This window comes from Tinamus guttatus, unplaced genomic scaffold, assembly GCF_059628265.1.
Source record: "Tinamus guttatus ecotype Peru unplaced genomic scaffold, ASM5962826v1 Tinamus_guttatus_pri_ptg000389l, whole genome shotgun sequence".
Lineage (NCBI taxonomy): Eukaryota > Metazoa > Chordata > Aves > Tinamiformes > Tinamidae > Tinamus > Tinamus guttatus.
The window spans coordinates 2,517,802-2,661,980 of NW_028288923.1; the positions used below are offsets into that span (position 1 = coordinate 2,517,802).

The 144,179-nt window shown below is 40.8% G+C and overlaps 1 protein-coding gene across 1 annotated transcript; it reads right to left on the bottom strand.

Annotated features, from left to right (window-relative positions):
- Positions 1–976: 976 nt before the first annotated feature.
- ADAMTS18 (ADAM metallopeptidase with thrombospondin type 1 motif 18) lies at positions 977–71,892 on the bottom strand. The gene is made up of 23 exons (XM_088530808.1): positions 71,791–71,892; positions 71,600–71,678; positions 69,501–69,817; positions 44,116–44,398; positions 40,883–41,082; positions 40,047–40,130; positions 39,039–39,198; positions 38,353–38,458; positions 34,960–35,097; positions 33,286–33,439; positions 32,284–32,379; positions 31,318–31,466; positions 28,415–28,587; positions 26,308–26,438; positions 26,047–26,170; positions 24,576–24,820; positions 16,447–16,588; positions 14,898–15,024; positions 10,387–10,591; positions 8,431–8,622; positions 7,864–8,076; positions 6,317–6,464; positions 977–1,126 (listed from the first exon to the last, which is right to left on the bottom strand). The coding sequence occupies exons 1-23, from the start codon at positions 71,890–71,892 to the stop codon at positions 1,011–1,013; spliced, it is 3,684 nt and encodes a 1,227-aa protein (XP_088386934.1). The 3' UTR covers positions 977–1,010.
- Positions 71,893–144,179: the final 72,287 nt, after the last annotated feature.

Sequence of the window (144,179 nt, forward strand, 5' to 3'; positions counted from 1 at the left end):
TTAATGGACTGAGTTGGTATTTCCTTTGACTAACTGCTGAATCAAAATTTGCAGGAAGATTTGAGATTAAAAAGAAAACATTCTTCAGTATTGTGGCATTCAAACAACTTCTGAGAAAAAAAAAAACTACTTTAAAATATCAAGTTTAAGTTTTAGCGTTATATCTAATGAGCTTAGAAAGTTGCAAACATAACCACTGAGCTCAATAAATCTGAGTTCCTTGAGTTAATTGAAATGTGAAATTCTATTTTACTTGTAGCACACAGAAGAATTAAGTCCCAATGTTCTAATGATGAATATTTCTAGGAATACATTTCAAGTTGCTAGTTAACCACCTCTGAATTTCTACACAAAGCAGAAAGTGAATTCTTTGAAACAACAAAAAAGTTAGCATGATGCAAAACTTGCTTTTCCAGCAGCAAGTATGAGAGAGAAGCACCATATATCTTCATAGTGCACCATTTACTTCTGGTGGTCACACGTGCGATGCTGCCTTCTCCAACCAGCCATTTGAATGTCTTTCCTGTAAAAGTGGCAGTAAACAGCTTCCTTACTCTGGAAGGGTATTACCATGGGAAATATGAAAGCAAACACTTTTGGTAGTGCCCTCTGTCCTGCTGCTGTGCTGGAACTTCACTCCTGCAGCTGCCCATTATCTCCTTTGCTTTGCATTCTTATGGATGAGCCAGCCCTGGTTTCTTCCTCCTAACACAGGGCAATGCAAAATGACACTTCTAAAGAAGGAAGAACTTCTGGCCCCTTGTGTCTCTGTGTTCAAGTGATCCATAGTACCCTGTACTTTAGTGAGGTCAGCAAGTAAAGAAAAAAATAAGACATTCCTTTTTCAACATTAATCCACCAATTACTGTACCTCAGACATTCCCTTAGAAAATATGTCTCTTCTGTCAGTGGTTTATGCGGCACCATGTCCTGCCTCAAAGCAAAGTTAATTCCAACATAAATTGAAGAGGAGACTCCTGTCACTGAAGGGTTCAGATAATGTTTTGCTATCAGTTCTTCTTCGTGCATGATTTACAACATTGCTTGCCATAAAATTTGTGGTTACAGACACCATGCTGGGGTACCAGATGACACCAAGTGAAGAAATCCACACAAGAAGGATCATCTGAAGGAGAGAAATCCAAGCAATATGTTAGGTCAGTGTTTCAGCAGTAGTGCTAATGAGGGAATAATTCTACATACTGGTATGCATTGGCAATGTTAAAAATACTCAATTCAAAAATGAGGCATCTATCAAAATTACTGTTGTTTTTAATTTATTATATTAATAGAGAGAACAAGAGTATCAGGAAAAGAGGAAGAAATGGGGAATAGACCACCAGTGAGTGGATAAAGCCATCCATGGTCTCCCTGTTGATTGTAAGTGTTGTTCTCAAGTCAAGTCCTTGCACACTGGACGTGCTCCCGTGCCCGTCAGCACAAACCCTGCGTGCGGGTGTCCTGGACCGCAGAGCAGGGCAGCTTTGCGTGCGCGGGGCCGGGACACACAGAGCTTCGCTGGGGTCTGTGCTCCAGCATGGGCCAGAGGCTCTTGTTTGCTCCATGTGGCTATACCAGAAACCTAGGTGAGCTCTCTTCTAACACTTCCCTTCATTAGGTGTCCTGAATGAGGCCTTGACTATGCCATTTTGGTGAAATCTTAATCAACTGTAATGAGAAAAAGAAGCTGACAGTGTTTCTGAAAAGCACAGCTTTTAATGACAAAAATAAATCAGAGTTTTCAATTAAGATTTTATTTCCCTTTTTTTTTTAATGTGCAGATCATTTATACTCACAGCACAGTAGGTTTAAAAATACTTCATAGCTGCTCCTTTCTACAGTTTGTAGTGGATGCTTTATGTTTCTTTAGAAGAGCAGAGTGATGATTCATGCCAATGATTTATAAACAAATTCACAATGTCTGAGAGAGCAGCAAGACATTTAAATGAGATTTAGCAAAATTTATAGCTAGTCTGAAGTCTCCTGTGAGCATGGGAAAAAAATTCTCTTCAGCCCTGACAACTACTGTTTGACATGGTCAATGGAATGAGTTTACATGGAGCTACTCCTGCCTGCATGCCCAGATCAGGCATGTTGAGAGCTACAGGGTTGATGCCGCCTCACACTGCCACCTTCTTCATTTTCTATGTCCAGGAGTCATCTCAGTTATTCTTATATGAATTTGTTATATTTCATTTTATTCCTTTTTTAAGAACATATTCCTTATGGTTAAGTACTGATGTTACATAAAGAAAATAAACTGTTCTTAAACAGGGTGCAGCCTTCTCCACAGTGCAACCGTTCTATTCTCATTTGAGTGTCAGTAAGGGTAAAACAGGTAGCTTAACATCAAAAACAGTTGAAACCCATGCAAAATACAAGATCTTTTCTCATTTGAGAGTTAATTTTTCCCAAGTTATCTGTAAGTTATTTTAAAAAATTATATAAGCAGCAAGGAGGCTATGTTAATCAATCTTTATGCCCTTTGAAGATCCGAGTGCAATGCAAACATTACAGAAGTATGACCAAAAAACTTTACTCTTGGAATCTAATCCAAAGACCATTGAAATCAACAAAAAGACTCCTGCTTTCTTCAGTGGATGTGGATTGGGCTGTCAGCTCCTTATTTCTATTTACTCCATTTTTTTTTATGTTGTTTTAATTTTGATGCATTCCGAGCAGTTAGGGTTGATGGTTAAGGGTTATGGTGACCGTACCTGTATGCGAGAGAGGCAGGGAACTGACCCAGCTTGTCTAGGGAAGTGTGCAAGCTCTCCCTGAATGTTTTGACTGTGATCACTGATCTGGAGCTGCAGGGCTGATAATAGAGACTGACTTGCTTCAATGTGAGTCCAGCACAGCTGGTTCCCTCTCTTTTTTTTTTTTTTTTTGCTGGTTTAGACAGAAAGTTAAAGAGCAGTGAAGAGATAATTGATCTCTAGAGCCTGACAACCCAGTTATAATAAAGAAGAAAGGTCTCCTGCAGATGTGAGGAGAGAGAGAAACAGGCCAAGGCCAAAATTAATAGCAGACATTACTCCAGACATGAAGTATTGCAGAGGGGGGCTGTGGTGAAAGGATAGTGTTTGATATATCATGACACAAAGGATGCAATAGCAAAAAAAAAAAAAGAAAAAAGAAAAACCAAACTGCAGTACTTTGGAGTGGACCTACACACTTGGTCACCTTTCAGAGATAAACTAAGGGAATTCCATAAACTGATGGAATGAGCGTTGGAGCTAGAAAAACACACTGAAACGTGGTGAGAGGAGAACAAGAGGGAATAAAGAGGGAGGTGAAGGCACCAGGGTATGGGGCCCTGCTCACAGGGAAAGCCCTGTTTAGACAGACCCAGAGGAGGGGTATCTGCATGGTAGTGACAGAAAGGACCTTGCTACAAAGTAGGGACAGCAACAGCTCTGAAATACTGAACATGTCCTCAACAAGGACCATGTATTCCTCTGGATTCCATAAACCAAAATAATTCTACATTCTTTCAATAATATTTCACAAAAATATTGAAAAACTACAGGAGAAATGTAAAGCGAATTAAAAGCACTTCTCTGTACTTTTAACTGTATCTGTAATCTATGAGATTCTAATAATTTTATGAATCCCAACCTGCTTTTTTTAATCTCCATTTACCCTCAGGCCCTACTTCCCTGTTTACCCTTGGGCCTACTCTGCTGTTCACCCTCGGCCTTACTTGCCTGTTTACCCTTGCCCCCCCTCTCCTGTTTACCCCTCGGCCCTACTCTCCCATTTACCCTTGGCCTTACTCCCTCCTCTTTACCCTTGGGCCTACTTCCCTTTTTACTGTCAGCCCTACTCCATTGTTTACCCTTGGCCCTACTCCCCCTCTTTTCTTTGGGCCTACTTCTCCTGTTTACCCTCCAGCCTACTTTATTTACTCTCAAGCCTATTCCTTTTTTTTTTTTTTTTTTTAAACCCTCGGGCCTACCTCCCTCTGTTTATGCACAGGTCTGCTCACCCTGTTTAGCCTCAGGCCTATGGGGACTCTTTATTGTCTACATACTACAATGAAGCTATAAGGTTTTGCTGACATACGTCTCATAGTGAATACACAGCAGCTTTTAAAAGAACTGATATAGTTCACAGAATTACAGAATCATTGAGTTTGGAAGGTGCGTCTAGACATCATCTAGTCCAACCCCCCGCCCCTGCTCAATCAATCACAGACACCCAGAGCACATGGCACAGGGTGTTGAAGATCTGCAGAGAAGGAGACTCGGCAACTTCTCTGGGCAGCCTGTTCCAGGGCTCTGTCACCCTCACAGTAAACAAGTTCTTCCTCACATGGAGATGGGACTTCCTGTGTTTCAACTTGTACACATTAACCATTGTCCTGGCACTGGCCACCACAGAGAAGAGTTTGGCCCCTTCCTCCCTGCATTCACCTCTCAGATACTTGTATATTTTGATCAGATCTCCTCTTAATCTTCTCTTCTGAAGGCTAAACAGGCCCAGCTCACTTAGCCTTTCCTCATAATGTAGATGCTCCAGTCCCTTAATCATCTTTGTGGCTCTACACTGGGCCTTCTCAGAAGACAGAAGCAAAGAAGGCATTTAGTAACTCTGCCTTCTCTGAATCCTCTGTCACCAAGGCATCCTCCCCATTCAGCAGCAGACTAATATTTTCCCTAGTCGTCGTCTTGCTGCTGATGTATTTATAGGAGCTCTTCCTGTTGTTCCTGACATCTGCCACTAATTCCAACGGGCCTTGGCCTTCCTCATTGCATCCCTGCATTCTCTGACAATGTTCCTATATTCCTCCCATGTGGCCTGGCCCTTCTTCCACATTATGTATGCACTCTTTTTTCTCATTAAGTTATCCAACAGCTCCTTACCCATCCAAGCAGATCTGCTGCCCACCTTGCTCAACTTCTTTCCCGTAGGAATGCACCGATCCTGAGCTTGGAGAAAGTGGTGTTTGAATATTAGCCACCTCTCCTGGACCCCCCTTTCCTTCTAGGACCCTGGCCCAGGAAATTCCTCCAAGGAGCTCCGTGAAGAGGTCAAAGTTAGCTCTCTGAAAGTCCAGGCTTGCAATCCTACTTCTTGTCCAGCTTCCTCCATGCAGGAGCGTGAATTCCAACATCTCGTGGTCACTGCAGCCAGGACTGCCCCCAACCTTCACACTTCCCACTAGACCATCTCTGTTTGTTAGTATCAGGTCTAGGAGCGCGCCCCGCCCAGTGGCTCATCAACCACCTGCATCAAGAAGGTACCTGCAATATTTTGCAGGAATCTCCCTAGACTGTCTGTTCCTAGCTGTGTGATTATCCCAGCAGCCATCAGGGTGGAAGTGAGGCCGCGGGCCTCAGGAAGGCAGCAGACTTCTCTGAGGGGAGGGTCATGCCTGTATATCAGACCCTCTGTTCCCTGGACTGAGGAATCACCCACAACTATAACCTGCCTTTTTGCCCTCATGCCTGTGGTCACAATACGTGGAGTTTGCCTTTCTGACTTTATTACTATTTTTGGAGAGGGACTGTCACCTACACTATCCACTGATTTCCCTTCCTCCTCCAGGGCCTCGTACCTGTTGGTTAGGGGTACTTGATAGTGTGAGATGGGGAAGGTGTTCTTCTACCACCACGAGCCCGGCCTCTTACCCATACATTACCGTGCTGGTTTCTTCCCCCTTGGGTTAGGTGGGGAATGAAGTCTGTAATATTGCTGGGCACTTCTTGGTTTCTGTTTCTCCCTCTCTGACTTACAGATACTACTTAGCTTTTCAACCTCCTCTTTTAGCCCAACTACCATGCTGAGCAGATCTTCCACCTGCTCACACCTCACACAGCTGCTCTCCTCCAGGCTGTCCAAAGGAAGTGTCAGGCTATGGCACTCCTTGCAGCCTGACACCTGGACAGCTACACACCTTACTGGTTGTTCAGTCAGGGTGCCCGTCTTCTCCTTGGTGAGTGCTGACGTGGCCCTCTGCCGAGTAATTGCCATGGTGGGTACACGGGGGAGCTCGCTGCTGCACACCCTGCCCTGCCTGCGCAAACTGCCGTGGCACGCTCTGTTTGTCCACTCTGTTTGCCTTTTTTTTAAACATAATGGTGTTGTTTATTTTTTTTTAAATCTTCTCCTGTCTCAGTTATACTCTCCTGTATGCTTTAAGAGGGTTCTCTTTGAGAAGAGAAAAGCTTCAGTGACAGTAAAGCTGAGAAAGTTTGGAGAAGATTCATGTGTGCAGGAACATGCCAAATACTCATCTCCAGTGGGAACAAGGTGAGTTTTGCTGGATATGACAGTGAACCTCCCTGCAGCATTTAGAGCTGGGTGTTACCTCTCTTGACAGGAGCTGGGCAGAAGTTTGTGTTGCAGGCTCTCAGGATTGCTGGTTTCTGATGGGGCAAGCACCCAGCTGCTGGTCTCCCCTGGCGCAGACACTGCACACTCCGGGTTTGCACTCCCCCTCCACATGTTACTGTACACTACCAAGAGGAAAAAAAAAAATAGTAAGCCACATCTCATTATAGAAAATCTCTCAGGGCTCACAAAATCCAAAGGAGAAACATTCGAAGGCTTTGGATGAGACCTTCAAAGAAAGAGCGATCAGGCTCAGATGTGCTGATGCTCAGCAATCCCCACCAGGCCCAGGTTTTCAAAGCTCTGTGCATCTGTTCCCCATGTTGAACTCTTCAGACAGTTTGATTATTTAAGAACTCAGCTGAGAATACAGTTCCTTGCTTTGATACTTAGATATGAACTGGACGTTTTAAAAAACCTGCTCCTGATGGTCTGCACTGATTTATTTTGAATGCTGAGCCTCTGGGCCAAATCCTGCTGTCTGAACTCCTGTGAGATAAAACTCCTGTGAGACTCATAATAACGACAGTACCTGGGGAAAAAACACTGTATTTTCAGGAAGATCTATGATGTGTTTTAAAATGAATAGGCCTTTTACTTGTATGTGTTAAGATACATGTGATCATTTTCATTTGATTACAGTTATCAGGCATATATTGTTCGTGCAAATGTTACTAAATAAGTGTGTGTCTCGTTGATATGTGACTCATAAAGCAGACAAGTTCCAGAAATACAGAAGCTGGTTTGCAAAAAAATGTAGAAACAAATACAGTCTGATCCTATAATGAATCATAGTATTTAGGAAATTCCAGACAATCTGTGCTCAAATACATTGCACAGATAGAGTGTAGTAGTTCAACCACAGTGCAGTTTGAAGAAGCCTGAGCAGGAAGAGTTGGAAAATGAGCTTGGAATGTAGTGTCTCTGGAGCACAAATAACATTTTTGGTGACATTCTTCAGTTCCAGAACAAATCAACAACCTGCATCAAAATACATGATGAATATGGACGTGCATCAGGTTTCAGTGTCTGCGTGGTGTGACCTTCCTTAGGGAACGGCTATGTGCAGGAGGCACCTGTGGCCTGATATCCTTTTGCTATTTTCAGTAAAAGCACACGTTTGATTGCAGCACATTTAGACTGAAACAAGTTTTAATCTAGATCGCTCCGACTCATGTGGTCCTAAAGACACAGCAGCTTGTACCAGTAGGTTTTGCCACTTGCCAGCACAGCCAGAGGCTATTCTTTGCCATATAACACCATAACACCATAGCTCCTCCAGGTTGGGTGCCTCCAAGATCAAAACTGCAACCCCACCTTTTGGTTATGGTGGAAAGACTGTGTCAGCAGTCCCATTGCAGTTGTTTTGTTCCTCAGTGCTCTGTAATGAAAAGCTCTAGGGGATATTGTTTGAACTGCTGTGTAGAAGAAACTTGTGGGTTTTATAAGCTCAAGCCAAGACATGTAATTATTGCTGGAGATACAGGGCAGGGAGGGAGAGGCAAGAAAGCTTCTAATTCCTACCTGCTGCCAAGGGGAGGAATACCAGCCAGACACCGTGTTATACACGGAGTGTGCTGGACAGGGCCCATTGTTGCAAGCTTCTTCCAAGTCTATATTTGGTTTCTTGATGTTTCTACACCTTCTTGGAGGAAAGGTGATCAGTTTCCCATGGATGCTCTTCTCACCACATTTCAGTTCTCGCTTTTGCACACCTGGGCCACAAGAAGCTGAACACTGCAAAAACAAAGTACAAATTATGTGAAATTACAAAAGCAGTATACAGCTGAAAACACAGAGAGCATGTTCCTGGCCATAATCCGTAAACTGAAATAGAGACCAGCCTGTTGAAAGTTGAGAAAAATAAGGCCATCAGGGTACATCTAACTAAAGCTTGATGTAAAGACCTGTGTGTTTTTATAGGAGCTTACCTAAAGCATCTGATTTTCAAATGAAGCTCGCTTTTTTCTTTTTTTTTTTTTCTTTCTTTTTTTTTTTTTTAATTTCCACATGGTCTGTGCATGCCCTGAGTCTGTGTTCCCAAACAAGACTAGCAAAGTGATGGAGTCAACATGTACCCACGCCACTTACCTCACTCCAAGAAGAAACCGCCCACTGGAGCCGGTCATTTTTGGGGCACCGTCCGAGCACGCAGGTCTGCTGGGATTCGGGTTTCTGCTCTTTGCTGCACATGCTCTCAGGCAAGATTTTATGCTTAGGAGAACTGGTACTTTTGCAGTAGACATCCCGTTTCTTAATACCTCTCCCACAAGTCTTGGAGCACTGTGATGGAAAGAAAGACTCATTTGAGCTAGAGGAAATGAAAACTGTCATTATTTGTATTGTACAGAAGAGTATAGAAAACAAAGTTAACATGCTATGTAGCTGCTATAATAATACAAGTAAACGTGAAATTCTACTGGCATATATAGTAGCATAGCATTATCTGCCACTTTTCAAACATTAAGTGTTTTCTTTATGTAGACTACCAACTTGTATAGCCCACATGTAGGATAGATAAGTAATCTCTCAAAGGAAGGAAGCTTGACTTGTGAGCAAAATGTGTTTTTTTCCCTGGACAGCATATTTGAAAGCTGGTCTAACCTCGACCTCAGAATCGCTCTCAACAAGATGTTCTCAGCTATTTGTTATTTTGTCTTCACCTGGGCCTAAAGGGATGAGGTAGAGGCAAAGAAAACTACCCAGGGACTCTCTACAGCACTTATTCACCAAGTGAATCTCACTGCAGGACAGACTCCGATACAGACAACAGTTAAGATGTTTGACAAAAGATATGTTAATTGCCAAGGCTATAACCAAAGCTTCAGACAAGTCTCTAGTGAATAAATATGCATTGCTGAACTGTGGGTTAGCTTAAAACACATTCTATATTTTTCATTGCCTTCGTTAGCAAGCAACAAAAGGCATTCATGAGCAATTTCTGGTGTAAAAGGGAAATAAATGGCCCTGAGATAATGCTGCTGGCTTTCTAACATTTTGCAATCTCTTTCAGTTGATCTTTTTAATAATTAACAGGCACATTTCAATGCAGAATCCTATGCAGAATCCTATGTCTCTTATATTACACCATAGATGTTTTAAAGATATTTCATGAAAGCAGAGATTTACTGAGGAGGCAACAGAAATACCTGCTTGCTGAAAATCTGATTTATGATCTTTCCCCTAAACAAACAAGAAAACCCTTTACATTTAAATTGACTCTCTGATCTGTGAAGACAGACCGAGTATTTTGTTTTTGTTTTTTCTTTTAACTCATTTGAGTCTGTGATATAGCAGCTTGCAGCTGAAGTCTTGCTGCATTGGTCACAGCATTTCAGCAAGACTGGAGACCTTTCATAGGCCTCATTTGAAAAATCCCAACTAGAGGTATGTATCTCCTAAAGAGGAGAAAAATGCACACTTAGTGGCATCAAGGAAATGTTGAAATTATGAATATATTTGAAATCTGTGCTCTTTCCTTTTCAGTATCTAATCATCTTCTCTTTTTTAATTTCATGCCACGTTAAGAACTCCATCACAGATGCTGAAAATAAAAAATCCTTTTCTACTCTACTGCTAGAATAGTTACACTCTTAACAAAGACAAACGTACAGAAGTGATTATTGTCCATGTAAATCATAACTTTATCAGCCCAGAATTCAAAAAAAGTGTTCATTAACATGCAAATTAACCCCAAATGATTCTTTATTCCTTGACTGCCTCTCATCTCTAAGAAAAGTTAATATTGCTGTGGGAATTAATCTCAGGGAGAGATTCATGGCTTTAAAAAATCCTTAGAGCCTTAAGCTATGAAATCAGAAAAGAGTAATCTGTTTTTTATATAGTAAAAAGGAACGGATGTGTCCATTTCCAGCAAGCCCTGCTGTCTATTCACCTATAAAGGCTAGTTAAATTTTATATAGTTTACATATTATTTTCATGAGTAGACCACCTTGCAAAGCATTAGTTCAGGTTCCGTCTCTTTTAGCAGATTTTTGGCAGTATTTTCATTATGCTAGTGAAGGAAGAAGTTTTTCTCCATATTACCTGAGACCACAGTCCAGAGCTCCACTCAGGTGGGCAGTCGTGGTTGTTGCACACCTGCACTTGGGTAGGGGTGCTCACAGGACACAGGGAATGGGCCACCACCTCCTCTCTTTGGAAAGTCTTTTTCTGGACACACTGAAGGAGACGGCTTTGCTGCCCTCCTCCACAAGACTTGCTGCACACGCTCCATTCTCCTGCCAACCAGCTTAAAGGAGAAATATATATTAGAAACTGTGAATCCAATTAACTTTATAAAATCAATGCATGTGAGCCACCTATCAAATATGATTTATTCACTCATTCTGCTTAGCTTGCTCTACTGATATACTGATATCTTTTCAAGCAATCAGAAAGCCTAAATTACATAATCTATCTTCAAAGCATAGAACATTTTAATAGAGATGAAATATAAATCATATAAATGGAACAACTGCTACTACTAATTTAGTTAGAGTTCTTGTCTACTAGAACAAACTTGTACATAAATCTGACTTGGAATTTGTAACTCCTTGGGGATCAAAGTGATTCTGCCATTGGGAGTTGCAGAATATCTAGAAAACCTAAGGGTCTGGATAACAAATCACCATTCCTTTTCAGCATGTCTCTGTGTTTAATTGAAAATACTTTCTCTAAAACAGGAGGTAAAAAAAAATCTTGTCTAAAGAAATGACAGGATCATCTTTTCTGTCACTTCAGTTGCTGAAGGAAAAGAAGATTCACCTATGTAGATGCTAAGGAAAAATCTGGCAGGGCAGGCAAAGAATAGGGCCAATTTACCTGAGTATGAACTACCAAATTCATTTGTATAGAGAAACATTTGTATATGACTATAGTGGTCACTGTGGTGTCCGTTGATATTTGTCAAGCCTTGGCTTTCTTCTGTTTACAAAAAAAAGAATTTGCTTGCTAAAAATCAGCAGCCCTGTCCCTAGTGCTTGGATGATTTTAATGTCCTCAGACAAAATATTTGGCAGACAAATGTAAAATCTGAACAAAACAGTATGAATTTAACTAGACCAAAGCTGAGTCACAGGCAAACTCCAGTCAGGCATGATCATCACAAAACGTACCTAACGGCTGAAGAATTAATTGCTTAGGATAAGGTGAGTTTTGAAATCTTAAAAGCGACTCAATATTTGTTTTATTGAAGCACCGGGTGGGTCCCCAACCTCTGGGTAACGCTGTGCAAACACACAGCAAAGTGTCTTTGTCCTCACAGGCTCCCAGGGTAAGACCATAAATAACAACCCGGGAGGAAGTGAAGAAAGAAACAGAAGTGAAGAAAGCAGAGGAAATTCTGAATGACTAAATGATTACTCAAGATAAGAATTCTCATCTAAATACCAAGCGCTGAATTTAAGATCAGAATTTTCAAAATAGCAGTTTTATGAACTTTTCATAACTTATTTCACCAAAAAAAATGGTTCTTGTTTCAAATCCAATTGCTTGGCCTATCCTGTTTGGTGCTTTTTTCAGAGCGTGAGCTTTGTGACTACTAGAATGGCTGCCTATACAGAATTTTAATGTCAGAAAAGGCTTTTTTCTTTTCACTGTGTGAAGGATGAATATCATCCCATTTGCCTGTTCTTTCATATATGTCTGAATTCAAAATAAATTGTGAAGATGTATTAAAAGCCTATCTTGGAAAAATTCCTTTGGTTAAAGGAGAAAGCTTGAATCACATTCTAGTAACTCTAGTAACTGCCAGAAGTATTGGGGAAATATAAAGGGTCACGATTAGGACAAAGAAACATTAGCATGAAAAAAAAAAAAAAACAGTAGTTATGTAATTCCAGAAGAACTCAGAAGTTCTCTTTTTGTCTGAATTGTAAATGTTTGAAATATTGAAACACAAACTTCTGGAAAGAAGTCATAGTCCTAATGCAGGCTACAACTTAAAATTACCTTGCCTTGATACCTCTGTTGACTGTAACAACCAGAGGGCAACCAAAAATGATCATTTTAAGAGCTTACTCACCAAAACTATCAAAAAAGTCCCACTCTTCACAGAGGAATGGCCAATAAACCTGCTTTAATGTCCTCTAATAAACTGCCATTTTCCAAGATTAACTGGGCTGTGATCCAACAGTATCTTTCATTAGCTCAAATATCTAAATAATTATGACCAGATTTGGCAGCTCTAAAATCCAACAGTAACAGTGTGCAGTCCTGGTGCCTTTCTGTGTCCGTACTGTTGGGATAGTAGCTTTGTTCCTCCTCAGATTAACAATGCTTTGTTCTCATGCAATAATTATTCTTCACTGAGCTTTGTAAGTCTGGAGTCTTCACTTTCATGTCACAAGACTGACACTCTTGTAGCTCTGTCTACTATTCACCTCCCTCCCCTGCCTATTATGGCTACCACATTTGTTTTTTCTTTATGGGCTTATTTTTAAGCATGCTTTGCTCCTTCCATGATATTTAGTAGTACTAAATATTTTCAGGTTTGGCCGTCTCAGCCTTAGGGGAGCCACTACATGCCATAAGTTTCTGGTAGATTCCTCAGAGGAGAGCATCAGGTTTACTTCCTTTCAGCTCAGTGGCCATCTGCTGATTTAAGACATGGTCCCACATGTAGTTCCTTCATACATTTAATGTATTTTGAAGATTTAAAAAGAATAACTAATTATTGAATTGAATACTTTCTCTGTAGGTTGGGCGCAGTGGTGTTTTGGGGGGTTTTGTACTTTTTTAGGGTTCAAGTCATTAATTGTGCTGCAAGTACAATAAGACTATTAGAGCAATTCAGCATAAAAATATTGCATTGCATGTCAAAACGGATACTCAGATATTTTCAGTGATACACCTATCAGAGGATCTTCAAAGTATACGGGGACCAGTAATTAACAGAAATGGAGATTTTGTGTGTGGGCTTAATAGGGACTTTATACCAACACGATGCCACATAACATGAAGGTAAAGCATAAATAACTAAAAAGGTCTCCTGGAAACATCATAGAAACTACATTTCTGTCTATACAATATTGAGCCCATTGGATAAAAATACTTCTGGCAGAAGATAAGTCACATATAAAGAGATTGTGTTTGGCTACAAAGATGACTTAAAATTGGTATTCAGAAAATCATGTGGCTAAATGCAATCTAAAGAAACTGCTGAAGCAGGAACACAGAGCTCTCATGGGACATGCTGCCATTATTTAAACCTTATCTCTATCCTTTTGTGGTCACACTGTATAATTTGCCACTTGGATTTTGTGTGCTCTGCTGTAATCTTTAAATTTAGCAGGAAATTCCAATCTATTACTGCACCATTTTTGAATATGTTAAACATTGCAGACTATGGATTTTCTAAGTAAAAACAAAGCCACTACGCAGCATATATGTCTTTCAACTTTAGCCCATCATCCTTTCCTGGATTGAGGGAGATAGGGAAAGCCTATTAAACTATAAAATGTGTTATTTTTATGTAAGTAAGGGAAAAGGATTGGCCAATTGCTTTTACTACACATTGCTGTTATCACTGCCGAGCAAAAAGAGCAGATTGAGAACAGGACAAGAGCCTTCCCCATTTCTTCTGCCTTTGGCCACCATGCACCACTATCCAACTATCTTCAGTTTCTCACTGAACCACTCAATTTTTCCACCTACCCAGAAGTCAAATTTCTTGCCCAACATAATTCAGCATTTCTGATCTTTAATATAAAACTTAAATAATGCTACAGTTGCAAAGACAGACATGCAAAAGTGGAGGAAAAAAAAAAAAAGGGCAGAAGACAGACTGCCGGTATACCCTTAAATCTACCCATTTATATTCTAACCCACATGAAACTGGTTAATTATATGACTACACAACTTCTTTTTTCCAAAGGACCCCAACCACAGCTAATATAAATCAGTGAGACTCCCATGTTTTCAAAGGAGCTCCATTGATTTATGCTGGCTGGATTTTAAATACTTATCTGTATGTCAGTGTCTTCCTTTGCATCTCATTTGCAAACCTAGGAACACAGGAAATGTCTCCATATTTATTTTTGTGGGCACCAGGAGCATTGCGGACAATTTATTTGACTCAGATAATCTCCTTACTGATATAGTAATGTCCAAAAATCAATAATTACACTTCACAAGGTCCTTTTAACCTAACCTAATATGTGGAACCTGAGTCACAGGGCCACGCTGCCACATGGGGAGTAGCACTTTACTCAGGAAACGGTCTTATTGATTCAAGGTGAGTAAAGGTGGCAGAACAGGCCTCTAAGAAACTTAGATTTACTCGGTGTCACATAGCTAACCCCAGCATGGTGACAGAGCTGCAAGCAAGCCCCAGGAGGTCTTGCTTAGCACAGTTAGAAATACCGCCCCTGTTGTTATCATTGGGCAAAAGCCTGTACAAGTAACACTTTAAAACAATTGCTGTTTTAAGTTATAGAGTAAAGATGGGTTCATCCAGAAGGCTGTACACTTCTGTGTGCCTATCAGAGAGGACTTCTTTCCTGGGAAGGATAGACCTAAGGCACAAAGAAAAAGGTACAAAAATAAAGAGCACTTACTATGCTGGGCAGGGATTAGTATTGCAGAGTTTTGTTTCAGTTAAAGGCTTTGTCCTTGGCCCACAAAAAGAAGAATTAACTTGCGTACGATGATCTTCTAAACAAACTGCTTTTGATGTAATGTGTCCTATAGAAGTATTAGAAAGAAACATAGTAAAATAAGTGATTACTCAAAATGCAAATGAAAACATAGTAAGGAAGAATTTTACCCAAACAAGACTAAGCTCATGCTTGGTACAGTTCCATTGACCTGAACTAAATAAAATAGAATTTAATTTGGCAACATGTTTTTAGCACTAATTTTCCTCTCTGCAACACACATACCATTGAGGTCAGATGAAACTATTTATTTATAAGCAAGCAGTACTTTCTTAGAGTTTCCCCTGAATACTTGCAGAAACAAATGGCAGTTTTTCACCTTGTCTTTCCAGACTGCAGAGTTGTAGAAACTCTTGTACCTCTAGTTCCTGCAGCAGGACAGATGAGAGAAGGCTACAAATGCCTTAAGGGATTAAATGATTTTATATATTTATCCTTTAATTGAGACGGATCATTTACTTCACACATGGTTCACTGGCATAGCAAGCCAACTTAGGAACACTTGTGTCCATTGTCTTTGTATGTATGCTGTTATATTTGTTTTGAAAGGAAGCAAGATATTTTATAGCCACTGTACTCGTGGTGGCACTTTTTCCTATGGGGAGTGTACTGATATGTTAGGAAAACTGACAACATCCCAGCATATTCCTAAGATATTCCTAAATATCCAAGATATTCCTAAATATCACCTGGATTTCTTTTTTCCAGTACAGGAGCATAGCAGCCCATCCACTTCTTTGCTATTACAGATAAGCACATCATATAATCTTGTTTATATGACCCAGCTCCAATTGAAAAGCCATTAATTTTTTAATTCTCCATTCATTTGGCAAGACTTCCCACATGTCAGTTTTCTGCTTTCATTAAATCCTAGGATTACTTTCAGTGACAGAACATCCAGGATTTAGAAAAATAAATACATGGTGTGAACAGATCAAATACCTAGAGGAATATGGTAATAAGAAATCTTTAGCCTACATAGAATTTCAGAGATTGACCTGGCTTAACTCAAATATTTGTAATTAAACAATGAGAAGATCAGGGTGAAACTGTCAGCAAAGGTCTCGATAATATTTTCATCTTCAATTACTCTCTACAGAGAGATACATTTTATTCCTTATTCTTTGTTATCGTTCTATGTTCCCAAATTACAACTACATCAAAGCATGTATTTAATTCCCTCATTACTTCAACAGCAAGATTTTGTATGACTAAAACTGACCTGAAGAAGACATACTGAGTCACCTTAAGTGACATGAATTGAGATGGGAATGAGATTTTATTATTATTATTATTAAGAAAGGTGTTTCATTGATGTAATAAGCTGTCAAATAAAAAAAAAGGATGAGGCATTTGGCGTAATCCCGTGTCTCTATGGATACAGACTTGTGTGAACTGAGGAGGTGCTGAACCGTTTGAGATGGAGGGTTGGGGCCGGGCAGGTACCTACCGCCGCCGCAGGTGGCCGAGCACGCGGACTGCACCGTCACCCACGCGTGGCTGTGTCGCCTCACCGAAGTCTTGTTCTCCTGGGGGCTTTTGGAAAAGGTGTATTCCCAAGCTATCCCCGGATTTTTGCCTTGTAACAGGATCTAGAGAGGGGAATTAGAGTTTGGTTTAAAAAAGGGGTGGGAAGGGAAACAAAAAAGTGCTGTCATTCTAACGGAAGTTGAACGACACAGACTGCCCACATAACATCTATACACACCGTGTTTCTGACAGAACTCTCTGGAGACAATTCTTCAGTAAAGGAAATTCTATAGGAAGTGTGACTACTGGCTATAGGAACAATCTTTGTCACTTAACTCAGGGACCCCAGCTCTTGGAGGTATTTCTCAGTGTCTCACTATTTAATATTTTAGGAGTAAATTATAGTGCAGCTTTCATGTAAACAATTTTCCACAGTTCACTGTATTCATTCCACCATAGTGTGAATTAAAATCAATGCAAGATGTAGGAACATCTGACACATATCTAAATTTTGGGGAAATTTTCTATTTAACAACATTGATTTTAGAAAGCATTTTTGGCAGCTAAGTACATTTATATTCTTTTACGAGAATTTACAATTAGAGAACTCTATTAACTTTTATTTCTTGACCAATATGGGCCTGGTCCTACTAATATAAAGAGCAGGTGCAGTTAACCTCACTTCCTAAACATGCTTTTCTATTACCACTAGCATTTCAAGTATGATTCCGGTTTATGTTAATGATGATTGCTCAAGATATTCATAAAATATAGTAGGCAATACGTCCCATGACATCTGAGTGCTTAAGAACATCCATGTAGGTAGGACTGACCTCTATACAGACAGGTTTCAAAAATCATCAACAAACTTACATTTATGTCTTTTACAACCAAAAAACTTAATAATATTCTAACATGTGGCCAAGTGTTCTAAAGTATTCCAAAAATGTACATATTGGAAAAGAGAAATTACCCATTACAGTGAAAATTTAGACCAAATTTACATGAACTTGAGCTCAGCAATGTTGAACACATGAAGGATCTGGACTGCATAATGTTTACTTTTCTAAAAGAAAGAAAAATGGATGCTACATACTCCATTCTTAGCCAAATATTTCAGTCAGTGAGCCTTGATAATGATCCAAACTGAGAATATAGGAATTCAGAACTATGAAAGGCAAAATACATTCAAAAGAAACGAAGAGTGTGCGTTTTCTCATTGAAAGACTCAGATTAGAAAACCTCACCATAGGTAAATTAAAATATGTAAACAAGACTAAATGCTTTATTAAAAGGAGCTTGTTTCATAAACACCTTGAAGTACCTGTCCCTATTTCTACTGAATATTCCTGAAAGAAATAATGTTACCATATGTGCTTTACAGAAGAGTCATCCAAGTAGATCACAACAATTTTACCAGACCAGGATTAAAGAAAACATAGGAATTGGGCTGCTGGGCAAATTCAAGCTGGCCTGCACAAGCACAAGACAAACATCTAATGTGTGAAGCTGCAGAACACATTCTTTAGTAAAAATGGTGACACACTTTTTTCAGAAAAATGTGTGGCATAAAGCCACTTCTCAAAAAAAGAGCACATTTATGGGCCTATCCAAATATGGGGAAGCAAACAGGTTTGAAAAGTAGCTTAATTTTCTTCCTGTGATGGAAGAAGTTTGGCAATTAGCTGTGTGGTCAAAATCACAGTCCTCTGAGGATGCACCTTTTCCTATTTCAGTGAATGCTCTGTGCTCCTTCAAGTGCCGAGGCTGAACTCCTAACGAGCCTCCAAGTAAGTCCAGCAGCAAAGAGGAGGATCCTTATGCCCTGTCCATGGCTCAGGACCATGTGTAATGATCAACCGTTGTCTCTAGATTCTGTCAACTGTCACAAAACTGCTGTATCGGTGGCCAAAATAAACAGTCTTCTGAAATAAAAGCCCTCTGGGAAGTACTACCTAGTTGTCAGAGGCAAGAAAAGCACCTGAGCAGCAGGATTCAGAGGGCGGGATGACAAGACAGAAGAAATGGCAACCAGCTGTATCGCTGTTAGAGTGATACTCTGGTGCTTCAACGCAGTGGAAAGGAGGAGAGGCAGCGATCCGCCACAAGGAGCCACGTTAGTGTCTAGCCCTTCGACACACACGACGTGTGTCACACGACGACACAGGAAAGCAGCAGCCCCCGGAGCGAGTGCCTGGGGCCAACGCTGCGGCACGGGGGCTGCGTCCCCGCCTTGGGCCTGGCGCGCGGCCGCCGTCGGGCAAAGACAACGTCTGCGACTTCCAAAGCAGCAGCCAAGCCAGGGCGCCCTCCCACCCACCAGATCACACGAGGGAACGTGTAGAAAGCAGGAGCTGGATTGTACTTGCTGTATCTTATCCTACCTCCTTTCAGCTAAGCCGGGAAAAGTATTGGAGACCCAATATTGCAGGGTACAAAAGGATATAATTTAAAGTCGCTTTTCACTCAGCTGAAAAATGTTATTCAGTGTATAATGTTCGACCAAGTTTTCATCAAGAATGCAATGCTATTGCAAAGCTGCAATTTTGCCAAAGTAATGAATATATTAAAAAAAATTCTATCGTACTTTCAAACATTCATTATAAAGCCCTTCCTTAACAACCCAATAACTGCAGTCTGCATATACAGCCAAGTTATCAGACCCACAAATTTGGAAAGACCTCCAATGCTAGTCTACTTAACTGGATGCATTCCAGCATCTTTTCAGCCAACTGGCATTTGCTCCCAAATTTACAGCTGGCAAACAACCTCCTTAAACATTTCCAGTTCCTCAACTGAACTGTTTAATGTCTACCTTTAACACACCAACCACCTGACTTCAGACACAACACTCAGCAGCTCTGACCGCAGGGCGCACAGTTATAAAATTTACAGCTTCTTGAGCTCGAAAACCACAGACTCTATAGCTGGAATCTGCCAGACCAAGCTGAAGGAAAAGAACTGTGGGGCTTTTGCTTAGGGCATAAAATGTTAAAACAATGGATAAGTTGAATTCTCCTGAGTAAAGATCTTTTCCTTTTACTGCTAATTTTGATTTTAAAGCTAAATCCAAACATTTTCTAAACTAGCTGTACATCTGCTCCACTAATATTTTTTTTTGATGACTATGATAAGCCTCCAATAAAATACTGCCTTTTGAGGGGGCAAATAATTAAAGTGCCTATCAACATGCCATTTTTATGACCGATTTGTGCTTTTAAGGTATGTTTTATTATAAGATGTTGTATGTGAAATTACTTGCAAATACACTTAATTTAGAGAGATTAATTTAGACAAGATAAAGTCCTTTTTCCTCTATAGTATTCTGTCTAATGTATTGGAAGACATAAAAGCATCTGGCATGTAACAAGTTGAAAAAAATGAGCGAGCCCCTCTATGAAGGACAAATGGATGTTTATCACTTACGGTGTGAAGCTGAGCTTTAAAAAAAAGAGCAAAATAAAGGAATAGCTACTGTTTACTCACACATGCTTCATGTATTTTCATCTTTACCCATTCTGCATTTGCATAGCGTAGAAAATGGGCATAAACCCAAATTTAGAACAGCGACATACATAGTAACTCTAACCTGATTTTTCAATTCCATCTTCATTTCCTGTGTCTCTGCCATGCTTTGTAAAGCTTTGATAATTTGCTTAGGTATAAAAGCAGTCAGCTTTCTCCAAGAGGGCAGATGGAGAGGTCTGTGCGCTTGGCGGAGTGCTAACTGCTGCTGGTATTGCTGCTTCCAGAAAGAAACGCAGGGAGTCCTGCATTTTCATCTACTACTACCCACATGGATTTAATAGATGCTGCAACATCCAGCATCCTGAACCGATTCTGATTTCTTTAATTAATCAAGGTTTATTCCACTGACTTTCATGAGTTTACTTTGTTGGCAGTGGTGCACATCTGAGCATGGAGCATATGATACTGGGAGAAAATGTTGAAACAGTTTAAAAACACAGGACCCTTGTCTAAAACGGGCACATATTGGATGATACCCATGACAGTCGCTAATAGCAAGAGCTTCAAAGGGAAGTGAGAGAACCTGTACAGAAAAAGTGACTGTAAAGGAAGAATTATCCATTAACCAGCTAGCCAGACCTTCAAACAAAAGCATCTTTATGCCTTCCATGTTCCTACAGACACTTTAAAAACAGTCTTAACTAAAAGCTTATGAAAAACTATTGTTTTTCAAGAAAGTCCACTAAGGTCATTAAAAGGAAAAAAAAAAGACAGAAAAAGAGTATCCTTGAAAGGTCTTGTATGATCTCATTCCTTCCTCAGCTGTTTCAAATTTGTCCTCTGTTGTTACGGGGTCTCCATCTTTTTACTGTTCACATGCTAAATGTACAACCTTCAGGGATCCTGTCCAGCTAATCTCTCTTCACTAAAGGAGAACTCTTTTATCCATTATACTACATCAACATCTGTATCTTATAAGCACATCTTAGCTCTCTAACTTACTTTCTCTTTAGGGGAAATCACTACAAATTTATCATCTAGTAGCTAATAATAAATGTAATACTTTATAACTGCAGCTTGGCTTTCTCCCAGTGGCAGCTAGATCATCAGTAAAGTCATTCCACCTGGCTTCCTTTCTCTCTCTCTCTCTCTCCTTCTTTTTCCCCTTTATCGACAAGGAGGAAGTGATTTACTGGTTTTAATCAGACATTTTCCTGCTTTGAAGCTCCCTTCACCTTCCCTTCCTGTGGATGTTTGCCGCTTTGTAAAGCAGCCTTTCCATCTGTTACCTATTGCTATCAAGATAAACCATCTTTCTTCACCAAGATTTCATAATTCCCTGATTCCATATTTCACCGAGTGTGAGGTAGAGTTCAGTGAGGATACAGGTTCTGTCTCATCCTGAAAATCTGGGCTTTTCCAAGTCAGATTGGAGTCTCGAATCAATTCATCCTTCATCACCTCACTGACAACACGCAAAATCAGATTATCCCGTTCCCTTGTTTCCAGGTTAGTTCACCAGCCCGCGCTCATGCAGGATTTTCAGTTCAGTTTGTTTGGCCTTTTCAGATCCTCAGTCCCCAACTCCAGCCCGCGGGGAGGTGCCTGGGGACGGCGGCAAGCGGCAGGACGCGCCGGGAGCGCCATGGGCAGCACCGTGCGGCAGGGACCACGCTCTGCGCTCGCGTCCGAAGGCACGGAAATGAGGCCCAAATAGAGCTTTTCAGTTACCGGAAAAGCACGGCCAAGGTCTTTAAATTAAAGTGTTGACCTTAGATTACCTCTGATCAGCTGAGTTCATTGGTTTCTACAAACCCACAGTCACCAAAATATCAATAATACAACTGCACCTTCAGAAGGATGCACAAATTATAACGGGCACCGATTCAGTGGCTTGACCGTGCTGCCTTCCCTCCATACGTGAATTTGCTTCTAGAACAAAGTAGGAAAAGCTCTGACGAACTCCTATATCGAGCCATACATTTACACTTTGTAGCTGAGCTCCGGAAATACTAGTCCTCCACATTTCATTCCACATTCTTGACACAGTGTCCTCCTCCTCCTCCAAAAATATTTGGCCAGGGAAGTTTGTATTTTTTCTCTCAGAACCTAGTTAAATTTCAGAGTCACTGCTCTTTGTCTTCCTTGGTATGCTGACTCCCATAATTATACTTATATATGAATATATAAATATATATAAAAACATATTTTCTAAAATTCCAATAAAATTATGAAAAAAAAGTATCATTCTTTTCTCGTCTCTTATCCTTTTGAATAATGTCTTAGGACTGCAAATCTGATTAAATGATGTGTGCCAAATGGAACCACTGAAAACCTGATAGAAAAGATGCATAGGAGTACTCTGTACAACAATATATCACAAATATGAAAGAGGTAGTGTGACTGCAAGGCTGCATTATTGCTATTTTTGTAGCATGGAAGAAAAGAGCGATTCTTTTTTCCTATTTGGGCTGCTCCTTTCTCGCTTAACACACGCTTCAGATGCCCTTTCAAGCACATACTTTGCAGAATGACTGCGTGTGCAGGGAGGGATGGCCCCGGGCACCGACTTGCCCGGCGTGCCTGGACGCCCCGGGGAGCGCAGGCCCCGTCCCCCAGCACAACCGGCTAGCAAAGCTCCGGCTGCTGGTAAGAATTCCATCTGCTAATATTGCTTAAGTTATTGAAAAAATATTAACTACTGCTCCTAGAGATATATATTTTGGGAATACATGACTAGTTGTTACAATCCCTAGTTACCAATGCTAGCAGTGTAGGTATTTCAATAAAAATACAAGGGAAGTTTAAATAAGCTCTCATAGGAGCAATAGCCTCCAGTTAAATGCTAAATCTTAATAAAACTGTTTAGCATAATTTGATAGGATGAAAATAGAAGTGTTATTTGGCATTAAAGATCCTTTTTTTCCCCTTTAATCTCTTTTCTGTAAAGTTTTTGCACAATATGCAGCCAAGTCAGTCATCTTGTAGGCAATTTAATATTCATACTTTAGTTCTGTAATAATGTAGTTCAATTTCATTTGTATTATGACAAATAAAATTCCCAATAGTTCAGTCTAACATTTTATAGTATTTATAAATGTGCTTGCTGCTTTGGTGTAAGGCTATTTTGGAAATGATTTCCAGACTGGAAAACATGTCTGTAACTTGTAGACCAAACTCTTCTTTGGACTAAAATATCCTTATTAACATACACACCCAAATGGAAAATTTTCATTTGAGAAAACAATGCTTTAAAAAGGCATTGCAAATCATGGTAATCACTCGTGAAAATACTCAACTGTTAGCCCATGAGAAGTTATCCATCCTAAAGCAAAACACTTAAAATCCTCTCTGAGAGCCATTGAAGCCCATGGACCTTAAACATGTTTAAGAACATTACTCCATCAATAGGAGTATCAGTAAAACTCTTACACATTCCAGGCAAAACCTGTACTGAATAGCTGCAGCCCTTGATCAAGTATTCCTTGAAGGATATATTTCATGTTACAGTCTCTAACTATGGTGTTTCTTAGTTCATCAGAACAGAGGTGTGCGAGAGAGACGCTGCAGAGCACTGGGGTGTCCTTCCTGCTGAAGCCCTGCCCAGGGCAGCTCTTAGCTGGGGTGTTACAGGCCGGCGTGAGGAGCCACAAGTCGCTGCCTCGCACGGCGGCTGCGGCTCTCAGGCTCCCGCTCCCAAGGGCGCTCTGGAGGAAAACATGGATTTTGCTGGCAGGTGAGGGAAGAAACCGAGCCCTTCTGGGGAGGGCTCCTGCCTGCTCACAGCGAAGGACTCATCCAAATGGACGTAACAGATGAGCTACAAATCCTGGGATTTGCCTGAGCTTTCTCATAAAGCAGCAGAGTACTGGAGCTGGCAGCAGTGGGACGCGCGCGGCCCCGCCGGCTGCTGACCAGCAGATGCTCTGGTCTCGGAGACCATCTCATAAAGCAACCTAATGCAGACAGAGGTTTTTCTTAGAGCAAAAGTACTTGGGACCGGCTTCAAAATTCTAACACTGGAACAAACTGCATAAGCACCAAATTTATTTTCTGCTAAACATAGTTCCGACACAGGGCATCTGGCAGATGGAGTAGGTATAAATTTGATTAGGAGATAAATACATGTAAAATTTATTATCCTAGATTCTGTCAGCAATAAAACTGAATCGAGAAATTACATAGGAGCCCGTGTACAGTACTCAGGCCATACGTTTCCCAAAGAAGATATAAAAATGGATACATGCGCCTGAAGTTTCAGCAGCATTATTTGAACCTGTTACCCTTAAGCTTTAACATGATATTAGACTTAATTTTTACATCACTGAATTTTATTGTATACCACTTATTGGACGGGTTTATAATCTTTGTTACCATTGTGCAGCAACCGAAAAATAGTGGTACGTGGTGCATTTCACACATTTTTCTTTTCTCAGAACATGCGACATTTTACTAAAACTTCAGAGCTCAATAAACCAGTGAAAGGCCTTTCAATCTAGCATGACTACACAATTAAGTCTGAACACTGTCGTGGCTCAATGCTATTCTTTAATCTCGCTGAGAGCGACAACACAGAGCTAAAGCTGTCGTTGCTAATTCTGTAATAGACATCAAGGAAAGAATAAACAGCAGAAAACTTACTTCAAAGACCAGCGTCTCATTAGTCGGTCCTGCTGCATATAGACTCTCCGGATGGTTAAAAGAGCGTTGATAATCAAAAACGGTTCCAGCAAAAGAGAACTTTCCTGGCCAGTCAATTGTCCAGTCTCCCGTTAGATAATACTTCTTGCTGAGGTTGCGCACTGCAAGGTAGCTGCTCGAGATCTGCATTTCCTGGAGCTGGATGCTGCGCGCTCCTGCCGGAATAGTGACCACCGCATAGTAGTCTGAAAAGAAAGAAGCAAGCAACAGTTTTGCAGTTTTCATAAGGGTAGAGAGGCTTCACCCTCTCTGAGCCAACAGTTTGGAAGGTACTGAAGACAGCGCTTCTGATCCATCAAAAGTCACTCTATTTCCCAAGGACTTATCAGTTCTGATTTTAAAACTCCTATGCAGGCTGTGATCAGAGTAACTCAAAGGTGTTTCAATTCATGGAATGAATCTTTGTGACTAAAGACAAGAAAAAGCAAGCTCACCCTAAGGTGAGCAAAAATGCATATCAGACTAGCAGTGGTTTTACTGTAATGGTTTTCCCATGTTCTCCCTTTAGTTCCCTAGGGTAGTTGGAAGGCATTATTTTAATCATGGATGAGCTTCTGGGGCGAGATGCACTTGGACACAGGGTTTTCATGGAGCCCTGTCTACCACTGGATCCCCCTGCTGTGGCCAACAACCCCCTGAGCATTTAGAAGCCTCTCTTATTGCACAGTCTGACCAGACATCACTGAAAACCTCCACTTTGCACATGGCTAACTTTGCAGAGCATTCTGGTCAGATGATTTTCCTAGCATTATATTTTATCTCTATATAACTATATGCTAAATACTTTCCTGGCCTATATCACTGTAGTATTGACACATTTTAGGATTATCAGTAAATGAATCCTCGAAACACTCCTAAGGTTAAAGAAATACTTATTATCTGCAATTTACGCCTGGGAAATAGAGACAGAATTAGATTGCTTCCCAAGCCCAATGAAGACAGTCCAATGAAGAAAAGTCTGCAGCCTAGTGACTGGGTCATTCATTGAATCAGCTGGATGGCTTCCAATGAATTTAATTTAAAAATGGACATGGGAAGTGCTGTCATGTTTGGCATTATGCTGTGTACCACTGTTCATATCTTCCACGAGCTCATTCCAGACAGAATTATTTACAGCTATTTTTTTCACTTGCCTGAATCCTAAACTTTTTAAAAAGAAAATTGAAATGTAATAGAAAGAAGTGACTTAGCAGACAAGAGGAATGCCTGCAAATTAACTAACCAAGACTTATGTTCATAGTTTCTTGTTACTAAGGAACAGGAGAAACGTGAACTCTCCTCTCACTCTCCCTGTGATTTTCAGTTCACATCTGGACTTTCAGCCACTGCCCTAATGAGCAAGGAGTCATATATATTACATGGGGATACAGAGAGCAATGAGTTGATGATCATGTGGAACAGCTTTCCTTACCATTAGCTTTGTGCTGGATCAAGTATTGGCCTTTAAAGAACTTGCATGTTGAATTATCTCCTTTACAAACTCCACAAGCATCCAATACAGCTTTGGAACCAAGTCCATGATCACACCCTACTTGCTGCAACCAAAAGGCAGAAGTAAAGGACTCAGACACAAGGGAATTTGAAAAAGCAGCTGCATTTTTGATAAAGTGGTCAACTGCCCACCAAAAAAAAAAAAGGCATTAGGATAGTAAGAAACTTAATTTTATCTTACTTCACAAATTCCATCAATGCAAACATCATATTTGTTTGGAGAACACAGCGTTCCATCCTTCACTTTGCTGGACATTGCAAAGAAAAAGTCAAAGTCTTCAGCTGTGCAGTACAATTTACATCTGTCTTCCTCTGGGAAAAGAACAAGACAGGAAAGTGTTACCAGACCAAAGAAAATTAAAAATAAAAATAAAAAAGTTTTGGCATTATTTCTTCCCACATCCAAGGTAACAGGGAAGCTACAAGGTAATTTGTGGTTGGTCACATACTGGGACACCAAGATAGCGAGAAATACAGCCAAATACAGCAGCTTATATTATACTCTTTTAAAATAATGCGTATTTGACAACCCAGACACTCACATAATTTAAAATTCTACATCAGTGTGAAAACACACATATTGCATTAGCTGAGCTGCTGATGTGGCCCTATATTTCAAAAGCACTTGCCCACAATTTCAAGTTTCATTTTTTATGAAAAAAAGAGAAATGGGAGACTGGTAATATTTTCATTATTTTTTAAGTAAAAAATGAAAAAGCAGCAAGATTGCACAAATGATAGGTTCAGCAGGAAGCTAGAAGTAGGGACAGATTTCCCCTTAATAAAAGCACTTTTCCTCTCAAAAATTCACGGCATTGTCAATCAGATTTCTTCTTCTTCTTCTTCTTCTTCTTCTTCTTCTACATGGATGGTATATTGTGCTTATGAAGGACTAATAAATTCTTCCTCGAAAAATCCAGCAGTGCTGTTGAAATATTGTAACACTTGCTGAAGCACACAATTTTCATGCAAGTAAGGGACCAAGTAAGGGATGTTTTCAGGAGCATGAAATCAAATTCAAAATGCTTTTCTGCCCTTAAATAAGCAACTGGATTTTGGTAGTATGTAGCACTCCACTCTTTCTACAGGGCCAAACATGTGTAGCAATTCTGAAAACCAGATCACGGGTTTAAGTGCACAAAGACGGGTCTTGGGAAAGAAGTTAAGAGAATTAGGACAGTGATGCATTGTTAATTTCAGAATTATTTGGGAACTTCTTCCTTTCAGAAATTACATACTTTGTTCCTAATCTTAAGCTTCAATTTCTTTTGCTAAACCGATCCCTTTACCTTTAAAATGAATGAAGTTTAGCTTAATTTCTGTTAAACAAGATGCCTCATTCTGCCTATAATATGTCCATCGGGACATGCTGTGAAACTCTTTCCTACATTCACACTAGTTACAACATAGATTTCTAAATACCAGACGAAGTACCTCCAAAATCTTTTGAAGGACAAATAAACAGGCTATAAATAAAAGTTATATGTATGCATGTATAACATTATACATGTAATACCCTTCAAAGCAAATTCACACAGGTCTAAACAGAGCAGCTACAATGTGATATACACTACCCACTTCTGTTTATTATACACTACCCACTTCTGTAACAATGGCACCTGTAAACTGTGCTTTTAAACTGCTAAAAATATTGGTTATTTCTGATAAAAATGAATATTGATTCTAATAATAAAATAAAAATGGGTAAAGAAGAAATGAACTTCTACAAAAGAGCAGAAACAGTTATTGAGACCTGACTTACAAAGATCTGGTAGAAAAAGCTAGCCTTAAAAATTTATATCAGGACATTGGTCTTTTTTGCAATTCTCATGAGACTATACCAGTAGAAAAGTCAAAAGGTTGATTTATTGTTACATTTAGAAATCTGAGAACATTCCAAATGAAGGAAGAGTCTGGTAGTGTTATTGTGGGAGCTCATATTTCCCATGCTGAAAAATCCATGGAAATTTTTTTTGTTGTTTTCTTTCATTTTACACTAAAGCATATCCAATATAAAATAAAAGAGAGAGTAGCAACGGCCAGGGAGTCATGCCAAGGACAAAGATCTAAATTCACAATCAGAATCAGCTCTGCACGTTCATACAGGCAGAATCACACAGAAAGTGAGATTCAGGTATGCTAGAAAGCAAACACATCTCCAAACAAGCCAATTGAATTTCTGTTTGCTTACATCAGGGTCATATTTGCCCAAAGAATATGGATGAATTACAGTTTTATAGCTTGCTTCCTGCAATTGACTTTGTCCATCAGAGCGGGGCTGTAATTACCTTCCACCTTCGTGTACGGCTTCCACTTGTAGAACCATCCCCGGAAGGGTTTGCTGTTGTATTCTGCACACTGCTGGGCTCGGAAGTCCGGGCTGTTTGGTGGACAGGGCTGGTAATTGCAAAGCTGATAAATACGACTTGAGCCTTGACAGAATTTGCCACCGTACTGTGGCCTAAAAGAGAAAAATAATCTTTTTTCACAACCTGCACCATGTCTGCTGTTCCGCATGCACTGATGAGAGGACTTAGCATCTTAAGAGATCAGTGTTTCCAAAATGGCCATTAACTATCGTGGTTGCTGCAACCAAGCAAAGCAGCAGCCATGCAGTACCCACTGTGATCACTGCAAACACAGCAAAGATGTGACCAGAGAGGTGAATCATGTTCTCACCAATTTAATTTTATACAGCTATTTTTATTTTGCTGGTTCCAATCTCATTATATAGCTATTTTTAAGCTGTTGTAATCCAAGAATGAACATGTGCAAATAATTACCTATCACAGTAAGAGTTAATAAGGGACAACATCAAACTGATCAAACACAAACAGAATGAGTAATTACAACCTAGCACTGTTAAAAAAAAAAAACACTTGTAAATAGTCAAGGAAACAGGGACTGTTCACAGTTGCCCTGCTTTGGGAAAACGGTGAAGTTCATGGTTAGCTTTAAACACACTGCATCCCTTTCAAGGGACCTTACCTGGGTATTTTCTTTAAGTCTGACAGGATGAAAAGAACATGTTCTGTTACTTTATTAGTATCTTTCTTTATCTTACCTTAATATTAGGTCTATGTACATGACTGTAAAAAAATTTTAAGCATAAGGTTTGTTCTTTTCAAAATGACTGAGAGGTCTCATAAGCTGCTGAGTAATGTATTCACATTTGTATTCCTTATGGATCAACATTGGAATCCACTGATGTTATTGCTGCCGTTTCGCAGATACCCATCTGCAAGTACTGTGCCAAGTCTTCAAAACCCCAAACTGTAGGAACGTGTGTGATACTGTTGTACTATTTGTACCTACATACACTTGTATCGCAACTTTCAAAAACTTTAAAGGAACGGATAAACTCAGAAGACTGTGGTCTTTCTTCTGACAGCTTGGGCATGCTACACTCACATTAAGGAAGAAAATAGAATAATTTAAAAGATACGGGGCTTATACAGTTGCAGCATATTTAATGGACGTGTTTGTCTAAATCCCTAAACCGAATATGAAAATTTTATCCCATATCATGCAAATTCTCTTCTTAGCATGCACCCTGCTCTAGAATAAAACGGGCAGCTTGGTACAACAGAGATGAGAAAGCCCAGGTTCCTCTATCTTTGTGCTACTCCTTACTGTAAATTCTAACCCTCGTACTTCTCGAAAACAAGTTGGGGCTTGGTTTTCACAGCTTGTCTCAGCTTTGGAGGTACTGTTGGCTGAAGGTCTAGCTGGCTTTGCCAAAAGCCCAGCCTGCAAAACAGTCCCACAAAGGAAGGAGTGGAAACCCCTCTGCTAGTCCAGCTGGGTAAAGCACCAGGGAATGTCCTGTGGGAAGGACCTTCCACTGACCTTTCCTGAGGTCATCTACCAGTTATGCCAACGCTGGGTCCAACAGCAAAGGTCTTAAAATGGCAAGTTTTCTGTCCTAATTGGCAGGAGTTCCATTTTTGAAGGGCAGGGAAGATGTGTCTTTAAATAGCTATCAATGAAGTCAGGGAGCTTTCAGTTCAGGCAGCCAAACTGTTGGGTCTATACTTAATTATTTACCAACTTTCTTTGCTGCTTTGGCACTTCTATGATTTTTTTTTTTGACCTCCTCTATCAATAGAGAGCAAATCTTCTAAAGTGTGAGGAAAACAAGCAACCCAAGTTCTTTCAAAGTAAATGCCACCAAACAAGCAATAAAACAGGATTACTGTATTGCAGTCTTGCATTTGAGAATTTGGTAAAATTCTGCCAAGCTAAGGGAGTAGGTGTTCTGGTTCCCAGTTCTGCTACAGCATTTTAACAATACAGCATGCTCCCATCACTGAAACTACTGGCCAGACAACTAAGGGACTTCTCCTTGCCTTGATTTTTTATCAACCTGTTGTCAGTAGAATTTACATAAACCACAGGAAACTACACTTAATCTACAAAACTGAATTTCTGAGCAAAGGCTATTATCTACACTAACAAAGTCATGACATTTATGCTGCTAGTGGAGTTTGGTTCAACTGTTCCCAGGAGCCCTGGCTGGTCCAACTGCCTGGGATTCCCAGCATTGCACAGAGGGTACGGAGCATGGACTGGAGCGATGCTGCTAGGCTTTGTGTGTGTGTGTGTGTGTGTGTGTGTGTGTGTGTGCACGTCCCCTGCTTTGGAGTACACAGGGCTGAGACCTTACTGAGGATTATTAGCAAGGAAGACATTTATTTAGATACAGTCTGAAAGAAATGGTTAGTAATGACCCTGAAGCATTAACTGCAAAAATGTCAATTCTGCATTTCAAATAATGCTACAAAAGCAGCTTAAATTAGTTCTGAAGCACCTTTTTTTTTTTTTTTTTTTTTTTTTTTTTTTTTAGAACAGATTTAGTGAACAATGAAAGAAACTGAGATGAAGCTTCACTGGAATGCAAGAGAGTGAGAAACCATGGAATGACATGTATTATCTGATCAAGGGAAATATTTCATGGTTTATAAAGGGAATTAGATCCTGAGATTCTGAAACTCCTATTTTTCATGGTTTGTGATCATTTAATTTCAAGTATGAACCTTTCTGTTTGCATTATGACCATGTTATTACAAATGAATGTAACATGACAAAGTTAGGCTATTTTTCCTGAAAAAAAATGAACTCTTCTCCTTCTTTGATTTAATTACATAAATAATTAACATAAAAATAATACCTTTTCATATCTATGTCTTACTTTGGATTATTGCAGTGTCTTTCTTGATGTGTGACCCCACCTCCACAAGTGCGGGAACACTCTGACCACTCGGACCAGGCAGACCACTGCCCATTGACGGGCTTGGGGCCATGTTCACCGTATTTGACACACTGTCCTCTTCGACACCACTGCCAAAAGAATGCCAAAAAGTACACGGTTAGTGGCAGCCACTAAGTGCAAAAAATAAAAGATCCATTTTTTAAAAGCCTCAGATGCAAATGTTTAACCCTGTAAACATGAGGTCTGTCTTTGGACTCAGTGAGATTCGGTTAGAAGAAGGATTCTGAAGCAGCACATTGATCAAAACAATGATATATAAAAGTAATATCCTAAAATTTGCCCAGGCTCTGGATAAGATCACCCGTGTCATTTAAAAATACACTGCTCAAGTTCTGCTAAGAACTCTCCCTTTTATCATTCACTTATTAGACATTGCAAAAAGAGTAGAAAGGGAGAGAGATTGTAATGTCAGCAACCTGAAAACAATATTCTAATGGAAGAAACACGTTACCCCAAAATAAAATATTCCATGTAGCTATAGCCTTGAATAAATTACAAGGTTCAATTAAAACAAATAACCGTGTTTTTTCAGTAGTGATCACTGAGGCCAGTGTGCATGATGACCTTAGCTTGTACAGCAAGTTTTATGACTTAAGGAATGCTTCCTGCAGAATGGAATTTGAAGTCTTGATCTAATTTTTGTTATAATCAGTGGAATTTCTTAATGACTTGGATTTGCCCAAAGTATCTTATTGCATAGTTTGATGGGAGGGGTATCACTCCCTACCATCGTGCATGTGTCACTGCAAGCAACAGTCTTTTGCAATGCAGTCTTGTACTCAGCAAATCAGCATTCCATATCATGAAACCTGCAGTAACGTGGAGAAAACTGGTTTTGACAGGAGTTAGTATCTGAGCTCAGGGTAAGTTAATAAAACAGCATACCATATTTATGCCACAAGGTGTTCCTTCTGCTGCTGGCATGAACTTTGTCTCACATCTGTGACCCACTTTGTGACACCAGAGAGACTTGCAAATATCCTGAAAAGAAAAAGAATTTGTACTCATATAATTGCCCATTATGTCCTGGTATTCAAAAATAGTAATAAATGATGTATGCCTCAGATTCTTAGCAGAGCAATATTCTATATATTGTCTTTGCGTTCATGCACCATTTCACTGGATTTTTTTAAAAAAACTATTTGAATGTGAGACTACAGGATAACAAATCTGTGGTAAAAAGTTCAAGGTTGCAATTAAAATAAATCTGCGGGAGTAATGAAATTCCAAAGAGACCTGGTTTTCTAAAACACAGGAGATGTCTGGAAACACAGTCTCTTCACAGTGTTTTTCACTCTCACTTTGTTTATTGGCAGTAGAGGAAAAACAGCTGCCATCACCTGATAAATGTGGTTAGTATAAAATAAATCAAAATAATGCAGGATAATAATAGGAGTACAAGAAATGACAACACTTCTTTTCAAAATGAGCACTTGGGTTTATTTAATAAAACATCTTCTCTAAAGAGATCAGCAAAGGCTGTAATAGTCTCTAAAACAACAGGTTAATCCTCAATGAAAACACAAGAATATAAATTACATTTTATTACTCTAAAATAACCCTATAGATCTGTTCAGACTTCCATGCCAATGCATAAGAGCAAAACAAAACACAGGGAACTTCTCCCTTTCCCCCCGCCAACTCTGTGAAAGCTCTGATCAAAGCTGCACTGCTTCCTCCTGGAAAGCACACTTTTCTTTCTGAAACTCCCCTGGGATGGTCATATTCCTCAAGGGAGGCCAATGCTTTCAGAGTAAATTGCTAAGCAAGATAAGGTTGAGAAATAGCCCAGCCCTCTGGAGAACATTACATTACTTGTACTTATTTATAAATGCACTGCAGTTCTGTAATGTAATTTTAACTTTTCAAAAGGATATCAATAGGTACCTTTACAAAGCTGAGGTTGCACAGTTTTGCTTTCATTCCAAATTGCCATTTGCACTGAGTATCAGCATCATAGATCTGCCCTGGCAGCTTGTCAGGGTATTTATACTGTCCTGTTTGCTTAGGTTCATCAATCAGGCAAGCAGCTTGAGCTGTACTATAATGAGAATGTGTATTAATCATGACTATCATCTTTTTTTTTTTTTTTTTAATCAGAATCTTTTATTTGCTACAGAACAGCAAAAACACATAGTATGGTATACAGTACCTTTAACTAGCTTTATTGGCATGCACTGGAATGAGAATATCTGCTGCAGAAGCCAAAATATCTTGATATCTTATTGGTAGCCTGACCTGCAAAGTTTTAAGATGCAGGAATTTCCAGGCCTTGACAATATTATGGCAAGAAAGAATGCTATCAAATTCTTTTTCTCCCTTTATTTCTGTGTAACCAAGGACAAGCTGATCCTGTCTGCTGCTTTCCCTTAACCGGATCCCCAAAATCTGGATATAAGACAATGTACAGAATCAAGATGGGCAGTGACCCATTTGCTCCAAGTAGATTGACACCCCAAAGGCTCCTGTGGCTGTGTGGTGTGTTTTAGGTTGGCTGTGTCCATCTTTAGACCAATGTTTGCTTGAGGATCCATATATGCAGACCGTATTTAGACCGTATTTGCTTGAGGATCCATATTTGCAGAAGGTCAGTCTGTGCTGGATTTATCCTCCAAATATGTTTGCTGGACCATACTGCATGCTGGAGGGCTTGTATGACTTGGTCATTTGCAATTTGCTTCTGTACTTAGAATATCTTTGATCACTGTAGCAGCCAAAATCACCAGAACTGTGTCATCTTTCCTGCCTGCTAGTCTAAGATAGGCTAAGTAATATATCCGCAGAAGTATCTAGGTTCTTGATTCTGACTCAGTTAGAGGAATTAAGGAATTCACATCTGAAACATCTTTGTAGCATACACATTTTTAGGATCTGAGACTTAGCACTGTGTACACATTTTTTGGAATAACGTACATTATGCCCATATAGAGCTAACAAATAAATTTGTATGGGAAAGAAGGACTGTAATTCTCATTATATTAAATATGCATCAAAACCCAGCTTCTTTAGAAGCATCCCTGAATTATGCCAACATGCTGGAAAAACAACGGACATCTCTTTCTCTCTCTTTCTCTCTCTCTCTTTTCTCTATCCAGGAAGCAGTATATGAAAAATGTAAAATGTCCTTACTCATGGCATGAACTAGATCAGAAGAGAAAATTCATGGAGAAAGGGCACTAGTGTTAATTTACATTTCATAATGAACTTAGTACCACTGTGTCTGTCCTCTTTTGTGTTCACTTCCTACTAATTCTCCAATACAGTGAGCTGCGGACAGGAATGCCTGGGAAAGAATGGCATGCCAGTCATTACTGCAGGATATTCATGGAGGGCGAAATTCATTCTTCTAAAAAGAGGCAGGACAAAGACATTTTGCACACACAGCATACCACTTATATGCCTCATAAGTTCAAGTGTGTAGGCTCAAATAGTACATTGGTTTTAGCACATTTTAAAAGAAGTAAATTTCACACTTTAGTAATTTTTATGGCTTTTCCATAGTTCATGCCCTGCTACTAAGACACATTCCCTGGCACTAGCCCAGATTTACATCTAACCTACCTGAGAAATTTGTTGAGATACTGCCTGCTGCACACGGACCAAGAAAACACTCCATTGTTTCCTGTGAGGGTGGGAGACATAATATTACCCTCAGCTTTTCTACAAGGATTTCCTTCTCCATCATGAATCATACCAAAGCTGAAAAGAGAACCATACGTGAGAGTGGAAATGTAGATCGATCACAAGCAAGACACAATCTGGGGAGAAGGAACTCTGTGAGAAACATCTCTATCCTTGTATTCCACACGGGGATGAAAACATAAGCACAAACCAACATACAAATGACTGCTAGTATGAAAAGAGCTCCTGCTAATATCATTCAAATGCTGTTGCCATCATACATACAAGAAATTGGTGACGCGCAGGAGCTCTGCAGTGTCACTGGCACACGGATACCAGAGCTGCAGGCTGAGAGACATTTCCTAGTTAAACAACTTCTCTGTCATTACATTCTGCCTGTTTATTGTATCATGCATTGCCAATGAAAGTTATTATCTAGGAGCTGTTTTGTGGTGCCTCTGAAATGAGTGGATGCATTCAGTCATCACAATGTTTCACCTCACATTATAAAAATCACTGTTGTACTTGGCTGCCTTGTTGGTCATCACAAAATAAGCCAAGAATGGAGGTTACTTGGAGTCATCTTCCTCACTGCTAATGACACAGCTCTTGGAAGGAACTGCTTGGGCTAACAGGAGGCAAACTAACACGTCACTGTCCACAGTGCCTCCCCTACAGATAAATGGATGCCAAGTTCCTTGCAATGCTGTCGTAACACAGGCATATTATACGAGCTCAAAGTCAAAAGTAGCTCTTGGTCTTTGCAGCGTTAGTCGAATGGGACAATAATATACAAATCAATGCCCAAATCAGGTTTATACTCTAGGAACCATATTGTCACACAAACAATACATGGAGTATCTTATTAAAACAGAAACAAACAAAAACCTTGTGATTAATGACTCCTATAGATAATTGCATTAGAGAAATTACCTTGAAGACATTTTTATTCCATGTGCCCTTCCATCTCCTAATCCTGCCCAGTAACTTAGCTTCTTGCTTCCAGCAGAATTTTCTCTTCTGCCAGCAAATGAATCAAAGCTGACAAAAGCCCCCGATGAACTAAATAACCACCATAATGTACCACAAAGAATTAAAGCTAGCTCTGTTGCCCCATATATCACAGCAATAACTGAACAGTCCACAGTGTGACAGAATATTTGTATCAAGTCGTTTTGTGCATTGTGCCAATGACATAGTTAGGGATGGGTAAAGAATTTCTTTGTGTCATTTACAGTAATAGCCACAATGATACTATTTTTCATTTTTTCATCCACTACATCATAAACACAGAAACCTTTTCATTAGCAGATTAATGTTAAAATTAAGTCCGTCAAAGCACATCACAACCCAGTTTTCCTTGTAATTATTTCAAGCAGTGTTTTTACATTAAGCTTCTATGCAATTTTCTGAATGTTTTGGGAACAACTGTGTTGCTTGAGCATGTACCTCTTGTTGATATCAACGCACAATAAAGAGAATGATAATAGCACCACTTCTGCCCTTCGAATCAAGAAAGACCTTGCTAGTTGTTGTTAACCCTTGTCAAAGAGAAGATGCACATTTAGGGCATGTACAGAGAGAGTCCCATGGAGATGGATGGAGGTAAAGCACTAGTGGACTTTATTTTCAGTCCTAGTTGTATACTGCCTATAGATCAACCATCTCAAAACACACAGTCTGAGCAAAGATGTTTTGTATCTGTGACAGGTATTTGAGACAAAATGTATTCTTTTAGAAAAGATGGAAGAGTATGATACAGGAACATATAAGTAAACCAAGGACAGGCTGAATAAAATGGCAGTGGTGGAAAAGAAAAAATCCAACAACACAAAAAATCCGAAAAAAAAGATATATAATTACTATATAATTTTCTCAAAGAGAATAGGAAAAAGATGAAGAGGAAGGCAGGCAACTTGGAGACTAAGGGAGATAATTCTTGAAAAATAATCTATGGACCTGATTCTCTCCTAACACTGATGGAAGGGAATTAAAAAAATTTACTGAGGTCAGTGAAATTGCATTAGTGTAACATGAGCATCAAGCCATAGGTATTTTACTTATTTGGTCCCAATGAAAGCACTGGCACAGTTCCCATGGACTTCACTGGTAGCTGGATTATTCTTTAATTCCTTGTTTCCCTTCAGATATACAGAAACCTGTGAAAGGGTCACTCATGTAGACATTAGGTCATAGTATATACTGTAAAGCATATCTGCACAATGAAAACCAAATAGTGCTGATGCAGTCATGCAGAATCGGAAGGATTCATGCCTTGACTCAACAGCAGAAGACAGTAGCACTGCCTTTCAGAAAGGTATTTGCTGCAGAAAGTAACGATCCTGTGCCCACGGTTTCTCTAACACCTTCTGTAACCCCTTCATGTTTGTGATCTGCACCACAGAGAGAAGCTATGCTTCTGTACTGCCAGTGGTTAGAAAGAATTGTGTTGGAGCTGTGATTGAACTGAAAATCAAAAACATGCAAGAAGTTGTGAAAAAGTAATTCAGTCATTTGGAAAAAAGAACAGCGAAACCTAACCACCTTCATTAAATCTTAATGAACAATTCAGAGAGTAGCTGAGGTTCCATGGAAGACTCTTACTGATTTATTTAGAGACAACAGTTCTTAGAAAAATGACAGTCTAATTACCACAGAAATCAAACAGAAAATCAATGAACATAATATATGCAGAAGGAGGATTTGAATGGGATGAATGAATCCAAGATCCTGTGAAACACACAGTCCTCTGTGAGAGACACCTTGGAGAGACTCAGAGATCTTGCGTCTCCACACTGCAAGCTGCTGTGGCCCTTCTCTTTTTGGAGCAACCACACTACTGCTAGGAGCAATTGTCTTCTGACACATGATACCGGCATGGGAACGCTGGGATCATGATTGTCAGCTCTTTCTGTTTGCTCTGATTATTTACTGGAGTACTCATAATGGCAAAAAAATAAAATGAAAAGAACCACAAGAAGCCAATTCAGCACTTAATTCTACAGGACACATCTCTAAGTAAGTGGAGTGTCTTGATTTCTGTTTGACCTGATTTTGTGTGTAGCTTCCTGCCGAAGCAGGAGGAATGATGATGTATCTGTGTCAGAGTAGGGTCTCTCCACCTATAGCAACAAAATGGATGAGAATCCCATGGCGGTTATTTTTGATTGCTGAAGAGATGATATTTAATAAAAACCAATGCACTAATGGGAAGCTTTATATACTCTAACAATTATATTGCTCTGTAAATCAGCAATAATTGATACTGTGTTTCCATTCATTTACATACCTATTTATGGAAAGAGAATGTAAGAATCATGAAAAATAACTTACTTGTGTCCAGATTCATGAGCAATTGTAAAAGCCAGTCCAAGGCCAGTATCTTCATTGATGGTGCAGCTACGGTATTTACTGCACATGCCACTAATAGGGGCAAATCCTGGAGGAAGGAAGCATTAAAAGAGATTGTTAATAGATCAGTACTTGTCTGTTGTGATAAAGGAAGATAGTTTTCTACTTTATAGTTTTATCAAGAAAGAATTTCACCACATTTATATTTGATAATAAAAAGATTCTTGTATAAGGAGTATATGCAAATCAAAACTAACACAAAAGAAATTCATTTTTCCAGTAAACATTATTCTTTCTCCATTCATGTCCCTATTGGTCCCAAATTATGGATTCACAAAGAATCATGTAGTCATAGAAAAACAAAAGTCAGAGTGGCCCAGAAATATTTTCAGAATCACAGATAATCCTTGAAAAGGTGACAGTCCAGAAGGATGTCTTCTGAAAGCTTGTTTTGCCATTTTTGCTCGAATAAAGATACCAGTAATTCTCTCTTTCTTCTAAGCATCTCAAAGGAAAACATGCAATGTTAATACTGTTCTGCAATCTATAAGAAAATTATGGTTATGGGAAAAAATGGTCTTTCTTTATTCTGAAGCATTTTGGTTTTATTAATCAACATGCTGCTGTTGAGATCCATGAGTTTCTCAGAACAAATGTACATACCATACCTAAAGTATCACAGGGCTCATTTTTCCAAGAGCAGATATCGAAACCCGTGAGCAGGATGGCGTGGTCATGGCGCTTTCCGTTCTTCCCAACCAGGGCAGACTGCCATTGGCAAAAGCTGTTCAGAGACTGGTCCGCATGGTGGTTAATCAATAATCCACCCTGTAGGTATTTCACAGACACAGAAATAAGGTGCTTTCACCAGTACTTGAGGAAAGTAAAGGAAGGAAGAAGAGATGAGTAGGGAAAAGGAAGTTATTTTTTCATATTTGTTGCATATTAATTTCTGCATTCTCATGTTAACTGTGATGACCAATTCTGTTGATCAATGAATCACAGTTATAAAATAAAACTGAACCTCTCCCAGACACATAGTTATTTTCAAAGCTAGTGATTGGAGTTAAGCTATAATGAAAGGATTTCACCAGTTCCTTACTGTGCCCAAATATATTTGGTTGTTATAAAAGTTAAAAGCTAGAATATTTTCAGCCTTTTGCTTAAAATGTTCAGAGATTTCTGCGCAGGAACAACATTATCCAGTTACGCTGACCCCCTGACAAATGCATATTTAGTTTTATCAAACTTTCACTGTCATTGCCCAAAGAATAGGCTCGATTCCCACCTTTGTTGACATGCTGTCTTCAGTTTGGGACTTTTGACTCCTTTCTCCTGATACTGTGGAAAGCTATTCTTACTTAGACCCACTTCAAAATCTTTATATTTATTTAGATACTTCTTAAGTAGACTTCTCATTCCAGCCATCTCCCTTCAAGAACAGGCAGGGAGTTGTTAGTGGAAGCATTTCAAAATGTCTCAAGAATATTTTAATCAAAATTAGGATTACAATCAAAAAAGTAGAAGCAGTGAAATGTAGAAAATGTGACTTTGCAGGTTACTGTGATATCAGTTTTTCTCTTGTGCTTCAGGTCCTAAACGACCTCCAATGAAAGTCTACTCCTCCTTGTGAAGAGTATCAAATGAAGAGCATTAATAATAATTATGCAACTTACAGGCTCTTGTTCCAAAAGAAGGAGACTCACAACGATAATATTTATGTCGCTTCCAATTGTTCCATCTTTAAATAGACTGGAAACCTGTAATGATTATAGAAGCAGGAAATATTGCTTATGTGTATATATATTATATATATTTTTAAAACAATTGACTAGATGTATTGGATTATTACATTGGACTTCAATTTTCAATACAAATTACTGTAATTATATGCCTTGTAGGATTAATTCAAAAGAGCTTAACCCAGAAGAATTATGCCCCAAACCACAGCACTTATTCAAAAAACTTTAAAAACTTCTATTGATTTCACTGGGCTTTGTTCTGTCCTTGTTCTTCTGGATTAAGTGTAATCAAGTTTAGGCTTTTGCAATACAAAACTAAAGAGGAGGAAATCCTAACGGAAGGAATATTTCCGGTTAAATTGTGTTTCTCAGCATAAATACATGCTGTCTTAGAAATTTTTGTTTCAAAGGAGTGACATCAAGTGAAACAAAGTAAAGCTTCTATAATACTGAGAGAAATGAAACTTTCAATATGAGTACCTGTTTTCTTTGTACTGTGAAAGAAATATTTAAAATACTATCCAGACATTCCTGTGTTTTATCTGTAGCACTATTGCCATAGCCGAGGCAATTTAAGGATGTATTTTTAAGCAATTTTTAAGCATAAATAACATATAAGACCAGGATTGATGAAGAGCTTTTTTTTTTTTTTTTTTTAATCTAAAGTGTGCATGTTCTTTTGGCTATCGCTGTCTGTCTGATGACAGATACTACTTTGACACACCAGTATTCCACAGGGAAGGGCATACTTCAGTTACATCAGATCTTACCATATTCATAACTGTTAAGATATAAGTAGTTACATTTTCCTTGCCATGTTTCTCCAGCATTTTTTTATCTGCCACAACAAGGGTTTCAACATTTAGACTCCCGTTTTTCTGAATTTTAGCAGATGATCTTTTGAACCTTGGAGAAGTCCCATATTCATCTGAGCGAATGTATGTCTCTTCTGTGGGTGGTTTCGGTGCATCTAAAAGGAAATAAAGTTCACTTTTGGAAAGGATCCAGATCACCCTTAAGTAGTTTTAGCAGATAATTAAATAATACAGGTTTAGAGCCTTAAATTATTTATATACATTTGATCTAATACTGGTCAGACATTCTAACACACTTAGTAAATAAGATTCAATTCATTCTTGATAGTTACAGGGATACCTATAGCACATTTGTATGCAATAAACAGTTCAAGGAATTAATCTAATAAAATCACAGCATTTACAGCAAAAGATGTACACAGAAATTCTAACCCTTGTTTTGTCCAGTTGGCAACTTTCTGAGGTGTTTGACATGTGCTACTTATCCAGCACATGGTTCAAAAACTCCCTTTCACAACAGATGTCCACCATGAGCACAGCAAGGAGATGCACGCCAAAACCAAGATTCCTGCCTGGGAGTCCTGCCTGCTGTGTGATTGACATTAGCCTTCCATGCAATTTTGTCATTGAGATTATCCCTGCTGGGGATATATTTATTTAGTATAGGAAGTGTCAGGAAACAGCAATCAAGTCTATGAGATAGTGCACTTTTCTCTCTGTGTTTGTGTAACTGCATGTTTAAAAAATGGACTCAGAGCCACACAGAGACAGAAAAAGGGAAAGAAAGCTATAACCTATAATTCTCTTAGCTTCTTTCGTATATACCTGTGTTTGCTTGGCATCAAGAATTAACTGAAAGGTCACTTAACATATTATTTGGATAACAGTAGGGTTTTTTTTTTTTTTTTTTTTTTTTTTTTTACATAGGGATGTAACATGAGTGAGGGAGTCAGATAACTAGTAAGTCCTGCCTGTGCTTCATCAAAAAGATATTCAAATGGCAGGGCTGAAACTGTAGCTGCCTCCTTGCTACTCTGAAGTCAAGAATATCATAGAATAGACAACAGTATCTGCTTTCAAAGAACTGAGTCACTCTGAAATATATTTATGCTACAAGTCCCTGTATGAGCAAGATTTTTAAATGTAAAATTCATTATAAACAATTTTCCTTTACAAGCTTAAAGAACTTCTCTTCTGAAAACATGCTGACACTCCTCACCCAAGAATGAAGTGTGCAGTTCAATGGACACCACTTTTCATGTACTGTTTTGAAGGCAAAACAACCTGAAGGCACTTAACTCAAAAAACTGTGTTCATATTCACATATCCTGTAGACTGATCACTGACAAGCAGCGTAGCTTTGCTCTGCAATTCACTTCTCAGCTGCTAATAAAACATGAGCAGCAGCAGTATCTTTCAAGTATGATTCAGTGACTACAGTCCATTCAGTTTGTATGATCTAAAAAACATGTAGATTGTCAGGAAGGGTTTGAAAGATGATTAAAAGGCTTCTCTAGTGCTTACAGACTGCTGGTACATGAAATTTTAAAAGATGGTGAGTGCACCAGGTTCTTATGCCATTAGAAGTGCCCATGCACTCAACTCCTGCTGAGCAGCAAACTCGTTCGCACTGTTAGCTCAGGATGAATTAACCTGGAGACGGGCAGCGTTAAGAGAGGAGCCTCCCTTCCGCAGCGCTGCGTCCTCAGCTCTGAGGCTTCGGTCATTCAGGCTGAAATTTGCTCTTCCAGGTGTCCAAACTGATCTTCCTCAAGATCTCAGACTGACTCCTGATCTCAGAATAAGACCAGAGAAAAATGCAAAAACCACAAAAAGGAGAAGCTTTCCCTTGAGCTTCAAATAATCTTAGCACTCACATAAAGGCAACCCCCCGTCTATCTTTTCTTCTATAACCATTGTTTGACCTACTCAATTAAACAATCATGTGATTTTATTTGTAAGACTGCATTCATTTAATGAATATGAGCTATACCTGTTCTACGCTTTAATGAAGGCTAGTTAAAAAGCTGCTGTTTTTTTACAATTCCTCTCTCTTGTTTCAGACAGTCACAGGTATGTACTGTTTGAAGTAGAAGACTGCAGGACGTGGAAAGGAGGAGTTTTGTGGTTAAGGTAGTTAAATGCTACCTTATTTAAATGGATTTTAACAGTGCTTCTGACACGAAGTGCCTAAGTGACAACCGGTAAATCACTTCTATTAAACTCTTCACTGTTGGGTGCAACCTGTGTGTTCTTCATTTAATATAAACCTCGATTGAAACTCCAGCTAAAACCTCATACCCTCAGACAGCATCAGTCTTAGGCACCTTTTCTGCTACCTCCTTTCTCCTTCCTACTATTTATTTTCTTCCCTCTTTCCTACATAGTTTTTAGAAGCAAGCCGCTCATTTTCTCAGGACTCAGGTAGGTGGTTGGACATATATAGCCTGAGACAACGTTTTCAATACTGTGTGCAGTCCTGGAGACTCTCATTAAGAAACTCAATCCAGAAGCAGATCAGCTTTCAAACGGAATCAGCTGAATGCTATAAGAACAGCTACGGGCTCCAAGGGGCCTCTGAAAACTTGTGCAATTTGAAGGCCTAGTTAAGGACTCAGAATAGACCTTGGCAGGATAACATATTCCAATAAGTTTTTTTTAAAAGTTGGCTACAAAATTTTATTTAAGCAATTTATGTGGGAGGCTCATTTTGAAGATCTCAGTTGCTGAAAATTTCATTAGCAAATGGTGAGTTCTCAAAGACATACCCTGCATCCTGTCGGAACTCAATGACTCCAAAGGCTTTTCCTCCATTCTCAAGCCTAATTAATGACATATCCTAAACCAGAAGAGTTCAGGGACCCGACATCCATAACTGTGCAAAAGTGGCCATCTGAAACAGGTTGGCTTACTGAAGCCTAGCTCAGTTTCAAGAAAAAGTCAAGCAAAGAATCTTCTAATTTAGGTGGAGAATAAGTTATTACGCTATCAGAATCACTGATAGCTTACAAGCATGATGGCTTAAATTAGAGTAGTCAGGTTACTCACATCTATTTCCCTTTATAGCCTTAATATTTAAAATCATAGCATCTTCATCACAAAAGGTGACTACAAACCACACCAAAGAATCACCACACAGTCTCTAATAGCCACTATCTCTAACAAGGAGATAAAGTTTCCTTACATACATTTCTTGCGACGTCCACAAAAATGTTGCTTTTGAAACCTTCCATGGTGGTAACCATTTGCTTGAGCATGAGACTTGTGGGAAGAGTGAGTTCTGTGATGACGAAGGGGAAAGTATTTGGGATTGGACTCTACTGTGTACTGATGCACCTTCTCTTCTGCTGTCCGTTTATACAACACGTGTGGGTGGTGTCCAGGAGGTGAGGTGTAGTTGTGCTCCTTTGCTAGCTGCTGAGGTAATGGAGATATAAGGAATTCGATCTTCTGTGTCCTTATTAAACCTGACTAAAAAGCAAACACAAATTAGAGGAAAGGCCGTCAAGCCTTTACAACTGCAACATGCAAGCCCTTAAACTGGTCTCCCTCCAAAGACTCTAGAGAGATTGAAATGTTCTCCAACAAAGTAGTTTTATTGCAGATACAGGAATAACTGTTCTCGATTAAAATATACTTTACTTCCCTTTGGAGGTGACCACATTTCATGTTTGGTAACACACAGAACAAGAATGCTTCAGTCGGTCAGGTTGTCAGCGTAACACCTTCATACTGTGCCAGGATTGATTTAAGAGGCAATATTAATCCGTATTTCTGTAATGTGTACACACATATACTTATAACCTATATAGCCTCAGACAAAAAGCAAATGCTTCCGAAAGATGGAATTTCCAAGTGCATACAGTAGGCAAGGAAACATGCTTAAGATTTTTTTTTTTTTTTTCAAAACCAAAATTAACAGCCAGGGAATCTAGATTTAAGGTTTTCGAAGTAAAAAGGAAAAGGACAAAGGACCCAAGGACATTATGGTGCATCAGTATAAACTTCTAAACATTTTAGCACCACCACCATTCAATAAACAATTCCTAGCAACCCGTCACGATACAGACAGTTTAAATTTTATTGGTTCATACAAGATAAAAGTGGTCAGTGAAAGCAAGTGTCTTTACGTTTTCCTTATTGTATCCTTAAAAGAAGGGAGTCAGCATGGGAAAACAATGCTGTATTTTTCACACAGCATCTATGCATAAAACTCCACATGTGATGAAGTGTTTCCAGGATCAGGGCCAGAGAAACATGGGTGGCACTGAGGAAACATTTCCATACAGCTCATTAATCAGTTACAATTTTAGTTCATTTCTTTTTTTGTGTGTGTGTGAAATATGTTGTAATAAACACTCCTTTTTACCAAGTTGAGAACCGAGTTGTTTCATCAGGTGATTCTACTGCATTATATATGTAATACTAGATACAAATTTTTGTTTCAGATCAGCAAGGTTCTACAATGTGCCAACACCCTTCTGCCAAAATTGACATCCCATGAGGGCCACATATCTCTTTTGCTTCAGAAAAGTACGTGCAGACAAACAAATGTCAACTGCAAACCATCTTGCCCGACATCTAAGTCCTCCCAGATCACGATTCCACCTCCTTCCTCAAAAAGCATTCTTTGAAAATGCAGATATTTTAGACATGCATCACATAATCCCTTCTGAAATTGATGCTTTGCTTTTGCCTGAGCTCCAGACAAAGGCAAAAGTCCAGAATGCCAATTATACCAGAAAGAGCAATTTCAATATCCAAGACCAAGATGGTATTTCTTAAAGATCTGTGGAATTTTCTGAAACTTTCAGAACTGTTTCCCATGAGGAAAATTCAATAAAAAGGATAAAGCAAATGGAAATAGGAAGTTACATGTGAAATTTTCACAGCTTTAACTGTTTACTTTGCTAATGCTAAAATTCAATTTAAGTGCATTCCTGTTAAAAGGATTTACCAGACGATTCTCAACACTGCAATCAGACACCATGCCTTTTTTTAAATGAAATTCACTTCTGTCTTTTTCCAGATGGATAGAAAAAGATCAACCGCATCATCACAACAGCATCTCCACAATTTAAGCATCTCTCATGGGAACCTACTGCAACTGCTCACAAGATCATACCAGGCTCTAAATTCTGGCAATAAAAGAGCTTTCATATTATGACTTGGGAGCATCTAATTGATAATAATCAACGTCTAAATGATAATATAAAGTAATATAAAATATTCTTATAAACAACTTGCTCACTCTTCAAAATCATAACTAATATCTCTCATCTACTTAACATTCTAAATGAAGGATAAAATTGCCTTGGTCAATAAGAGAATAAAACAGGCTTTTCATCATTGATAAGAATTTAGCTTGCCTGCTCACTGCAAGAAATTGGCATATTTCAAATATCAAACCACATTTGGTCACGGCAAAGTACATTCCTGCAGGAAAGACAACTAATATTTTAATCCTTATGCGGTGTGCCATCACATAATTTATAAGTGATCCTAACCAAGAGGCAATTTTTATCTGTTAGAGAGCACTGATAACTGGGCACTGATAAATGATTTTTATTTTCTGCTAGAAAACAGAAATGGAGTAAATCTGTTTCTTATTTCCCCATTTTAAAGGTTTCCACATCTGAAATTATTCCTGCAGGATTCATTTTATAAATGATTCAAACCATATGGAACACAAGATTTTCTACATTTTCCTCTAAGAAACTGTCCCTGATGTACACCAAGTTTCAGCCCCAAATGTAATTTCTATATTTAACATTATAAGGGTGGATTGAGAATTCCGGAAATAAAAAGGTGAATTGAATTCTGGACCCTGTGCTGAATGTGTTTTTCTGCACATTTTTCACATGCTGTAGCTGGCTAACAAATATATTCACTTTCTTCCAGCAGAAACAACCCTGAATTTCCCCAATAAGATCCTGTTCCTTTGGGTTTTACATTAGACAGGTCCTCCAAATTGAAAAATGTTGTGTGAATGAAAGATGTCTTCTTTTTTGATAAGATTCAGTTTTATGACACTGTTAAGAAGGAAAGGTGAAGTGTCACCGAGCAGTTTGAACACTCATTCAATCACAGACCGTTTCACACTTTGGGACGTTGGGACGTTTTCAAGGATTCTTTCTAAAATAATCTCTTCAGTAATTTCGAAGCAATGCTGAGAATGCTGACCTCTGACAGAAGACTTTTTGGCACAAAGTGGGCAACCGTGCAGTAACCGTCAAATCCTTTTCTTGCAGGTTCCTGAATTCGACCTTGGCTGAAGTGGCCCATAGCCATGGTTAGGCCAACTGGACTAAGAGAGACCAAGGCACAGAGACAGGACAGCAGCACGGAATCAGCTGTTCTACGGAATTCCAGCTTCCCAAGGAAAGGCAGATTTTGGCTAGGCTCTACTCAGGGCAGTGTTAGAATAACTGTCGTCTGGAATCTTTTCTACAGAAACATTACCACAGTCATGAGTTAAATGCAATATATTTCTCCACATCAAGTATTTCTGTATATTGTCAAATTCTGTCAAAACTGTTAAAGACTTCTTTTTTTAATACGTCTTTTTAATGAGAGTGTAATTTCAAGTGTACACATGATTCTCCTTGAATCAGGACTTGATGATACCTTTCCACTAACTTTGATGGGTTTAGGACCCAATAAGGAGGGGTCAGATATGTCCACACTCAATTTTTCCTTCAGATTTTCTGTGATTGTAAGACTGTGAGGGGAAGCAGTATGACAAAATCTAATATTTTTGCTAAGTCTAGACAACACAGCATGCGAAAGGCCAGGGGCTCCTATCTACTCTTTCTCTCCCACTGCGGCTATCATCAACAACAGCAGCAATTGTGTGAATGTGGTGGGAAGGAAAGTCCAAGAGATTCCTCAGCTGGAATTTGCTGTTCTTTTATTCTTCCCTCACAACACAAATTCGCCGTCTCCCTGTAAGAGATATTCCACACCATCGAAAAGTAAACTGGAAAACATAGTTTGAACTGTGTGGCTAGCAAATAATACTGCAATCAATAAGTTAGAGGAACCTGAAGTTTGTTTGCAGACAAGTTGAGAAGGGATGAGAAGGCAACATTCCTCCCATCCTTTATTTGTTATGAAAACTTTGCTTAGCTCTGCGCTAAAGGAATTTTCAGACTGGAACACGCCATTGTAAAACTGCTCAGTATCGGGATGTTATCATCAAGCCAAGGCACTTGGTCTTTTCTCTTGGAATTTTCCCAAAGGAAGAAGAATCTCCATATAAAAGTTGGGCAAAAGAGATGACAAAAAAGTCTTCGGAAGTGTTTAAACTGATGTTAGATTATGAACTGAAGAATAATGGGATTTTTTAAACCATTGAAATTTTGTCTAGCTATACAGATCAGATAAATATGCTACTGATTTCAGACCCACACAGAATGGTTTAGAGAGTCCCACTCTAAAATATCATGTGCTCGAGGAGGTCTCCTTTGCATCCTGCTGACCCTGCATGGAGGGCTTCCATCAGCCTGCCCTTGAACTCGTAGGCTCCGAGTGAGGACCACGGGATCTTACAGGCTTGTAAACCTAATTCACACTGAGGTTTTCAGCATCTCCAAAAAATAAACTCTCCATAAGATATACAGCAATGATTCTGAGTGACCCATCACACCAAAGAGGCTTTTCAAAACTTATTTTTCTTGCCTGTATTTTAAGAAGTTACGAGATAGCAGAGAAACTCTTGTTCAAAAGTAGGACAGCTTTATGCCTGTGGGCTCTGTGTTTGCATACAAGCTATTTTCACTATGTGCTAATTTAATTAAAGGTAACCACTTGGCCATATGCATATTTAAGTCACAGGAGTTTCATAAACCAGATACAAAAACATGAGTTAAGAAACATAATGAAACTGAAAACTAAAACATACGAATAAATGAACTGCAATGTGTCTGCTAAATGAAAGTGCTTAGTACTGACTGATGCAAAGTTAAATTATACTTCGTAGGTTGACAGGAGCATCTAGACTAAACAGAGTGCTACAAAATATGTGCACATACTGTCTAAGCAACACTGCTTATTTCCAGAATGCTTTATTCAGTATTATATTATGGGTATATATAGAAAAACAAGAGTGTTAAAAGCCACTCTGTTTTAACTGATAGCAGTTAGAACAGTGGCCAAAGAACTCATGAAGTCTACACCGTTAGATGGGTGTGCACGCACTCAAGACAAAAAAAATTCTCAAAAGGAAGAGTTAAATATAGTTTCACAGCCATTAAAATGGTTCCAAATATTCACACAAAGTTTTAAAGGAGTTGAAAAAAGGCCAACTGAAATTGGCACACAGCTTTCCACAGACTCCAGTGGACATTGATCCAAGACCTCTGTTGTGTTATTTCCCAAATGTCTAGCTCCTCGAAAACACAAATCATCGATTCAAACACATCATAACGAGCATTATAGCACGTATCAGAAACAGCAAGTACAGCTTTTAGTTCTACTTAAAGCACATTAAAATATAAATGAAGAACGTCTCAGAACAGATGATCTAGAAACTACAGTTGCTACTTATTTGCAATTATCAGAGAGCCACAGTCAGGAGATGCCTAGATACCTAGTAATCTCATCATGATATTACTGGGATCATCTCATATTGCATGTTACAGATTTTTCTCACTCAGCAGTGAAAACTCATGAAATGATCTTAGCTGTATGTCATTTTAATCAAAGCCAAACTCTTGTTTCCTGCCATGATGTTCTGCTAAGTCTCAGGGCCTTTGGCTTCACAAGGGAAGCACCAAGGATCTCCCTCTGCCATCAGAGAGTTCCCTGTTGGAGGTGGGACTCCCCTGGAGGGACTCTCCAGGGTCCGGCCCATGGGTGTCTCCAAGACCGTTTTCCCTTCCGGAATAACGAGTATTTTAGAAGCAGAATAAGGACAAGATGGAGTTCCAGCAAACAGTAAGGTATTCTCACAACACAGAGCTACCTCACAGCCCTAGCTTGCCTTTGGGCCCAGGCTGGCCCCTAGAATTGGGCAGATGTCTATTTTCAAACACCACCACGCTGCACCGCGTGCTGCAAGGGAGAGGTCCTGCACCCCTCTCTGCTCAGCTTCCAGCACGGCAGACGGGCAATGAGCCCTTCCCTCAGGTTTCGTGGCCTCTGTAGCAGTAGTCTGGTCACAGAGATGATCTACACGCTTTAGCCCGTCCACGCTGCTGGTGCTCAGAGGCAGCTGGGGACGAGCCAGCCCAACCCAGAGGCAAAGCAGCTGCTGGGATCGGGCTTCTCAGCTCAAGCGCAGCGCAACACCCGTGTGTCCACACAGCTCCCGCAGCAGAGCCCGCCGGCGGCTAGGAGGGCAGGCAGGGCCAGTTCAGATCTGCCTGCCAAAGGCACCCTCAGAGAAGAGCATGCGCAGATGGCAGTCCGCTCTGCATATCCAGCAGCCCAGCAAAATCCATTCGAGTGAAAGGAGAAAGAGGCAGCTGGCTAGAATGGCGTTTGGGTAAAGTCCTGGTAAATCTGCCAGCATTCATCTTTTGGATGCCTCTACAGCAGGGATATTGTGTCACCCGGTCCTGGGACAAGGCTACTCAAACTCACATCATGTCAACAGTCCAAATAAATGAATGTTTTTTTACAGAATGGTTAACGGAGCAGACTTGCACCTCTTGAGATGGGTTAAGCTGGTAGTCTAAAAAATATGCAAGACTATAACCTTACTACAGTCATAAGCAGAACTATTTCCAAGAATTACAGCCAACAGTATAGTACAGACTGACCTAGAATTGTAGATACCTGATATCACTAACTGACTTTTGGAGAGATGGGTTATTGAGTACCTCTCAGGTTTGGGTCAAAATGTCAATGCTCTGGAAAATATAATCAAAATGAGCAAATTAAGACATGAAATTAGGTAGAAAAAAATGACAAGCAGAAAGCAGGAGCTCAACTGCACGGAGTGTTGCTGAGGTGAAAGATATCTTTACCCCTGGGACACAGCATGAGCAAAGAGCCAAGCAATGGTAGTAAATCATGGTAATTAAATAAGTTTGTTCCCTCTCTGCTGTGACCTACAGCCCCTCTCCTGGGTGGTAGCTGCAACAGGGACAGCCACAGCTTACAGGGCTGGGGCTTGTTCTGCCTCCATACACTGTTTCTGTCTCCTGCAAAAGGCACTTTGCACAGATGCACCCATGTTATTAGGGTGCTGGGCAAAGTGTAGGAATATTTGGAGACACAGCAGCAGGAGCATGGCCCAGGACTCTCCAACAACAAGCATAAGATCTGGCCCCTCACTCCATACATAGATTCTTAAACAAATGACCTACTTTTTCAAGAGTGTCAAGCACCCAGCAGCTGCCATTGAACTGAGTATTGTCTCTTTTCCAGAGTGCATTTAAACCAATCTGGGAAAGAAAATGCTCTGGGAAACCAGTGAGAATTGACTCTCAAGAGGTTTCCAATAATACACATGTATTATTGAAGTCAGAGATCCCACGAGTAAAACTCAAAGCATTTTCATTTTTGATCCCATCCCAAACCAGGCAGCGCAAAGGCATGTGAACACATTAAATGAAACAGAGAATATAAGTTAACTAAACTTTTCCCTAGCTTTTATGTTTGTCAAACAAATTCACTCATCCACCAGGAAAGTATCAAGTCTGTCCATGGGCAACATTTGCTGATGACTATCCCAGAGTCAGGCAAGTACTAATGCAGTATTTCATTGGACTGTGTCCTTGTCTGATGAGGAGAACCTCCACAGACCTTTGCTGATTTTCACCAGATTGGAATATCTGGCTCTGCACCACACTAAGTGTTTAGGTTAAGTTAATGGTTTTTATACAGACTAAATATTTCAGTCATGAAAGAAGCATTAGAATCACCAGTTGCCTATTTTGACGCAGGAGTTGTTCAGCAGATCGCTCTTTTCTTCAGATTCCAAATGACTCACAAAAAATAACTCACTTTATTCAGTTTTCTAACACAATATAGATTTCTTGCAAATGTAAAATGTTGGATCCTTAACAGCATAGCAATTTACTCTCCTTCAGTCAGGTCCTCAGACAGCAAGACCTTCAGATCGCCAGTCTGAGTTAGTCATGAAAGACTACTCTGTTCCTTCGCTCAGAAAGAGTGCTATGCAGAACATCCAGCAATTATTAAAACAAGGTAGCAAAATTGCTTGTCTTTAATTATTCCTATATGAACAAAGACAGAGTTCTCTCTGAATAGGGCCTTTGTATTTTTGCAGTTGACTGAACTTGTTTAAAACATCTTTATGCAATCCTCTGTCAACATGTGGCAAATAAGGAAATATTCTTATTTGTTCTTCCACTTAAGGTAATTGAACCAGTCACATTGGTATTTAAATGTATTAAATTGTAGTATAGAAGGGTAATGAGAAATTCTAGACCTAATACAAATTCAGTTGCTTTACCACAAATTAAATCCTTGGTATCTGAGATCTGAGCTTCCTCATTTCACATGCTTTTAAAAAACCAGCAGTATACACCATAAATAAACAGGAAAAATACTAATGTAAACTACAGCAGCACACCATGAACTCCATAGTAATCACATTTAAATTAAGTGATATTCTAGATCCCTTCGTTAATGGTCAGCGCGGGCCCAGGGTAGCAATCAGGACACGAGCAAACGCGCGGGCTGTTGGGCGCTCTGCCTTGTGCTGGTGGCTCCAGAAAGCAATTAGCTAAAACCAACAGATCGAATTCAGACTTGGGACTTATGTAAGCAGTTGGGTATAGCCTGTTCAAGCAAATCCCTGCAACTGTGAGATAAAATCTCGATATTTTATTAGTTATGACAGTTCTGAAAGCAAACAGGAAACAGCAGGATTATTTTATGAATGCGTTTATGCTTCACTTTTCCTAAAAAGAGGCAGCCACTATTTGCCCTGCGCTGTCTTACAGTTGATTAGTTACTTATGGTACACCAACAGTAACAGAATAACCGACTTCAGAGGTATCTTAGTGCCCTAATCCAGCATCCCACTTATGAGAGTGCATTGCTGGATCAGGATCAGGATTAGGGAGCCCTTACCATGTCTTAGGAGCTCTACCTCTGGGCAGGCTTTAAAGCACAGAAAATGCAACCCTCCCCATCACCGCATTCAGTGGCAGCAGCACAAGATAAAAGCACCTTTTATAACCCTCCTAAATATGTAGAACTTGACTTCCAGATAACCAGATCCTTAGCAGACCTTTGCACAGAGCAAAATTTCACCATGAGGATGGTTTTCTGTGAACTACCTGTACTACTCTACGGAATTGGTGCAGTGAAAATGTACTGGCAAGATTCTGCTCCTCCTCTGTGTACAGTTAATGTGGGAAATTCAAATGTACTAATATTCTAGGGAAATTATATGCCTTCTTAATGAATCATCCACTCTTGTAATTGTGCTAAAGGGAAAAAGAATAAAATTATTTTAAAATAGTGAATCAGAGAACAAACTCCTTAATAAAGAGAACTGATGACAGTTAACTGAAATCAGTAGTTGGAAATTCTTTTCCGTAGGTATTTAGCATTATCAGAGTCTTGTTTGAATGTTTCCGACTAGGAACATTCTTCCCCATCAGACACGTAACTCCAAACATTAGAAGCCATGAATCTGGCCTTGCAGGAAACGAGACTATAAATCACCACATTTTTTAAAAAAATGCTGAAGGGGTCTGGTGTTTTGCTTGCTTTCTGATTTCTCCAGCCCTTGTGTATTGAGGTTTATAAGGTTCTTTTTTAGCCCTTCATGATTATGTGAACGAGAATCATACCCCACCTTCCCGCTTTTTTTTAGTGAAACCTCAGCTTTTCTTACACCGATTGGACTTTTGCAGCCAGACCTTTCAGGAGAACAACACAAATCAGTAGCTTGAGAGTGCGTCACAGGCAAGACAGACGCTCACTCCTATGAGGTACCTCGCCGAAGTCAGAGCCCACAGAGAAGTGTCTCTACCTGCACTCGGACACCCCTGTGCCTCAGCCCTTCCGCAGAGGCCTCAGCTTCAGCGGGACTTTCCCTGCACCCGAGGGGCTGCTCTAGGCGACCAGGGTTCACTACCCAAACATGCCTGTCCCTGACCGAGATCCAGATAAAAGCTTCGGGCTGGCACTGCTGATGAAAACGAATTTGAGGGGGCAGAAGATCTGAGCCTGTCTGACCTGGGATAATTTGCATTCAAACAAAATATATCCAGCTCAATTCCCATAACAATTTTAGTTTGCTATGAATAGTTTCGGCAGCTCCAATCGCAAGGAGCTCGGGTTACATCTGATTGCCAGCTGTATTGCTTACTAAGAAGTTAAATCAGTGGTTCCCAACCTTTTAATTTTCCGCGTTGGAGTACTCTTTGCTATGGATTAGTTACATGAGAGAGTGGTCACAAGGAACTCTGCAGGGAGCAAAGTATCAGTTTTGCTGATATTCTACACACAAAGACATATATATGTTGAAATATCTATGTGGGAAGGAGAAAGGGATTGGAAGAAAGGCCATCGAGGGAACAGAAAAACGGCCGCAGTGAAGACAGCCTAGTAGCCCAGGCCAGCATCAGGAGCCCTCCAGGTCTTCAGTTACCTAGCTTTCCTGTGTCTCATTTCTCATTTTTCAAGGCAGGATATCTGCATTTACTTCCTTGATACAAGGAATGGAAAAAAAAAAAAAAAAAACACCACTATGAAAAGTGACCTTTTCGGGCAGTCCCTCAGCAGCGACTTGTGCAGTCTCACGTCTACCCTCACATGCTGGCTCTGTTAGATGCCTCTATCTGCCTCCCCGTTGGCACGTGGCCTGAGCTGTGACCGGCCGACCCACACGTGGATGCGGACACCGCACCGCGGACACGGACACCGGCACCGTGGACACGGACACTGTGGACACGGACACCGGAACCGTGGACACCGCACCGTGGACACCGCACCGTGGACACCGCACCGTGGACACGGACACCGGCACCGTGGACACGGACACTGTGGACACGGACACCGGCACCGTGGACACCGCACCGTGGACACCGCACCGTGGACACCGCACCGTGGACACGGACACCAGCACCGTGGACACCACACCGTGGACACGGACACCGTGGACACGGACACCGGCACCTCGGCGTCACCCAGCGGGGTCCACGCACAGAAATGGGTGCTGTTCCAAGACACATTCCCCGAGCACGGCTCTGCCCTGGGGTCAGTCCCCTGTCACATCCCAGGATGGATTCGTGCCATGAGACCCCACTTCCAGGGACAACACTGATGATACATGACCCTAAAATTTGCTCTGGGAGTCTGAGAAGAAGTGCAGTCCGAGAAAGTGGAGAGGTTTGCTCACACACAGGAACTCCCGCAATAAGGCTTTCTACTTAAAACATGCCTACATACTACGCCATGGCTTAGCCTTACTGGGAAAGGGAAGCAGAAAAGAATTCCCGTAACCACATCTTTGAAAAAGGCTAATAATGGGGGTATGGCTGAATCATGTTTTGTTTTGTTTTTCCTAAGAAATAGCAAATCAGCAAAACTTTAGGCACAATTCGCATAGCTAAATCTGAAAGGCACTGCAGCAACAATCCAGAGATCCACAGATTTAAAATAAGATCACATCACTGGCTTCATATAACATAAAAGAACATGCCAAAACTGCCTTTGTAAAATGAAACAATACCAGCTTAATGTTGGTCTGTATTTCAGTATAATGGGAGGTAAATCCATGCATCTACACCAACTTACATCCGCTGACACCCTGTCTACTGATAGGGTCAAAGTACAAGACACAAGTCTAAACCAGCATTTGGATTCTTAACATAACAAAAACTCCAAGCATTCAGATCTGAGTGCAACCTGTATGTACTGACTAGACCTACAAAACTAAAATGGCCATGATTTTATCATGAGCATGATTTAGTAAAAGCCTGTGAAATATGTGACTAACTGGAATGAGTCTTGCGAAAAGTATGAAGAATGGTGTGGGAGCATTTATGCTTCTGTTTCTTTGAAGAAATCTGTTCTTTTATATTTTTCTGAGAATCAGAGATGAGAGCAGAGGACAAAATAAGAGGCTGAGCAGAGTTCCCATTTCTACAGAGACCCATAAACTGACCCGAGAAGGGACACATTTGATTCCTGTGGCAGCAAGCAAACATTTGTTGTTAGTTTGAAGCAAGTGAGTAGCATTTCTTCATGAAAGCATTTGTGGAAACACAGTAGAGTGTTTTCAATGTACTACCTACCACATTAGGTTCCCCAAGCATGGTCTGTGGGCCACCAACAATCTGTGTAGCTCTGTGATAGTTTCTGAGATCTCAGGAAATGGGAAAGATAAAAATGACAAAAGGAAACTGCAAGCTGCGACTGGAAACAACTTTTTCTTCTAGGACAGGGCCTCTAATACTGGTCCAAGAAGTTCAGAAGTCTATTGCCATCATATTAGTTCAGATCCTTTGCAGATCCATAGGCCTTCTTACTGAAGGGAAGATACAGTACAGGCTAGAAAAGCATAATGACATGGAATCTGCAGGCTGCTTCACATGCTACAAAGTCATAAAGAGATGGTAAAACCCCATTAAAAAAAAAAGTTTCAGCAAAGATTTAGGAAGCCAAATTTCCTAAGGAGCCTGACGTTCTGTCTGCAATGAATCTACCGAACAGTAGGTTAAGCAAAGGTCAGGTTAAGCACAGGTTAAGAAAAAAACTCCAAGAAGAGAAATGTGCTGCCAGGGTCACGCGGGCTCGGGGACACGAGGGAGGCAGGCGGGAGCCGCAGACACATCTTGTGCACCCTCCTCGTCCGGGCCGCGGCCGAGCGTATCCGGCGGATCCTGAGCCTCATCCTAGAAACCAGGATACCGTTTGCGTGCTGCACAGCGCAGTGCATGGTCCATCAAGGAACTCAAAGCCTCCAGAGCAGAGATAATTTGTCTAAATTCACAGGCAGGAGTTCAAAAAGAGAAAGTGAAGGGTGAAAAATGCATCCGCCTGCCACCTTGAGTAGTTCAGACCTTGCACAGGCTCTGACTTATCATCCCCATTTATCATCTCTCCCAAGCCCTCCCTCACCTCAGAGCTCCTCCTTGGATTTGCCCAGTGTGATCTGGCTGCTTGGCGGCCACTCAGCCTGTCCCTGACTGAAGGGCACCGAGCTAGTCAGGCACTCCTCGTGCCTAAACATTCCCCTAGGTAGGGTGCATAGGTGCTTCCAGAAGCTGAAGTGCAAACCTGCCACCTCTCAGTGAGAATTTGCCCAGCTTCATGTGTCAGGACTAAAGATGTGACTGTGCATGCAGTCCATCTGGACCATCAGTCACTTATTCCACCTTTTCTTCTTTCCAGGTGGTAACATAAACAGAGGAAAAGCCAGAAGGACCCCTCATTGTGAAACATTTCCTCCCTTCACAGCATGTCACACCATACACTCCTCCCACGGCATAAAACCAGCAGCGTTAATGTTCTATGGACATAAATTAGGCACAAAGAGCACCATAGGGAACTGAAATATTTTGAATGTACACCATATAATCAGAAAATGCCCACCCTCTGTATCTGTCAGGAACAAGGAACACAAAAGCCTTGTCATTGTAAGCTGCACCTCAGTTGCTATGAATCAATCCAACATCTCACCACGGAGAACCACCATGCTCAAGGAACACTGAGATAGGAGGGAGTTGAACCTGCCCTTCCCATCCTGCTGAAAGGGGTTCAGCTCAAGATTCAGCCACCTCCAGGGCTCTAGCTGGGAACCTCCTCCACTGAGCACCACAAAAGCACCCTGACAGGTCGCTGATGCACTTCTCACCCCATATTATTTGTAACACATTCTCACAAATTTCATCAATCCTAAATGTATTTGATTTTTTTTCTTTTGCAGAAAATAAATCAATTATAAGTTATGCTGTCTTACTGGTTTCTTCCATTAATATATGCTGATATTCTTTATAACGACAGCAGTCATGCAAGACCAATGACAACTGAAGACAACTATGTTCTCTACATTGCTGCTTTCTGCACTAACTGCTCATCTGTCCACTTATTACAACAATCAATCTGGAGAGATAAATCACATCCCTGTTCTTAAAACTTAAGTCCCTTCCTCAAAGAAACAAAGCATTTTAAATAATAAATATTATTTTGATGGCACATAACAGCAGAAGACAACTACTCCAAGGATCACTGTCTTATGCTACTTTATGGAAATAAAAACATAAATATTTCACAGACGATGAACACTGAATTGCACTATCTTTCATAAAATCTATATTAAAGATTTGGCACCAGATCAATGCTTTGGTATAGATATGTGTTTATGTATAAATTTCTCTTCATTTTATTGTCAACTTAAATGCAAGAGGTTAGGTCAGGATGGTAAACTGTCATGGTACGTGGCATATCCAGGGGGATATTCCAGGGCAGAGGAACATCACTGACTGATGGCAAACAGAAACTTGAGTCATGGGAAAAGACTCCATATCTTGTTTTATAAATCTAATAGATTTAATAAAAATCTATTAAACTAAATCTAATAGGGATGTGAAGGTAATGTGAAGGAAGCTGTTATGCACAAACGCTGGTCTGTACAACAGACACATTCACTCTGGGTGAAAAACAGAAAAACTCCCTTCTCCCCACATTAGAGTATGTTCCTGACTTTCCCAAACCATAATCCTTAGAATGACTAAATGAATCTTTTGCAGACAAAACAACAACAAAAAGTATTGTCCCCTCAGCCCGAAGCTATTTCTAACTAATGCAGTGTTGTGCAACTACTCTGCACACCAGAAAGCTAGTTTTCAAGAAATGCTTGGAGAACAACAACAAAAACAGACTTCTCATTCCAATATATCTCCAAAGCCATAAACCTGTAAACAGAAGGTCAGCGCTAAAGTCTGGCATGTTTTTGGTCACCAGCTTCAACTCTCTACTGTAATCCATCAACCTCTCTTGCTGAGTCTGCTTGTGATCCAAACTGTCCTTTTGCTGGTATTTCATCTGCTACAGAGGCCGAAGAAGCAAGCAAGCCCTTGTCCCCATGGCACAGCCTGATGCTCAGTGTCCCGGGGCACTGACTGCACGCTCACGGGTGGTCCTTGGGCTATGCACTGCCACCACCAAGTGAGAACTGCAGGACCTGCTGTGTCTCAAGCAGTCAAAACGACCAGCCAGGATTCCCTGGCAGGGAGAGGCGTCAGTTCCAAGACTGCCTGTCCCCCTCTGAAGTTGCTCAGCTCTCCTTCCAAGAGCAGAAGGTGGATGGGGTTAAGCCTTGTGAACTACATGCAATCCCATCATGACAAGTGATAATGTCCTCACACAGCCCTCTCTCTTACAGGAAAAGAATTACAGTCCTGTCTAACAAGGGAAAATGAGACTCAAAGCCACCTTCCTCTAATACTCCAAAAGCTAGATTTAAGATTTTGACCTCCCCAGGACATCATCAGGATTAGGCCAAGGGACCTCTTCAAATTCACTCCCCACTTGACATTTTTTGCTTCTTTCACCCCTTTGCTGTCACAGAGCCGTGTCAGCAGCCTTTGGCACGAGCACAGCCAAACGTACGCGGCAGCTGCAGGCGCCAGATGCCAAGCGTGTCCGTGCATTTTTCCAGCAGCAGTAGCAGCAGCTGGTTCTCCGGGTAGCTGCCTGACCTCCCACCTCCTTTCACTTCTGGCTGTTAACAGCCAGCGTGGTCCAAGAGCACAGGAGAGCATCTGTCTGCAGATGGGTTTCCTTGCCCTTCACTAGACTGCCTTCCTGCATCTCCCTTCTGATTCAGTGAAATCTGAGCATGAAGCACTACCTTGGATTATTTACAAGATGTGTTTTGGAGTCTGTCAGCAGAAACCAATGCACTTCACTTTCCTGACGAGCCAGCAGTATTCTCCATTTGCACAGTGTGGGTCTAAACCAAACACTAATTGTAGGAACCTCTCCCACAGAAATGGCATGTCCCTTGGCTCGGGGGCAAGATGATACAGCGAGGAAGAGAAGGGCTGCTTCCAGGCAGGGCCAGGTTCTGACCATCCTTGATCCAAAGCAAGTCAGTATGAACCCTTTCATTTGCTAAAATGCCTTTAGACGAAACCCATAAACAAGCAAATACCTGTAGTACCATCAATGATAGGGGAAATTCCTATGGTGCAGGAAATCAGAGGGTATTGGCTGCCCACTTCTGTCCCAGCCTGGAAATGGCACTTTTTTTCATCTCTTTCCCCTATGCTTGCTATTTGGCTTTGCTGCAGGAAGCAGGTTAACAATCTGATCACCAGTGCATCATGCTAGGAGTGCAAAAAATGCCTATAACAGCCTTCAACACAGCATGAAGAAAAGCCAGAAGCCAGAGAAAGGAGCTGCGGCCTGGACTGCCCTGGCCAGCCCGTCTGTACCGTGATTTCACAGACGGCCATTGCAAACAGCGCAGCGTAGGGCAGACTGTGAGGAACGATCCTCTCTGTAACAGAGCAGTAGCAAAAAAGTACAGAAGTGACGGAGGCATCGTGCTAGTGTCTGCTGTGAGCACCCACAGCGGGCTGCAGAAAACAGCCCTAGCCCAAAATTGCTGCTTTAATCCCTAAGGAATACCTGCATCTACCAAAAAAATAGCACAAGTTTTTGCCAAGTGTTACCTGCAAATGAAACTGGGTAGCCACATTTTTTTAGAAAAGCTGATTTTTTTTCCTCTGTCTCTGTTTTATATTATTTATACCTACCCTTTACTGTGATCAGATTATATTTTAATTACAATATTAGCTTAATATATTTCTTATGGTTTATTCTAATCTAATGTTAAGATATATGTTTTTGATGACTTCTTAAAAAAATGCATAAAAACAAGCCTGCTGAATTTAGAATTATTTTTAAAATGTCCACTCTTTTCACTGAAGTGCAATTATTTGCATACAGAAAACAGCAAATCTGTTTTTCATTTCACTTTTTTTTTTAAATCTAATTATATTCTGGTGTTATATAAATCTTATATATCATGGCAAAGAAATCACAGATCTGAGGAATAATCCATGTTTCATTAGTTTGTGTATTCTGCCACAGAATATAATACTACCTTCTTAAATTAGTTGGAAGCCACACTGTGCTGCAAAATACAAAAACAAAAGTAAGGGTTCAAGCTAGGTCAAGCATATTTTGCATAGGGCCATTAAAAGTCTCATTCTATCAATATTAATAAAGGCGTTGAGACACAAGAGTCCTTCAATTAACATATATTAGGCAGGCAGGCACAGGCGCTCGGGCGATCCCCCTGTGAACAGCAGGAGCGCAGCGCTCAGCGTCCAGCCCGAGCGCGCCGTGCGCATCGTGGGGCGGCTGGACGCGCTCGCAGCGCCCAGGAGTGCACAGGGAAGGCCCCACGGCCCGGGCGAGTAAACGCCACTTCACTGCCCCGCTTCCTTTTGCATGGGGCAGGTTGTCTGGGCCTTGTTATTCCGGGAAGAATGGCTTTGAGATCCATAATCTTCATTATCAAACTGGTTTTTTTTTTCCTCTTTTACTAATTTGTGTCAGGAGTTGGTTGGGCCGCCACAAATAAGCTTCAGGAAAAGGATCTTCATCTGACTGCACAAACTGCCTGAAGACTCCCCTAGCTTACAAACTAACATTGTAAAGGGGAAATTATCAGGACGACAACGGTTCCCACGGTACCAAGCTTCAACCATCAAGCCTCATTCACTTGTATATGACCTGATTATTTGACATTTCTTCACCCTCATTCTTAGTGACTTCCGAGCATGATAAACAATAAGAGGTTACTGATGTCAACCTATTATGAGTCAGGACGCCTTTCTTGTCCACCACACAGCACGGCATGTACCGAGCTCAATTAACACATGTTTGTAAACTGTGCTGAGCAGCAAGGCATCGCCATTTCAGGTCTCCACAAATGTTTACCTCCAAGCTTTAGTGAGTGCTCCACTGTCTGAACCAAGGATAAGTTCTGCTCCCATCAGCTATTCACATAGCTGCTCAAATCACTGTCAGAGCAAATCAATAGGAAATTCCTTTAGCATACTGTAATTTATGGTAGACCTGCAGCAACAGAATTGGGATTAAAATGGGATAAGAAAAGGCAAGAAAGAACCAACATATCTGCTCCTAGTGACATGATCAAAAAGACAGAGGAAAATCTTGTTTGTAATGTAATTATCCGTTAAAGTTCAAATCAGATACCACTGAAGGGCTAGTCAGAGCCCTCCTAACACGAAGTGAGGGGTCTTTTTAGAAAAAGATAATGAAGTCTGAGCTGACATAACTGACTGTGGCTCTAGCACACATTTTCACTGCCAAGATAACTCAATTTAACCCCTCTGCTGCCAGCTCACTGAGAGAATATCATTAAAAAAGGGGAAGTCGCACAGAGCTAACAGCTTCTGTTCATCACCAGGAACCAAGTTAGAGGGGGCACTCAGGATGAATAAGACTGTTGACTTCAGTGGGGCTTTTGTCAAGGCATCATCAGATACTGCAAGTTCCAAAAAGAAAAAAGGTATTTTCTAGAAGATTCCCAGCGAGCTACAAATCCAAGTGTCCACAATATTATACCCAGGAGAGCGTGAAAACAAGTGCAAGTAGCACTAAAATTGTTTTGGAGAATGGATCCATTATTTGCCTCGCAGCTCAGGATGCCTTTCTCTCGTATGGACCCACCTTTTACCTTGTCCCCATCACTGGGCTACAAATTTCAAAACCACAGAGGCTGAGACAGTCTTTAGGACTCAGCCTTCCTCTCGCTGTGTGCAGTTCTGGCCAGCAGCCCATGTGATGGAACTGCAACTCTGTGCGTTTCCCAGTGTGGTGCACACCTCATCAGAATGATAGGCCCTGTGAATACCCTGGACACAAACATAATTGTGATCTACAGAAACTCTAGTGTTTCTAGAAAACTTTATTTCTAGAAAGCTGGAAGTGCCAAAAGGACTGGGAGTGCTGAGAGGTGGTAGCGACCTCCCAGTGATCGTCCAGACAGATCATGATCTTTTCTGCCAGACTGGTCATGGCCTCTTTGGGGCAGCTTATGTTGACTCAAAGTCAAGTTCTCCATCCTGTTCAAGCGTGCAAATCACAAAGCTCTTATCGTACTCAGGGCACTGGTTTTACATAGAGTCTAAGGAGGTAGCAAGCTTGGGGTGGAAGGGGGGGGAGAAAAAAAAAAAGGGCACTTGAGAACAGTTTTGATATCAGTGTTTGCTCAAGTGAAACGGGCCGTGCTGAGGGCCAGGGCCAAGCGGGATGTGCTCCTGCACCTTCCATACACCCACTGCCGCCTGCGGAGCTCTGGGGCTGCTTGAGCTGCACTTGAACTTGCACAGACTGTCACTGTGTTTTGGGCAGCAAAAAGCTTTTGACTCCGGTCCTGCAAACCTGGTGCCTTCCCCACACTGAATTCCCTTAAGTGGAAGAGGAAGGGAAAAGAAAAAGATACATATTGTTTTGGTTAATTATTAGTGACTAAAAACTGCCATTAAATCTGCCTATGGAAAGAGAAATATATTAGTTATTCAGCAACTCAGGGCTGCAGAGCAGAGAAAATTGTGCATTACATCAGCAGAGATGGTATAGTCCAAATAAAAATAGGGACGCTTAAAATAAAAATACTCATTTACATCAAAGGAATCCTGTTCTGAGAAGGTCAGGTCTGAGCAGACAGGTCATCCTCTGCTGACCTTCATGAGGGCATTTGAGTATAATCTTCCCTCTAAAGGGCTGTGAGAACTGTGGGAACTAAGCCTTGTGGAAAGACTTTGCTACAGCAGGAAAAATGCTGATGCTTCAAGGACAGATGATGTGTATAATTCCCTTACAAGTTATAAGGCTGTTTCTAAGAAAAGAAAGTTGGAAAGAACTGCCTAGCTATGCAAAACAGGATGGCTCCCTAATTCTGGAGTGGGTTTAAGGGTGCGAGCGGCGTTGCCTCGAGCCTGCTCTCGGATACGCTCCCTCACGCTTCCCGGCTCTTCGGGACCGGCTGCGCGACGCGGAGCAGGCCGAGCCGCCAAGCCACCTGCTGCACAGGGACTCCTGCAAACTGCTCCACGGCCCCAGAACGCTGTGCTCAAGAAGCAACTCCAGAAGGCTGATGACCCAGTATTTGCTGTCTACATACTTAAGGACTCCACATTTTTTTAAACATAAATTTGGAAGAAAATAGATTCTCTATTACTTCTGTCCAGTGGAGGCAGATCCTCTCTCCAACATTCTCTGTAATTCCTATTCCTACCCACTAGGAAGCAGGGGGACTGCAAAGCCAGAGACAACACTGTCCTGGTCTTGCAGAGTTAAACAGAGTAATCATCAAACACAGAGAGAAGTTATCAAACATGCACAGAAGGTCAGTCAATAATCTAATCATTCAGGGAACTTCTCATCAACAACTGATACAAAGGTAGGACCAGAAATAGTGTCTCACAATACAATCCTCAAGCTTTTTCTTTTATTGACACCTCTTTTTTTTTTTTTGAAGATTATTCTTCCCTTCATCTTGACCTTATTCTGGGTGAATAATGGGCAATGTCTACCCAAATGGTGGACAAAATTATGATCCTGTGTTATGATGACCTAGTTTGTGTTTTATGAAGGAGGGAGATGGCATGGCCAGGAAAGCCAGAGAATGTATGTTCCCAATGCTGGCAGCATTGGTCTGGTATAAGAACAAAAATTATAGGCTTTGTGTATTGACTTGTGGGGGGACTAAAAATAGTTTTGAGAATGAGTCAAATCCTCAGTTCTGTACTCAATTTCTCTTCAAAGCCCCTCTGGGGCAAACTTTATCCTATTTTTAACAGCTGTAGCTTGTAGGTTGTCTACAGGAACTTCACTGCAAACAGCAATTATTTTGTACTTTTACTAGCAGTCTAACTCACTGATTTTGATGGGAGCTTGTCTGAATAAGGACTTGGGGATTTGTCTCAACATATTTAATTGGACTTAAAGTGTGATCTCTAGGAATAAGAGGCTGCAGTTAGCATGAACTCGAATAATGCTAATATGGGGTGCAATTAAATGACTAAAAAGAACGGGTACACGAGTTGCCTTGCCTGCCTATCTCTTAGGTGGCCAGACTGTGTTAAGAAGTTTTAATTTTGTGGCTTCTTTGATACTTTGCGCAAAGTCCTGCCCTCAGACATGCACGCACAACTTCCATTGAATTAATACATCTCCTGTTATCTCTTGGTGCTCCATCTAACCCTTTCTCCAGTTGTAGACTCCTCTGACAGCTCAGTGAGTGTAACATGATTCATCCTTCCCTCCTCTTTCTCTTCCCTTGACTAGACACTAACAAACACAACAGAACTTGAGACAAGAGAAAGAGGCCTCATAATGAAAGATTCAATCACGTCTTACCAAAAACAAAGCAGGGCGCCAGCCAGTGCGTGAAGCTGACACCACTGCTCTAATTGAGGTGCATAAATGAGAAGCAGAGAATGGTCCCCATTCACCTCTAGCGCCAGCAGGTGCAGCGCCTCTGGCCTCTGCGCTGCCACATCTGTTTAGTGCTCGATTTGGCCTAAATAATAAAAACTGTATATCAGGCAGTTTTAAAAGGCCAGGTTCTTTCCACTGAACTGCTGAATTTTCTCCTGGCCCACACACACGTGTATCTCTTAATCAGTGTTAACAGCAGGAGAATCTCCATTATGTTGTACACACATTTCTCCTGCTTCTCTCCTCGCTCTGTTCTGGGGCACATGCTTTGTAGCTGCTATATAACCTCACCTGCCTCCTCCACCAAACAGCAGCAACATTCCCACAAATGCCATTTGATAACAAATAATTCATTCATGATACTCAATATTGTCTATGTTTTCTATTTGGGTCTATGCTGTCATTTTCTACAGTTGTTTGACTGTAAGGCAGAGCTCTTGTTCATAAGGGGAATGTGACTTCAATTTCTAAATTCATAGTTAAAAATTACTTTTAAAAATGTCTCTAGAACACAACTAGATTACTGACAACACTGGAGTTCTCTTGTATTCTGCCCTGATTTACTGTGTGATTGCAAACAACTCACCTACTCTATACAATGGGTCATGTACACATAGACCTAACAGAAGCTACACATGAGGACCAGATATAAGGGAGAGAAAAAGTAGCATATAAAAAAAGATAAACAATGCACAATATATACAGAGTGGCAAGACAGCAGGGAGGGTTTTAGAGACAATGTCGGCAGGAAAGTGAAGTTAAAATGGCAAAAAAAGGATGATATCTGGTTTTATGCATTTATATATAACATGTATGAGGGTGGGCAAGGGGAAGGAATTCAGAACAGCCAGACTGAGTAAGTCCTAATATCAGTTTCTTATTCTAAGAGTGGCCAGCACCAAGTGTTTCAGAAAAATGGCAAAAACCCTTCATTATGTGGATTTGGCATAGTCTGCCTCCCAAATTTAGCTAAAGACAATTATAAGTAATGATATATTATTAAATAATAATAGCAATAATAAATTATAATTTCAGTAAGTAGGAATTAGCTCAAGTCAGGAGTTTGCAAAAAACTTAAATTTGGGAAGAATGAAGAGACAGATTTGGAGAATGTAAACACAGGATAAAGCAGCATGATGTACCAGTAGCCTCGGTGTATACATATATACATATATATAAAATGGGAAATGGCAAGGAATTAAATGAAACTCCAAGTAGGCATGTTAAAACCAAAGTGTTCTACTAAAAGTAATAAAGAACACTGGTGAAGAAAGGAATATTTTGCAGGAATTTTTACTTGGGCCACATTAAGTTTGACGACAATGAAACAAACTATTAATTACTAAGGTGAATTAACTCCCTTGAACCAAATGTGTAAGAGTTAAACAAAAAAAAAGAGAGAGTGAGAATATGTTAATGAAATATATGCAACTGAGAAATTCTGTCATGGCTACTTTACAGGAGATATATATTCTGTATAGATAATCTGAACACATTTTTCTGGAGTTATATGAAGTACATCCTTCTTTCAGGCCTCTCTGAAAAGCTGACCAACTGTCTGATGGAAAAAACACTTTTCTTGATGACAAACAAAGCACAAACACTAGTGATGGTAAGTCAAGAGATGATATTCACAGTAAATTCATACACATTCTCCTGAACTGCTAAATTAGTGCATTAGTGTGTTTCTTTTTTTCAGATACACAGCATGGATCCAGATGTGCCTTCTGATACATCTAGAAACTTGTGTTGGTGGAAGAACTTGGTCTAAAATCAAGAAGTCACCATAAAAATGTGGGAACTTAGTGTCAACTAAGCTATTAAAACATGAGTGAGATGCACACATCTCAAGAGATCTACACCAAAACAAAAAATTCTTGCTCCTTTCCACTGTTAAGTTAAGGTCACCCTGCCTAACAAACCATTTCATACAGAACCTCTCCCCCCAAAGTCTACTATGCAGGCAATGGCAGATACAGGCAGCTGAATGACTGAATACTCTAGGTCATCCAAAAAATTAGATCAAAGAGTCCCTGTAGTCTATTGAAATGCAATTGCTTCCAAATCACATTGTGGTGTTCCAGGCTTGAAAGAATGGGTCACTGCGGTTTTATTGTAGGGAAGCTATTGCTAATGAAAGGAACAATGGAAAGATTAGTGCTACCAACCATATAGAAGAAACACCACTTTCGGTTTAATTGCAGTGAACAAAGCAAATAGGAAAGAAGGGCAACCAAGTGACAAAAGTAGTTGGTGCAAAGAGGATATAGAGGCTATTCACAAGGTCCCCTTGATCAGGGCACAGCGTCCAGACTTAACATATGATTACTGAATTTGGATCACAGTAAAAAATGACGTGGTTGTCATTAGAGACAGCTGACGACACATTTTTAAGAAAGCAGCCTTGCAAACTGAATGACTAAGAATCCTGTTGATTATTTTCCTGCTATTCATTAGCAGCACGGAAATTAATAAATGAGTAGAGGGAAAGGAACAATTAGAGGGTTTTTCTTTGTGCAGGAGATTATTGTAAATAAGTAAAGATGTACTTCAATTACCAGCTTAAAGTAACAATTCAAAGTGAAATCTATTGAAACTTGCAAATGATTAAAGAAAAAGATAATTGAGGTACTGAAAAAGTTCTCCCATCGTAAAGTTGTTCAAGCCACAATATTTATTCTCTTCTGAACAGTTCCTGAACCTTTCCTAGGTGAAGTCTCCCAGTCATAACAACCCATGGCGAGACAGTGGTAAAAGATCCATTCCAGTCTCAGTTAAGATCACCTCAGTTTGATTCTCTGTGACCTGAGGCAGACTTGAACCTTCCTTCTCTGAACAAGACTTGACAAGTCCAGCTCCACTCAGCTCCTGAGACACGCTCAAAAATCACAACCTGACCAAACAGGAGAGATCACCCAGACTGCAGCTGATGTACACAGAGCATTTCCCTTGGAATGATAAACACTGCAATAAGTGAAAAGACTTTTGAACAGATATGATAAAAATAAGCAGTAGTGAAAATGAAGCTTCCACAGAAGTACAGTCCATATAAAAACTCACAGCTAAGCAAACCTGATACAACTGTTCAACACTATGAACAAGCCATTAAAAAAAAGTAAAAACAACAACGAAAAAAAACCAAACTTTAATCCAGTTCCTGGCCGCTGCTCCAGAGTCACGATTTCAACTGTTCAAAAGAAACTTAAAGAAAACATTTCTTCTAAACTGCTGGGACCAAAGAAGACCACCATTCAAAATATAACCCACCCTACTTGAACTAGCTGTCAATGATCAACAGCTCTTCCTAAGGCAGGATCCTCTTCTCAAGTCACGGACTGTCATTTCAGGGTGTATCAAGTGCCCCTTTCTGCATCCCATCACGCAGTTCAGTAGCTCTTATGGAAAAGCTATTGGGAAAGAGAATTCTAGAGAGTGACCCAACATATCATCTGGGCCTTAATCAAATTGCTTCTTACAACCTAGTGCTAGTAAACGGCCTTGCTTTAGTCTGCATCCATAGGATACTGGTTGCTAAGTGTAAGGCCTTTGGCCCAAGCCTCATCAACAGCAATGAATTCTGCAGATGGTTCTTCTGAACTACATCAGTCACTAAAGACTTCTTTGCAGACAGTGAGCACTGTCAAATACATATAATTAAAAATCATAACTTAAAAATCATAACACGATTCATAACACCTGCTGAATTAAAGAATTCACCCTTAAAGCAGCTGAAAAACCTAAGTGTAATATTTACCTTTTTTCATAAATTCATGGATTATTTTTTCTTAATAGTAGTAAGACTGACACAAAGACAGGAAAAGCATTTACTTAAGAGCAAGCAAACACTGCATAAAACTATCACAAACTATAACAAATGAAAATTGTCATGGACTAAGTACCAGGATTACCAGTCAGTCTTCTCTTTTCTCCTCAAAAGGTCATAATCAAAACAAAAACCACAGAGCATGCAAGGCACATCACTGCTAAACCTCTTCTGTTAAACGCAATAGCAACTACTGACAAGAGTAAAATCATCAAATGGAGTATGGCATCCAGCACGTTATATCAACTATGCACCTTTGCCAAAACAGCTACCGCTCCATGTATGAAAACACCGGTTTGCTTATATAAAAACAAACAAACAACCACTTACCAAGCCTACACATGTAGATATCGCTACCGAAGAGGTGCTATCGTTCCTTATAAATCCCTGATAGAAACACTGCTCAACTTCATGTTCCTGAGAATCTGAGACTCCATCCTTCCCGAGTACCTGGACAACAAAACTGTTGCTTAAAATGGTCGAAGGTTTAAGTTCTAAATGAAGTTCCTGTCCAAATGCTGAAAATTTGTAGTGCAAGGAACTCTTTGAACTTTGAGCTGATCTCTTTCTCCTAGTTCTGTGCAAAACATCATGTGAAATGTATGATCCACTGGAATCCACTTTGACAGGTGTCACAAACACATAATCTGCAATGGCAAGAAGTTCACTGTCAGCTTTTGTACCCAACAAATAAAACAAATGTCATTCTAACAAAGTAAACAGCAGGTTTGCACCATGACATGGGCAATTCCCTCATTCAGGGAACAGCCCCAAGGCTCTATAGGCTGCACATATACAGGCCTGACTGCACACACGGCAGTCAGCATTCCCACAAGCTGCTTCTGAAGACATTTGTCATCACCAGCAGGTCGGTAGATGCTGCCCTCCCCCTGCACTAGTTGCTATTAAATGTGAAGGCTGTTACGGTTTGAGGGTTTTCTTTTTTCCTTCTTTCCTTCCTTCCCAAAGAACACAGCAAATATTGCATCATTGCAGGGTAACCCTGTCTGAGACTTTGTAGAACTGTACCATTTGTTCAGATGGATTAAAGGATTAATTTATTAATGCCTTAACAGAGTGAGACCTCCTATCTTTGTAGTGACTTGATTAGACTGGGCTTCAGATTGTAACTGACCTCCAGCAGAAAGAGATTACGTCCTACCTAATAACCTTTAGTCAGCCTTTGCTAATTTAATGTCAAAGAAGTTTATTGGATAAAATATGTGAATAATTACAAAACTATTTGTGAGGACATGACTGAGATCTACTCACAACCACCTAATATGTATATATATATGTATATATATATAGAGAGAGAGGCCATGAGTCAAGCAGGTGCAGAGCTGTAGGTACCTTCAGGTACTGCTGTTGATTTGTCTAGAAATGGCTCTCTCTTATCCTAGAAGTTTGGTCTGAATTTTAGCTGTTCGCTGAACTAGCACCATTGGCATTTAACCCTGGTTATATAGGTTGATTTTGCCAAATAAACAATTTCCTAAACCCCATTCAATTTTCAGAGCTCTAGTCCTCTATGAACACTTAAATATCTCCATGTCTCTGACTGTAAGACAATCTACTTCTCTTTCTAAACTGAAATACACTATTACAAAAAAAAAAATCCTTCTTATGCTGTAACAGATGTTGCAAGAACTATTACTCTCTTTGTCCGAATAGATTTTATTGGACACACATTAAGCTGAAAGCATAAGCAGTGATAGGTCGCTTTTGCTTAGACAGTGGAAATAATACATCAAGAGCTTTCACTTTGCTCCAGTGGTGTTAATCAATGGCAGGACACTCAGCAGGCTGGTGGCCAAAAAAATGTAAGCAGCTGCTGGAGAAAGGGAATCCCCCAGTGAACAGACCATAGGGTGCAAGAGGGTTCTCCCTTCTGCATCCCGGAGTGCTGCTCTACTGAACTATTTTTTCCTCCCGGTCACCCAATAAAAAGCACACACTGCACTGCAAACTGCCCCAAAGCCACCAACACCAGAGTGTTTGCTTTGCAAACTGGTAACAAACAGCTGCTTTCCCTGCAGGTTGTACTGCACTCGCTGCCCTCCTCCTTTCTCCTACTCACTCTCTTCACTGCTTTTGTTTCATTGCTCCAAAGCAAATACATGAGGTTTTGCTGTTTGGGCTACACGTATCCTCATCTTTCCAACTGCAATATAGACGTGAATGCATTTACCCTCTTAATTATGTTTTTGCTCTGCCTTTACATATTGCTCCTCTCAGCTCTTGCCTACAGGGCTGAGCCAGTGACCCCCTGCCCAAGGCTAGCCACGTTACAGCAGCCAACTTGCTTTCACTTTACACTTCACTTTACATTCCCCTAGCCCTGCGGCTTCTTCCTTTGCAAGCTCAGCCTGCCCACAGCAGCATCCGCGCAAACGCTCACACACCCCGAAAGAGAGCGCGATACAAACCATGGCTTAACTCACTGATGCTGTCACCGGTGAGAGTGGTGGCGTGAGAAATGCAACAGAGGCAGCACAGCTGAAGGGTCTGCAAGAGACAAAACAAAGAGAGAAAGGGAGTGTTGGGCGAGATGCAGTGGCAGGGGAAGGCGGGGAAGCCCGCAGGGGAAGCGCAGCGGGAGAAGGTGCTCGCGACCTGCCTTTGCGGCGCCGCCGAGCCACGGGAGGCTGGCGAGGCGCATGGAGCCGCCGCCGAGGAGCGCGGCGGGCAGCGCGCACACGACGAGCAGGAGGCAGCCCATGTTGCGCGGGGCGGCGCGGCGCGGCCGCGGCGCTACCTGCTGCGGGCGGCGCGCGGCGGCGCGGCCCCCGCGGCCCGCATGGTGCCCGCGGCGCCGCCGCGCGCGGCGGCCGAGCCCATGGAGCGGCGCAGGTGAGAGCGGCCCCGCGCAGCCGCCGCGCGCGCTTTAACCGCCGCCGCGCAGAGCAGCGCGGGGAGCGCAGCGCAGTGGAGCGGAGCGGAGCGCAGAGCAGCGGGCGGGACCAAGGGGCCGCGCAGCGACACGCGGCTCGGCCGGGCGCGGGGGCGGCGCCGCGGCGGCACCTGGAAGGCACCGCCATGAGGTCGCCCCGGGGGGCGGGCGGCCGGTACCGAGCGCGGCTGGCCCCGCCGAGGGAGGGGGCTCCCGCAAACGCCGCGCCGCGCTCGGGGCTCCACTATCAATCACACTTTCCCTTCCACCGACAACTCCTGGAAAGGATGAAACATCTATATATTCGGGAAGGAAACTGAAGGTCGGAAGCTCGTGGGGCTGCTCCAGGCGGGAAGGCAATGCAGAACTTGTTTCTGCTGCTCGTGGTGTGTGTCCCTCAGCACCCGACCTCCCTTCTGCGCATCGGGTGCATGTCCCTGTGCGATCACACTCCTGGTCTCCCCTGTTCCAAAGTCACACTATTGAAACGCACAGTAGCAGTGTGGGTCTCAGGTCCTCACTGGGCGTGGGGACCGGGGAGCTGCCACCCGCCTTAGCCACCCAGCCCCACGCTACGGGGCTGGCACATTGGGCTACACTGATGGATCAGAGATGTTTCCCTTTCTAAGGCATTTTCTGTCTGTCAACATTAACTGACTTCCCAGGTGTGGAATTTCTCCTTCACCTCTATTTTCCAGCGGTTTTGTGTTATCACCTTGCTAAATATACCATGATAAAATTTCAAGACCTTTTGGTCATAGTGCATCTGTCACCTCCTACTGAGCACATTCAAGAGAAATTGCTGGCTACAAGTTTACTAGGGCCCCACTGGAGCAAAACACATAAAACATGCTCCACATCAGGGACAACAGGAGAAAAATATCCAACGAGAGAGCTGAAATTTTACTATCAGCCGTCAACGCCCTGAACAGATAGCCCTGATTGCTTTCAGCAGACTACCTGACTGCAAAATCTGACATCTTATTTGCTGTGAGGAGAGGGAAGTAAATACTGCTTTCTAGCCACTACAAGAATTGATTAAGAGCAAACAACGTTCATCACAGACCTAGCACCACTGAAGAGAGCTTTGCTGTTGATTTCTGTGGAGCTGAAATTTCACCCTGGGGATTTGCATTTTCTGAGCATGATCAAAGAAAAAGAAAAAAGCAATCCTGCTTTGCGTGACTACAGACGACACGCGTCCAAATTTGAGTTGGCACGGGGCCGGGGTCCCCAACCTTTCCAGGCCTGTAGGCAGCAACATCGATGAGTCGACGTGCCCAGACAACATCATACTTTGCTCCCCGAGTCAATCAAGATCACAGCGGTGATGGTCATAAACATCAGAGAGTCCTGCAGGCAGCTCGTTACCATCTGCAAACATAGTTACCATGCAAACGCCACAGAAATAAAGCTCCACGCTAAGTCACACGGTAAACAAGGCTCTCTCCAGCCTTCATTCCTTTCCCCTCCACGTTCCCTGGTGCTCCCCACCGCAGGGCTGGCGCATGGTCCGTCAGCGAGAATCCCTGCGCTCTGTCCCTGGGCTCTCACCCAGAGCTGTCGGGTTGGGTGCTGCTATCACTTTTCTTATGCTCATCAGTTTTGTCATGTTTTCAGTAGATCATTTTCTTCTACTTATTCTGTTACTTACTTCTGTTTTTCTTCCCTTAGCTGTGTGTATCCACTTGCTGTATTTGCATTCTACCAGCAGGAGAAACTCTGTTACAAGCAGGTACAAGAAGCCCAAAGGCAGAGATGCAAAGAGAAGCCACCTTTTCTCCTGTATTTAACAGGAGGAGTCGCGTTTTTGCTGCTCCACAGCAGCTGGGAGCTAACGCTTCACTTCAGTCACCATACGGACTCTGGCAGCAGCATCACCTGAAGCCCATCAGGGCTGCTCGTCCCTCTGCTCTGGGCAGCTCGCTCCTGGGTGCCGAGTGCCTATCCATGTCACCTTGTGAAAAGATGTAGAGTGCTCTTCAGTGCCCCCTTGCTAGTTTGGCACAGAAAATTGATTAGTTTTAGTACTTATTTTCTCTAATGTTGCCTCTTTCTTTTCTCAAGGATTTCTGCAGACATTTTTCCCGAGAACCAAGATGCACACACCAAAACTCACACTGTCAGTAACAGGGCTGACAGGCATGCAGAAGAAATATGCCCTGAATAAAAATGCTATCATGTTTGTTTTGTCTTCTCTGTCAGAGCAAACTCTTTATCATGTAGAGATATGTGTGACCACTGAGGAGAGATGAGTGATCACAGAAGTCTGTTGTATGACAGCTATCAGCTTTCAATCTACATTATTTTTCCAGATACATTTCATGTAGTAACTAATCTGATTAATATAATCTATACTATATTTATATGACTCGTGATTGGGTCACTGGAAGCACAGTATTTCAAACGGGGACGAAAAAAAAGGAGCACTTAGGCCACATCATATTGAGGAAATACGAATGACGGAACAGATTCAATATTTGCTAACTCTGCATTCAGTTCCTGCAATTGCCCATTCCTAACGGACTATTTCTATGATTATTTTTTACTGGGAGACAGGCTTGTCAGGATATTCAAGCTACATTGCAGTACTCTTCCAGGTCACCCTCTGCACTCTGGATTTATTCTTGTGGACTTGTTTTTCTCTTGTGGAACATAGGAGCCCTTTGGTTGCAGTGAGGGGTGATTAGGCCCACGCTGAGTCAAAATCCATGAGGTGAAACTTCATGGAAACCTCCTTACAAATGAAAATAATCCTCTTTAAAATGAGCTGAGAGTTCTCAAGGTCTACCAAGTTCACCTACTCTTTTTCCCAAGTTGACACAAGCTATAAAGTGGAGTTACTCCGGTTATGTTCCACACTTAACTCAGTTGCGAAGGAGGTTTTTCCTTCCCATTGTATTTTTTATTCAATATTCTCAAGGCAATTTGTAAATGTCTATAATTCATCTGCAGAGTTCAGCCACTGCTACTTAGCTGTAGCGTGACAAAACCTTTACTCCAGCAACATGAGTGTCTTGAAAAATATCTTGTGGAAGGGTACATACAGATTAAGTGTCAAGGGGGGACGGTGGTAATCTGGTACCCATCACCGTTGTACGACTATTCCTGTGTTGCTTAGACTGACTTGGTACCATAGAGATCCCTTAAGCTGGAATACATGATCATGGCTCCTCTGTTTGGCCAGCTTACAAAACCTGAGAAATCGGCCTATTGCATCTTTCTTGCCGGAAGATCCCTGTGCACACAGGCGGGCACGCAGAGAGCTCACGGCCTCCGTCTCTGCTCCAGGCAGCGCCCCAGTATGGCACGGGGGCACAGCTGGGACGTGACACCTCCTCACTGGCCTCGTCAGGACACACCTGGGGCCACTCGGGCAGCTCCTGCTCCACCAGCACTAGCAGTATCTCCAGCTGCCGCTCTGACTGCCGCCGAGCTATGGAGCACCAGCGAGGGCTGCGATGCCTGCAAACCGCACACGCTCCCCTGCAATATCCTTTCCTCCTTCCCCAGATTCTAAAGGGCTACGGTCATAAAAAGAAACAATGAGGATTTTTTTGTTTACTTCTGTGAAACCTGAAGCTACCTATAATATCCTCAGGAATGGAGAACGCTAGTCCAGCGTGTTCCCAAAAGCACACACAAAGCATATTTCTGCATATCTAACCACTGTGCAGTTTATCATATGAGTTACTGTAATGAAGTCGCGTTTACGTCATGGCTAATGGCACTTTTCAGTGACACATGGCATGGGCTATGCCACATCAACAGCTGTCCTGCTCACAGATAACTACATTTCAGCTGATATGAAAACTGGAAAAGTGGCAAAACCATTTGCTGCTTGACTTAGTGCGGTTCCTCCATTAATTCATGTTCCTTGCAGGCCTGAAAGTTCATATAGTAAAATTCCACTGTCTCCCCAGTTTCTCTATTAAATTTGACTTTCTACAGAAGCCTCAAAATGTGGTGTTAGGACTGAAGTTATTTCCTCAAATGAGCTCTAAAACCATAGTTTTCGGATTGCATCCTATAAATTCTGGCAAACTCCATAAAACAAAGTAATCTCTGTGGAATAGGTTTTCACCACCATTTACGGCAATATTTTCTGTCAATAAGCCTTCAAATTCATTTTACATAGCTTTATAATCATAGCCGCTGGAAAAGGAGTTTGATCCAGCTTTCCTGCTGCACCCTGACTCCCAATGAAATCAAAGAAACAATGTTTACATTTTTCCTCACCCAATTTGCACGTAGCGCTCGGCTGCTATAGTCCCAAATAAATGCTTTTGATTACAAATATTAAACACAATTTTCTGCTTACATGCATTTCTCTGTTTTGCACAGCATGTCCATCCTAATTTGATTAGTTCTACACATTTATTTGTGCTAGCTGGACATCCTACTTTCTGGCATGGAGCATGAAGTTCCAGCTATCCTGCTGACTTGTTGCTATTGTACTTGCTCTGTGCTGCTACACAACAGATTTGGGCTCAGGAGCGGAACTAAAACCACCTCCACGCTGGCTGCTTGCGGCTGACATATAGAAACTGCACAGAGCAATGTTCTGCATTTCTCTCGCAGTCAGTGCTGTAGGCTAATGCTAAGATTTTAGAAGAGATTAACTGACTTGCATTTCCAGTGTCACCAGAAATTTTAAAAGGGGGGAGGGGAAAGCAAGAAAGCAAAAGACGACAACCTAAAACCTCGGCAAGTAGTGTTCATTTGGCCAGGGTCCAAATGTCACAAGCTGCTGCCACTGTGTCCCGACAGAGTCCGCGGCTGAAAAGTGAACAAGGGGAAGCTGCAGCTGAGGACATGGGGGCTCTGTCACACACCCAGACCAAAATTATATAAAAATGTCCATCACTAATAGAAGAAAAATAAAAGCTGTCATTGTGGGTGGCCCAAGTAAGTCTTTGCAAGCAGTGCATTTTAGAAGAGTTTTCCTGGAAACTTGCCAAGTGTAATTAAAGAACAGGTACCTCCAAACTCACAGAACTCTAATAAAAACAATTATACAGTTTATAGTGTTGTGCATGTGCCAAAATTTGTATTTATACAATGGATCAAAAATGGCACAGGAGAAACCGTGCAGTCCAGCAGGTTCAAAGATCCACTTTGAAAATGCTTTTCATAAATACTGATTTGCACTATACCCGGAAGGCGGTGTAGCCTATGGAGTCACAAAGATATATTTAAAACTCCTGCAAATTACTTCTAAGACACTAGTATTGGTTTCAGACATACTTTGGCATAACGTGTGAGAAGGAAAGCCCAGTCTCTGTTACACTCAGCCAGCATCTGCACCCCAGAAAAGAATAAACCAGGCCAAGAAAGAAAATCCATATGGAAGTTTCAGCTTCTTTTTTTCCACAATAGGAATGTATGAGGTTACTCCACCCCCAAACCAAATGGCATCGAGACAAAATGGTACCTTATACACTTCTTATTGGTTCTTCATGCCTGTAAACAAAATGCACTTGTTTCACCCAACAGAGCCTAAAAGTCGTTCTTTGCTCTCCCACTCCTAGCAGCACTGCCTCTTCTCACCCAAGCTTGACATATTATCTTCCTTTTTGATTTTATTTCTGGACAAGAAAGGGCAAGCATCAGTTTGGGATGCCTCGTATGGTAAGATCTATGATGAGGATTTCCCCGCTTGCATCCAGGTAGCTTTTCAGGGGACAGTCTGAGATCTGGGATAAAAATTTCAGGTGTGCTCTGGTGAATTAATTTTCCAAAGTACTAAGAACCTGAGGTCAAAGGGAGCTGAACCTGCTCAGTGTTTCTGAACATGAATCCCTGTACTTTTTTAGCGTCATATCCCAAGAAGAATATTGCTGAGAAGGTTTAGTCTCCGGCCCTTTCTACATGTGTTTCTCCTTTTATTCGGGACTAATTTCATGGGCCAAGCAAAGATGAAAATTGGCTTCTCTCTCCTCTGAATTTCATTATTTGCAGATTTTTTAATACAAGATAATGCTGCTTTGGCTGGCTCCTGAGATTCCTCTATTAAAAACTTCCCCCCTTTTTCACATCAATGAGCCTTTGTTACTTGAGCTTTCTTGCTGGGAGCACAGATTGCCATGAAGTTCACGAGCCTTTTCAGTTCCTTGTGTATAGCAGTTGTAGTGTACCCACAAATAACCCGTTTTATCTCTTTTCAATTAAGTATCAGCCTGTTCTCCATGAAAATTAGGTACTTCTGATTCTGGGTGTGTTCACCTTCCCTTTGTAATTATTTGCCCAGACCCGCCACCTTCATCTCATTCCTGCACAAATTGGATATTTCAATGGGAATTTTAACTATATCTTGGCAATTGAGTACAAAAATGTCTCCCAAAGAATTATGGAGCTGTTCCATATCTGCTATTATATGAGAGGGCTTAGAGCACCATGCAATACTATACAAAGAAGACGTTGTCTAATAAATCTGCATATTCTATTTGCTGTGTACTGAAAGACTTCAAACTCTTTTACTGTGACAATACTGGGATTTGTGTTAGACATTGGAAAGCTGTATTTTTCTGGGGACTGGATTCACATTTATTGGAAACTATTTTACACCACAATGGCAGCAAGCAATCGCTTTACAGCTTTGTGTAAGAGTAGCATTAACTCTAAATATTTAACTTGTTTTATTCCTCTTTCACCAGAAAAACAAGGCCTGTATTAGTTACCTTTTATTTTCTGCAAAGAGGGGTATTTTCTTACCGCTGTTTTTCTTGCCAAAAGATGACGATAACAGAAGAAGAATATGGTAGCAGTAGTTGTACAGGACCCCTTGAGTGAGGTGCTGAACACACGCACAACAGAAAATTGGTCCCTATCCCAAGAGCTCAGGTTACAGTTTTTAATTTAGCACAGCCTTCCTTTGCATTCCTAATTTGCAAACAAAACTATTCCCTGACTGTGGTGTTGATTTCCAAAGTGATTTCAACATGTTGAGGAGTTGACCACTTGTTTTACAAACTCAGTGTTGCACTAGTTGCTGTGGCAACATATAATAATATCTCACTATGTGTGTATAATGAGTGGAAAGTGCTTAATTTTGCCTATTTTCTATAGAACTGGATGTTGGGAAGAAAAAGAATGATATCATTTTAGGCTGTATGCCTGTAAAATTGAAATCAGCAGCTCTTCTTCAGCTGAATTCTACAAGGGGAGGGCTTATGGCGGTACTTCTGAACTTGCATATTTAGACAACACTCTAGTGGGGCACTAATGCAAAGGTAAAAGGGAGCACTAAAGAACAAGTGCTTTTTTAAGGTATATTCCAGTAAGGAAATTGAGAATATAATGCTCTCGAAAATCCCATTCATGCAGGATGAAACTGTACTCAGGATACCTTTATGTGCGTGTCTGATGTACGTGCGTGCTAGGAGGCACCACATGAAACTGCTGGTGTTTTGCTCCAAGGATGAACTCTTAAAGAGGTTAGCATTAATAAAAGTGATTTCATGACCTTTTCAATCATTGCACTTTTAATGAGAAGAGTTTTTTTACCATGGATCTAAATGAGATTTAAACCTTCTTCTTGGCAATGCAGACACTGCAACATTGTGGTAGAGCTTGAGAAACTGAAACCGATTAGCCTCTTTGAGGGTGACCCAATTGGTTTTTCCCCGCGCTCAAGGATAATTTTACCGAGTTGCATCTAGCAGGAGGTACTGGGCTGGCCCCAGCTCTGCCTGGCTAGGCAGGCACCACACGCTGCCTTCGTGGCATGAAACTAGTAGCAACTGCATGATGTGTAGTGGGATACAGCCAGGACCCTTCAGAGGACTATGGAAGGCATCACAGGACTACAGAAGGCATCACACGGTTGCAGAGATCACATCTGCAACTTAGCCATAGGCAAGCAAAAATTGTTTGCAGCTTTGACACACTCTAAAGTCTGCAACTTGAGTTACCCTGGCCCATTTTCATGATCCAGAATAAAATGGAACAAAAAGCAAACAAAGAATGTGATAAGTATCAATCAGATTATCAACATATTTAATTTTATGACCCAAAACAATCCCCAAAAAAGGGGTTGTTTTTCAGGACCTATCTCTGTGTCCCTTTAATTACATGTATATTTTGTTTTGCTCATTTGCAATCACATAACACTAAGCGTGTCGAGAGCCGCAAAGCTCTTCTCCAGTGCTGTTCTCATGAGTAAACAGTACTATTTGCAGCCATTGCAAACTGAGGAAAACAGGCCGTTTATGAAGAATTTATTTTCCAGAGATCTCTTTTTTCCTGAAACCTGCCTCATCACAAGACACAGCCAACGTGATCTGAGCACATCCCGTCCTGGAGCGGGGCCAGCCAGCTGGGAATCCTTGGCGAGTACCTGGGCTAGGAGGAAGGCAGGGCACTCGGAGGTGAGCAGCTTCCAGATCCTACCTGAGAGCTCCGTAGGTGGCCTAAGGCCACTTGAACCTAATCCAAAACAGGCACCTGGCTCTGGCCTGGATGCCTGCCAGTTTCATAGCATATTCTAGCCCTGAATTATGGTGTCTGGACTTATTTCATGGCTTATTGTTGTATGTCTTTTTAAACTAATTCCTCACTGAAAGATGTTTGAAATTCAAAGCTTTCTTCAGCTTCCCGCTTTCTTCTGGAGCTGCAGACACTTGCCTTGTTAGGTCCAGGAAAAACCTGCTCCAATAACTCACTAAATAAAGCTTAACACTTTAGTGGTGTGCAGGTTGTTGTTCTTGGGAGGAGGAAGCATAGGAAGAATGGGGGCTTTATTTTGTTGATAAACATGTCAAGGTATAACTTTTGTAATGTTATAGCTTTCACTAAGCGCCCAGACTGCTTAATTTTCAAATCACTTTTTATAGGTGTAAAGGGAACAACAACCTACTTGCAGTGATTAAAGCTTGGTTGTTTATTAACTAAAAACGTGGCTTGTATATGCTAGCCCTTGAATTATCACAGTGCCTTTATTATGGCTCGTTCTTTAATGATGTAGAGACATCATGCCAACCTCTTCCTTATGGGCTGCCCAAAACCAAAATCTACTAAGAATCTTCACGGCTATCAGAGTTTGTTGGAATACCATGTCAGACTTGCACATACTCCAAAACTCTGAATGCTGAAAAATATCCCCTAAAATCCAAATCTGAGTAGTTTAGTCAATGTTTACCTCACAGGGGCATTTTAAGGGAGGATTTAGCAGTATGTGATACACGTAAATATGAGAACTTTTTTCCTTAGAGCCAAATGCTTAGCTGTTGATGTTGAAATATTTTAAGTGGAAAACACTGTAGAATTTCTGAGTGCTACAAGGGCAACTTAGATGGTAATGTATTCATTCCTCTTTTCCCTATCAGATCTGTCAAAGGTTTGTATCTTCATGATTTAGTCTAACCAGCACATCAAATTCTTACCAGATGCCTGAATTTTATATTGTTGTGTTGCATAATCTTAATTATTCTTCTATCTGGTCATCTTAATATTTGATTGCCCTTATCACATTAAGCAGTAACTTCTAAGCTAAGCTTTTAAAGGAACAGAAAGGTGATGAGAAAATTCAGCAGATTTCTGAAATTTTTGTTCTTAGGGCTGGAAACCTCACTATTACAGAAAACATGTTGCAGTTTAAACAGCCCAGAAAAGAATTACCTGTCCAGAATAAAAAACAACTGCCGTAGGGTATGTTCCTTCTCAAAAGTTGATCTGAAATTGCTGATCAAGTGTTAGATTAACTAAATTATGCTCCACTCTCAATTAGTAAAAACAAAAGTAACTTTGCTAAGAAAACATCGCAGGATATTAAACAAAAAGAAAAATCCCTACATCTGCAAAAGCCACTTGTAATGGTTTGTCATATGCCAGGGCATCACACAGAAAAGAGATTTCTACTGACTCATCCTCAGAGAAATCAAGGGGAGTCTGTTATTCCCCACCTAAAATCCCAATAAGTGATTCAGAAGGATTTAAAGACTGTTGGGCTTATAGAAAAATCACAAATAACTGCGAACTCAGGAGAAAACTTAACCAGAGATTTATGTGTTGTATCAACAATAATGGAAAACTCAAGAGAGACTAAGGGTTCAAGACATGAACCTATTATGTGTGTGCTGTGTAGAGTGTGGAATGTGGGAAGCTTAGGGCTACCATATTTCTGTCCAGGTTTTCCCAGACAAAATGAAATGCAGTGAGACTAATGTGTCTGGGATGCGTCCTTGATTTATACATGTGCAGTAAGTCCAGAGCAAACGGGATTTACTATGCTCACACTGATCACCTCTTCAGAACGCAGGCATTAGGTCCTAGGCAGCCCAAATGCATGGGGTCCATTGCTCATATTCTGTAGAGTCTGTATGACCACATGCAATAGATACATTTGTGAATGGCTTTGACCAGCTTATGCCTAAACAGGCATGCCAAGACATCAGTTGTTCCTGGACAAGTTATCCAGGTGGAAAAAGAGGATATCCCTAGGAAAAGTCAGATGCAATCCTAGGTAAATGGTCCAGGTACAAATTTTATTTGTCACACTTAATGTTAATATTATCATAAAAACATCTGAAGATATAATTTGTATTTGGTAAAAATGAAGGACCCGAATCCATAACAATTTGAAATGGAGAAGTTTGTTTAATTTCCCTAAGTGCTCTGTAGACGGAGATTGGAATATATCATTGTCCACTCCTGTCTAAAGAGGAGAGAAAATAAGTGTGCAGGTTCAAGTGGCAGAGATACCCCTTGAAACATTAAAAACATCCTAAATCATATTCCTTCCAGCTGAAGAGATGTGTTTGATTCATGTAGACTATAAACCTTGAACTTAAATATAGATTTGAAGGTTTTTAAACACTTTTGGACATGTACTCCAATGCCCACCTCCTGAAGCTCTGTCTGATGTCATTGTGCCACGTCCCAAGTTCTGCTGATGTTTCTTGACCGCCAGTTACACATACACGTTAAGACAAAAGTCTGGTTTTATTTGGCAATGCACTTTGGCCAACATCAAGCTACAGAGCAGACAGCCACTCCATGGTCAACTCAAGCATTATTTGTCTGAGTAGCCTAACTCAAAGCACACCCATGAAGTCATCTTCCTTTCAAAACAGCATGAAAATAATGTTTAACAAATTTTCTAAATTCCAAGGATAGGTTTAGAAAATCCCAAGCCCAGAAGTAGTATCTTGTAACTTTTGTGTCCAGTGCAGTATGCTCTAGCCTGAACAAGCAGCCAGGGAGCAAACACGCTGTGCGTCTCTGAAGGATATCCTTGGTCTGAGATCTCCCTAAAGCAACTCTTCTGTTACACACTACCATAATTTTTTATAACCTGCCTCTGCTGCAGTCAAGAGGCCTGTCCAGACCAACTTCCTTCTCCAGGAGACCACAAATTCCACCCAGCAGATGTCAGCAGCAAACCTGGAACACTTTTCCATGATATATTTCTTTCTAGGTCATTTACTGATTTAATTTCACCAAAAGTAGAAGGCATAAAGTGATCTACATATCACTGTAGAAGAAAATGGCTGTATTTATAAAGTAAAGAATCAGTCCTCTGCAAGGGTGATTATGTGAAAGACCTTTTGTCTCTGCTTTTCTGGCTTCCACCTTTTAACTCTCAAGCCAGAAGATGCTATTTAAAATTACTGTTTCAGTGTATAGCTTTTTTATGTCTTCGTTCTTAGATCTGCGGATACCTTTGATGGCTGCGCTTTGGTAGGATTTCCTGCTGGAGCTTAGCTCTGAAACACAGCAATTTTGTAGTAGCCAGTGTCGTATCACAGGACAGCTGTGTGGCACCGCGGTCCCATCGCGATGAGGTTACGGTGGACGCCGTGGGTCAGAGCCCCCCGGTTTGTTGCCGCCGGGTTTCTCTGACACCCATCGCTGGGCAGAGCTTCAGGCCAGCCCAGGGAGTGACAAATCAACCCAACAGCAGCGCTGTGCATCAGTAAGAAAAATTGGTGCCATTTGCTCGTGCAGAAGGGGTAGCGTTTGTTCAGTGCCCTTAACTTCAAAGACTTTTGGTAGCTCATTTTGCAAAAAGATTCTCCTTCCAAATTTTAATCTGTAATTAGCGGTTGTAACTCTTCTCTTGTAAACTTATAATTTAAATGCAAGAGACTTTAAAACTGTCTGGACAAATTAGATACGTGCTTGGAATCCTGGCGCATCTCCAAGACAAGCAGTGTCTGTTATTATCAGCAGTGCTAATGTTAGCAGAATAATGAGGAAGCTTTACAAATCAGCGTGACAAATTAAAAAGAGGAAAAACAAAAATCTCCGAAGGCAAGGAATTTTTAGAACTCATTTAAATTTAATCTTCATGGCTGGATTTACTTCCATAAACATACGTTTGTTGTAATTAGCTACTGAGACTGGGGCTTAATGAGTTTAATAAATATTTCAGACTGTTAAGAGATGGAAGTGGCACTGTGATGACTGGAGTTTTTTTGCAGTTCAATGAAATATAAATGAAGAGTAGATATTAATAATTAAAAGAGAACTGGGATGCCAAAATCACCCATTTCCTAAAGGTGGTATCCAACTCTCTTTAGGGCAAGAAAACGTTTTTAGGAGCTGAGCATGGACCATAAGCTTCTAAACACTTGTCCAGCACAAGAACAGCAGATCAGGCAAGTGGGGATCTCCTTCCAGGAGACCCAGCTGCTGGGCACATGCAGCTCGTGGATTTTCCATGCCCAGTTCATTGAGGAGCGCACTGGAGCGGTCATCAGTTGTTTCAAACATACATAAAAATAAAAACTTTGAATTTTTTGCAACTGACTGACTCTTCCCACAGCAGTGACAATTTTCTCTTTTAGATCCTCTCTCTCTTTGGAGAAAACAAATTGAATGCTGCTTGTTGTGAAGTCTCTAGTGCATATGCTGCCTGCGCATTCCTGTGGCTAGAGATACTCCCTAAAACAGCCAAGGAAAATTCTCTTCCATAATCTTGGAGCAAGCACAAAACCAGACCTCGCAGCTTGATGTGAAGTGTTTGCCCCAGCTCTCAAGAAACTCATGATTTCTGTGGTGTGGAAGATAATCTATGGATATACTAGTCCATTCTGTATAATAATTCACTACTTGAAAGGAAACAGAACCATGCATTTATCAGATAACTATAATGTCATGAAAGGCTAAAAGATAAATGAATAAGATTAATTTAAACGACAGAGATAGAAATTTAAGTATTTAAATGGGAATGTAGAAACACTTTCTACATACCATAAATACATTAAAAATCCTAAAACAGAAGAACACACTATCAGTGGAGAACTGAACTCCCATCTGTTCTCAACTATACAACACTGCAGTATTTGAACACAGCCTATCATTCAGTAACAAGGTGTAACCTGGTAAGCGGACGGCATGTTGAAAGGAGGCTTTGGAGAACTACCCCTTACTTTGATTACAGCCAAATATTAATGTTGCTTCTGTAATGGGGGGAGTTAAGTGTAGTGCTAAAGGACACTTGTGAGATTTGTCCCTTTCTTCCTCTCTGGCTCTTCAAATTAAAATATAAAATCAGCCCGATTCACAGATCACACAAAACAGGCACACAGTCTAAACATATCAGTAGCTGCTTGGGTTTGTTTGTTTGTTCCTCATTTCACTCCATATTTCTTTTTGGTCGGGTGGTCTGCAAATGGAGCACTGTCAAACTTGTTCTCCTGGTTTGACTCATGCTTCATTTCTTACGCAGATGCAGAAGGAGGGAAAGGGGAATTTCTACATGGGTTCAGCATGCCCTAAATTATCTGTATTCTATTTGATTCAGACAGGCGCTTCCACTGGTTAAAATATTTTGCAAAGTACATATGTCTCAAGGAATATATCAACATGTTAACTATTCATGTACCAACCACAGAATCAGCTTATCTCAAGCTGTTCATAGAGACCAGAAATATAATGAATGATGAAATTAGGCATCAGCTGTCATCACTTTGCAATACTCTCACCCCATATATTCTCATAACTTCACGTGGTTATGTCACTCTTTAATGATTGTACAAGCTGTGTGTTATGAGTTGCAAAGATTTAAGATTGCTGAAAAAAAAACTTTTTTTTTTCTTTTTTCCTTACGAATTTGACAAGTTTCTCACCCTCCTATCAACAAAGGGTTCAGTAGTTGCAAGTTTCTAAAAACAAAATATTTCGGTCATTACTTCTCCAGAATATGAGCAGGGTTCAAATAATATAAATTGATTAAAAAGAAATGATAACTGGAAAAAAAAAGAAAGCTAAACAGAAAAATGCTTGACATTTACAAATAAATCTTCAAAATCAAACGCCATGAAAATATATTCTCATGGACTCAAGTGGAAAAATGTGATCTCAAACCAAATGTTTATTTTTCAAACAAAGGAAGAAGTAACCAGTCCATTTTATTCCAATGTCTTCATTGTGGTCTAATTAATCAAGTCAAAAAAAAAAGGTAGCAATTTGCCAAACACATAAAAGAGATGTCTGACGCTGATGAATAAATAAACAACTCCTCAAACAGCCTGAATTGTTTCTAAAGAAAAGAATTTTTAAGGGCTTTTGAGCTTTCTGAACTTCTTCCCATAAGTCGTTTTCAGAAGATCAAACATAAATTTTACCCTTTATCAATCATATTACACACAAGATTTGGGATTGTCTTTGAAATTCTCTTCACTTGAATTTCTGCAGCTACCTAAAAAGAAGATCTCATCAGCATTTTTTTGTTCTAGGAAAGGCCCTATATATGAATAGTTGCACTAAAATGTATATGACTACACAGATGAACCCAGATGCAGGTGTTTGATATGCCATTTATAACCTGATGAACTCAACCAAGTCACTCCTAAATGACTTCTAAAAAGCCAATCCCGATACTTTCATGAAGCACCTTCACTGTAAGAATTCAAGGAGTTTGATAAATGCTTGTTTTTGCCATGTTCCTAGTAGCTTGCCAGAGGCAGCCTTAGGTGCCTGGTGGCAATTTACTCACATTGTTTTACACCTAATGATAACAGTTATTTCCAATGAATCCATTCTATCTTTGTATTCAGGCCATCATTGAATTAAACTGCTATATCACATACGTGTGGTTCAGAAGATCTCTGAACAGGTTTCTAGAGCTGAAAACTAAATACTAAATACGCTTGAGTCAGTAATGAATGTCACTAACTAAGGAAGCAAACGTAAAATCCCGTTATTTTGCTAAATGGTGGAAGTTTTTATATTATTCACTCCAGTCAAACACACCCAGAGAAACCACAATACACATGAGCAAATTGGACTTTGTACGTGAGAAAACCAAGGGGAATGGGCAAGCAAAACTTCCCGAGCAGAGCAGCCATGTGTTCCTGCTCAGAGCCCGGCTCTCTGCGTGAACCACCGCACCGGGGATTTCAACCACGGCCTCCTGTGCCCCATCCACAAGGTTTTAAGGCTCGTTACGCTGCTCACATGCCCCACGTGTGGTCTCTCGGCCCAGCCACACTGCGGATCGCTGGTGCCGCAAGCGCCTCCTCCCCGCGCGGCACCTCCGGCCAGGCGGCCAGAGCGGGGATTTCCCCCTGGGAATGTGCTCGTGCGGAGCCTCTGCACCGGAGAGCGTCTCACCTGCCGCCAACCCGGCCGTGCCAAGAGCAGGACACGTCCCCGAGCACCTGCCGCGACCGTGTTCGACCGGAGAAGGGCGCAAAGCGCCTTTCGAGCTCCAACTTCAGCCTCCACACACAGGTCACAGCTCTAAGTTTTTGTTTTTAATAACCAAAATCATATGGAACTTTGCATGCTTTCAGTTAAAAGCACTTCTAATGCCAAAAAAGAAAAAAAAAGACTTTCGACAGGAACTGCCAGTCAACTTGAAGGAATAAAGCATTAAGAGGATATAGAGGTTTATCCAGGGACTTGTGCAGATAGAGTTTCAGTAGACAGTAGCTTCTTTTGAAATATTTATATGGCCCTCAATGTTGAAGTAGTAGTAAAGTTATTTGTACTATACAATAATAATAAATTTCTGATAAGATACCTCTCATCTGTCAGGCTTTCTTAGACATGTCAACGCAATGAGTTTTCCTAGTAATAAATTATCTCCCTTATATAGAGATTCAGACTTAAGATTATTCATGTTTTATGCCTTGTTTAAGTTTCCTAACAATTGTGAAAATCATGTTTTTAACAATAAACTGAGAATTCATTATATTTCCAGCCTGGCAGATGATCCTTTAGTAATACCAATTAATGCTACACAAATTCCCTGTATGACTACACTATTACTATGTATATATACCCAGAAGATAGACCTTTCTCTGAAGACATGGCACAGAACAGCTCTCAACAGCAAACAGTTGGCTGAAATCCGATTGCTTAAATAATTAGCTGTTCATCTCAGCATGCGACAATCTTTTAAGGCTGTGAAAACATGATTAATTTCTTAAATCAAAAATCCTCACTAAATTCCCAGGCTATTTGGCAACATTAGGTTTTGCATGGAAGGTTTTGAAAAAAAAGGCTTTGGGGATAAAAAAAAAAAAAAGCTTTTGAAAATTGGCTTCCTATCCAGCCAGCTGACACAGTCGGAAATACACCTGCCCACAAAGGATTTTTAAAAGGCACCGGACACAAGGAGTGGATCTACAGCTGCAACATGCAAGTCTACAGAACAGCTCAGCATTATCTTTTCCTGAAGTTCTTACCATGACAGAGAGTTGTCCTTAACCAGCATAGAAATAAAAACTCCCTCATAAGGAAACTGCTATCAGTGTTACATCATTCCCTTCACCCAGGTTACAGTCTTTTTTCACTTTTACTCATTTTTAAAGGTCATTAATCCTTTACTAAATTACGAGTGACCATGGTCTGGAATCAGTGCATATCACCCCAAAGAAAGAAAACACGCTTCACTATTCTTGCTGTTACAGCTGTGGAGCTTCACCAAGGAACAAATCTTCATCTGACAAGGGTCTGCAGATCTATGAGTACTTTTGCTTATGAAGTGAAAACGTCTGCTTTAATCAAGATGGTTATATATTTTTCTCTCTGCTGCCCACTAAAGTGTGAAGTGCCTCCGTTACAATCCATTCAGAAGGACACTTCCTATCAAAAGAAAAGAGCAGCATATTTTCTGAAACTATTTATTTAAAGAACATCTGCTTGAGTTTTCAGAACATTGCTGTAGGATATGGTTACATTAAACTTTAAGACAAAAACGTCTGCTTTTACTGTGTTCCATATCTTAGTTACTAAGTCAAATTTATAGGACCACTTATGTAGGCTGAAAGTTTTCCTAATAAATCATTAGAAGATATTTAGGCCTCTCTCTCAGTTTGTGGTCTTTGTTTGTTTTCCAGTAACCACAAAACATCTGAATTAAATTAGCTAGCAAATTTGATTACTTGTATTGCAGAAGTTGTACATCTTCAAGATATGTGGATGTCACTGCTACATCAGCAATCTAGTGTTCTGACTGCATTTAAATCACTAGGTTCCTCTTGCACTGCATTACCACTAGATAGGTGTTAAAGCATATACAAGCAGTATTATATGGGTTCCATTTTTTTAAAGCTGGCTACATACAGTTCCAAAAATATTATTTCTTGAGTAACATCACTTCCCCAACTTCACTGTTTTTAGCAGTGACCAGCTGTCCCCACAGCTGGCGAAGCAGAAAATAAGCAGGAATCTCGCTTAGTGCTATAGACTGCAGGGTTTGGAGGAGGAAGGGTTCGGAAAGAGAGTTTGTAACGACACCTTGGCAAATATTTTGGTCAGAACTATTTCCTCATTGACACTATGTGGTGGGTGGAATGTTATTCTACCAATTCCAACAACTTCCCATATAAAACAGAAGCAATGAAGTTCCCTGCCTTACCCAAGGACAGTACAAAAGCTTTTAATTTTCTTTTTTAATATAGCAAACCTCTATCTTTAGATTTGTTTTTGTTGCCTAGAAGTGAGCCCTAATTGTACGGAAAGCTCTTCTCCTCCTCCCACAAAAGACACCAGCATTTACAGCAGGTTACGTCATGGGAGGACAAGGGCAACCCAGGAAATGCGTTTGCTAGAATCTCAGGGGTGTCTTTCCACATCACCATTCTTCAACACTTGGAGTGCAACTGCCAATTAAAATAGATATTAAATTAACCAAAGTTCTGACATAAGGAGATTAATTGGAATTTCATATAGGGAGCTGGCGGAGTTACTCCATGTCAATAACTAATCGCCTCCGCAGTCCCCCATGGACACGCATTGTCCCATCAGGCAGGCAAGAATCCCCCTGTTCAAACGGGGGAGTTAAATGTTTAGATTTTTGGGGTGAGTGACAGAGAGACAGAGAAAAGGAAAACGAGCAGTCTTTCAGCAAACAGTTTGATATAACCTAATAGGAGCAAAGAGGCTTTTTCTGCTCTGCATTGCCCCCCAGCCCATACTGGCAGACAGGCTGGCTTTCATGCACTCCGTTTCTGTCACTCTTCAAGCTACATTCCTCATTTCCTTGCTTTAGGCACCATGTGCAGTTTGCGTATTCCTCCAGGACACCAAACATCCCTGGGAAAACAACAGCAGAAACCAAACATACACAATATGCAGCCCATTCTCACACAGCAGAAGCCTCCGTCAGAATATCTAGACAATAAAAGCTTTAAATCAAAAATATTGTCTCCAGGCAGAACTGTGTTCTCCTGCTCCCCTAGAGCATTTTTCTCTTGTTTCTGGCTTTGTCTTTTGCCAGTGGGTGCCCTGCACCCCTGATGTCTGAGGTAAAGAAATCTATAATGATGTCTCTTTCTCCATTAAAACGTCCCTGCAAATGACAAGAGATAAATTCACAGGATATTTAAAAGCCTCCACGGATGTAAAGTTGGAAATGAACCGGAGCTGTTCTGCTGCCACAGTGGGAGCGTGGCACGGTGTCCGCGATCCCCGGGAACGCGCACGGTGTCCGCGATCCCCCCGGCGCTCCCCGCGGCTCCGCAGAGCCCGCGCGCGGCCGCTTTCCCACACACATCTGCCAGCTGTTTCATCTTACACATCACTCGCAGGGCCTGCAGGATAAGGGAATGTTTCTACACAGGAAGAAGGTAAAAGAAAGCAGCCTAGCGCCCTGCTTTAACCTATCTCCATTTGCAAGCAGTTCCAGAGGTGAACTGCTTAGCAGAAAATACATCATTCAGCACGTCTGCATCTCAGGGGTTTGGTATTTCCAAGAGTTTAGCAATATTCCGCTCTGAGAGGCACAATCCTTGCATTTTACAGGCATTCGGTTTTGTTGCTATTGCTGGTATTACACCAGCGCGCTGCAGGCCGGGCCCTCCTGGCTCTCAGGGCGATGCTGCTGTGGCCGAGCTGGGAGGATTTCAGGATGGCACCAGCCCGTGCCAGGAGGAGTGCACAGATGAGCATTGTTTAACATGCAGGGCATGCGTGATTTTGCTTTTCTGTTTTATGGCAAAAGATTTTACAGACTAGCCTTTGACAGACGAGATACTAATGTGGGGCAAAACAAGTCAGGGGAAAAGGAGAAATAAAAACCTTTAGTAATTCTTGCTTGTGTCGCTGCAGCTAACACAGCTATGAGCAGAGGTGGCCTGCATGAGCAGGCAGCCTGCAGCGGGGCTGTGTCACCCCCTGAAGCCCTGCACGAGGGCCAAGCACAGACAGAGCCGCGTTTCGCCTGGTCGTGCACGTGGTCCGGCCAAAGCAGCAGCCCCACAGAGGAACCGAGCCGGGCTGCTGCAGACGTGGCTCTGTTTTCATGTCCCATCTGAGCTTGAGGGGATTGCTCTGTCAGACTGCTACGGAGTTCATAAGAGGCTCCGAAGCCCACCAACATTGGAGCTTTTGTTTTCTAACTTGCACCAGGTTTCCCTGCAGCTCCTCAACTTGTTATGGACTTGTACTTTGTTGTTTTGGTTGGTCAGGAAAAGCACGACAGGATTTCACAGGGAAACTTAAGAAGCTCTCAAGAATCTTTGGTTTCAAAGCTATTAGTAGGACAGTTCTCTTGAATTTTTGGGTGGCTCCAGGCTCAGAGCCCTCCTGTAGCAGGCACCCTATGGTACATTACTGGCTGCTTCCAGTGAACTAGTAGGAGGTGATTTGTTTTTTTAATACGATACAAATACAGTTTTTATTAAAGAAAATATCACTGTGGAAAGGGGTACTGTCTTGTGATGGTTATGGAAAAGATCTTTAACCCATTCAATGCCACTACAATGTGCTGAACAATGAATGAGCATCTTCGACCACTATTAATTAATTTGTACTTTTAGGTTTGTACGGAAAAGGAGAAATCTTTGTAATAGACATATGAGACACATTTTTCTTGGAGATTTTCTCACATACTTTTTGTATCCATACATCAACTATTCTGTTATATTTAGATTATAAACGCTTTGGTCAAGGACTATCCTTTATGATAGGTTTGCACAGTGCCTAATGTAACAAGCTCCTACCTTTAAGGAGTTCCACAGTGCAAATTAATGATGGCAAATCTCCCAAAACTTACAAACAAAAGGACATTAAGTTTGCAGAGAGGATTAAGCAGCCAGGAGGTACCGGAATTAACTTTTCCTCTTGATTGCCTATACAGTCTTAATTTGGCCTGCACATGTACATGTAAGGATACATACTCTAATTCATGCTCTATTTATACAGCCATACGCCTTGTGCAGGAACAGGCAATGCTCTCCACTTCTAGTGACTATCTCATTTTTTCCCCTACTTCACTTCTTAGCCTCCTACTCCTTCCCTGCTGCATTTCAGCCAAATTTATGAGTCTTTCATAATTGGCAAATGTGCCATCCCATTTTGCTTGCTTGGTTTGAGAAGCACATGGCTTGACTTTTTAAACCAGTTTTACAATGTACAGCACATTTCCAGTTAGAACAGATGTCAGTGCAACAGACAGATCTTCCCACATCTGCAAACCAGAAATAGTAGCTTAGAAGTCCCAAGCTGATACCCAGAAAACACGGAACACAGCATTGCCACCTCCAGCATCTTGGTTGAAACCAGTTGCTGGTCCCGCATGGGAGCTGTCTGCCAGACACTCGGAGCCCAGCTCACTAGACGAGCACTGAACTGTCTGCTCCTCGAATCCCCGGCTCCGGAGCCGTGACACATCTCCGCAGAGGTCTCTCTCAGCTGTCAGTCATTTAGCAGCTTCCTCTCAGAGCTAGAAGCCTGTTTTAGTGTGGATAATGGAGCGTTGGAGCCTATGCACAGACTCTGGATTTCTCTCTAGGATGAGAATTTGGCATACGTGTATGGGCTTGTTTAAGGCTGCAAAGAGAGTCACTCTATGATCCTGGCAGGTTTTCCAGTCTGAATAGTTTGGAAGAACAGGACATTAGAGCATGTTGTGTCACATGTCTGTGCTGGGTTCCAGAGACAGACTTTGTAAAAAACTTCACTGCAGCACCCAAGGAGACTAATTTCCCATGAAAAGTCAACCATGCAATCGCAGCAGAGGACAAGGAGCAAAGCAGCGCAGCCACAAGCTACCTGCACTGCCTATGGCTGTGACAGTAACACATACTGGCCAACCCGGGCTTATGCTCTGTGCTCATGATGTCAGGAGAAAGATTCACTCTTCCCTCCAGGCGATAAACACATTTTCTCCTGAAGCGCCTGCAATAATTAAAGAGAAAATAGTGTTCTACTGCAAAAAATCCCATGTTACTTCCATTAATTTACAAGTACAAATCCTAAAGCGAGACAAACCACGGGTGTTTCTGTGATCAGATATAAACAAGATATAAACCTGTTAAGAAATGATCTCATGGGCATGGTGTCTTGGGAAGGCAGGTACCAATTTCTACGCTGTTCTAAAGGCTGCTGTGAAGTTACAGTAGGCACCAGTGCTGAGAAAGAGCAGCCTGAGGCTTGGCAGGGCAGGGCTGGGCTGCCAGGGCCCTGCTCTGCGGGGCCACCGGAGCGTCGGTGTCACGAAACGCCGGCGCGTCCCTGCGCTCAGCTGAAGCCGCTCAGCAGAGCGGTGTGGGCAGCACGGAAAGGAACAGGGCGGGCACTTCCCTTCCCAGGGGCCAGGAACAAGGCTTTGCAGCAAACATCGGGAAATGGAAACAGCCCTGCCAATCTGCTTTCAACTTTCTCAAAAAAAAGAAATAAAAAGATACAAAGATACTACAAAGATACACAGCTTCCAAGGCTGTGGTGGCTATAACATCAGAGCTGGCTTGTAGAGGGATGGTAATTCTGGATATGCTTTTCCTGCTAGTGGGGCTATAAGCACAACGCATGACCTCAGAGGTGGCTGAATGCAGTGCCTCTATGGCTGGAAGGATAAGGCCAATGTGATGGTAAGAACTGAGGTGATGCACCCAAAAAACCTGATTGGCACCTGCTGAGGATGTGCCAGGACGTGGCCAGTGACGGTGAGCAGCCTCCAGGATGTCACTGTATGGAAGGGCAGTGCTGCAGCAGTCTGCGGAGCCTGTATGCATTAATCCTCCTTCCATACACAAGGGCCACCAAGTGAATGGATTCTGCACGAGGACTGCATCTCCAACGCACAGTGAGTCTGTTCGCTGGCTGCTTTCACAGGTCGAGAACAGCTTGTTGGGGTGCGTTACAGTGAAGACGACCTCAGATGAGTTAAGGCTGCTTCGAGCACTCCCTGTTGCAGTGACTGCTGGTGAGAATAGCAGCTCAGACTCCCTTCGTGCCTCCCCGTGCTTTCTTTTACACTACGCAGACTATAACTGGCTGAGTAGGAGGGTTAATCTGTTTATGCCCCCAAATACAGAGAGAATGAAAGAGCGGAAGAACTTCAGTTCATTTTGGCACTCCACAGCATTCTGGCATCAGGCAGCCTTCCATACGTAGCTGCTATGCTTAAAATAATACTGGTATAGCAGCACCTCACCAATAAAAAGTGGCAACAACTCTGCCAACCTGAGCTTGAAAAGCCAACATAAGCCAAGCACAGACTACTCGTCCATTCATCCTCTGAGTTCTAACTTCAATATTATGCCTAGTATGAAAATTAGAAAAGTACTGTAATATCTCGCCTTCTTTTAAACACTAACAGAAGACTCCATTCGCACTGTTACAATAGGCTTTTTAAAGGCAGGCATTAATTTCGTGATCTAGTTCAAATGATTTAATACTTAGCAAAGGATCTGAGCCTTTGAAACTGAGAGAAATTGAGCTTCAAGGGCAATGTGACACAGAAACTATGTGACCATGGTAACTGGTGGTACATGCTATAAATAGAGAGCTTATTTTATCAATACGAATCTAAGACTGCGATGTGAAAATGTCTTTATGTAGTAGTAGGAAAAATATAGTTCTTAATATCTCAGTGCGTTCTCTAGTTTTCTCAACTGCTAGCAAATATCTTCCAAGTATTATTATTTTGTATTATTCAGGGATATGAACTTCTACAATGACTGTTACGCTCACAGCAATAAAAACGGGTGGTCCTGAACTCATCTTATTTAGACTTTTCTGATTGATAAAGGTGCTAACAAAGAAATGGACTGCTCCGCTGCCTTGGCTGCTTAAAGCTTGCACTAAAAGAGTATTTCTTGATACTAATCTCAGCAGCCATATGTCTCCTGTCCTATAACACAATGTAACTGTTCAGGCCCTGGAAAATCAGTTGTTTCTTATACAGAGTAATTTAACCATGTTAGCCACATGCCCTCAAGATAATCTCTTGAACAGGATGTGCAACTGATTCCATTTAACAGTACAGCATTCATAAGGAAACATTCAATACTGACCTACTACAGGGGTTGTCATAGCATAATAAAAGAAAGGCATAAATGTATCTCTCTCCTTATAAATATGTAGCTCAGAGTTCATCATGTTTACAGCTATGCAGAATTGTATTAATTTCACAGATCAAGCACATGTTAACCTAAAATTATGCTCTGTCTGTTTTTCATCACTTCGGTACCTGGGCAGGACAAAGGCACAAAGCTTAAAGCTAGCATTTATCTCAAGTAAATGACACCTCTCATTTGTAAATATCTTTCCAGTTTGAGAGAAGGTAAAAACAAAAATCGACTTGCATTTTGGATTTTTTGTTTCTTATTCTTCTTTGCAGAAGGCCTGTTGGGCTGCCTGAGGAGTTTGCAGACAGCATGACAGAATCCCACTTGAAAAAGTTTCTGCTGCAGAAATTGCTGTCCCAGGGGAAGGTTAATATGTCAGGAATTCGTCTGCCATCCCATATGTTTATGTGACAAGTTTGTAAAATGCATCCCTCATGATCAACCCCACAACTGCTGAAGCACGAGATAAGCAAGATCAGTTTAACTGAGAGCAGACCTGACTTGAGGGTCTGTCTCTACTACAACCATTTGTTCTGCTGAGCCTATAGTACCAGGAAAGTCTTCCTATATTGCTCCAAATTAACGACATTCACCACATCCGTATATGCCAGCACACTGCTTTCCAAGGTAGAACTTCAGCAAAACAAATCCTTCAAATAAGGATGGTGCTGTAGGCCCAGTGGCAACAAGCATTTATGGGGAAGTAAATGGGGAAGTTATGGGGATTTATGGAGAAGCTAAACCCGAAGGCCTAATGCAAGTGAGCAACAGCTACCTACTCTGTCACGCACAACTTTGTGTATGTCTGGCACCCAATTAGGGTCTATATAATGTTCTGCTTCCTAAGAACAGAAACAAGATATCAGACCAACTCCCATATAGGCTGGCAAGGGATGGTAGGTAAAGAGTCAGGAGAATGAGGAGATGCCAACACTCACAGTAAACAGAACTTCACAAAAATGCAAATTATGTAGTTGTTTAAGTGAAGGGATTCAGATTGCAATCTCTCTGATGTTAGCCCATGTAAAAAGATATCTGTCAAAGACACGTGGGCAATAAGGGTGGGGATGCACATATGAGTTTTGTCAAGCCATCATTTAATTGACTAAGCAAACTTGAATATGCTGTCTCCTGAAAGCCAATGTAACCACTTTCAGCGAGCTGCCATCAACCTTTTCTTCTTTGCACTCCTATGGCACATTCCCTTGTCTTAGCCTGCCCCACAGAGTTGAGACCCATCAACTCCTCCATCTCGGAACTCCGAAAGCCAGTGAATCGAAACCTGCCACCCTCCCTCAGCAGGCAGGCTTCCTCGCCCACTTAACTTTTTCATCATGAAAATTAGGTTGTTTTCTACAATCCTACAGGCAGCAGGCAAACCAATCACCCGCATCCTGATGAATCCCAGAGCAGAGACGTGTTTCTGTCCACAGCTGTCTGAGATGAACGTGCCTGTAGACCAACTATGGCAGTTAGTGACAAAGGTGTCAACGCACAGCAAGAGCCTTCCCACTGAGCAGCCCAACCTACGGTGCTACCAGAGCAGCGCATCCTCTCCATCACTAGAGCAATTTTGCAACGCTTGAAAATGATAGAGTCCTTACTATTGAAATAAGAATTATTTTTTAGGCTTAGAAACTGAAATGATCTGTGAGGTATATGTATTTTTGTATGTCAAATGCTTTAATACTTATGAGAAAGACTTAGCTGATAAAATATTTTAACTATGTGATCTGCACTTAAACATCTGAACTACCAGCTCCCAGCGCAGTAATTGCCAGGGAATTTTAACTGAGTAGAGGAGAAGATAATGACATGTGGTTAAGCCATTAAGCCAGGATATCAGAAGAAAATTCAGAGTGAGATCTATCAGACAATGAAAATATTGTCCAAAGGAAGTGATAAAAGCCAAATCACTTGAAATATTTAGAGGTGGACTGATTAAAGCTCTACAGAGTATAAATATACTGAATCAACCTCCATGCACAGAGAATGAAATCAGCCTCTATTCAGAGATGTGAAATAAATGATTTAAGCGGTCCTTACAGTTTCTCACTTAAGTGATTCCATAAGATCGTTTGTCTTCACTTTTTTTTTTCTCAGAGAGGAAGAACACATCAAAAAAGGAATTAATCTTCAAGTCTAGATTAGCCTCCCAAAGCTATTGCTGTAGTCCAATATGAAACAGTACATGGAATGGTGTATTAAGGCTGGAAAATGAGTGAAATAAGCTATTCCAGTGTATTACTGTTCTGTTAGATCCAGGACTCCTTATCAAAATGATGAATATAAAATGAAAAACTAAACTGTTCGCAATTTGTAACTCATTTTTACCCAGTTTCAGTTTTTAGTGAAGCATAGTCCATTCCTCCACATGTTGACTTGCAAAACCCCACGCTGCAATATTTGAGGGGTTGTCTATGATGTGTTCTCCCTCAGCTTGTTTAATCAGCTCAACTGAAAGTGTCTTTTTACTTTCTGTTGTTTTTCTACACTTCCCTATACTTTTGAGTCTGGACAATTACAAATTAGGATCTCTGTGTCATAGCACTCAGTCTTATCATAAATCAGCCACTGATGGAAAATGTTGACAAGAGTGATTTATAAGTTTTCACCTCTGAGCCCCATTCAGATGTGCTCTGATTGTTTTGCAATTATTCCTTGGAGGAAATATGTAAGAATATTCGTAAGTGGGGTTCCTGTCTGGGAACAATGAAAATTATAATTGCAGTACAGGAGCTGTTCTTATTTTGCAATTTAACTCTACTGAGGGCTGGCATCCAAATGAAAGTTCTCGAAACAGACATCTGTTAATAAAACATTTACTACTAAGACATGAAAATAAACCACCAGATTGATCAAGCCTTTACAGGACAATCCTTACAGCAAAAAACAAAACAAAACAAAACAAAACAAAAACAAACAAACAAAAAAACAACCCTCCCAAATCTCAGTATTAGCTGAAGATGAACCATTATACAATACATTAAACTTACATCAGTGTTTCCACTATATGGCCATTTTCCAATGGATTTAAATCCTACACAGAAAAAGGGCCAGAATTTGGCACGGTGTGATCAAGTGTGCATCTGTTCAAATAAATGTCTGTTCTTTATGATTTAATTAATAATTATTTATAATTCTAATAAGAGATACAGGTGTAATTACCTATGCCTGTAATTATACCTCTAATTACACCATTCTGACTCTGTGCAGGAACCAGAAGGGCACAAAGAGCCCTCAAGTAGTCCCCAAACTCTCTCCAACACTTTGATTTCTGTTTTCCTAGTCTTAAGGGTTCACGCTTTCATTTTGCTTTCCATGGCTAGAAGAACAAGGAAGTTACATTTAAAACATAAAGCACCAGAAGTCTATTGTAATTCAAAGCACCAGGAGCTGGAGTTACAGAAAAAATCCCAATGTCATAAACGTCAACAGCTCTGTGACTGAGTGAAAATTGTCCGGCATTTCAATTTTCTCCGGTAACTGCCATACACACACACATATATTTATAAATCTACGTATATGTGCATGCAGGAACACACACATATGTACGTATACATAAAAAGAAAATCTGTTTTTTTCTGCAGAGTGGGAAATGCAGACGAGCCTAACATTTCTGGCCGAGGAGCTGAGCATGCTGTTTGAAGAATGGCCACTCAAGAAGCTTTGCTGAAACCGTTTATAGATTCTGGCATACAGTATTTTACTGAACTATAAATTTCCCTTTCCTCCCTTTTATTTATTTATTTTTTGATTGTATTGTATCAGTGTGAAGTCACATGGGTCTGTAAAAGTCATAACTTCTAGCATGGTCGAGTGCGTTAATCAGTGCGGCCATGGAAGATAAACACAGTAATGTGCAACAGGGACACGAGGATACTTTCTCTTGAATTCTAGAGTCTACTAGAAATGCAGTGAAGACATATGGCTCCCACTGCTCTCTGCACATCCATGTGGCAAATCCAGAATTCTAACACTCTCTCTGCTAATGGATGCTTGCTATTTTTTATTCATATAAATCTTACCTTTGATTTACACTTTCAAAACACAAAAGAATGGAATCTATTGCATGAATTACAGACCAATTTTTCATTCCACTCTCAAAGTAGTTATAAATTGCTGTATGACACAGCTTTAAAAGAGGACTTTCTATAGAACTGAATTTCAATCCCCTTAAAAGTTGTTAGCTGTATTCACTGAGGAGTAAGGTGTTACTGAATATGAGAAAGCAGGCGGAGGGGGCCGCAGGACCTGAGCTGTGTAAATATGTGCTGTTCGCAAAAGCAGCGGTGAGCAGCTCGGGTATGATCGAGTATGCTGTCTGCAAAGCACACACAGCATATCCATGGGACACTCAACCAGCAGAAAAGAAAGAAATTCCCTTAATTTACACAGTGAGGGATGTTCTCTCTTGGCGCCCTCTTGAGAAAACTGTTAACTGCCAAACGAAGGAGACTCCCCTTTGGTACGTACTGCAGCAGCAGCGCTGCCACATCTGACCAGGCAGAATCCCACCCCGCCGCGAGCTCCCCGCGCGGGATGAGGGCCGTTACCTGGCTGACCCGCGGCCCTTCGCTGCGGTTGCCAACACTTCATTTTCTGCAGAATTATAACTGTTTCCCACGGCTCTGCAAGGCAAACTCTCCCCAGCAGCCAGCTCACTGCGTGTGTTGCTGGTGATTGCCAGGCTGTCCATTGGCCAAGATCTACCATGTCACCCACCGTAACTGCCAGCCCCTGTGGAAGATCAGGGTCATGAGAAACCTATGCAGAGGAATAGCTGAATTCACGTTTTACAATAGTGTTCAAGAGTTGGCTTTAAAACAGCGGCCAAGTGCAGCTCCAGGAAACCCCTTTAAAAAGCCTCCCCCATTGCAGACAGGTGGCAGCTGCAATGCAAAGGCCCCTTTTTCGGCTGAGAAATAGACCACATGGGAGTTTATATTTAAAAATTGTAAATGTCTTTTTTTCTGCTTTTGTAGATTCTCAAGGAACAGCTGCTTCAGCTGAGCCGCTGTGTTCAAAACTCTCCACATCCTTCTCCTAATAACAGATGCACTATTGAGCACTATGAGAGAGCCTCTCCAGGGAAAGGGGCCTGCTCTTGAGGTGCCAAAACCCACAGATATTAGTAAAAAGACAGATGATTTGTGAATTTCCACAACTGCCTGACTCTGTCTCTCACTGTGTTAATAAAGAGTCCATTACAGGAGAGCTACAGCTTCCCCGTCGCTCGAGTGAATCGCTGGTTTTTGCCCGGCAATGCGGCAGTTCCTGACGCGGGGGGTTCTGACCCGCTGCCTCCGCGGCTCTCGGGACACCCCGTCGGTGCCAGCAGCCCTCGGCCTCCGAGCAGCCCAGAGCCTTTCAGCGTGGCTGCCGACGTGCACGCGGCTCCGCACTGTGAGGGAAGGGACTCCAGACCATGAGTGCTCATCAGCACTAACACGGTTTGCTGCAGCCAGGGCTTCTAGCTTGAGTTATGAACCAGGATGGTCAAAGAGAGGAGTGCGAGTTCAAGGGCTGTACTGCAAGAGTGCACTGAAATTCTTGCCTGCAGAAACCACAGGATTTACTGGGTGGTTGTAAGGAAAACCTGGCAGGCCTTAATATCCTTCTAGCTTCTCTCTCCAAGCAGTGGCAAAAACATTAGATGAACAAGAAAAAAGTTTAGCATGGAAGGCAGAGAGCCACCCACTACCAAGGCTGCTGTCTGCACTGCTGGGTGAAGGATTGCAAGAATGTTTTGAGAGGAGTGAACTAAGGAACTGAACGCTATTAACTGTGTGTATTTTGAAAAATGACACCTACACAGGTAGCAAAGCTCCAGCTAAGAAACAGAAATATCAATGTTCTCTTGCAGAGCAATCAATGAAAAGGCACAAACTTTAATCAGAAAGTGATATTGCTCTTCAGCTATGTAGCAAAAAAAAAGCTTTGTATAGTTTTAATATTGCTTGTCAGACTGCTGGAATTGAACATACTCAGTATTTCTTTAGTGAATTGACTTTCAGAAAACAGCAATCAAAATAATAAAAGGTACTATAAAAGAAAATGGTCTAATATCAGGAAAGGGGTTTGGCAGGGATACATTATATCACTCACTAAAGCTGTTCAAACTCTACAGCAAAACAGTAATGTACATTGATCTTGATCATTAGATTATAGAGGAAGAATCTAAGGAAACAGATGGTGCAGTCTTGGGTAGAGAACAGTGATGATGGTGATGATGATGATGATGATGATGATGATATCCTTCCTTACTGCTTACTTGAAGGAACTGGTTAGGGTCCTGGTCACAAAAGTGCCTAAGTTTGTGTTGTTTCTGGATTGCACATGCATGTGATCTCTTTAGTTTTTCCATTTGGAAACTAGTAAAGTCCAACAACAATAGACGCTGGTAGTGAAGTGTCTGGGAAGTAATTTTAATACCCCATTTTTTCAGCAAATAAAGATAAGAGTTGCACCAAAATATCTGTAAAAGATCAGCAATGGCCCATGAAAGCTAGGAAATTGTGAAAGGCAAATGGGATAAACATAGAGCTTGTTCTAGTGTTTCCATGACTTTCTTAATTCCCCGAATAAAGAAAGAAAAGGTGGAAGCTTCACAACAGTGGAAATTATATTCATCAGTAGACAGGAATTAGGTATTAGGCAAGAATACGAAGATTGTTAAGAGAAAAGCAATATTCATGTCAAAGCTTAGCTGGAAGGCTAATTGATACATATATAAAGAAGCAATCCTAAGGTATGATCACTATGACTATGACCATAAACAGTCTTCAGGTGACCAGCAGGCATCTATCTTCCACCCACACAAGTCTCCCAGTTATGATGGGACATCACAGTTTCTTCAACAACCAATGGTGGTAGGTACAGACAGGTGACTGACCATGTGCCATAGCACCTGCTGTGACACCAAGGGACACAGGTCACGCACTGGGGTGTCAGATAAGAAGTTTGGGGAACTGTCAAATATTTAATGTAGCAGCCCTACTGCTTCTCAGCAGTATGTTTGGAGTACGAGTGGCTACCATGAATTAGACATCTATTTTTAAGCATTTTTGTCACCAGTTCTCTCTGAATGCATCATCCTATTCATTTAATAATACTAAATTATTTACCCTATAATCAATTTATCTATCTTATCAAACTACATAACTGCTTGTTTGATGAATATGCTACCAAAACCACACATTTTTGTTAAGTTCCACACATTTATACTACAAAGTTAATCTGGTGATTTTGACTAAGTTTAATATACATACATTGAGTTTAAATTCTAGCAAAGCAGGAAGTTCACTTAAAACCATCCCAGAATGGAAGATCTGTCTAGATATTGTTCTTGGCTGCCCTGCAGACTTGCAGTGACAATTCTAGTACATAAAGAAATATTAATCCTTTGAACATAATCAGTGTGGATTATAAGTCTTTAAAAACTGAACTAATCAAATAAGATTCATAAGGTTCCAATAAAAATGTTCTACTTTTTCTTAGGGCCATTCTGATCCCTACATACTAATAAGACACAGAGTTGAAGATCTACATTTAGATCTGGCTATTAACATACAGTCAGATACAACAAAGGAGCTGTGTTACAGTAAAGCAGTTACAATGACACTTGCTTCTTATTACATTTTTTAGAAAAAAGAATTCATTGCTGCATAACTTGCAATTATAAAACAAAAGTCTTCTTTTAGAATATTTATGTAGTTGGACTATATTGTTAATATAAGAAAAAGCTATGCTAAGATCAAAACGATAACAAGCTTTACACTTGATATTTTGCATGCAGTGATGAAAAGTTTTGATTTTTAGACAGACACTCTCTTCTCCTCAAGTGATTTTTCTAACTCCATTGGAAGGTCATACCAGCATGGAACGAGTTGGCCTGAGTCAGCACAGATAGTAGCTATATCATTCTTCACACTTTAAAGCCTAACTCATATATTTTTTCAATTACAGAAAAAGAGTTCACAACTGCTTTTTCAACATATTGCATTTCAGCTTTTTAAAATAATCGTTCAGATATATGCCCCTTTGAAAACAAGAGGAGATTCCAGTTCAAAATGAAAAACCCATCATTTCAGTTAATAAAAAACACTTGTTAAAGCAAAGATGAGCCCTGGTGGAAATGTAAGTTTAAAATTATTTGGACTAAATGTATGTGTAATAAAAAACCTCCCAACAGAGAGGATACATTTTTACAACATATTCCTGTCATTTCTTGTTTTCTAGAGTGCAGAAACACTTGTACCACTGTACATGGAGCAGCTCTCGTGACACACTGCTGTATGCAATCATGCTGCAAGCTAGTGCAGCAACACTCAGAGCGGAGAGAACAACACACTTCCAGCCACTAACCTATAACGGTTTTACTTTTAGTGCCATTTTTCTAATGACAAGTATTTGTATTTCTAAGAGGACTAATTCAAATGTGGTTGCAAAAAGCCACAATTACTAATAAGAATAACTGAGTTAATTTCTGAAGGGATTTCTAACAACTTTTGTTCAAATTCAGTGTTATTGTAATAACACACAGTGATTTACTTAAATGTTTATGCTGGCATGCTATCTGCTAACATGCTTTTCCAGGATTTGACTCATGATAGTCATAAAAATTGTTTATTCAGTTCACTTAAGTTTGTTAGGATGTTTGAATTTAAGTGCCAGCTCCTCTATAGTACCTTCAACACTAAAGCTCAGTATTTGCTCTCTTTTTCCTTCTACTTTTTCCTTTCTTATCTTCATTATCCAAATTAAGGCAGCAGTACAACACTATACAAGGCCATTGATGGTTCTTGTCCCAAAGAGTAAGACTACTGTCTTGTTGGAGTGCTAGTGGCTAGGGCTCCCTTCTCAGAGAGAAGAACACTATGAGGACCTATTTTTTCCACTCTAAAAGTGGGGGGAAAGGGAAATTGCCCCTGAAGCAGCAGGAAAGTCCCTCCCAGCTGCTAAGACAGAGATAGCAGCAGGGGACCCCACTTGAGCAGCTGGGAAATATCCATTTGGGTGTGCGAGTTGGCCTTGTGTGACTGTTTGTGGAATCTGTCCATGTGCAGCTTATAAATACCACGCTGACAATTGGAAGCTGTTGCTGTAAAAATTCTTGACAATTGGGAAGCCATGGGAGCCTCCATGGAGATCTCAGGTGAGCTGCCTTGACTTCTGGAAATGTCTGTGCCTCTCCACTGTCCATTAAGGCACCTATGTACATGCTACAGACCTAACTCATACGTGAGGGGATCAGGACCTACGTGTGTCCTCTCTGCGTGCCCAAGTCCCTGCTAGATGCTCACTGGATCAGGGACTAACCTGTACTTGTATACATATACTTGTATATATAGACTTGCATATATAGACTTGTATATATTAAGTAGGTGGGGCAAAGAAATGCTGAGATAGAATAGAAATGAACACTTTAAGGAGTTCTCCAGAGTCAATAATCCAATATAGACTTTTTTGACTTGAATCTTGCCCTGGGAAAAACAGTATCTCTTGGAAGTACACAGTATATACATGGCATATGCTGTAGAGAAGAGGTGAGGTAAGGTATTTCTCATTCATGAAAAGATTAAATGAAGTAGAATCATGCTAGAAAGAAGAGCTTTACTGTGTGGTTTCCCACAGAATACACCCATCAAAAGAGAATTCATGGCTTTGAGGCACTGACTGAATATTGGAGGGCCTGTACGACTCTCAGAAATATGTATTTTGTGTTTGAGTCTTTTGCGAGTTTTTTGTTAAAACCTCTCTTGTTTCCTTACATTCCCATATTGATCCAGTTCCACACTGGTTAGGTGCAGCCCTTTGCTTCTAGAAAGGGAATGAATGACAAGCCAGGTAAGTGTCTCTGCCCTGGTCACTCTAGACTGCTGCAATCTGAAGCAGCTGATTTATTCAAATCCACCTGGCTTTGCAGTTACCTTTGTATGGGTCTGTCTTTCTCCTGCCTTTCAAACAACAGTTTTCAGCTCTTCACTCTGTCTCAGGTCCCATTCTTCCAGTAAGATCTGTCTTTGGCAGTCACTATCTTTTTGTATTAGAAAGTGCTAAACAGTGTACAAAGGTGCTTGACAAAATGATCCTTTGGGGGTCAGGTTCTTATGGAAGTCTTTCTTATAAAAATAGTAGCTGATTAAAGGCCCAATTTATCAGAAAAAGACAGCAAGGATGTGCAGTTGTATGAAATTTCCTAAGCTACTTACAAATGGTGTAGGAATCTGTATTCACCTGTCAGAGTAGCACCAGGGTTAAGATGATGAATGTAGACATTTAAGGGAAATCTATCTGTGCCTAGGCAACTTTATTATCTAAATAGCTGATCTTTTGACTGTGTCTTTATAACATACAATTTGTTGGTGAACTGCACTTCTTGCTGTAAAAGCTGTTCTGGCTTCAGTCCCGTAGTCAAAAACCACTAACAATTTACCTAATAAAATGCTTTTTTTTCTCACAGTGCCCCTTAATTCCCAAGTTACACTCTAGATAGGAGTAAAATTAGCCTCATCTTTACTCAGATCATCTTAAATAAAAATACAGTAATCAATTCTTTTGTGAGTCCCAATCCACTGGCTTAAAAGAAAAGGACTGTTTTACATTTAAATACTTCAGATTTATAGACATACTGAAAACACATTTCAGAGATTTATTGCTGTTTTTTTTCTTGCTGGACTTATAAAGATGGGTCTGTATTGCCGACACCACAAAGTTGTAAACACTCTGGATAAAAAATAAAGTGTAACCCCCATCAAGAATGACTTTCAAGCCACAAGACCAATGAAATGGCCTTGGGTGTTGCAATGTTAAAAGCATTCTTGTTTGTAGACGGCTAAACTTGTTTTAACAAGGACTTGAAGTGGACTTCTTGAAGTTTATTGTATAACATGCATACAGTTATGCAGTGCTGTGCTCACATTCTCTGTGAAGATTATGTGGCAATATTTTGAAGACGGTAATGTGGACAAATAATTACATTTTATACCACTGCTTCCTTTCCTATTGCTTTTACTTTTCATTAACATTTTAATCTCCCTTTATTCTTTCTTCATGTCCTCCTTCACCCCCTCTTTTCCACCTTAAAGAACGTCCTGGAGATTCTTTCCCCTCTTTTACGCCAACTTGGAACCTGTGCCTGACCAAGAGACCGGGAACGCGCTCTGACCGTGACACAATCGCGTGCCTGTGCCGTGTCCCACGGCGATCAGCACAGACAAAGGCTCTGCGCCGCTTCAGAACGGGGCTGCACTGCACCCTGAAAACCAGGAATGGGTATGTACTTCCCCACAGGTTATAAAGTATGACTTTCTGCTTTATTAATATGAGAAAGATTAGTGAACATGCAAATGCCTGAGGCAATGTGTGTAAAGATGAAAAGAGGTAGGAAAAGAAAGGAAAAAAAAAAGAGAGAAAGAAAGAAGAAATTAATCTTTTTAGGGGAAGAAAGTTGATCAGTGAACAAACCTTTATTGTCAGGGGGATAATTCTAGGAGAAATAGGTTCCAAAGAAGCGACAATGGCAATAAATGTCCCAGTATCACTCATATCAATGGAGATACCTCACAAAGGCCGGGCTTGAAGAATGTTTGACCAATTTCTTCAGTACTATAAATACTAGAATTTGTTTCCTTTATGAAGCTATGCTTTGTTTTTTCTTTGATATGGTACTGAGGCAGCTAGAACTCACTTTTTTCAAGAGTAACTCTTAGTTCCTCCACTAAAATCTTGCCAGCTCTTTCACTTCCTTAGGAACCACCGCTGCCCAGAGCTTTGATTTTCTCCTCAGTCCACTATAGCATGAGACACAGCACGCTGTGCACTGCTGATCCTCTGCTCCTTCCATGCACACATCGTTTCTATTTGAAAGGTTTATCTTGTATATTATTCCCGAACTTAACCTGAAAGAGTTGAGTCCTGATTATGCATAGCAACATTTTGTTGCACATGCCAAGAAAACAGGAAAGAAAATTATGTCCAAAGACTGGAGTTAGCTTTATAGAGATCCAGCTGGTGGGAGAAGAGCCTTTACTTCTGCTCCTGTAGCTTGACCAGGAGAGAGAAGTAAACATCATCACCTGTCCCAGCTTCCTTTAAAGAGAAGACCGCCAGTTTGGGTGCCCTGCTTCATAGAGTTGCCTACCACTGCCATTCGGATTGATAGAGTTCAGCTTTTTTCTTCCTTGTAATGAACAGCTTTTCCGGCAAAGCATGGTCTCATGTTCTGTGTGCAGGAGTGAGCCTATCCTCATAATTCAACAATCTCATTTGAAGATTTATGTAAGCAAATGGCATCTGCTACGTGTCAAGCAAAAATATGAGCCATCCAGCACTTTAATTTAAAGATGATGCCTTCTGCAGTGTAATACTAAGTAATGTCATGTGTCTGACATACCCATTAGAGCATGTGAGACACACCCTGCAGCATGTTTTAAATTAAGTCATCCTTATGGAGAAAAAAAATCTTCCCTTGCTTGTGAGACTTTTTATTATTATTAAGGAATTTCCTGGGCTAGCCTTTTCTTTAACCAAGGAGCCTTCTCCTCTGCCTGTTCCTGGCAATCTGACTGTAACTCCTCTCTGCCTGTATATCAATAGCAAGCCAAGATCTTACAAGACTGGATGAGATGGAGAAAGACTTCAAAGTTTCTGCACCTTTTCTGGCTCCATAGCACTAAATCACTTTGTTGCAGCCTTCCTAATATAGACATCAGTAACAAGGATTAAAATGAAGGTGCAGGACAATAGAGGATAGGGCTAGTATTATCACTTACTTTATCCTATCTAGCTAAGGGAGTCTTTGGGAGTCTTTTAAGACGAGGGTTCTATTCAGTTTTTACAACTACTGGTTTAACAGAGATTCCCTCTTGCCTTTTCTAGGTTACTTGGGAATACAGAGCGTCTCCAGGAATGTCAGCTGAAGCCATTGATCTGCTTGATTTTCAGGGAAGGCAAAGGAGCATAAGGAAACGCTGGGGAGGAAGTGGTAGCCATTGAGTGTTAAATTTAGTCTACCTCTCAAGACCTCTTAGAATGTAACTCCTCAGCTATTTGCTTACCTCCTCAAAGTGCTGCACAACACAGGTACCATTGTTCCCGTAATCTGCAGGATAAAACTGTTTGAAAACTTCAAAAAGAACACGGATTTAAAACAACAGTGAAAAAGCTCTCAATGTCAGTGCACTTTGGGCAAAGAGACACGTTGATGCAGGGCTATTATCACAAAGGTACTTCCTCTGCCTTTTTTACAATGCATTCCTGTGATATATAGAATTATTCATGCAACTGACTCCAGTATAGGGCGCTAGTAGGTTGAATATTACTCTTTTACTTTGATCTTCACATATTGTTCTTTGTAATCATAAATGCAAATGCACCTGCAGAAGTACAGGGGCAGTAAGATCCTCTGGACTAGTTTGTGACCCCCTGGATTTGACTGCAGAGCAGCTCTCCTGTGATCAAAGTTCGGTGCAGCTAACGTAAGCAGCTCGCTTAACCAAGACTCTGCTTTTGCTACTGTTTGGAAACCAGTTATTTATGCAGGAGAAACCAATAGTGTCATGTTGACTTTTCTGTCCCTGTCAGGGAAATAATTAATAGGACAAAAGGAAATGGCCTCAAGTTGCACCAGGGGAGGTTCAGGTTAGACATTAGGAAGAATTTCTACACAGGAAGAGCGGTGAAGCCTTGGAACAGGCTGCCCAGGGAAGTGGTGGAGTCCCCGTCCCTGGCAGTGTTGAAGAACCGTGTAGAGGAGGCACTCAGGGACACGGGTTAGCAGGCAGAGGGGTGGAGGGTTTACACTTGGACTCGATGATCTTTTCTAACCATAACGATTCCGTGATTCTGTGATATATTACAAACTAGACTTAAATTAGACCCCTGGTCTGAGGACGGACTATATAAACAGGCCCATGTAGAAAACAGAGTTTCCTTTTCTCAAACTTTGTTTTGCAAACTTCTGCATGCCTGTGGAGCGCAGTTCCTTCCAGTTTGGAGGACCTAACTTTGTAGAAAAGTGAGGAACTTTGTTTATATCTCAAAGTTTTATTATACTGGAATGGATTAAAAATATTTCTGTGTTTTGAGAATTAAACCACCGCTATTGTTCTGCCATTACTGCCTAATTGCTGATAATAAATGGAGCTGGTCACTGGGGACTGAAGCTTTTACAGGCACACACCAAGCAGTGCTATTAGAATATCCTTCCCATTGGGCCATATTAGTATGACATTGCTGAACCATAAAAAGATCAGCAGTAACAGAGCATGAGAATCAGAAATATGACTCTGCAACTGATTAACCAGAAAGAGAATTGCTTTGAGAATTTGGTTTTAACAAAATGGATCCGTATCTTGGTATGGTATGTCTCATAAATCTCTGTGTTAAGAGAGGGTTTTTTTATTTCCCTCACTCTTCCCTTTCTGTGTTTCATAGAAGAGTGGGAACAGCATGATGAGTTCTCTGGGGCTCTGAGTCCCAACGGATGAAGATTCCCTTATTGAAGATCCTCTGCCTCTGCCTCACCTCTCAGAGTAGCGGCCAACTAGAAAAATTTTCTTCATTTCTTTATTGAAAAAAAAACAAAAAACAGATAGTCTACATAAGCATTTTTCCAATGAGTTGGGTGTTTTTTATTCTGTGTAATAATATTATAAACCAGAGTCATTATCCTTCTTTTTTCTCAGATTTTTTTTTATTATAATTTCTACGGTAATCTCATGATCTGGGACTGGCTGTCCCACTGCTTTCCCAGTGCCCAGGGTGCAGAACAAACTGTGACTCTGCAGTCGCTCATGACAGCTCCACTCTGACCGCCAAGGTGGCAGCCCTGGCCACAGTGGTTCCGCTTGCTCAGTACAGCCCGCAGATTCACTGACGTTCACTTGCCTTGTTGTACCATAAAGGAGCAAACTGCACCACCAGTCTCAGTGTTTGGCACTGACAAGCCTAATCCTTACACATGCATTTTAACTTGCCCATCAAGTCAATCCCCATGAAACCCTGAGTTATATTTTCCCATCAATATCAGTGACATGATCAAATCTTTTCTGGTACTTATCTTTACAATCAGGTTGTCATTCCTGAAATGTCTCTCATACTTTCCCACAACAAAGACAATCAACAAAGAAGCTTGAAAAAATCACTATTTGATGAGTGCAGATCTGCCTGTATCTTTTAAAGTTAGCTTAGCCACTAAAGCTGTAATTAATTCTTATAGATGATTATGTTTTTTCTTCTGATCCCAGCTTAATGCCAAATCTGTGAAATAGGACCAGCCACACGGAAAATTCTTCAGCTATCAAACTAAAAACACTCTAAATCCATGTTTTAAAAGATGAACTTCAAAAATGTGTAATGACTCCTACATGAACAACAATTTAAGCACATTTCATTTCAACTCAAGTAGCTGTAATTTACATTGCAAGTAACCTAATTACACAGGAGTTTAGAGTAATGCATTGTAATGCATTGTTCTCTGACCTTTTATCTTTGTGCTGAGAAACACTTGGAATCAGACTGTTAACTACTAAATCACACTGCTGAGTGGTAAGCGAGCAAAAGACTGAAAGAAATCCAAGAAAGAAACAACAGAAAAAAAAATCCAAAAATTAATCTAAGACTCTCACACAAAAAACTGCCCACCAGATTATTTCAGTTTTGGATATAATATTTCACTGCAAACACTTTTGAAAATTCCAGTTAAATGTTTAACTATTAGGCAGCTTAGTTCCTATTGACTGAACACTGTTGCCTTTTATTTAATTACGCGAGCAATAAAAAGACGGAAAATAGTTTTTGTTTTATACTTTGTACCAAAGGAGATAGAAAATACTTAGATTGAAATATAGTCATACCAGGACTCTGAAGTATTTCTTGAGAAAACAGTAGCTGTGAGATAACATCCCATAAGCAGTCTTAATACAGTGGTAAAGGTATTACAATGAAATCCTCAGCATCCATATCATTGCAGATTATTTCCTGATTTATATGGTTTTGGCATCTCTGATGTCATTTCAAGTCCATTGAATAAAAATGCACAGATTCTATTAAAAAATATTGTTTCACATCTAAGTTTATATTCCCCGCCCCCGTCCCCTTCCCCCCACCATGCCAAAAAAAGTAAAATTAGGGCTTGTGTTTTGAGGAGAATTATATGCAGGCGGTCTCATAGAGACTGATAAAATCAAACCTCATTAGTATTTCCTGTCTTTGAGCATAAATAATGACCAAGTTTCAGAGACTGACAGACCTTTGCATGAATGGCAACAACATTGTCATCTATGAACTGTGCGAGAGCCATTCTGAAAATTATCCACGGAGTGGGGAAAAAGTTTATACTTTTGCAGAGTGGACATTAAGACTGAGAGAAGGCTGTGTTAGGCCCTTGTCTCCAATTTTCTGCCCTGATTAATTACAAAGACTGCTAATTGTGTATTGAGGTTAGCTAAAAGCATGTGGTATTTGGTATCTGTTTAGTCATGTCAAAATTAAAAACTTTCTGCACAAATGTTAGGTCAAGGAAAGTACCAAGCTGTTTTACCCTCATTTGTTTTTGCTTGTAAATCTTTTAAAATGTAAGTATTTGAATTTATATCATATGGAATGTGAAGCAACTGGTTAAAAACGCACAATTGAAAAAAAGAACAAAAAACAGCAGAGGAAGTGATGATTTCTAAACGTCATTAATCCATGGAGATTCAGTGGCCAAGTTTGTAAACAAAGGAAGGATCAAAGTGGCAGCAAGCTGTCCATACGCCATATGTCTCATTCCTGTTCTCTGTTACTACACACCCAAACACAAGCGAGAAGCTAAATTTTCTCTCTTTCACATAACCCCTTCTGCTCTCAACCCTCCGTACAACAGATTCTGCCATTTAGCACTGATCTTCCCAGCTTCTCTCTATTGCTTAACTTATTTCTGCCCCAAATAGCCAATTCGCTTCCTGTTAGCTTTTGCTGCTCCCCATGCAAATTGATCCTGCCTTTAGCAGAATCAAGACATCTTTTCAGCCTTCAAGTGCAGCTGGTCGATGAAAGCGAAAGGTGCCCTGTACTTACTGGGCTTCAGGTGGAACGATGAATTCGGGAAAATTCAGACTGAAAATAATTAAAGTGGTCGGGTGGTGTTTGTCCGCTGCTAATAACTGCCTTAAGTGTTTCCAGCTCTCTGACTGTATTTGGAAATTATCAATGAGAAAAATAAGAGCAGACCTGTAGATCCCAGGATACACCCTAGAAGTCACAGAACCAGTGAAATGTGTGTACAGCGTCTCAGTAGCACTTTGTGTCACCTAATAGCAGAGACACGGGTTGCAGTCCAGCTGCAGAAAGGTACTAGCAGTTCCTGCTGACTTGCTGAGAGCTTATCAAGAAAAATCTCAGAAAGTGAGAGCAGAAAAATACTAGACTCATAAAAGGATGGTGATCTGGGTCTGAGAGCTTCATACAAGTATGAAACTGTAAAAGAGAAAAGCAAGTATGAAGTGTATTCTGCCCAGAGCAGTAGTTACTAATGCTGTGGCAAGGCGACCGACTGAGAGCATGGAAACTGCCTCTCCCTATTCCATTCCAAGTCATCGCTAGCAATTAGGAGGAGCTACATTTCTTAGTCCTTAGAGAGTCCTATGGAAGCATTATCTGAAAGTGAAATAAATTGCACTTAACTGCTTCATCTAAGTTTGTTGTCCTGAATATTAGCATAGTCACTTAGTTGCTTTTAGATAAACATCAACCTTACATTAAGCACATTTTTTCACAAAATAACTCACTGAAGACAAAAGACTTTATTGTTTTAAAGTAAGCCAGGTTAATTGAATAAGAGGATTTGGATTATATTTCATGTCTCACCAAGGTGCAGATAATGGAATTCTGTTCCTCCAATTCCAAATGTATGTCTCTCAAGATTAAGAACAAGGATTACCATTTACCACAGCAGACTGGATCATGCTATCATGGGATACAAAAAAAATGCATACTTAACAAAAAGTTTGGAGTTTCTCAACTTCTAAAGGAAGGCCAGTAGAATATGTAATGCTGACAAAACCTTTGTGGATTTCTAGCTCTAAGTAACTTCTTCTGATGACTTCTTTTGGCCACTTTTTGTAGGCTTGATGGCAGGAGCACGACTTGACTATGAAGGATTGCTGAATCATAAAGGGATTTGATTTCCAAATAACATCTATTCACTAATCAAAACTTTTAAGTATAAGCCTTCCTCCTGGATTCATCATGGAACAAATTAAACAAACAGATTAGCTTACTGCTCTCAGATTGTTTTTTCAAACATTCACACTGAGGAAAACAGCCTAGTAGGATATGTCCAAAATAAACCACAAGTCCCATAAACGCCAGAGCCAGACTCTCAGGTACACAGGAACTCTGCCTTGTGCCCGTGGAAGGTGAGGAAACGAAACTGCAGGAAGTTCCTACTGCTGCTCCTTAGGACGGAAGGCTCCCCAAGGGGTCCCAATTGTTTAGAAACCGTAAGATGCTCTAGATGATGCTGTTAGGGACACCAGGGCCATGCCTGCCACTAACGGCCTGCAGCACAGCCTTCCCTTCTCCAGTTCTTCATGTAATGGCACAAGAAATGTGTTGGCAAGGAAATGTGGCCGGAATGCTGCTGCAGATGGGAGCTGCTGGAGCATGGGCAGTCCTTGGCCCCTGCCTTGCCCGGCACACCCTGCACAGCCCACAAGCTGCTCCGTGAGGACGGGGAGATCGCTGGTGCTGGTGGGGAACGCTGCTGGCGACACTGTGCAAGTCTGATCCTTCTACACAAGCTGTCTGTGCACCACACTTGTAATACTCCTACACAGGACACTGAACGAAATTATAGCAGCAAAGTCATCATCGTTTTCAGCAGGAAAAATGAAAGCTATTTTATGTTATTTCCTTCTTTACCTGTACGATTCTTTAGCAACCCCACAAAAGCTGTACCCTTGAAGCACAGCACTACTGGAAAATGCTTCACACTGTTTATCACATGCTGAAGGAAGCTTAACATATTCAAAAGTTGCTCATGGCAGCTACAATGTGATCATAATTTAATGGATGCCTATGCTAAAATGCTAAATTACACCTAGAAAAATGACAATAAACTGCAGTCTTCATTGCTGTTTGCAGTTTTCTCTCTGTTCAAATGGCATACAGTTCAACAAGATGTGTAAACACTTCTGTTTTGCATGATTACATTCTTCTTTCCAACACAGTAGGTGGTTAAAAGTCTGTTTAATTGTTTAAGTGGAATTGAGAACCTTTCCTAAGTGCTTAAGCCCTTTACTTGTAAGATAGTATCAGTGACTGAGCTTAGGCAGGCAGTAGGACCAGACAGATGTGCATGTTGATTAACTGGAGATACAAAAGAGGCTCGACTCATGCTAGAGCATTCGCTGTTGGGTCCTGTGGATACTGTTAAACACATGGCACAGACTATTGCCTGCATGCTATCGCGTGTTCAAAAGTTATTAATTATTTGGACTATTAAACCCAGTTCCCTGCAGACAGATCGATAGATAGACATACAAATACAGACAGACAGACAAGCGTATGTACATCAGCCCACTATGACCAAATTGCTGCTCTACTTCTAGATTTCATTTGTCAATATTTCAGTTTTATGACCACTCTTCCTTCTTGTTATTTAAAAATTTTGAATGGCTAAGAACTAATGATCATGTAAACAGGGTAACTTTTGTTTTATCTAACATGAAAAGAAAATTGAACAAGGAAAAATTCTTCATTAATAAATTCATGAAAGACACATTTGTGAAAGATACAAACTCTATTGTTTTCAGTGAGGTTCACTTAGTAAGTTCAACCTCTACCCTAGACATATACCTTACATCTGTTTAATTTAATCTGAAAAGACAGACAGTGTTAATTACTTTCTGATGGTTGTTCTATTCTGTGGCTTTGGCAAGTGAGAAAAGACAAATTCCCATGGTTTTAAACTAAGGGAAATGGCTTCTAAGGAATAAAAAGCACTTAAGCTGGATAGCAGTATAATATTAAAAGTTGAAAATCTTAGGGGTTTGGACCTGTACTATGCATATTAAGATGTAAAAACGTGCTCAGATACTAAATTTTCTCTATATTTTCACTGTATATTTGCACTGTGCGCTGGGAGGGTACAGCAAAAAACATCTTTACAGTTCTGAGACGAGTATACTTTGATTTTGATTGCCATAATTTTGTCAGCACTTAAAATAAATCTACAGAAAGTCATGTTTGACCAAAGACTGAGTTGTGAGCTAATACTGCAGAGATTTGTTTTTAGTGTATCTTTAATTAGCAATAATCGTGCATTCATCCCAATCTTGCTTCAAAGAGTCAAGCTCATCAGGGAACAGAAACAAACTATCTGCCACATGTGCCAAGCCAAAGCAATCTGAGCTCTTAGCTGTTCACAAAGACTCATTTGTCAAATGACTGAAAAAGAATTGACCCACAATCATTTCTGGATCTGATATGTTCTTCTGGTCTCTTGAAAGAAAGGTAAGATCAATTGTCCCTCATCTTATGTGCCTTCATCCCAGAGTGGGAAATAGAGGCACAAAAAGTTCCTGCAGATCTCATATTAGGTAAAAAACACGAGTGAGTCACGGCAACTTGTAAATAAGAAAGATAAATATAATGGGCATATTATTGAACATCCATTCTCGATGCTAAAATTCTGAAATATTTCTGCAAATTTTATGCTGCAAATTTAGGACTGCATATTCTTCAGTCACTACCATTTGCAGTGAGCTTGCCTTTTACACATATTACTACTGTAGCTGCTTTAACTACCTTGAAATAAACATATATATCCATACTTTGAAGAACATAAATTTAGGCATGCCATACTAGGAAATGCCACATTGCGAGACACAGAAGTTTGTTCTGTCATAAAGTCACAGTATCTATGCTATGAACACCATGGGTAAGAATTTGGTTTTTCATCTGGTTCAACTGGAATGTTTTTATTGTCTTAAAGGTTAGAGAACCATTCCAATGAAACAATGGAAAATAATAAATGGGAACTTCTGTGAAGAACAATGAAGCCTCTTGTAACTTTTCTTAGTGCTTTATCTGCTAACTTCATGATCAATTGCATAAATTCCTTTTGAAATCTTACTGCACAATATGGAAGGTATGGCAAAATTCTCGTGTAAATTTAACCTTTTTCCCTCGTTTGCTACTGGATATGACATACTAATTGACTTTGTGCTTTAATGGAACACTCAATTTTATATTTATTTTTGACCAGGAATTACACTTTTCCTTGTTCTTCTTCTTTCTTTCCACTTTCAGGTAAATGTGTAAATGCCAGAATTAAATACAGCTAAATTCACCCAGCTTTTCTCACATATCTGGTACTAGTGAACTCAGTGGGATGGCTACAGTGAAAGGAAGATGTTTTTTATATGAAGATGTTATATAAAGATGTTTTTTATACAAAGACGTGGAAGAAACTTCACATCTTGTGACAGCAGCAAAAACTGTACAGAACTAGACAAACGGCACGTTGCTTTCATTGCTCAAACACTTTCCATGTGTCAATAAAATTTTATCTGAGCACTCCAACTGTCTTCATTCCTGTAAAGTTACAAGCACCCACCATCCGCTAGCTCAGTTTTAGCTAGTGATTCTGTGTAAATTAGGAGTTATTCTAGTTAAACCAACAGAACTGCAGTTGTTAAAGAAAGGCCAGAGTGAATGAAGTCAGATTGGGATTGCAGTACAGAAAAAGTTTTAGATCAGTAGTATCAAGTATATAGGCAGCAGCAGATTGATTCTTTACAAATAAATACAGTACATAACACTCGAAGTTGCGTGATTCCTCTGTGGTAGCCAAATCTCATGAGGGCTCTTCCTGACACACCAGTATTTGTTAATAGCATGTTGTACAAAAGCCAGCAGGCGTCCCCAGAGAGCCCTGCAGCTTCCCGGAGTCCTGAGCATTCCTTCGGTGGAAACAGCGCTCCCCAGCCCAGAGCCCATTGCTGAACTCAACAGCTTCATTTTCTCTAGAAACAAAGGACTGGAACAGACCTTACATGGCCTGTGTTGGTTGGAAACCCGCAGTTTGCCCTTAGTAGGACTCTAAGAAGCTCTCTCCTGGTTTTGTGAGACATGAACTGAACTGAGGCAATACAAGTATGTGGGAGTCAGAAGTACAGAAGAGATTAAAGCAAAGATCATTGGATGATTTTACTGTCAGCTCAAGGAATGGGAAACTGTCTGGAGTCTGTCTGAGCATATGAAATCACTACAGTAAAAGGTTTGTGATTGTCTACCTTAAGATCACAAGTAATCACCAGCAAAGGACTTTGCAGAAGACAGTGAACCTTTGGACATCTTATTTTGTGAGAGCTTTACGCAAATGTGGTGAAGGCCGGAACTGCTGCTTACCTTAGCAGAGCAATGTTAGCCCCTTCCGAAAGAGTAATCCCTACAGTTTCCTTCAACAGAACACGATCTGCTTCTTGCACGGTTTTCATTCCCATGGCTGCCTTGCGGCATGCTTGTAAACTGCCCCCAAAGCTGCCACCCGACGCTACCCTGCTTCGCGTTCCTCTGCTTGCAGGTTCCCCTGTGATATGGAAATTGCTTAATATTTATGTTTAAAGGCTTACTACATGGTTAATGGGCAGATTGACTTAGCAAAGATGTGTCCATTGAAAGACTGTGTTAAGGTTCACTCTTGTGTATGTAATAATGTTCTTAAAGAATAATAGTACTGAACAAGCTCACAAGGTCAACACTTGTGGAACAAAAAGAGCTGTGATAGTAAGAGGTACTGAGCACCTATCAGTCACCATCCAGTTTAAGAACACTGTTTAATATCATTTTTCTTTTCTTTTTCCTATATTTACATAGCATTCAGAATCTCTTCAATTTAAATATCCAGGGAGGTATTCTTTTTCTTTCAGAGTTATATTTAAACTTGACTAACTTAAAGTGATATTAAAAAAATACATTAAAAAAAAAGAGAGAACAGTTGCACACCAAAGAATGAATGCAGAAGTTTTCCTCCCTGCAGAAGTCAACCCAAATAACTGTTAATATTGAAACAAAGAGTGTTTAGTTATTTCTGACAAATACAAAGAGAAAAATGATTTAATTGTGCCAGTAGAATCTGTGCTTATTTTGGCATGTCCTACAATTACAGTCAACCAAATAGAACCAACCCACTTTCAGCAACCACTGGCTTTGAACAATCTATGCTGAGTCAGAGCTATTCAGAAGCCAAATATAGCTTGTACAGTATATGATATTTATAGATTCTTTTCTATCTGACAAGATTAGAAATACAAACTGAATGTTCGAGAATGTAAGCGCCTACATTAAAATATATTAAAAACATGTTTAGTAGAAATATTTTAATGAAATAAGTTGAATTTTCTATACATATGGGAATTTATGATAAAAAAATCAACTTTGAAAAGATCTGTTTATTAAAAAGGAGATTGAGAACGTGGTTTTCTGGGGTTATTTTAATTTGCAAAACAAACCACATTTTCCAAAAATAGTGCATTTCATTAAATGCCAAGATAAAAATTGACTGTTATTCTCATATGCTTTAAAACACACAGTCAAAAACTGAACCAGCAAAAAGTTAACAAGAAATTAATCTTTAGTCCAACAGAAGAAGCAACTACAGACTAAGTTTGTACACTGTAGTGCCTACAAATAACCTGTGACTCGTGCAAGCAGATACAGAATATGGTGAAATTGCTTAATAGGATATATTCAGTTGAATCCACATTTCTTTCCATTGCTTTTGCTTAACAGGCAAAACAGGTCCTTTGAAAGAAGCAGAAATGAAAGTATCCTGAAAAATCTGCATGAAATCAAGTTCTTTAAAAGTAAACTTTCTGGATGAAGGAAAAGTTTAGAGACACTCTTTGGATATTCTCTTTCCATGCAATACTATTCACACCATAGTTACTTTTAGGAGACATCTTCAAGAAATATTTTGTGTTGTATCTGAGAGGTGCTGTGAGCTCGCCCAGAGTCCCAGAGCTATGCTGATTTCTTGGAGATCACTCCCAAGGCATTCAGCAGTCCAATCATTCACCTGCAGAGGTAGCAAAGCTTGTTATTTATGGGGGGCCTCTGGTTCCTGACTAGATGGCTGTTTGCCTTTCAGAGTTTAATAGTGAACAACAACATCCAGTCTGAATAGTCACAGAAATAACTAGATATATTAAAATCCTGCTAAATATACCTAATCTATTAAAAAAATTGATAAAACATATGCAAAGCTCTTGGTGAAATGTGGATTGATAAACTTCTTATTTAGCGAATCATACTCCTAGGATTAAACAATTGATACTCTACCATTGTATTAATTTAACCAAACATTCCTTGTCCATTTTTGTCATAGCACAAATATCTGATCACTTTAAAATTACAATGGATAATATAAGTCACTTGTAAGAAGTTCACTAAAGAGATGTTGCATCTTTTCCAATTATTTCAAGGGTATTTCCTTCCCATATTTAGCTGCTTTCAGTTGTCTTCACCATGTGAAATCAGTCAATCTGTTATTTTTTTAAGTGTCTAGTTAGGGACTTTGCAACTACTCTGCCTTAAGAAATGCAGAATATCTGGTACTTATTAATTAGGAAATTCAACTGACTTCTTTGATTTTATTTTACTTTCATACAGTAATCTAGCATTGCATTTTTCTCCTGTGCACTATGACTATGTGCCATCAAAATATATCCTCATTTTTGGGAAAGAGACTTCCTTTTAAATCAACATAGCCTTTAAAAATAATATTTTTAAAAGAATATATGTTTATGATGTACATTTGAAAGCAATTATAAACTAAAACAAAACCAAAACAGTAGTGGATGAAAGTAGAAACAGATTTTAAGTAAGTGCCCCATGGCAATTAATGACCTAACAAACAGGCCTCCACAACTGGAAGCTGAAAGAAAAGCTCTGTGTGAATCCAGCATGTATCAATGCTCCTGCTGAAGAAAGGGCAGCTGAAGCAGAATGCATAGGAAAAGCGAAGGGATGATTGGTCATATCTTGTCTTTGAGATATTCACATCCGGGAGTAAAAAAAAAAAAAGTGTTCAGCAAATTGTCTGTCACTAAAATTAAGTCTTACATATTTGATGTTTATCTTCTAGAGGCCTATTCACACAGGAATTCTAGAGGAATATTCACACAGGAAAATTAGCAGACAGTTTTGGTCTCTTTTCTGGCTCTGGAGGGAAACAAGAATGGGGGGCACTGTTACGACGTGCACTACGCTTACGTGGTCACGCTGGCTCCGCACCGCTCTCACTGAAGGCTGTTCTGGCCTGTTTCCAAAGCCCTGCGAAGCTACGGGCAGGCCGTGAGCTTCAGAAGGGCTTGGGTCACCTATTTTCTATGGGGTCAGTCACTTGGGTTAGTTCCTACTGCCAGTTTATCAAGACTGTGGCCCAGGTTTTTGACTTTCAACCGATAAAACCATGCGGTAAGTGGGGCAACGCCAGAAGCCCTGAAGGGGCATCGCTGCGGTGTCACAGGCACGCGCGTTTGCTTCGCCCACGCGCAAAGCTCGCTGCACGACAGCCAGCCACAAGCAGAAGTTTGCAAAGGACTGTGTAGACCTGCCTCCAGAAGCACACGGAGCACAGAAACCCCCTTACTTGACTTCACGGCCAAATCTATTGGAGTAAAACACCTGACCTGATTATTGAGCTAATTTCTAAGGTGTAAACAAGTGCAAAGAATGATTGCTGGAAGGCATCATCTATCAGCTGGTTGGACCAAAGGAAAAGCTAGTAGACAAATGAAAAGGAACTGATTACTCCCTATAAAATACATGGAGGATGAACTGAGAAGTGCTATTTAAGTCAACAGAAAGAAAACAACATAAAATGATTATTAATAGGTTTAGGTAGTAATCTGCAGCCAGATCCTAGCCACCAGAACAGTTACAATACACAAAGCAACGACGTGCCCAGAGAGGCTGTGGAGTCTCCTTCTCTGGAGATCTTCCAAACCCGCCTGGAAGTGACCCAGGGCCATGTGCTCCAGGTGTCCCTGCTGGAGCAAGGGGTTGGACTCAATGATCTCTAAAGGTCCCTTCCAACCTCAACCATTCTGGGACTCTGTGACATATTCTCCTTTTAAAATAGAATATGATCATTGTGTGGAAAAGACTGTATGTTGTAGCACTTAACTATTGAAAGCCTCTTCAAAGTTTGGGCTCAGTAAGATATTTTGACAGCTAAAGAAAACTTCAATGTTAAGATATTAGTCTTAAAATCTTTACGTTAGCTTGGTTTGTTTTACATCTATTGACATTGAAAGTGACCCTTTCAAAACCAAATACAATCTAACCAAGACATTGTCTGGGAAAGACATTCATCTTTATTATTTGCCCCACGTAAGTTTATGACATCCAGGGTTTCCTTTGAACAGATAAGTTAGTATGTCTCAAATGTTGTCTGGTTAATTAGTTGGGAATGTCACATGTGTTCCTTATTGCAACACCACAGAGCTGGACTTCAGAAATTGCACTTTGATGCAGCCAGTTGCTGACAAGATGTTACTGTATTTCCATTTTGCTACTGACGTCAATGATCAGAGATTTAGGCAAACAAGTGTGTTCAATAATGCAAAATGAAGACTTTTTATTTGATTTGTAATTTTGCTTAGCATCTATAAAGTTAGTAGCAGTGACTTTCAGCAGCAACTAGTTTACTAGGTAGTAAGTTCTGTAATTTTGAAACATAACATATTTGTGTAGAGGGAGTTTTCAGGAAAACTAGCTTTGAAATACGTTTTCCAAGAAGTAGAGAAAATAAATCACTGAGCTTGAATAATAAATACCAACAAGCATCTAAAATATTCTTAAACATGCCTTAAGCAATATTCCTCCATTTTCTGTGATCAGTGATAACATGACCTTTCTGCATATGCCTCTATGTTCTCCCATTCACTTTATGATTGCAAAGTCTGACAATCAAAAATATTCAGTCTGAGAGTTGTGGGTTTACAGAATTTTCATCTGAAGGCAGGTGTTTCCTGAGCTTCTACAAACTCAAAAAGAACTCACAGGCCTTGCTCACAGGAATTCCAACATGACAAATAACTGATCATTGGAAGTAAAAGCCATTTCTTTCCCTGCCTTCTTCTTTTGCCTGTTTTCAAGAGAAATATTTATTCATTATTTGGGACAGTAGTGTGTTTGCCAAAATATCTCAGTTTAAGCCCCTCAGCCGACATACATGCTTTTGTGTGATCATCAGCTAGTCAAATAGCTCCTTGTGATTTAATTCCCTATAGCAGCAACAGCATTTCCCTGTCTCATAGGGCTGTTTTGAACATAAAAAAAACACTACGAATAGAAAAGTGATAGCTGTCCATGGCAATAGAAACTAAAGATACCCTAAATGAGATAAATGTAATATTCCATGTTTGCTTAATTTAGCCTGCAAATTAATCAGGGCAAGAGATAGAATCATAGAATCATTATGGTTGGAAAAGACCATCTTGGTACATTTTGTAAAGTACAATGCAAATCTGTGGTGCAACATTCATGTTTGTTATTAATAATAAGAGATACTTTTAGATTCAGGAGTGAAATCTGATTTTCCTGGCAGACAGCTGTAATTTCAAGGATATTACATGCTTCTCCTGAATTTCCAGAGTTAGTGCACTCGGAAAGAAGATATTCCTTTGGGGAGGGGAAAGTGAGGAGGCTTTTGGTTCTGAGTCAGTTTGCACAAGAATGTCAGCAAAATGCTGCAAATGCGTGAGTTTGCAAAAAGCAGAATATAACTTGGACTGCCAGGAGTCTGCAGGTCTTTTGGTTCCACAATCCAGGGAGTTAATTTGCACCATCCATTCTGTAGTGTAAAATGGATAATGATATGTTCCAGTGGCCCTAAACTTGGCATTTTGGGGCATTCCTCATCACCGAAATAGATCCTGTTGACCAGTCCTTGGCCATCAAAAAGCCAACAGCACACACAACAGAATTAGTTCAACTTCAATCAACGGAATTTGGGTTTAACTCTGCCGCAAAGAACTTCACCAGATGTTCAGCACTCCTACTTGTTGGGTAGCCAACTGCTGCTTATGAATGGCTTGTTATTAGTGTATGTTTTAGGGGGCTGGATTCCTTTTCTTTTAATACTGACACTGTAATATGCATTAGATCTAATATACACTTCTGTTTAACTCCAATATAACCTACATAAGACTGACTGATCCAATAAAGATTCTTCTCTCCTTTTTTTTTTTTTTCCTCCTGTCTTCAAAGACCTTAAATTGACACACTCTTGCTCAAAGTAAGGACAGAGAAAACCTTTTATTTTATATTTTTATATAAATATATTATATTTTTAATTGTATAGAATCTAATCGTCCCCATAATGTGCACTCTTGATATTCCGAGATAGATAAAGCCAGTCTGGAAAATGCTGAGTTTGTATTTGGAAAATACAAGTTGACAGAATAAGTACTCTACATCACTTCTCCATCTGGTCCTACCATTCTGTGGAGGAGGACAGCAAAAACTAAAATATCTAGAAATTGGCTTGCAAAGCCTGTTGTCTGCGCCACAAATTAGCCAGTTTTTGAGACTTCTGTTTGAACATGCCCTATACACATGTGAAGAATAACTGACTAAACCAAAGGAAAATTAGAAACATAACTGAAGATGCACCAAACCATCTTTTGCTGCCAGCATGTACAACTGCAAAGCAAGAGAATTCTTTTTTACGAGCATGCATCTCCTTACTAAAGAGAAAGTACAGATATTTTTAATTTCACAATCTTATGAATCATGCTTTCTCTTCCAACAGCTTCAGACATGTCTTTTTTCAGTGCAATTTGATTGATAGACCAGACATTTTCCTAATTTTTTCGTATCAGCAGAATGTTGGTCTGTTCATTAATCTTAAATTTCTCATACCTGCTCCTGACAAATCAAGCATGTCATGGCATCATTGGGAAGAACCTGAACTGACATACTCTAATTCTCAAAACTGAGTATTGGATCAAGGTGGCAAAGTGCTCACAATTAGTCCATTAAAGTGAAAGAAAAACCTCTCCTAGCTCTTGCTTCATAAAAGCCAAGGAGATTCCAATCTATTTGCAGTTTCCATCATCAGAGAGACAGGCTTTGTCTAGACTATTATACAACGTAAATTATTTTCTCAGCTCTCATGATATGAATTTCTGGAGTTCTCTCCTTCTCCTATTATGGTACTCCCAATCGTACACAGCACTCAGGCCAGATGATGTAAAATACACTGATGCTCCTGGTGGTTTGTGAGCTAATGAAAGGAAGACCAGATGTTGATACGACCAAATAATGTTCTCCCCTCTGTCCCTTGAGAGGTCTGAAGAGGGATTGAGAACGAGCAAGAAGTACTTGAGAACAATAGTGGTCTGTATCCTGTAATTATTCTTCATTGTAAGAATTGATGTATTCTTCATCTCCCATGCTTGGTTTACAAACACACAAAGCCTGCAGCATTTACATGCACTGTTCTGGAATTTAACTGGAGTCTGGTAACTCAGTACATAAACATACTTAACTAATTTTTTCTGACTTCTATTCTATGTTCCTGAATTAAGATAAAAGAAAAAATTCTTCAATTCATAGGAAGCATTACAAAATTACCCTCCTTCCCTTTCTCTCACATAGAATCATCAATGTGGCTCCAACAGAACTATGGCACAGATTTTCCAACTCCCCAACTCTCAGTTTTGCAATTCTACCATAATCTTTGCATATCAGTCACTCAAGATATTAATTAGATATTAATTATTAATTAATTATTAATAAGATATTATTATTTCTAAGGTGTACTGTGGGGAATGCAGCCTTTCACATTTCCGATTATTAGGAATCTTCTGATCTTGGTGATAATACTAAAATTGACAATGATCCTTAATCCACGAAAACCAGTGTTTGCCACCTTATTTCCCTATTGAAATATATATGTAAAATACATGGGGTACAAAGTAACAGCATGGGATCCATCATTCAATTATCCTGCTCCTATCACTTCAGGCAGATAATTTGAGGTTTTCAGTTACTGTGGGAATGTTCGATGTAATTAATGAGTTTTGGACAACATGACATCATTGAAGCGGCCGAGATTTGATTGAAGTTAATATGCCACATAGCACTCACTGAAAAGCAACCAAACCTTTGGCATGCTGAACATCTGAGACGCAAGGTCAAGACCTAAAGCACATACGCCACATAATTACTAGTAGTAATTACTACTAGTCTCTAGTTAAAGCGCACTCACTTGAGTCATAACTTCAGTAACTATATTAGAAAACTTGAATCTTCAACACTGTCTTTCACACACACAGGTACACCGTCCCTTATTTATGGCTGCACTTGTTCTAAACTTAGGTGCTCACTGCTTATTTTCTGTACTGGTATTTGCTGCTTATGTACAGCACATTATGTCCTGCAAGTAATAAAGACAAAGCAAGATGAACTGTTTTAATTTGGATTCCCGTTACATTATGGTTAGAGCTCCCAAAGTTAGAGCCATTGATCAAGATGGGATTTCCAGGAGCAAAGTCAGACCCAGAGCTGGGTTTGATGTCAAGCTTCTGGAATGCCAGTATAAGAAGAGTGGCTTAGGCCCGTTTGGTAAAGAATAATTTAACAGTCTTCAGAATGCAATGGTAATTCTGATCGCATGATCATTGTATGAGGATCACACAGTTGCACTGAGGAGAGATTCAGAACAACCACAGAGTGCAAACAATGAATTAACTGTCCAAGCTCTGCAATCACTGGGTGCGATAGATTCTTATTAACACATCTGTTCACTCTCTAATTTTTAGTCAGTCTATTTTCAGTCTTCCTTATATAGAGCTGCCTTATGAAATGCTAGTTTTCACCAAATAATTTTTTCCACTCACAGTATGTTTCTTCAGGAACTCATCCCTTCTTTTCCAGGAGTAATTTGGAAAGGGTCCCACTCTGACCAAATCTGACCTTTGACTGATTGCTTCAAAACCTACACACCCCAAATGAGAATATCTGCCCCGGACAAGACATGTAATAGTGATCTCACCTGACAGAATGAGAAAGATACAATCGAAGCAGAGGCCAGGATTGCAGAAAAAGAAAACCGATCACTTTTTTACTGCAGTGCTTATTTTCTTAGCCAAATAAATTGAAGCAGGAAGGTTAATATAACGGATGGTGGCCTGAGCTCTGAAAACTGGGGACCAGAGTATGTAATTCACCTGTAGTGCAATCAATTAAGAAGAGACATATTAAGTTATTCTGGTGGAAAGCTGTACTTGTCGTATCATTTCAGTGCTCATACAAGAAACTAATAGTCCTACTCTACTTTGTGTGCTTTACCTTCCAGATAGTTACATGCATTTCTTTTTCTGCAATAGCACCAAAATCAGCTACGTATTTTTAGCATTTGGTATTATTAAATTATACTTCAGCTATCCTAAAACATCAGTAAATGTCAACTCAGCTCATATGTAGCTAATTGACTTAGCTGAAGCTAATGTAAACAGATTTATCTTTTTAATCTTGTCACCAAATACTGAAGACAAATATTCTGGACAGATATCTGATCCCATTGACTCTAGCCTGATCACAGTGTTCTTATCTAAAATGGGGGCAAATGCTAATGTCCCCAGCAAATGGAACATGTACACATTTTGCTTATAAAAGTGTACATGTTCATATTTGTGTATTCTTGTTTTCTATGTTAACATGTAATTAGCCATGAATGACAGCTGAATCACTTTGAGTCGTTAAGGAAACAAAAATGCATGCAAGGATCAGTTCAGAACACAAACTCATGCTCCGTTTGCCTCCAGAGCTACCACTGAACCCCCAGGTTGAAGCATCTCACCATAAGAAATGTTTATCCTGACATTCAAAACCCACTGGACACAGTGCTGGGCAACCTGCTTTGGCTGACCCAGGAGGGGACTAAGGGCCCCTTCCAACCTGTTCTGGGACTCCATCCATGATCTTAAACATATTAGGGTTTTTCATTTTGTAAAAAATTCTGCCCTTGATTGCTGAATCACAGATAAAATTCTTATGTCCAGCATGGAACCCCCAAACAATTCTATGGAAATCTATTTCACTGGAATTAATTTTAAAAAAAATGAATTTTGAAGATAATACAATTTGAAGTTGAAAGGAAAGCATTTGTATTCATTTTTGAAGTCAGCATATTTAATTTTTCAATGATTTTTCAGATAAAAATGTTTGTTCTTAAACTATTTTAGGCAATATTATAGCTCAGATAAAACTTGAAATGCTTCTAAACTTAGGAAAAGCTAAAAGCAATACTGTAGAGAAGAATTTGACTAGCTAGTCTCTTATTTTCATACTTTTAGAACTTCTCATTGTAAGATCTACTGAGTGTCTCTGAATAGACGGGTTAGGAACAAATTTGAGGCACTAAGAATAAACACCTTATTATATTAGTCTATACTATGTAGTCACTATAGTGACTATAGTAGTCACTTAGGTTCCCTTTGGGCATATTTTGTATCCTGTAGCAGTAAAGGGCCAAATAAACAAAATATGTCTCTACCTCTTACTGCTTCTAATACTTAAAATGTATGATACTGAAATGATATGTAATGAGTAACTACAAAACCTGAACAGATCACAGGAGCTTTTAGTTGACATGACTTTTTCAATATATTAAACTCAGCTCCAGCTTTCAGGCCTCCTTCTTCCTGCAGGCCCTCCTTGTGAGCTATTCCCACTATTCTCAGTGGAATTTCCTGAAATAGGATTGGACCCAAACAAATATCAGGTCATGCTCCAAATAGTGGGTAAAAAAAGCCAAGAATTGTCACCCGCTTTCTCAGGGCACTTTAATCCTTAGCAGAAAGAAAGAGTTGCAAGCTCTGAGAAGTCATTACAAGCACAGCATAGTAGGTACTTGAGTCAAGAAAGAATAATTAATTCTGTATGTTTTTTGTAACACTCCCACATTTCAGCATTCAACATTTGCTCTTTTAATGGATTGCGAATTGCGTTCAGTCAGCCAGCCTTCTGTGAACAGGCTGAATTTGAGTTATTGTTCATCCTCCTTTCGGCAGCAGCTTTAAATTGGCTTCAGAAAATGTATAGCTGGACTTTGTAGGTCATGTTGCAACTGCACTTACTGGAGCAGCACATGGTGAGTATGAAGCTCTGCTGCTGCATACTCTGCAGTCCTCAGAATGGAAAAGTAGACTAATGACTTACATAGAATCAGGTTTGGGATCAGGACTCCTGGGAAGTCTTCCAAGCTCACTCTGTATGGGCCAGATGGTTCCATGAAAAAGCTGTCTTGCCTCCATACAGCTAAACAATCAATTTTGCTACAGTTCTTGCAAATGCTGTCTGGTACCCTGGGAGATTTATACCAAGTGCTGCACTGCTAACAAGTCTTGTCATAGTTAGCAGCTGACAGGGAGTTGTTTCCTACTCTTTATAATATTATAATTTTCAGTTTGCTCTCTCAGTCCTCCCCACATTGAACAAAATATTGAAAATCATGATAGGCCTGAAGTTATAGGGCTCATTTTTGCAAACTACAATTTGCTAATCATCTGATCTGTTTTCAGATATTTCTGTTGGACACATTGCAAAAACCAGAAGTGTGTCATTTTAGCAATTGTGATCAAATGTATGAGGTCAGTAAACATTGAAGGGCTTGCCTGAAAGTCTGCTCTGCACCCACACAGATGATTGAGGCTATAAACCAGCTTTAATCACTGTGGTATGAGCTACATACATTACTGCACCCTGTGCAGGGAAGTAATTAGACATTACGTTTAGAGAGAACTGAGCTTATAGAGTAATAGAGATACTTGTTGCCCCTTTCTTCATGATGCTTGCAAGGTTACCGTCTAGTTCTACAGGATTTGTTTCTCAAAAAGTCGATTTAGAAAACTGACATCAAACTGTACTTTAATAGCTGATAAGTATTACCTCCTCAACAGCTTTCAGAAGGCAAAATTCTTCATTTCCAGATAAAAGATCCAAAGACTAGATTTGAGCGGCCAAACTCTACTCTGGTCAGCTGCTTTATTAACTGAGAAGTCCAAAGCCTATCCCATACAGGCATCCCTTCAGTTTTTCCCCATAATGTGTGTGTGTAAGTGCATGTTCAAGGATGTTTTAGTTTTCGCATTCAGCCTAGTAGTAGACTGGGAAGTTGACTCTTCACTGTCCATTTTTCTCATTTCCTTTGTCAGCTCTTTGGATCATTGTTTTGTTTGCTAATACACCCAGTGTCAGCTACAGGATAACAGTTTAAGCAGGAATGTGAGCACTTTGAACAACAACTTCTGCAGTCAGCTGCTGAACTACTGATAGGAATATGGTTTTAAGTTAATTCCATGAAGCTAAATACACCTTCAGCTCGGTTTGCTTGGGACAATGGGGACATCTGCTGGCCAGCGCGACAAGCACTTTCCCAGGAAATGTAGTCCCCACACTGCCCTTGTCACCAGACTTCTCTTGAAACCAGGGGCACCAAAGCAAGTAGATACCAAGGCCTCCCCCACACCAAATCTACCTTCATGCTCAGGGGAAAAAAGAAAGCCTCTGAAAATGAGGAATGGCACTATCTTCCATTGCCTCCCAGAGAGCCCGGAACCTGCCTTGCCTAGGAGTAATGGCACACATTCCTCAGAACTATTCCACATCCTGAAGTCCAGCAATACCACGCAATAAATGAAAGCTGAGGAGCAGATCTGAAGGATGAGGAAGAACACACACACACATGGTGAAAATATATAGGTTTGGGATCACTGGCCACTAGCGGCTGAGCCCAGCTGTGGCCAGGCCCTGCTGTCTATGTAGAGCAGAATGAGACAAAATAAACACAGGGCTTGAAATGGATACTTTTTGATGTAATTTATCCATTTCTATCTGTTGTAAAGACCATTCCAAGAGCCTACAGTGAAGTAAGGCAAAGAAAAAAGATAAATAAAAATGTCTGTTACTTGTGAATGCAAGTGTACATCCACTTCCTTTCTCTTTCCATGTAAATTAAAAATAACACTCTGGTCCTGATCGTTTTCAGGGATGCTAGGCAAATAATTAATTCAAACTAATAATAAAACAGCTAAAAATGCACTTGAGCAAGAGTATATTTAAAAAGCAAGTTCACACAGTGAGCAATGCTGGTGTTGGCACAGGGTGCCTGCTGGCTCCGTGCAGGGAGAGACTGGATATTTATCAAACCGAGGCCTCACAGCCCCGAAGCGCGGGATGCCACCTGGCAGAAAGGCATGAGCAAAACTGCCCAGGGCAGCAACAACAGCCAGGCATCCACCACAGACCATGCAAGAGGTTCCGAAAGAGCCCGTTTACATTTTGTACCATGTTTGAGATGCTTAACAGCTTATTCTTAAAAAGCAGCCATGAACACCCTTCATTTTCTTCAAGGGGTTGCTGCTATGAGCCAGCACTGGTGAGTCGGATACAGAATTTATGCAGGTTACTAGCAGAAAAAACAGCCAAGAAAAATATGGTAATAGGTGTGCTCCGCTTGCCTCCTGGATGCAGCGGCACATAACATTTTGACTTGCTCTGTTATATCATAATTTTCCTCTTGACTTCAGCTGTCACCACGTCAGACTTCTCTGATTCCCTTTCAGCATTCCTGACAAAAGGCCCCAAGAGATTAATTCTTCTCATTCATCAGTTCTCTGCTTTAAAGTCTTCCATGCCTTGAGGGAAGGAAGGCAAACACTGGGGGGTCAGTGGGGGGTTAAACATTCTTTGACCATATGAATCAAATGCACAGGCCTACTAGTTGCCATGGGCTAGTACTAGGGAAAATTGATTAGCAAATGAAAGAGACAAAACAGCTAATTCTGTACAGTCATCTGTGAAAGTTCAGCATTTTTAGCTACATGCTTTTTCACAAAACACTTGGACAAGTCCTTCTGCACCTAGCTGCTTTGATATGCTTCCCATCAGTGCTTTGATTTTTGGCATGGATTTTTTTTTTTCATTTCAATGAAAAATCTAACCATATCTAGTAGCTGTCTGTAAGTATCGCCCATGCTCTGACCTGTTGGATAATTTCCTTTCGATTTTCCCAATGTAAATGCTTTAGGAGTTTACTCCTAAAATTAACACTGTATCTTGCAGTAATTAGTACAAGGAGAATGAAAGTGAAGTGGGATCCAAGCATGTTTACTGTTAAAATGTTAAGATTTAGCAAAACACAAAAAAAATTCTGTCAACTTAGGTCCTATCTTGAACTTCTCTGAAGGCCTGACTGTGTGTGTGAAGCTTTTCACACAGCTTCACTGGGGAATGTAAATAAGCAACAGTAGCTCAGAACAAAAAACTCATGGGAATATCCTCCACTGGGGCTGCACTAAGAGCATTTTACTTTCCAGATGACTGAAAATGATAACAGTCTGTATTTGGGTTGAACTCTTGTACAAACTGAAGGGATTTTTGCAAGATTTAAGTCATCTCTAACAGGTACCATTAGGGAGCCCAGCTCTGTGCAGCTTTCCGCTTGATTCCCATTGGTCTTAGGTAGAGATAAGATCTTTCCTGTGATCTGAAGAGACTTTTCATACTTTGTATGAACACACACACATGTTCTGAGAGATTTGTGCAGGACAACTGAACTTCCACTCAGAAAGCTGCTGGAAATTTTGAAATATTCTACATAAATTCAATTCAAAGTAAAAAAAAATAGTGAAAGTGAGAAAAAAAAAAAAGGCAGCAAACTGAAAATCCAACTAAGATGCCTGCATGCACTGAACTTCTTTTACACAGCATCTACCAAAACAGTTATGCAGCACAAACATATTTACTCTTCTCAGGCTTTTTAATATATTCTGCTGAAAATGTTGCAAACAATTTATTTTTCTCTTTGATCTTTTTTATGGCCATCTGACATCATCCAAGTGATCTCAAGAACGAAAGTCACTCTTGTGAGAGCCAGAATCACTGTGGTTCCCAGTTCACTTCAGGCCAGATGTTTAAAGAACTTCTTTAAGTATCTGAAATTGCAGCTGGATTCTCAGAGTCCCTGAGTCCTAAATTCCACGGAATACTAGATACAATGTGTGGCTTTAGGAGTAGCTCAGTAACGGCAATTTTCACTGCTTTTGAAAACCGGGCCTTTAAAATTGGGCTACTAAATATATTTTTTAAATGTTTGTTTTGAACCTTTAAGAAATACACAGCGGAGAGCAGAGTCCCAAGCTGCTGGTCTCTGTCCTGCCTGGCGCGATAGGTCACATCGTGTTCTACCCTCTAAAGTCCTAGAGCACGGAAAGGAATGAGATGGGGGCTCTGCATGCCCCGCACGGGGCCCTGTGCCCACACGAGGGTGCAGTTATTTGGCAGCTGCCCAACAGGGTTCTCATTAGGGAGGCTGGACGGGCTGGCCACCAGGTTGTGCATCTGCCGGTGCAGCCGGCAGCGCTCGTGTGCCCGCCGCAGCGCCCAGCTCTGGCCATAGCTCATCCTCCTGCTCACATCTGCTGTCAGCTCTGCCCAGAGACTCCCGTCTGAGCTGCATCTGCTCTGCTCCAAGCTGCCCTCAGCTGAATTCGTCCCCAGCTTGGGCTATAAAAACATCAGTCTGTTATCACCACCTCCCTTTTGATGAACATGTGAAGCGAGGCACTTCTGGTGCCCGGTGTGAACTTGCAGAACAAGAAATTCTTGAAGGAAACTGTGTGAACATCCCCGTGTGCATAACTGGGAAGACACTCGTCACAATAAATGCTGCACCAGCTATTTCTATGGCTAGGGGGATTCTTCTTTGCATAAAAAGATTTGGTCATAGGGACAATCATCTGGATACAACGAACCCATTCCTGGCTGGGAACCCATTCACAATTCCAATAAATAATATTCTAAAAAACATCAAAAAATGTGCCCAATTCTCAAGCGGAGAATCCATAGATCCACATTTTTTTTCTAGGCATGCCCTTAAACTGAAAAGCATCAGGATAACAGTAAAAGCACAGGTAAGAGTATAGATTTGTGAAGTAATAAATGAAATAGAGCAGAAGTGACTAAGCCATGGTCTTCAAACCAGATCTGCCCCACATAACTATTTTTCTGGCCCTCAAGCTTGATTTCTGATGCTTTTCCATTGCACGTAAGAGGTGGCTCCCAGCCTTTTAAGAGTCCTGCAGTTTCTTCCCAGTTCCAACCTGGGAGTCGAGGATGAGCGAGTTGAGAGCTTGTGGGTAAGGATTAGAGGGCAGGCTAATGTGGGAGACACTGTGGTGGGTGTCTGCTACCGGCCACCTGACCAGGACGAGGAGGTTGATGAGGCCTTCTATAGGCAGCTGGATGTTGCCTCACGGTCACAGGCCCTGGTTCTCATGGGGGACTTCAACTACCCCGACATCAACTGGGAGGACAACACAGCCAGGCATAAGCAGTCCTGGAGGTTCCTGCAGAGCGTCGACGATAACTTTTTGACGCAGGTTGTGGAGGAGCCGACGAGGAGAGGTGGGCTACTGGACCTCGTGCTATCAAATAGGGAGGGCCTAGTAGGAGATGTGAAGGTGGGGGGTAGCCTCGGCTGCAGTGACCATGAGTTGGTGGAGTTCAGGATTCAACGAGGAGGAGGCAGGGCTGTAAGTAGCCTTGCGACGATGGACTTCAGGAGGGCCAACTTTAGCCTCTTCAGAGACCTCCTCGGTAGAATCCCATGGGCTAGTGCTCTAGAAGGCAGGGGGGCCCAAGAGAGCTGGTTAGTTTTCAAGCGGCACTTCCTCCACGCCCAGCAGCAGTGCATCCCTGTGTGTAGGAAGGGAGGCAGAGGGGGCAGGCGACCTGCGTGGATGAGCCGGGAGCTTGTGGCGATGCTCAAGCAGAAGGCAGCGGTATACAGAATGTGGATAAAAGGACAGGCCCCCTGGGAGAAATACAGGAACGTAGTCAGGGAGTGCAGAGATGCGACAAGGAAAGCTAAGGCACGTCTGGAAGGCAAGCTGGCAAGGGACGTTAAAAATAACAAAAAAAAATTCTTCAAATACATTAACAGCAAAAGGAAGATCAGGGAGAACGTGGGTCCGCTGGAGGACGGGATGGGCACCTTGGTTACAAATAACACAGAAAAAGCAGAGTTGCTCAATGCCTTCTTTGCTTCGGTGTTTACCAAGGGCAGCCCTTTAGAGCCCCAGGCCCTAGAGGCAAGAGAAGAAGCGGGTGGAGAGGAAGACTTGCCCTGGGTAGAGGAAGATTGGGTCAGAGAGCACCTAAGGAACCTCGATACCCACAAATCCATGGGCCCTGATGGGATGCACCCCAGAGTGCTGCGGGAGCTGGCAGATGCCATAGCTAAGCCGCTCTCCATCATCTTTGAAAGATCCTGGAGAACGGGGGAGGTGCCGGAGGACTGGAAGAAGGCCAATGTCACGCCAGTCTTCAAAAAAGGCAAGAAGGAGGACCCAGGCAACTACAGGCCAGTCAGCCTCACCTCCGTCCCCGGAAAAGTGATGGAACGGCTCATACTGGCCGTTGTCTCCAGGCACATGGAGGACAAGAAGGTGCTCAAGAGTAGTCAGCATGGATTCACCAAGGGAAAATCTTGCCTGACTAACCTGATAGCCTTCTATGATGAAATGACCGGCTGGATAGACGAGGGGAGAGCGGTGGATGTCGTCTATCTCGACTTCACCAAGGCTTTTGACACCGTCCCTCACAACATCCTCCTGGGCAAGCTCCGGAAGTGTGGGATAGATGAGTGGACAGTGAGATGGATTAGGAACTGGCTGGATGGCAGGGCCCAGAGAGTGGTGATCAGCGGTGCAGAGTCTAGTTGGAGGCCTGTGGCTAGTGGGGTCCCCCAGGGGTCAGTCCTTGGTCCAGTCCTGTTCAATTTATTCATCAATGACCTGGATGAAGGCACAGAGTGCTCCCTCAGCAAGTTTGCTGATGATACCAAACTGGGAGGAGTAGCCGATACCCCAGAGGGCTGTGCTGCCATCCAGAGGGACCTGGACAGACTGGACAACTGGGCGGTGAAAAACCTCATGCAGTTCAACAAGGCCAAGTGCAAGGTCCTGCACCTGGGGAGGAATAACCCCAGACACCAGTACAGGCTGGGGACCGACCTTGTGGAGAGCAGCTCTGCGGAGAAAGACCTGGGTGTCATGGTGGACGACAAGTTGACCATGAGGCAGCAGTGTGCCCTCGTGGCCAAAAAGGCCAATGGGATCCTGGGCTGCATTAAGAAGAGCGTCTCCAGCAGGTCGAGGGAGGTGATCCTGCCCCTCTACTCAGCCCTGGTGAGGCCGCATCTGGAGTACTGTGTCCAGTTCTGGGCTCCACAGTACAAGAGGGATGTGGAGCTGCTGGAGAGAGTCCAGCGCAGGGCCACAAGGATGATCAGGGGCCTGGAACATCTGCCCTATGAGGAGAGGCTGAGGGAGCTGGGCCTGTTCAGCCTGGAGAAGAGAAGGCTGAGAGGGGATCTAATCAGTGTATATAAATACCTCAAGGGAGGGAGTGAAGAGGACGGTCATGGTATCTTTTCAGTGGTGGCCACTGATAGGACTAGAGGAAATGGCCGGAAACTGAAACATCAAAAATTCCATAGGAACTTAAGGAAAAATTTCTTAACAGTGAGGGTGACAGAGCACTGGAACAGGCTGCCCAGAGAGGTTGTGGAGTCTCCTTCTCTGGAGATCTTCAAAACCCGCTTGGATGCAGTCCTGTGCCACGTGCTTTAGGTGTCCCTGCGTATGCAGGGGGGTTGGACTAGATGATCTCTAGAGGTCCCTTCCAACCCTAAGCATTCTATGATTCTATGATTCTATGATTCTATGATTCCCAGCTGCAGGAATCCTCTGCCATCCTCCTCAAGCAACAGGAGCAGGCACGGGTATGGGACTGCATTTCAGGAGGTGCATATCCTGCCATGCAGGGGAAAAAGATATATGACTGATGCTCTTATGTCAGCTATGCTGGTAGGCTAGGCACTACACTTGCAATTAAGGCAATTTTTACAACTGGCATCAATAAAAAATGCTTTCTGTTCCCACAAAGGAGGGTGGTTCACAGCAGAGACAGCATTGCTAATCTGCTTAGGCTAACTATGCAACAGGAATATCAATATTTTATCAATTAAAAAAAAATTTAAATGATGCCTTAAATTATAAGGTTTTGTGGCATTTCTGCTAATCAGTCTGAGGACGGGAATTTTTGTTTGTTTGTTTGCTTGAACAGTATTCCAGGTACCAACTGCTATGGCAGACCTCGGAGCAGTGAATTAGAGAGTCAACCGTTGTGTCAATCTGCACCCTGTGTCCAGGCACCCCGGTAACCTCCCCGTCCCCAGGAGGACAAAGGATTCGAGCGCACGTTTAACCGCGAGCGAGCGAGCGAGCGCTGCGGCACCTGCCCGGCCAGGGCTTCGCCGGCCAGCGGGACCCGCTGGCGTCATCCACTCACAAGGAAGCGAGATTGTAACCACGATCATTTTGCACCACGGAAGCACTTGCACAAGAAGCAGCAATGCACAACAGTAGCAGTGCGATTTTCTAACTACCATATCAAAAGAAAAAAAAATCCATATGCTACATACCAGTACAAACACAACCCACAGTTGCTTTACTGCCAGTACTGAACATGCACACACACACGCAGCAATGCAGCATGTATTCAAAGCCACTGCAAGAGGAAAAGCAAGCTCTGTGGGTGACCTTGGCACACTGACTGCTAGCTGTTGTTTTGTTTTGTTTTGTATCATTTACAGATTATAACTAAAACTGCAGCACCTACCCTCAAGATGGCAAGGTCTAGTGATTTTTTGTTTTTGTTATCCTGAATTCTTTGGTTCCTGAAATAGTTCCTTGCAAATAAGGTGATGGAATATCATTAATTAATAGTGCTTTTATGACAGAAGAAGTATACTTTTACCTCAATTAGAAGTTTACCAAAATTGGCCCAAACATTTTTTTCCCCTGTTTCTTGAAAGCAATTAAAATTCCAGGCTACTTCAGCTAGGCTAAATCCTGAACTGAAAGGAAGTCTGTTTTTCTTGAACTACACTGTTCTGCCTTAGGATATCCATGTAAGTCAGAAGCCCTCTGTATCCTCATGTACTCCAAACCTTACAGGCTGTCTGTGTGATTATGTCTGCATTTATATGGATCTCTGTACAGGAGAAAAATATGATGGTTCATTCCTTGGTTTGGAGCTAATGATGACCTAACCATCGTCAAATAGCTCCTGTCTCTCGCTGTGCAGGAAGGTTTGCAAGTGGATATTTTAGCATATTTTTAGATTCTGTTTGAATAGCTGAAAAAGACAAAATAATTGACAACAGATGCATGGTTAGAGAGATGCTGAACTGAAAGAATCAACCTAAGTCTGGAAAACCTCTTAAGGAGAGTCAGAGGAGGATGGGCAAAATAGATAAAAGAGTTTGATTTCTGGAACTGAGTTTCATATGAGTATTTGACTTTTATGTGGCTGGATTTCAGGCTACTTTTATGTGCATTTACCACCATGTGGAGTGCTAAAACTAGGATGTTCAGTGCTGGTTAGAAAATCCTGACTAGTTAAAAGCCTAAAACTTAAGGCCTTGAATCAACGCTTTAGGAAAACCTGAGAATTTATGCACGGACACAAAATATTTTAAGACTTTTGGGGGAATTTAAGAGTAGGGTAAGCTGTATGATATAGACACAATCTGTACCAAGCGACCTCCCTCGTTATAAACTGCACATGTAGAAAACATTCAAGAGAGAAAGACTTCATCTTTATGAGATGTTCAGATAGGATGACTGTGGTTATTTCTAGTCTAGGGAAATTCCTCTTATGCTGTAAACATTCATTGAGGAATATTCATATAGTGATCCTGTGTTTTAGTATATTTTCTGGCAGATCATAAATGAAATATATACTGCCTAAACAAGTATAGGTTTCTAATAGCAGAAGAGCCTACACAGATTGCCTACAGCTGTCCTAACCACATGAGACACTGAACAACCTCCAGTAACCTTATTTTGCTGTTAATTCATTCATTAAATATTAGATGATAGGCAATAGATAAATAATGAAAAAAAAAAGGCTGCATAACATTGCCTGTCGGCACAATTTCACCTTCTACAGCAGTACAAGCCTTCTTATAGCATGGACAAGAAAGAATATCTAAAATTGTTTTCTTCTCTGCTGCTGAATGTTAGGACCATTGTTAAAGAAAATACCTGTATGTGGATTGATTTTCCAGTCTTCATTTAAGCCAAATGATAAGATCTATCAATGCTCATCAAAAATTCTGAAAATCTGAATACATCCTAGGATCACATGTCTTATGCAAAACAGGTTTAGGACAGCCAAGATTTACATTTTGCCCATGGCAGAAAACATATCAAGGTGATTATACTCCAAACATTGTCTGAATAAAGTATCTGGAAATGAAAATCTGTTGCTAGTCTATCAATACTTAGGAATGTAAAATAACATTTCAGAATTCTGATGAATAGTGAATATAGGCTTGACTCCTGTGATGGCATCTTCTAGCCTCCAAAACTATTTTTTTTGACTTTGAAGGTTAAGAAGCCTTTTTTTTTTTTTTTTTTTTTCATTTTCTGGACATTGGGTTGCTTTTGTAGGAGTAATGAAAAAATGTTGTGTTTTGCATACATAGTTCTATCACAGCATGCATATGAGTCTGAAATGCTACTTTAATACTACCTTCAGTTTAAGAACTTGTTAAGTCTTAGCAAGTGGATTGGCTGTGAACATCTATACACACTATGTCTCATTTTCAAATGTGTCATGCAGACAACTTTCAATAGTGGTTAGGCCCTCAGAGAGGCAAGTGAAAACCAAATGTGTTTTTCAAAAGCATGTACGCAGATTGAATGCCTAATTAAACTGAGTTTTACACATACTCAAGAAAAGGCACCGCCTGTGTTCTAAAGTGTCTGTGGCTGTCCATATTTGAACACAGGTTTTTAAATCAATTGCAAATGCAACCCCCTCTAGCTGTACAAAGGCTAGAGTAAAGGCAAAAAGGGGGATCAATTACAAATCAGTAGCATGTTTTAGCGTGAGGTTGTTTTAATTCTGTACTCACATTAAATTCATTACTGATCCACGTGCAAGGGTAGGCAATTGTGGGAAACAAGAGGGAAGTGGGATAAAATTCCCTTCAAATATGCTCCTTCCTACCTCTATTATTTGACAAAAGAAAAATTCACACATCTTATCCTGAACTCTTTGCTCAAGTAAGCACTCTGCATTATGTCCTACTGACTTTGCAGCTCTACTAATGAAGAATTCCTCCTGTGGAAAGGACTTGTAAGTATAAGTTGTCATTTAAAAATAACAATGGGTCTATTTTATAGTAGCTTTTACTTTTCTAAAAATCCTGGATTCTTTGCCTTGAATCCCACATATGCCAAAGGAAGATACAAATCTAAGCTATCATGTATCAGGGGGATTTTCCCCAAGGATCATATAAAATAACATACTAACTCATCATTCTGCATGTCATTTTCTATTAGTAAAATATGGGTTTTTTTATCCACTTAACCAGTTTAATATTGCCAAACAGGCCTACAGCTATTGCATCTTTGTTTATACTGGTGAGATTTCTATGCTCAGAGAGGGTTTTAATTTACATTCTGTCTCAATGCCCACCTCTCCCTGCCCACCTACGGTGTACTGACGAATGCCTTTTGTGCTGTATTTCCATTCTCAGACATGCTTTATGCTTTCATTTACACCAAGGAAGTGAAAAGCATAAAATTATTCTATTTTCCAAATTTGGAAAATTCTTGACACATGGAATCACAACAAACTACATGAATACTCTCATTGTTGCCAATTTGCTTGAAAAATAAAAGAAATTGTCTGTTGTGCTCTCCTTCATATGACTGTTTGTCCCTCTTTTTCCACATCGTCTTACAGAAAAGCAATGTCCACAATGTAGCACTTTCTGTAATTTGTCTTTTCCAGAACCTATGTGCTTACTGCCAGTTGGATATATTAAGAAAGTAAATTAAAGACAAGCACTTGGAGCACATCTTTCAGATGCTAAAAAAAACGGCGGGGGGGACACAAATCAGGAATAAAATCAAACCCGGAATAAAATGTGGCAGAAGTAGCAAAATAGCACCAATTCTGTTTTAATCTTACTCATTCAAAAAAATCTCCCCCTCAAAATTACAATCAACTGTAGCGGAGACAAAAACCAGCATAGACAGGAGATGGCAAAGTCCCGACCCACTGCCCACTGAGGAAAATGGGAATCTAGCCGGACAAGACTGAAGGAATGAAGCAAGGAGAAACAGCAGATCTAATGTGTACTCCTAGAGCTCAGATCTGAAATTCTGAGGACTCATTCCAGCCAATGGAAACTCCTAGTTTTGAATATTTATCCTAAAGCACACTTTACTTGTCTGTTGTTTTTCCTAAAGACAAAGCAGAAGGTCCAGGGTTTCACACAGGCCCCCCATTTGCTTCCCTCCACCCCTGCAAAACAGATCCCTTAAGTACCTGCGAGGCAAGAACAGGCCAAGTGTGCTTCAGTTCCCGCTGGATTCCGGCCCTCCGTCATCCCACATAACAGACTGCTGGAGCACTTGACAGGAAGAGAGAGCCAGAATGGCAGACACAGACGGGATGACTGCAAAAGACAATTAAGGAAGAATAATGGAAATGAATGGCAGATGAATGTTATTAAGCTTTTTTTAAATCTTATAAAAATATCCTATTAATTCTGAATGAGGTCAAACAGTTGAGATGGAATACATGTGATTGAGTTCCCTTTGTTATCCGAGTGCAATAATTGCTAAAAGAGCTCAAATGTTCTTTCATAAAATGATTACGAGTTTTAAGAGGTGACATTTGAAAGAAGGATATAAATTATAAAGCAAACATCTAAACGTTTTCATAATGCTGAAATCGTTATTCTAAAAAATGTATTTGATATAATAGGAAGCATATGTTTCATTAGGCTGAATCCACAGAAAATGTTCTCTATGGAACCACTGTATAATCACTCACATTGAATAAAGGCCATTCACCTCACAAAACACGTCTATCCTATTTTGGGGTTTTTTTCTCACACAACAAATACTGTGCTGCTCTAAGAAAAAGGAACTTCATGTCAGAAACAGTTTTCAACTAAAAACGGCAAACTGCTGTTGTTTGACTGAGATACAACTGTAAATCAATATAGCTTTAGAGCTACACGTTTTGCATAGACAAAGCTCACTTAAGCCTCTGAAATCCCTTCCACTATTTGCTGTCCAGAAATGCCCAAGGGCCCCTACTGGAAAGCTTTCCATTTCACTGGACTTTGAGTAAGTATCTGTTGAAGTCAAACAACATGAGATTGAACTCAGTAATAAATCGAAGTGGAGTTTTTTGTTGTTTTTTTTTTAACAGCTCCTACACTCATCCCTCCTATTAGTTAGCATGACTAGAGCCAAACATTGCTTACCCCAGCCATGAAAATCTCTTATTGACATCACTGAATCAAGAAATGGTCTAACCTTTAAAAATAATTTAATGACTATGATGATGAAAGAGATTTTAACGTGTTCATGTATACTTTCTTCAAGCTTCAAACAAAGCACTTCAACAGCTGAAGTGCCTTTAGCATGGGCACTGGAATGGATGCTCAAATACTGCTGCTGCTTCCCAAGCTGTGTGCAGCACTGCTGATCCACTACCAGCTGCACAGAAACTATCATCTAGTTTGGAGTCCCTAAAAAGACCAATGCTGGAGATCAGCTTCAATGCTGATAAAAATGTTATTTCTGACATGATGAAATCATAAGCAACCATCAGTTTTATGAAGCAACAGAATCACATTTATCATAAGTTGACTGAAAGTAAGTTCTCAAACACAAAAATGCATTAAGTAGAACGCAAAATACATTGCTTTAAAAGAATATCATGTCTTCAGAGAAATAAATGTATTCCACAATAAGAAAGGATTTGGAAGCAGTCTGAAAAGCAGAAGACAGCCCATTTAATCTTCTCCCCAGTACTCATACAATGATCACAGAACAAGATGACATGGCTCAATGCCAGTCAGCTCAGACACAAAACTATTTAAACCACGAGAGCTCTGCAGTGCTTATAAACTAAAAATGCATGGATCAATTCCACTTTCACTGAAGTCAACGGAAAGATTTTGCAGACATCAGTGGCGTTGAGCAGGGTACGAGTTATTTATAGAGATACATAAAAAAAATAGGGATAAAGGATGAACACTGAAGTCCTGAGTTTCCAGTAAGATAAATGCGTACCGAATATACCTAAGTGTGGCTTTTTACTCCTTAATATCTCCTCTTCCTCTTCGTCCACGGTCTAGTCCATCTGCAAGTCAAGTCCCCACTCATCTGCCCATCCATTGAGGCACTTCCCTTCCTACACTTGCATCACCTGCAGCCAGGGACATTTTCTTACCCTAATTCCCAAAAGTTTCCACAGCTCCTTTTTTTTCCCGCTCCCTTGACTGTGTGAAGTGAGTTCAGAATGCATGCGATGCTCTACCCAGCCATCCTTCCACCAGCGGGATTCTCAGCAACACACAGGGCTCATGCATTTTTATGTGATATTATCTCATGGAGCATCAGAGAAAGAAGTAACATAAGAAAGCTTGTGGGTGCCCTGGTATGCAGCAACATCTTCCAGGATACAAAATGCTTATTAATGTCTGAGGCCGTGTCCCACATCTTCTGACAAGATGGGAGCAGTTCTGCAAACCATCTAGTATCTGTATTTTGGCGCCTCTCCTACATCCCAAATGTGTCTAGTTCCACTCTTCTCCAACTATTTTGCTTTCTTCCCAACCGAATAAGAAATATCCTACTGGTTTTCTTTTATTAACACCATTCAGCAATGTATGTAATATATTAATCCTCTTATGGATAATAATTTAACCTATTTTTTTCTCCTTCCTATACTTAATGATGCACACATGAGTGAGGAAGAAGCAAAGATTGGTGTTTCCCACTGAGTAACCGTGAACAGGATTTACTTTTCAAGGCAACCTTCATAAGACGGTTGCTTTAAAGTTGTCAGAGATTTCAAAGCTCTGGTTATAGCTGCATGAGTAAGGACTTCAGAATGTAGCTGATCCACCTTTACTAGCCATAATGCTTCAACACATCCAAGTAATTACTTCTGCAGCTATTGCATAAATTAAATAACTGGTTTATCAGCTTACAGTAAACAAGAATTTACTCTGCCACCTGGATGGCAAGTCTCAAAGCTTTGTTCTCATTATCATTACAACTAATCTAGGACAGGCCATAGAAGTGGGAAGAATTAGAAGTATTAGCTCTACCAGCTAACACAAGATTCCCTGTTAATGGTTTGAAAAAGAGATAGACACATCTTTTTGCTTCTCTGAGAAACCTCCAATTA

Coding starts and splice junctions, on each gene's coding strand:
- ADAMTS18 (XM_088530808.1), bottom strand. CDS start 71,892: ATGGGCTGCCTCCTGCTCGTCGTGTGCGCGCTGCCCGCCGCGCTCCTC. Junction 33,440..34,959: donor TATCTCAACAAATTTCTCAG/GTAGGTTAGATG, acceptor TTCTCATTATAG/TACAGCTCAAGCTGCTTGCC. Junction 24,821..26,046: donor GATCCAGCACAAAGCTAATG/GTAAGGAAAGCT, acceptor CTTTCTTTTCAG/ACTACTATGCGGTGGTCACT.